Source organism: Hirundo rustica, chromosome 7 (assembly GCF_015227805.2).
Source record: "Hirundo rustica isolate bHirRus1 chromosome 7, bHirRus1.pri.v3, whole genome shotgun sequence".
NCBI lineage: Eukaryota > Metazoa > Chordata > Aves > Passeriformes > Hirundinidae > Hirundo > Hirundo rustica.
In genome coordinates, this window is record NC_053456.1 from 9,134,088 (window position 1) to 9,276,373 (window position 142,286).

At 43.3% G+C, this 142,286-nt stretch overlaps 3 protein-coding genes and 1 long non-coding RNA gene across 10 annotated transcripts; 3 read left to right on the plus strand and 1 right to left on the minus strand.

The window, feature by feature from the left end:
* The first annotated feature begins 3,440 nt into the window (after window positions 1-3,440).
* On the plus strand, window positions 3,441-46,940 carry OSBPL11 (oxysterol binding protein like 11). 6 transcript variants are annotated; one of them, XR_005701687.2, is made up of 14 exons: window positions 8,524-8,663; window positions 22,931-22,999; window positions 24,003-24,178; window positions 24,961-25,040; window positions 25,799-25,981; window positions 29,624-29,825; window positions 33,685-33,830; window positions 35,834-35,974; window positions 37,953-38,448; window positions 39,885-40,071; window positions 42,678-42,860; window positions 43,479-43,632; window positions 44,963-46,135; window positions 46,309-46,940. XR_005701687.2 is itself a non-coding variant. In XM_058421381.1 (13 exons), the coding sequence occupies exons 2-13, from the start codon at window positions 22,938-22,940 to the stop codon at window positions 45,038-45,040; spliced, it is 2,088 nt and encodes a 695-aa protein (XP_058277364.1). In that variant the 5' UTR covers window positions 3,441-3,459; window positions 22,931-22,937; the 3' UTR covers window positions 45,041-46,940. The 6 variants fall into 6 exon arrangements, 4 of the variants coding, with proteins under 4 accessions (XP_058277364.1, XP_039925922.1, XP_039925921.1 ...); XR_005701688.2 differs by having other exon boundaries at window positions 44,963-45,608; window positions 45,990-46,940; XM_058421381.1 differs by lacking the exon at window positions 8,524-8,663 and adding an exon at window positions 3,441-3,459 and having other exon boundaries at window positions 44,963-46,940.
* A 1,685-nt stretch (window positions 46,941-48,625) lies between these two features.
* LOC120755239 (TGF-beta receptor type-2-like) lies at window positions 48,626-80,264 on the minus strand. Its single transcript, XM_058421371.1, has 8 exons — window positions 80,031-80,264; window positions 61,636-61,780; window positions 59,594-59,796; window positions 55,793-56,592; window positions 55,539-55,680; window positions 54,225-54,352; window positions 50,266-50,434; window positions 48,626-50,076 (listed from the first exon to the last, which is right to left on the minus strand). The coding sequence occupies exons 1-8, from the start codon at window positions 80,080-80,082 to the stop codon at window positions 50,018-50,020; spliced, it is 1,698 nt and encodes a 565-aa protein (XP_058277354.1). The 5' UTR covers window positions 80,083-80,264; the 3' UTR covers window positions 48,626-50,017.
* Window positions 67,850-74,322, plus strand: LOC120755240 (uncharacterized). The gene is made up of 4 exons (XR_005701691.1): window positions 67,850-68,134; window positions 68,363-68,410; window positions 69,110-69,273; window positions 71,325-74,322. It is a non-coding gene; the product is annotated as an uncharacterized LOC120755240 (long non-coding RNA).
* Window positions 80,265-88,656: 8,392 nt separating the features above from the next.
* SNX4 (sorting nexin 4) lies at window positions 88,657-121,327 on the plus strand. 2 transcript variants are annotated; one of them, XM_040069896.2, is made up of 14 exons: window positions 88,657-88,815; window positions 89,802-89,917; window positions 98,318-98,456; window positions 98,534-98,683; window positions 99,736-99,783; window positions 103,805-103,860; window positions 108,306-108,378; window positions 109,910-109,971; window positions 111,453-111,518; window positions 115,350-115,439; window positions 116,678-116,777; window positions 117,518-117,663; window positions 118,996-119,110; window positions 119,432-121,327. In XM_040069896.2, the coding sequence occupies exons 1-14, from the start codon at window positions 88,693-88,695 to the stop codon at window positions 119,477-119,479; spliced, it is 1,332 nt and encodes a 443-aa protein (XP_039925830.1). In that variant the 5' UTR covers window positions 88,657-88,692; the 3' UTR covers window positions 119,480-121,327. The 2 variants fall into 2 exon arrangements, with proteins under 2 accessions (XP_039925830.1, XP_039925831.1); XM_040069897.2 differs by having other exon boundaries at window positions 98,555-98,683.
* Window positions 121,328-142,286: the final 20,959 nt, after the last annotated feature.

Sequence of the window (142,286 nt, forward strand, 5' to 3'; positions counted from 1 at the left end):
CAGTCCCATTAGCAGCTTTCATTCCCAGTTCTGTTCCTTCATCATTTTATTCATGTTCATGTTAAACCTCATCTTTGCAAGTTTAACTAATAATTATCTAGGTAATACCAAATCAAATGCTTTACCAAAGTTCAGGTTGATAAGATTTATTATTTTTCCTTTGTTCTAATATGCCATTATCTTATCAAAGAAAGACATTGAGCTAGTCTACACATAATGTGCCTAACCTACACTTTAACCCATTTTCTGCTTCCATTCATGTCTTTTGTTACTCATGGCTGACATTCACTCTAAAAAGCCTGAAGATGTCAATGATGGAGATTATTCAGTATTCAGAAATGAAGGGTAAAGAGCTCTCAAGTTTTCTGGCTGTGTTACACAATAATTTCCATATCTGTGCCCTTTAGCCTCTTAAGTGTGCTGCCTCTGCTCTCTGGGGTTGATTACATTTTTTTCCTTAAGGAGTCTGAAGCAATATCTTCCTTTAGCTTTTAGGTATCTGCCCTGCTACTATTGCGGTCCGTGCTTTCCTTCATTTCCTTTGCAATCATGCAGTAAACTCTTCATGTCCTTGTTTTCCTTCCCTGCGCAGGTCTGGTTTGTTTTGATTTTGAGTCATACCTTTAATTTTGGATGTTTGAATGACAGTTCTCTCTGCATATCCCTCCCTTCTCCTTTTCTTTCACTAGACTTTCTGCATATTCCTGAGATGTCCTGCACTGACTGCAACACAGTTCACATCCTATGCAGGCATCTGGAGCTACTGGTAATATTCAGCCTTATTTTGTCTGATCTCTTTGGAGAGAGGTAAGATTCAAGGACCTCTTCCATCTTGTGACTACTTGAAAGCAAAGCAGATTATGAATTTTGCACTCCCTGGGATGATGATCATATAGCATTGCTCCTTGGCATCTGAAGGTATGCACGTTTTGGAATTTAGGGAAACAGGAGCTGAAAATTGAGCTATGTTTTTGTATTTTTCCAAGCCTTGTGGGCTGGTGTCAGCAAGACTCACACATTCCGTTTTCTCAGCTGTGAATCTATAGGTAAAGTTTGGGGTAGGTCTGGAGTTTATAACAAGGGTTCCCAATGTCAGCCTTGGTATGTGAGAGGAGCCCATCTGTTGTGAGTGTCCAAAGAAACCTTCCCCTGGCTGAGGTCTGCAGACCACGGAAAACCTACCACTTCAGCTCCACCCAAAATGTGCACTGCCTGACCTTCACCTTACACTAGACAGCCAGGTGGGCTGCATCGGCGTCGGAATGACTCGGATATCATGGGCCTCTTCATTTTTCTCTGGAAAATTTTTGCACATAAGCTCCCCTTGGATTACATCCAAAACAGAAGATTTGCATGGTTTTAAATGCATATATAAAGACTAAATTATTATGCTTAATTACTTTTACTTATAGGTACTAAATAATAGCCATTTATACTGAGGTAGCATATAATATCTCAAAAAGACTCTTACAAGATATTAGGTACAAATAAATTCTGTTTGCATCCCTAAAAGCTGACAGCCCAAATTGGTTACAGTTTTACAGGTTCCACACGGACTTCTTGCAGCCTATTTTTACTCACTCATGGGATCTAGAAAACAAATCAACAGCAAAGCTTTGATTCCCCTCATTTCATTTAGTTGAATTTTCTGCAGGTTATGATCAGATTACATAGGAAGAACTCCTTTTCACACTTAAGATAATTCTCCAACAAGGTACTTAGCAGAAAATGAGACTGGATTTTAGCTGTATAGAAATCCACATAATCCCAAGCAATTTAAGGAATTCAAGCAGGACAGACTGAGAGGCCAATTGTAAACCATCTGTACTCTTCGTGGCTTTCTGTAATTGAACAGAGAAAGTTTTCAGGACAAGAAATAGGACTATAGAACTGGAAAATGCATTTGACAAAAGAAAAACAGTATTGGTAACTTGATTTTTGATAAAACAAACTCCAGGCAACAGACAAAAAGACTTTCCAGAATCCAAATATACCCACTTTGTTGGAAGCACAGCCTGCAACAAAAAGGAAGGATATAATTTGGAAATTAAGAAGTAAATCAGAATCAGCTGGAATGTGCAGGTAGGAAATCTGGTGATGAGAACACTTTGGTATCAGTATCCCTCAGAGTTTAAATGGAAATACAGCAGTCAAATTATTGACTATGTAGGTTTGCCCACAAAAATGACCAAGTGCTTTGGCTTGGTTTCCAAACTGAACTTGTTAATGTGATACACTGGTAAATGGCACTTGAGACTGGGATAACAAGCATTTAAACATGATAATGGAGATCTACAGCAGATGGAGAGATACACATGTTGCCATAGAAACCGTGCAGGAAAAGTGTGTAGGAGTAAAGCATGGCACAGGAAAGCATCTGGGAGAAAGGGCTGAAGAGCTGAACTTACTCAGCAGCTCTTAAGGTTAGATGACACATTAATAAAAACACATTTGTTTTTCAGCATATAGAGAATCACAGAGGAAAGGAGTCCTAACAGTGAACTGCAGAAAAACTGAAGGCAGCAGTGCCATGTTGTGACATAGTGCGGGGCAGAAAAAGTCTCTAGAGAAAGGCTGGAGATGGCCGTGAGATGGATAAAAAAGCTGGGGAGCCCTCAACCAGAACCACAGCATGAGCCCCCTGTGCCTGCTGAGCACACCTGGAGCCAGGGGAGTGATAAGGGCATATGCATTCCTTGGACTCCTCTCCCAGCAGCAAATCCATGGAGGGTGACCCAGCCCGGCTCACTCGGAGCCTGCAAACTCTCTGCCCTGCACAGAACCTCTCAGGTGGTCCCACAGTGCTGCAGGGCTGACTCTGTGATGGGCTCAACATGTGGCTACATTTCTTGAAGAAACCAGGCTCTAAACAGACAAATGTGTATTTTTGAATTCCAGAGTTCCCCACACAAAGAGCTTGAATAGGGGACTATCTGGAGGAAACTCCTGCTTTACTCTGTTGGGGTGGGTGATGCAGCAGAAAAGATCTCCTTGAGCTCAGGGAAAGGAGTCACCAGGGGCTGTTGAGGCAAGGCAGAAGGCAAATCCTCCCATGGTGCAGAAGGACCAGACAGAGTTGACAGCGTCCAGCTGCTGCCCTTTGTGCTAGAACAGCCTGCACTCAGCCACAGCAGCCTGTGAGGCAATTCCCGAGCTCTCTTCCTGCTCACAAGTTGGAGAGGAAAGGGCAGGGAGGCATCCCTGTGTGGCTTGAGCAGGCAGAGGGTTGGCACTTGGAAAAGACCCGGGACATATATCCAGCTGTCAGCAACAGCTCCATCACATGGCCAGATTAAAGCCATGCGTGCTGAGAAGTGATTCAAGGGCAGGAAAAGGGATTGAAACATGGGGCTCGTCAGTGGCGTGGCTGTGAAAATGTCTCAAACTCTGCTGTTGCTGAGCTGCATCTCTAGTACAAGTTTTAGTCCATGTGGGCATCTGGAAGTCCTCCAGGACAGTGTAAGTACTTTGAGGGTTCCAGGTGGTGGGGCTGGGTGGTGGTCAGAACCAGCAGCTGTTGGGGTCTAAAAGACAGAAAGTAACGTGAGCATGCTGATTGCATTTTGTCAATGTGGAGCAGGGTGGGGTGGTGTCGGCTTGGCTCTTGAGTGGTGGCTGCAGAGCAGTGTCGCTTCTGACATTTTGAAGCTCCATGGCTGCATGATGAGGATGAGAGCTCCAAGCTGTGGCAGGATGCTCTGCTTACAGAAACATTAAAGAAAAATCACACAGGTGACAACTCCAAAGAAAGAAAGTTCTCCAGTTCCATTCTTCACTGAGTTCTCAGTCTTTCCTTAGAGGGTGTCTCTCAGAGGGGAAGCTACTAGGATTACATTCTCAGCTTCCAGCCAGACTGAGCCTTTGCTGCTGCCCCACTTTCCATTTCCACGTCAGGATTGTGTAGAGCTGAGATAATGCTGGACCCTGGAGCATGACTCAGTGCAAAGTCACACTGTGTGCTGCTCAGAATGGAGCCAAATGTGAGTGTGAAGAACATGAGTGGGTTGTGGACAGGGATGGAAACTTTGTAAGCAATGTAAGCTGCTGTCATTTGTGAGTGTGCTGCTTTCAGCTGGGCCTGAATTACAGCAGGATATGATACATAGGGACTGATAGAGAGGAGCAAGGAAATGAGGGGATGACTGATAGTGATTGAAAAAAGATCTTGACTCCTTAAGACTATAGAAGATCTGATGAATAATTGTTCAAAGCAGGAACCACTACTTCATACATGTTAAATAGCAAAATCAGAGCCCCAGGGACTCAGTCATGCCTCTAAAGCTCCAAAATTAAGACATTCTGTCAAAATATATTCAGTGTGAAGTACACTGGTGGGAGAAACAGTTTGTGTTACATTTACCTGACCTTACCTACAGTCAGGAGAATACAGCCATGTGCTCAGTGTATTGAAGGAGAAAGGCTGTTTATTTTAACCAAATTTCCTTTCTTGTTCTTGTGTCGTGGAATCTACACTTTTAGTAGGTAGTTATCGTTTACACTTAGTAAGAGTGGGAAGAAGACCAGAAACATTGTTTCCCAGGCTTTTAATACAGTATCAGTTGCCGTGAGAAAGAATTTTTCAAGAACAATTGTACGATTAAAAAGTGCAGATATGAAGCTCCATCAGTGACGTTACTTTTCTGTCATTTTCTCATCGCCTGGCAGCTCCCCCATTTCAGCAGTGATTATGAAAAGTTGCACGTCTCGTGCAGTAAAGGCAGGCTGCGCTGCTGGTTTTCCTTTCCCCGGACTGATGCCATTCTCCCGTATGCCTGTAGAGGATGTAGTTCCCTTAGCAGACAGGAGCAGTAATAGTTGCGTCTTCTGTGGCCTAGCTACCAGAGGCAGATCCAGATTTAAGACTGTTAAACCTGGTCTCATCCTAAGATACTAAGCCAGAAAAAAAATCCTGAACTAGACCAACAAGAGAGTGACAAAAAACTTGTATAGTTTTTATATATATATATATATATATATATATATATATATATATATATATATATATATATATATTTGCGCTTCTATTTTAAGCATGCAGGTGATGAAAACTATGCTGAAATTCAGGGCATTTACTCTTTGAACCTTGCTGCTCTGAAGACACAATACTCATCTGAAGAAATGCTAAGCATGTTAAGTGGCTTTAAACTGAAAGAGAATAGGTTTAGATTAGATATTAGAAAGATATTCTTGACTGAGAGAGTAGTGAGGCACTGGCACAGGTTGCCTACAGAAGCTGTGGATGCCCCATCCCTGAAAGTATCCAAGACCAGGCTGGATGGAGCTCTGGGCAGCCTGATCTAATGGAAAGTATCCCTGCCCATGGCAGTGGGTAGGAATAAGATATCTTTAAGGTTGCTCCTAATCCAGGCCATTTTATGATTCTATACACAGCCAGACTATAAACTTTGAAAGACATAAACAAGAGTTGTTTTAGTGTTGATCAGATCCTATGAAGTTTCCTGAAATTAACAGAATGATTGGTTGTGGGAAATTGGCTCAAGCTGTGATAAAATACAACCTGCTTCAGCTAGTAGTCATATCTGGGCCTACAAGGATTCAATTTGACAAATGTCAATAAATATTTGTTATCCAATTCACGTGTTCCTCCTCCAGATCTGCAGCTCTTCCTCATCTCCCCCTTCAGACTCAGGAGTCCCCAGGCAGTGGTGAGGCTCAGGCTGGTTGCAGGCAGGGCACAGCTGTGGAGCCCCAGGACTCACCCTCTGCTGCTCTTCCAAGGGCCAGGGTGGGATCCAGGTCATTTTGAGCCACTAAATTGTAACCAGGGAAGGAGACTGAGAGCAGTGAACTGAGCACAAGTTATAATTGGTAACATCCTAAACTAAAGAGAAAAGGCAGCTTGAACTGTGTAAGCTCTTAGCAAACGTGGTTTAGCCGTCAGCCTTGCTGTGCTGTTGAGCATTTTATCAATGCCATCTTACGAGAGCCTCTGGTACTGCACGTACAGCACCTTTCTTAAAGCATAAAAGCAAGTGCATAGGGGAAGCAAACCTGAGTTTACCATGCTCAGGGACCAAATACTGAGGGGCTTCAGAAATATGCACTAAGGATTGCTGGCCACTCTGGTGCTGGAAATGTTGTGGGTGGAGGAACCTGTGGTGGTTGCAAAGGTCAGGCATGGGTGAAGCTGTGTCTCTGCTGGGACTGGTTGTCCTTGAGCAGGGAGGAAATAAAACACACAAGTGGAACTTTTGCCTGAGTTGCTTTTGCTTCAAAATTTCCAAGGAAAATTTCAGGGTTATTGGCATACATTATGACACCATGCAATTATATATTTTCAATTAAAGTGTCAAGGGATTGGTGGAGCAGAAAGCAATGAGATTGGAGGGCAAGAAGAGTGCAGTTCTGGAAAAAATTTTCTGTGATGGACAGTGCTACTCTGCTGGTCTGCTCATCTGTATATTCCCAGGAAAAAATGCAGGGAAAACATTTTTTTTTTTTTTTTTTTCCCCAGCAAGTGACAAAAATGCTCCTAAAAACATAGAAGTGGTGAATTTTATGTTTCTGCACTGGTAGTATCTCCTGTCCCTCTAAGAGAGATTCTAGGCATAGATGCAACAGGCAGCCCACACTGGTCTGCTGGAGGAGATTGTGTGTGTGCTTGTCACGGAGGGAGGGATATGTGGTAATTTAGAACCAGATTAAAGTTTATAAATATATTTTAAAGACATAATGCTCATAATGTGCCATCATCACTTGCTGGCCAAAGGCAAAGGCATTTTGAATGCCAATGGGAAAGTTAAAACATGCTGGTCGGAGGTAGGAAGGCCATGGGGTAAAAGGCTGCTACCAGAGAGGTGCTGTAAGTAAATAAACTATTTGTCTGAAGTATGTTCTCCTTTAAATTTTTGCTTCTATGTATGATTCTCACATAGGGATTTTTTAGCATCTTTTGCAACATAGTTGTTTACAGTATTTTAAGTGTATAATAAGAGCTGGAGAGTGGAGGAGGGAGTTTGGATGAGATGAGGATTAGCCTCACTAACCACAGTCAAGTCCGGTTCTGCCTTTCTCTTCTTCATGTGCAGATTGATTAAAGTCAGAATGAGGATCCTCTGCCCCTGATTTTAAGAAATAATGCAGCTGTAGACAGTGAAGCTATGGCTGGCCAAAAGCCATGCCTGGCCTGAAAGATTTCCATAACAATCTCTCCCAGTTAGATATGCTGGCATTCCATGAAAGAAAAATGCAGTAATTGGAGGCAGAACAAGAGGACAAAATGTGTTTCCTCTCAAGGCCATGTTGTGGCGTGGCTCAGTGCATGAAGTTATGACTTTGACCCTGCCCTGTGGGTCTCAAGCAAGATCCCAGCTGTCACATCCCTTCTTGTGTATGGCACAGCTTGGATCCCTCACTCCTGTCAGCCCGTTCTTATTTTGCAGGGAGAATTCCTGTAGCTCTTATGCGGGAAGATGACTGGAAATAAGAAGATAACTGTATGGAAATTACAGTGGCAAATATAGTTACTATTCCCTGGATGGAATGTAGTGAGCATCCCCAACCTCCCACACGAAATCTAAGGAGGACTAAACGGAGGATGGAGGGGAGTGGAGACACTGTGGCCAGGCTCTGGCAAAACCTTTGCAAAGGAGGGAACTCGGTGGTACTTTCTAGCTGACATGCCACACAGCAGCTGAAAACCAAGGGAGATAAAGGAAGATATCCCACTGTTGAATCAGCATCCGTGGCAAAATCACCCTTCTTGGACTGAAACGTATCTTCGACCAAAGGTGCTATCGTGACACCCACCCAAAGGTATGAGCGCCCCTCACTGAGATGTATGACTTAAGCCACTTAAGCTCCACCTGGATATGAAGAAATAGTGTAAAAGTACATAAGATAAGAATATGAATGTGGAAGTATGTAAGTTAAGAAATGGAGAGAAGTTAGGGAAGACTGCATTGTAACTTCTGGGATCCGTCGGTGGGTGAATCTGCCTTCTCCCCCTCAGGGACGCCTATGGGGTAAGAACCGTGCTCTGTGAGCGCTGAATGATTATCTCGACCTAACTTCTGTTAGGGATTAGAGCCTGTTAGTATATTGCTTTGAATACGTTTTTGCGGTCAAATACCGTCACCGGCAAACCTCGACCCTTAACCTGCCAGAGTTTTATTGTTATTCCGTAACCTGTTAACGCGAGTCCTCCCAGAGCGCTGACAGCCTAATCAACTATTAACGCTTTGAGGAAAATCTCCCCTTTTTCACGTGACACGCGACTTTCAGGCGAGCCCGAAGCTCTGCCAGCGCTGCCCGCACTAAAGATGGCGGCGGCGCTGACCCGGAAGGGGCGGCGGGGCCGGGCCGGGTGAAAGGAGCGGGAGGGCGGGATCGCCCATCCCGGCGCGGCCGTGCGGGAGCTCGGCCAGCCCAGCGCGGCCAGCCCGGCCCAGCCGAGCGGGACGCGGGGGTGCCGGCGGCCGCCGCCATCGCAGCCCGCATGGGGCGGGCTCGCTCCGCGCGCCGGGGCCGGGGGCGCCGCTGAGGGACGGGAGCCGCGGCGCCATGCAGGGCGCGGACCCGGCGGCGGCCATGAAGGGGCCGGAGGGCGAGGGCAAGACGGAGCCGCTGCCGGCGGCGGCGGGGCAGAGCGGCGGCAGCAGGAGCGGCGGCGGCCGCGGCGCCAACAAGGGCTGGCAGTACAGGTGGGCGTGAGGCGCGGTGAGGGGCGGCGGGCCCGGAGCTGCCCCGGCGCGGGTGGGCGGCGCGGCTGCCCCGGCTGCGGCAGCGCTGGAGCCCCCCGGCACGGCCGCGGTGCGGCACGGGGGACTCGGCTCCCGCTTTCCCTGTGCCCACCATCCCTGTGGTGCCCGCGGGCGGGCGGGCGGTTCCCCTTCTCCATCAGCACGAAGCTGCCGAGGGGACGATGAGCCTTTGCTCCTGCCTTTCAGATCCTCTTTTCCCCTCGCAGTACGTGGAGACCTGTGTAAAGTTGTTACAGGCGCTTCACCGCTTTCCAGCCTTTCCAAAAAAAAAAAAAAAAAAAAAGCCGAACTTTGTGCCGAGTTTTACGTCTTTTTAAAGAACTTAATGGCAGTCATTATTTATTTTTATTGATGCTTTCAGTTAGTTGCCGGTAGCAAAACTGAGTGTGCACGGAGTTTCAGTCTTATCTAACTTGTTTTAAGAACGGCTGTGCTTAGCATAAATCGCGGCGATTGCTCTGGTTCAGCAAGTCAGCAGAAGGGAGCAGAGAAAGCCGGAGGAGCTGAGCACACGGCAGTAGTTTGAATTATTTGCCTGTGTGTTCGGGAGACTTGAGGGTTTCCATAGGCTTTTTTTCTGCCGTGCTTTCTGTTGGAACACATTCCCACTCACACGCCGGTTAGCGGGCTCTACCGCATCGCTTGAGAGATTTCCGAATCCCTGCTCCCGGGTCTCTCCTCCTTGGCTGGAGTTCTGCCATGTTGCTGTTTCCAGTGCTGCTGTTCTGTGAAGTTCGCACACTTCTCCTTCAAATAGAGACTCTCCAGAGCCGTCATCTGCCAGCCCAGATGGACTGGCTGTTCCCTGCGTGTGAGCAGGAGCCTGCTACAGACGGACGGAGGGACAGGGGCTGACCCCGGGACTCGGGCACTCAGACCCGGGATGTGCAGGCACGGAGCGCCCTGGTGCTCTTAATGGGGAGTGAACAGCGCGGTCATCGCTGAGAATCTGGGTCATGGGTGTTTTACTTTTCTGGTGACTAGTGCCGGAAAGAGAAGTGGTGATTGCAGGATGAGTATTTCAGGCTGTTAAGTCAGGAAAGCTAATTGTCAGATGTAGCTATTGGCTGTTTTAACCACTGTGTCCAGTTGCTTTTTGAACTCGGGATTCAAGTAGAACTGAATTTTCTAATGAAAATTGCTATTGTAAGCAAGCACACACTTGCTATCCACGTTTCACTGTGAAACACAGGATTTAGTTAATGCAATTAAAATGGTAATATTTTATATTTTTGTTTGGAATTGGAGGCAGTGGAAGGGATGAGATGCATGGTTTGCCTGGATGTCTTTTTAGCTATACTGTGTTTGTGATAGTAGTCACTCTGCAGTGAAATTCCACTTTTTAAAATTATCCATCCAATTGTTTTTTTTTCTTCTCTCGGTGCTATGGCTTGTATGACAAAAATTGAACTGACCCCGAGTGTTAGCCGTTTTGGTGGCTTGACAGCTCTAGGTGGGATCTGTCTTTCTTTTTCCTTGTAGCTACCACTATCTTGTTTAATTTGCTCTAAAACTTTAATGCTTTTTTATTTTTTTCATTAGTGATCATTTGGAGAAGTTTAGTGTACTAATTCTGTTATTGTGGACACTTGAGATACATCACTGTTAATCTCTGCTCTGTTTGGAATCAATTATTTACACCTACATTTGTTTCTATATCAAATTACCCTCAAAATATCACCTTTCCCTCTGTCTCCCTGGAAAGCCCTGCTGAAGAAGGTGCTGTAGCTTTGTTTTCACTTTGTGACTTACTTCTGTGCTAAAATGTATTTGACAAAAGACAAACTCCCCAATGATAAACCAGTGTCTAACGTGTGTTTTAGAAACAGATTTTCTGGGAACTTTTGCTGAAAATTTGTTCTTTAACTTTAACAGCACAGAGTTTGAGCAGTATGTGGTCTCACAGATTGGCAGGAGGAGGATCCTGAAGTACTTGCTGTCGATCGACCACATCTGATTCAGAATTTTAGCCCTGTTTGGTGAAGCATCTGGTCAAAACAGCTATAGCAGAGTTGTCAGACAGTGGGACAACAGGTGCTTAATAGTAAAATGCTCCAAATAGGGAATTAAGACTATGGATAAAAAATAAACCTCCAAGGCTGCTGGAACCTGAAATGATGAAAACTGAACCTCTCAAAGGAGGTGCAAGGTCACGCAACCTTGGCATAAATTGAGTATCTAGAAAATTTAAAAAAATGAAGCAGAAAGTCTGACTTGATATTTCTGTAGGAGAATAATAGGGAGATTTTTAAATAGCTGTGATAGAGTTAGATCTGATATTTATCATAGTGGAGAAGAGACAGCCAGAGACTGTCAGACACTTCAGATGATGTGGAGATACAGCTGAATCTCCTGTCAAACTTCCTGCTTGTAGCCTGTGAATTGGTGAGTTTAGGCAGCCAGTATAGCAGTGCCTGTTCCGAAGTTTGTAGTAGTTTGAGATCATAGTATTTTCTTTTTTTTCAGCAGTAACCAAGCTGTAAAGTAAGTACAGCCTGACCCACAGAAAGAATTACTGCACTCAGCAATTCGGTGTTACCTTATGACCATCTTCATTTGGTTTTGCCTTGCTCCGGGTTAAATGAAGAAGAGTGCTTTCAAAGCAGTGAGAGAAAGGAGACAGGTTGGGCTGGTACTTCTGTGACATGTGATTTGTAGTCATTCAAATAACGTAAAAACTTTACAACCTGAAAGCAGAATCTCTGTCTATGAGCTGAATGGAGAGCTGATCAGAACATGTGCCAGAGAAGCGGAACAAGTCCTGTCAGCCTGGCTTGAGGGGCTTTCAGAGCAGTGAGTGGCAATCACTGGTTCTTATCTACAAAATTAAATGTTCAAAGCCCTGTGGTTGACTAGAGAAACAAGATAGTCTTTCCCAGTTGGAGACATGCTAATGTGTTGTCCTCTTAGGTTTTTCTTAGTGGTTCTGCTTTCAAATACACAGATCAAGTCTGCTATTAATCGTATTCCCAGCATTTCTTCCCTTGCCATTAGAAATACAGGTGAAATGTTCATGAATTTCCCAAATGATTGCTGATTTTGAAGCTTACAAGTTATATTTCAAAACCTATTTGCTTTTTCACTTCTGCTTGTATTTTTGTGGATAGCTGCCTTTGTTCCTTATTACTCAAATGGTTTTAGCATCTGTTCACTATGGATTTAGCCGTGTATAGTTATAAAATGCTGCAGATTGTGTCTTTTGCTCTTTGTTTAAGGAAGTGAGTTACCTTTTTTAGTTGTTCCTGAGAGTATACCTGAGTGCTGCAGGGTTATTCACAGTTGTCAGTATAGAAAACCATTTTGGTGAAAGTAGCTTCAAGGAGTAAACTTCTTAGACTGATAGTAATTTTTTTTTTTTTTCTTGCTAGGTGTGACAATAGCCAGTAAGAGGGTTCCTCATGCTGGGTGGCTTTTGCTTGTCATTAATTAATTAAGGCAGAGTCTCTTGCAGAATTACTCCTGGTGGCTTTGGGCAGGAGTGGGAGGCTGAGAGGAAGAGCAGAGAGCGTTTTGCCAAAGGGTAACACTTAATGTTTTTTTGGTATTGAATGCAACTGGATAACAATTTTTAAACAAGTGAAATGGTTGCCAGTCTTTTATGGGTTTTAGAGCTTTTTCAGCTGACACTATGCAAGCATCTTCATAAATACTAAAAAAGGGGAGTAAGCAGTTACTGACCTCAATTCAGTTTTCTGTGTTTGAGCAGGCCAGCATGTGACAATGTAGCAGAACTGGTAACTGGAACAAGTGAATATATTTTAATTCTGCATTTTGAGATGATCACGGACAATGTTTCATAAAATCATCCAGTGGGAAATGTGTTTTCAAGTCAACGCTCATTTCTAAATTTGATCCCAGTTGCCATTGAGGATGACTAACAATGCTTTGCACTTCAAACACATAGAAGCAAAGCATGTGAAATGGAGCTAGGCTGTGGAAGCATTTGATTTTCAATCATGCTATCTTGGAAGAATGATCTAATTAGCAGTACTAAAGGGAAGTATCTTGAAACTGATACAATACTGATCCTTCTGTTGGGGGTGTCCCAATGTCAGTCTTAGTTTCAAGATGTACTGAGTGTTCCTAGTTTCTCTGCATTTCTGGTCACATTCCAAGAAGTGATTGATCCTGAGAGGATAAATTTCATCTGTTTGGTTTTTAAACCTGGATCCAGCTTGGTAGAAACAGGTACAGGAGGTGGTGGCAGCTCATGTTCAACATTTGCAATCCTCTCCCTTGGTGGTCCTCTGTTCTTGTCTGGGCATCAAATCCTTGCTTAGGCTGCAGTAGGGTGGTGTGAGCTGAGCTAATCAACTGGCTCCTGAGAGCAGGCTGGAATTTAAGCTACGCTCTCTGTTGCTTGCTAAGTAGAAGAAATGTCCCAAACCTTCATGAAAATGTTAGTGTTATCCTAGGACAGTTCCCTCTAACACTGGTACCCCTAGTGCTTCCTTTTTATTATCCATCTCCTCTGTTCTGGATTCTTTTTTTGCATTGCTTGAAACAAAATTCTTTGCAATTCTAGGTGGAATTTGTGTATATTTGCTGGAATCAATAACTGTAACTCCCTTCTTTGTGGTGCGCAGCTGCAGAGGGAGAGAGAGGCTGTAATTTTGTGGTGTCAGTCCCAGGACAGAGTTCTGGCAGGGCCTGCTCCTGTTTTGATTTTTCCCTGCTCTTTCAGGTCACCTCACTCCTTCAGTATCCCACTGTTGTAAGAACCTGCTGGCACTGTCACAGTGAGGTGCCAGCTCCCAAGGGAGATGATGTACTGACATCTTTTGGGTTGGCTGGTGGCTCTGATGCCAAGCCTCTGTCAAAGTGAGTCCAGACCTTCCTTGCTTCTGTTTCTGGTGATGCGTAGAGATACCCCAGCACTGTAGGGCCTTCTGAAAGCCCATGCTGCTCCCTTTCTGACTTGTTGCTGGTCTTTTGAGGTGTAATTTGGAGTGCTGAAGAGATGATTTTCATAAGTGGTTGCTGTGAAATTCAGAATTTATTTCTGCAATTTTGTGTGTTCCTTTTTATTACTAAAAGTCAGGTTAGGAGCGCTGTCACTTTTGTTTGATATGCTGGAGGGAACTGGCTGAAAAACCTGGTGCCTGAATTTCTTTACCCTCATTTGACTCTTTGCTTAAAGAGTATATCATGCTCTTAACACCGATTTTAGAAATCCTGCACTTCACATCATTTGCTCGTTAGAACAGACAAGAAGCTCATGTTTGAAATGATCAGCCAGTTACATCCATCTCATTCTCACAGATGCGTTCTATGTTATAAAAATATTAAGATCATTTTTTACCAAACTGATTTTACAGTTGTTAAAGCCCCAGGCACTTCTCAAAAGGCAGGTGAGCCCTTCATGCTCACACATGTATTTAAACTTGGGAAATTGGCGTTGGAGCAGGTGTGTCATAAATTAAGAGAAGTAAATCTTGGTGTGAGGGGTATTAAGTGGATATTGCTGGGGAAACGGGTTTGGGTAATTTAAACAGGACCTTCACATTGACTGATGTTCCGGTAGGGAATGTGAGCCCAATTCCTGAGCCAGGTGACAAGGCCTGGGCATCCTTCTCCAGCCCTGTGGCTCCTCAGTGAGTGACTATCGAGAGCACTGTCTGTCTCTTGGTTCTTAGAGCCTCTGTGTTGGACAGACAGGGTGTCACATGTGGAATTGGTTCTGGCATCCAGTGTACTTATGTTCGTAGTGGGATGTTCACTTAGAGTTCAAATTAAGAGGAATGAAGAAGCACCAATTTTTGAGTAGTGTCTAAAAATCAAATGATTCGTGCTGTTCATAGAATAGATTTCTGCAGGAGTTAATGGCTGTAACAAATGCGTATCCTTCACTAAGTGCAATGAGTATTTTTCGACTTCACCTTTTCTAATGTAATTATGTAGCAGAGAGTTAATTAAGTGGAGTACAACATTAACATCCTGCAGTGCCGCACACATTCTCTCCCCAGAGAGAAGATGAAAAACAAACTGCATGTGCCTGACCTAATCACATTGCTTAATGCAGAAGCAGAAAGCGCCAGCTGCTGCTGTTATGTTATCCTGGGAAGGTTCCTGTGCTGTACTCATCGTACTGTGAAAATGAAGGCACAAGTGCAGTGACCCCTGGTTACTTCCAGACCTTGCCTTGACGTGCCCTCTGATCACCTGCCAGTGTTGATGAATCTTGCAGGGGATCGCTGCCTGCTGGCAATGCTGCTGGACAGCTTTCTTCTTAGGGTGCTTCCAAAGCTTGTTCCTTTTCAGATTTTCTCTTCTGTGTGTTTAATGCTGAAATGGGAGGGGAGGGCAGGCTGAAGTTGGGTAGGAGAAATGCTGTTCCTTCATGTGTGTTAAGCTGCCAGTCTTGTATTTGACAACCTGCTTTGGAGCTTTCTGCTGTGGATAAGCATTTTTTTCTTTTTTGCTTTCAGTTGTGAATTCCAAAGTTTTCAAGGAGGCTGGAAATCGTCAAAATCTTGGTTAATGTTTAGATATTGTCAAATTAGTTTCCCAAAGAGCCTGTTGAAAGTTGCACTGAGAAAGTTGTTTACTTTCATTGCATGGAGATGTATCAGAAAGCAAGGGATCTACTGGGCAGAACTGCAGGGTGCTGCATAAAGCAGCTGTTTTCTGATCCTGGCTCTGACTTCCTTTGTGGTAATAGTCACATATTATTCAAACTAGTTTTCCCTGGTGATCACTATGTTCCTCTTTTTCACGGAGGACTCTTTTTGGAGCAGTTGGCTGTGATTTTGCAAAACTTGTAGGGTCACGGTTTCAGCTGAAATAAGCAGAAGCCATCATTTGAATATATGAATAAAATAAAAATTGGACTGCATCTGTCTCAAAATTAAAGAGGCAGAAAATTAATCGTGCCTCAGTTCCCTGTGTGCAAATGGAATGATAATGTTTTTGTCCTCTTACTGTTCAGTACACAGCTCCTTCATAAATGTCCATAGCAAGCACAAGAAAGCCACGAGGGAGCTCATTATTAGAGTATGAGTGCCATATGAATAATACCTCATACTCATTGCACGATGAAAAGGAGCACTTTTGAATAATCCTTATCTGGGAATCGCTGTTCCCTTAAAGCACCAAACAAGAAAGTAGCCCTGCTCTCTTTATATATGGTCATAGTCATAGGTTAATGTATGTGTTTTCTTATTTAGAGTTTAAATCTTCCTGGTGTCTTACACCTCCATTTTAATGTAAGGGTGTCTTTGCTTAGTTTCTCTGTGTTCAAGATTTATAGAAGAATTTGGGTTGGGAAATCTCTAATCCTCCTGTTCAACCTCCTGCTCAAAGCTTCAGAGTCAAAGATGTCATTCAGGGCTGCCAAATTGCACCGCTTTTAATTGTTTGCTAGCTAGGCTTTAAACTACTGGCCATTGCTTCTTGAGTCTGGTGGTCCACACAGGCTTTTGCTTGTATTTATGATTATTTAGATAACATCTGTTGACAATAGCCTATATAAGTGTGTTCTTAGTAACTTGAGTGGTGATAATAATTATGATCCTCAGAATTTAACCTGAAATGTTGCAAATAATATTTCAAAAATAATTACAAAGCAAGAGGCTCATCTGAGGTAGCTGATCAGTGTATTTCCATTCCAGTGTTTTATTGCTGCAAAGTCCAGAATGGTAATGTGTAATTCTTAATATTTTAAAAATTCATAATCACAAATATAAAAATCTCAAAACTGCTGGGGGATATCTGCATATTTCTGGTAGGATAAGAGCTACTAGACTAGGAGAGTAGAATGCCTTGGGATGGACTGTGTAGTAAGCTGAACCATGCTGGACTGTGCCAAAGAATGGCTCTGAACAATACAGAGATTTGCTCCACCAGTCTCTGTGGGTAGTACTTATCAGGATCCACTGCTTTCCCAGGTATCATAGGCAGCAGGTCGTCCAAAATTGCAAAGATGCTCATCCATCTGTGTTTGCCTTGGATATGTTACATCAGTACTGTTCATTGGGCAGAGCAGCTTTGATTTAACTGCTTGAGCTTTCTGAAACTAGATTTTGAGAGAGTTTTGGGTTTTGTTAACAGTAATGTGTGAAACTGTGCATTATGGCGTGCTGATGTAAACTAGTAACATAAATGGGTAGCACAGCTGCAGGCAACCTCTCCTGCATTAAGGGGAGAGTTCAGACCTTTTGGGGTGCTTGCTTTTTGTATACTCCAGCTCTAAAATGATGTTGGCTAAATCTACAGTTTGTTTTCCACTGATATCATTGCAGCAAAATCTGCTGGGTTGGCTACTGACTCTTGGATGTAGCTTCAGTTCTGTTCTGCTGACGCAAATCCACAAATAAATTGTCCGTGAGTGGAGTTCTTGCTGACTTGAGGTGTTTACCTGTGTGTGAGACAGATTGCTGAGCTGAATGTCACTGCAATTTTTTCAAGGCAGATGTATTGTGAAAGCTAGAGAGGTCTGTAAATTATAAAGTAGTTAAATAATCAGCTTTATAGTCGTTATGTGAGAAAAGTGTTTTGTTACTCATTAATAAAATATTGTCTCTTTTCTTCTACTTGCTACACTACAAAAGTGCTGCAGTAGTTTCATCTGTATGTAATTGACCAGTGCCATTAATGGTCTAAAGAGGAGAATGGAATACAAATTTAGTCAAGATGGTTTTTAAAAAAAACCCTGTTAGCTTATTCCCTTTGAGAACTAGTATTGACAGAATTTGAGGTGCCAACACAACTGTTGTATTGAGAGCAGCAGTTGGGGAGGGTGGGCTGTGGGAGAGCCCCTCACCCCAGGGGTACGGAGGCTGGGCTGCATTATGCTGGAGTCATGGATAGCTGATGGCTCACTTTGACTCTGTCACACCTTTTCTTTGTGGCAATCATGTGCTGCTCTTCCAATGCTTGTCTGCACTCCCAAGGATTTACAGGAGCTCATGTGAAGAGAAGTTTTTGTATCTAATGAGGGGGTGTGTGTAGCTGGTATACTTGGAGCCAAGTGGTGTTCTGAAGTATCTTCAGGATCTACTGTTGATGTTCTTGTCATGGTGTTGGACTTCTTTTCTTGCACTTGTCTTTGGTTTCTAATTTTATAATTGAGTAGTCAAAACACATGAGCAGAAGAGCAGGAGCTTTGCTGCCACTTCACAGTGTAGAGCCCTGCTGGTGAGTTGCACAGCAAGGAGAGTTTTTTTCCTTTCTTCCAAAAGCTGTTTGGTAAAGCAGAGGTAATAATTGGTTAATGCTTCTGCCTTACCTTGTTGGGTTTACTGCGGAACCTGCACCACAGAGCTGTGGAATTGCAGTGTGCTTAACTTGGCGGTGATTTCTGGCAATTGCTAAAGATATGCCCAAAGTGTTCAATGCTGATGTAGCTGTCTGGATTTATTTTCCCCTTTCTCTTCTCCACTGCCTACCCCTCCCTGTAAGGGAAAGGGGGATCAGTGCACTGTAGGTAAACACTTTGCAGTGCTCAGTGAGGAAAAAGCAAGCCACTGCCAGCAGTGAACCCATGGACAAATAGACATGAACAAGTTCAGTGGATATGGTCACTGCTTTTTCCAAACTGTATAGTTGAAATCAGTCATTGATTTGCGCTGTTACAATCCTCATTTCTTTATTTCCTTTTTTTTTTTTAATGCTTTGGTAGCTTTTAATATGAAGACAGTCTCTTTCACCAAGGGTTTACATCTTGCTATGAGTTCAGTAGGAAGGAGCATCTTCTCTTGTCCAGGATCCAAAGGCGCTGTCATAACAGTGGTCGTGGCAGCTCTGGAGGCTGGATTCACCTTCAGGAGCCTTCCCTGACACCTTCACAGGCTCCAGACTCCTGGCCATCCTTCCTGCTGGCAGCAAATCCACACATACTCAGCTGCCGCTCGAAGTCAGGCCTTACGCAAGTCAGTGGGGAAGCCTTTGGCCGCTGCGTTTGCTCTTCAGACAGCTGTTGGGTCTTGAGAGACTTGGCTGCTCAGAGCATCCCACGTGATGCTGTCTGGGTCCCAGCAAAATTAAAATCATTTGAAGGGCAGTCTTGGAACTGTTCTGTAACTGCTTTCCCGATGGGTGTAATTTTTATGCCGCTGCTAGGTTTTTTTTTCTGTGGGGCTTTCACAGAAACAGACACGTGATGGGTATGAAAAAAGGTTGGTGAAGCCTTTTGCATTGCTGCTGCTTCTCAGAGAAAATGTTGGCCCAGCAGTTGTCAGGTGTGAGCCTGGGTGTCTTGGCAGAGGCTCCTGAAAGACGTCATTATGGGACTACTGTTCCTCAGTATCTGAGTCCAAAGCTCGGGTGCTGCACGTAAACAGGATACAGGGGATTTTGGCCTGATTGTCACTGTCTTCTTTCTTTCCCAGACAGGAGACCACCCTGCAAGGCACTGACAGCTGCTGCAACTTAGGAAAGGACAAGTGGAACTAGAGAAGGATAAATAGGCTAACAGTGATCCTTTGTGAATCTTTTATTCCTTTTTTTTTTTTTTTTTTCTTTAGTAGTACATAGATATGTAGAAATCTGGCTTGTGGTAAACATTGTTGATGTAAGGGAGGGATAATTTTGTGGGAAGAATATGAACTGATGTGTAGTTGTTCACAGACATCTGTCATTTGCTTACATGGACAGTTCCAGTCTATGTCAGTATTTATAAATTAAAACATTGTGATAAATGGACAGTCAAGTTCGATGGTGTTCAGCCTTTGGGAAAAAAACCACAGGTTTTGGGAGGTGGTAGATGTTGCTGGGCTAGAGTTCAGATGTTGTATCATGTCTTCTGTGTATTTTTTTTTCTAGATTGTGATTTGTATAATACCCTCACTTAAAGAGTCCAGCTGAAGTTAAAATCAATTTTTTTCATGTCCTTAAGACTGTGATCTATCTGTTGCAACATTTCCTTTCTTTGACAGGACATGTGAATTTCGACAGAAATAGGGCCTTTAGGGATTGTTGACTCATTGTTGCTGAGCTGTTGCTATTCCTCTGACAATGTGAGACGGTGGTGAGCATTTTAAATAGCAACAACAGCATCTTGGCTATGGAAAGGCACACGTACCCATAGGTACGTGTATGTACATGTAGGCAGCAGTGTGAATGCAAAGGGATTCTGAAAATCAGGAAAGATCCCTAGGCAGCCAGCCTTCACTGTCAGTGTTAAGTTGCTCAGTGTTTTGTGTCAAGTTCGCTTTTGAAATGTTTTCTAAAAGTCAGAAGCCCCTATGTCAGAAATTTTGGAGGCTTTTGAAGTACACTGGTGACTTTGAGACAGGTTTTGCCAGCACTCTTTCCAATGAAACAACAGTAAGGGCTTACTCATATTTTGTGAACTGTGGTTATCTGTGAGCAGAGCCAGTGCTTGAACCTCAACCTCTTATTCTCAAAGTCTACCATTTTACAAGCTTTCTGTAGTGCTCTGTAGAGCTTGGCTGTCAGTTCCAGACTAGTGAAATGTTACTGGGTTTTCTTCAGGTTGGGTGTGTTATTGCTTTTTTTTTTTCTTGTTAACTGCCTTACATCACTGCTTTAGCAACAACAAATATCTTGGTTTAACTCTTGCTGTGGAGGCACTAATTTTAAAATATTTTGAGAAATGCTTTAGTTACAATCCCTGGCCTTGTTCATAAATAATACTGAGAATAATTTTCTATATTCATATATGCAGAAGAAGATTAGGAGGTTAACTGTAGTTCTCTCATGGGTTTATGTACAGTTATAGAATTTACTTTTTTTGTGAATTGCAATTTGCAGAGTGGGTTTAGATTTCTTTAGTGTATATAATTTTTACTTATTTAAAAATAAGCCTTAGTTCAAATGTTGAAATATTAGTCTCAGTCACTTTCTCAGACTTCCATGGGGCACTGTTTTCAAAGCCTTTCAGCTGAACCCTCTGGGACTGATGAGGTTAGAGAGATGAATTATTGAAGAGGAGGCATTTGGAGACGTTTTGGTCTAGACAAAGTGAAAATCCAAGTGGGAAGGAACATGCAGATGATGGTAAAATGTGATGGTCATTGAATGTGGCACTACATCACCAGAAGAGCTGCTCTCCCTTTTACAGTGCCTTTTGCTGCATGACAAAACCAGCTATTTAACCTGTCACACCCAAAAAAACCCCAGAGGTCAAATGATTTTAAGCGGATCATTAAATTTACGCTTGTCAGGTGAATGGACTTCCATAGGTCATACACATAATCCTGCTGCATTCACTGCAGTCTGAACTTAACCTTTCTGATTTTTCTTGGGTTCTGTTAAAGGTACCTGTGATTTTGGCACATTAGTTAATGGGGGTGCAGTGGCCATAGCCCGAATGTGCAGGGCTTTGTACAGTGTCTCATTGAAAAGCAAGGGTGTAGCTTGCATTCACTAGAGCTGAAAAACAATTAGCTGTGACTCGGGACAATTTTCAGATGATTAAAACCCAAGCTCATGCATTTTTATGACTGTGCAATCTCATAATTTTCAGCTAAATTAAGACAGTGAGCAAGTCTAACCTGTACTTCCCTTGTATGCCAATAATAACAAATGAGAGGCGTCTGCAGTGGATGAGTTTGATTATGTCTCCTTTAGCTTCCCTGTGCATTTAAAATATATGACACCCTCTGCTCTCCTTGGTTTTATTTTTATCTGTAGTACCACTTAATGAGCTATTAGAAATTAAATTCCTAGACAGTCCTGCTGGCTGGTCTCCATTGCAGGATATTACTGCAATACTGATTGCTGCTGTAGTAGTTATGACAGATATTTTTGCTTTTAAAAGTAACATTAAAAATCAGCAGCTTGGGTTTTTTCTTCAAAAAATGTACATTCTTGGATCTCTTGGCTTGTGTTGTATCACTGAATGGCAGTGATATACTCAGTGGCTGTTTTCCTTAGTGTCACCCTAAATGGCTTCCTTTAAGATGAAACAGCGTAACATGTTGTATTTATCAAACTGTCAGATTTCTAATTAATATGCTGATACTGTCTGTAAATGAGGTGTAGACAGCAGCTTCAGCTGTTATTTAGAATTTGCCCCAATACTTAGCACAATTATGTTTGCAACCAAAACCAACTAATGGAGATGATCCCTTGGCTCTCATAGTCCTATTTTCCCAGCCTTCCCCCCCTTTGCTGACATGGGGCTACTTCATCCATTTAACAACCAAGACAGGTTGCTGCTGCTCCAATGGACTCTGAATAATTTCATTTAGTCTTCAACGTACTACAACCTACAGAAATTTTAATTTAAAATTTAAATAAGATTAGAGACAAATTTATTTTGAAGACACAAATAGTGTCTGATACTTGGGTCATTGTTTCAATTATTTTTTGTAATATTGGGAACATTTTTCTCAGGCTGGACCTGGATTGTCTATCAAGAGTGTGTTCTTCAGTGTGGGATTATGTCCTACTGTGAGATGAGGGCATTGAGGTGGCATTTCTAGATTTATGGGAACATACAGCATAAAGTGGGCCTTTAAACTGATCTTAAAGGGAGTAATTTGTAGCCTTGGTACTTGTAAGCCTTATTTGGGGCAATTGATTTTCAGAAATGGTAATGTATTTTGCCTATAGTGATATTAAGTCTCCATGCCAAGTGCCTTTGATGGATTCTCATTTTTGGTGGACGTTTCAAGTCGAATCTTTGAAGGAGAAACTTGAATTTTCCTGTGAGGCCAGAGGAGGAGGTGTTTTGGCTTCTGGTTTAGGTTTCAGAAGATGTTGATGTGACCTGCACTTGGATGTGTTCTGTAGAACATCTGTTCAGGAACATGACCGTGTAGGGGAAAGGGTGCTGGACACAAGGGATTAATGACATTACACTGATGTAGGAATAGCTACAGACTGCTTAGATTGATGCCTACAATCCAGGGATCTGTTATTAAGCTAGAGAAAGTTAATTTTGTTCAGGACTCCAAAAGTGCAAGATTTGTTTTGAAGATCGAGCAGGAACCAGAAGCATCATGGATAAAAAGATTTTAATTACCTGAAACTTGTAAAAATATGTCTAGAAGTGCCTGTTGAATTGGTGCAGCTAATTATGGTTTGAAATTATTTGGAAGTCGATAAGTCTGGTTAAATTGTGATAAGAAACTATTTTAGGAAAAAGGCTGGAAAATCTTTAAAGTGTAGCTTTGTTAAATTGATAGTGCCATTCTAAAAATGAACATAAAATTCATCTCCTGAGAATAAAGATGGTCAGAAGCTGGGAGGATTTAAAATGTGTTTGGTTTTTTCTGATTGCCTTTTTTCTCTTTTGATAGTGATCACATGGAAAATATTTGTGGCTACTTAATGAAATACACCAATCTTGTCACTGGTTGGCAATATCGGTAAGTCTTTTATGGTGCTTTTTAGTAATGTTGGTCTCTGCAGCATCCAAATGAACATCTTTCAGAATTTTTAAACAGTACTTAGATTTCCCTTTTTCTGGTGGGCAAACTTTATGCAAGAATCTAATGCTTTTCTCAATATAGATTAAGCTATTAATGTGTAGATGGATAATATTTGTATTAAGGCATGGATATAAAACAGGCACAAGCAATATAAAGCAGTTAACTCATTTAGTGGCTTAAAACGATGTTCATATGTGTAAAAGCCATTAGGTTTTTTCTCCTTTTCCACTAAAAAAAATTGTCTTTGTGTTTTCTGCTGTCTTCACCTTTGTGCCAAATAATGCTATTGCTGAAAAAAATTAGAACTTCATTATTGTAAATTCAAACTCAAGCAGGCTTTTCCCTTTCCTCAGGATGTTGTCTCCCCTGGAATAACTTGATTTTCTGTGTCAGGTGAAATTCTTTGGTCAGGTTTCTTGTTTAATGCTGTTCCTAGAGCATCACAGTGCAACCAAATTAATGTTGGAGAGACAAGTCCTTAGTGTACCGCACTGTGCCACCTGTGCTGCCTCTGGCATGGAGTGGCTCATGCCAGTATACTCAACGTTAAACTCGAATGAAAGCTGAAGCATCATGTCCAGTTCCATTTTTTAAAAAACAATCTGGAATTGCTTCAGTTTCGTGGTTTTGCATCTCAACACCTTTGTATTTGGGGCTGTTTAATGTATGTAGTTTGAGAATATATTAAGCCTTAACGATTCAGGATATAATTTTTGATTCCCCAGATCTTGTGATAGTTGTTACTTGGGCATGTTGTTCTGTTGTGCAATCCCTGAGCACTGAGGAAAAAAAAGTCTCAGTCCCAGTCCCATCTGTGCAAACTTGTAATGAGAGTATTGACTTCTCCCAGTACCACCACTTGCACTAAAAAAAAAAAAAAAAAAAAAAAAGGAAAAGGAGCTGGTTTTTATTTCATGCATTTACTTTGTTATCCTCGCAGGTATTTTGTGTTGAACAATGATGCTGGCCTGCTGGAGTACTTTGTGAATGAGCAGTCTAGACATCTGAAGCCCAGAGGTACCCTGCAGCTGGCTGGAGCTGTCATTTCACCCAGTGATGAAGACTCTCACACCTTCACAGTCAATGCTGCCAGCGGGGAGCAGTATAAACTAAGAGGTAGGACCTGGATTCTTGGGCAGGGGATTCTTCCACTAGAGGACAGTCCTGGCTCTCACCTGGGGCTGCTTGGCTGCAGAGCCAAAGCCGGAGAACCTGGTTGGCAAAGCGCTGCCAGGAAAATTCTGTGCGAAACTTGCATCCCGCTGTTCAGCTAGAAATGGTCTGTGTTTATGGGTAGTTCCATAATGTTTGGGTTGGATGACCTTCAGAAGATTTCATATGTGTAGAATGGGGTTTAATCTTCGTGTATGGCGTCCTTAAATTGTACTGACTCAAAGTTTTCTAAATCATGGTAGGTAGCAGTACTGTGGCGGTGCTCACAGAGAATTTAATTATTCCTAACATGAGGTTTGTTAACCACCTTATGGTGGTTATAAAATCCCATTCTCAGATTTTGTGGGTTGCAGAAATCTAGGCTAATAACTTTGAATATTTCTTCCCTTGAAGACTTGCTGTAATTTTCAAATTTGGAGTACCTTACTCTTATTCCAGTAATGTGTTTCATGTTGTTGGATTACAATATTTGTGAGGGCAGTTATGGCTTGTTGATGTTTTAAAATTAATTTTGTAACACTAAAAACATAAAGTAAGAAGAAAGTATATACTATTTATGTTGAACTTGACTTAACATTATAGTTATTACAGGCAAATGAGTTCTAGATTAAAAATGAATTAGTTATCACTGTTAGTTTTGTGATTTTTAAGGATTAAGCAGTTGTTTTTGCCCATACTTTGAAATGTCTTCATTTAACAGAATCCTTTTGGTTTGCTTTTATTAGCTACTGATGCTAAAGAGCGGCAGCACTGGGTTAGCAGGCTACAGATATGCACACAGCATCACACGGAAGCTATTGGAAAGGTATGACTGATGCTCTCATGGGCAAAAATCAGGCTGGTGGTAGAAGTAGTTGCAAATACAGTGTTATTGAAGCCCTTCCATTTTGGGAATGTTATTTTCTTTTTTCTTTCTTTTTTTCTTTTTTTTCCTTTTTTTAACCCCCCCTTTTTTTTTTTTTTTTTCTAAAAACCACTCAGCAGCCCACAGATAAATTTAGGATTAATTCCATGTTTGAGAAAAAAGTCCTCAACACTGTATCTGAATACTGTTGTTTCCATCTGGTAACCACATGGTGGGTATGCATATTTCACAGAACCTCCTGATTGCCATAACACCTGTTCTGATACCTGAATAAAATCATGTTTTTAAGTCACAAGCAGCATCTTGTAGCTGGTTTTGTTGTAAGAGGTAAGTTGAATTAATAGCTCTAAATGAAATTCCATTTTTTTAAATGTCAGCTCTATCCCTGCAGGATCTGTTAGGAGTCAATTTCTGGTCCTGTTGCAGATCAAGGACTGATCTTCAAATCAGAGAAGTGATACTTACTGATCAATATCATTTCACAGATTGTTGTTAATTAGACTATGAAAGAGGGCAGCTAGAAGCAGACAGTGGAAAATATTTAGCAGTTGCTACTAAAGCATTATTATGGCTTTGCCATCTTTCCTTGCTCTATAAAAAATTAAACTGTTCTGCTGTATCTTTCACATTAGAGCATTTGCTGGTTATTAGGATTAATTGTAAATGTTTCTCAATATGCTTATTTATTTATTCACTAGAACAACCCTCCTCTGAAATCTCGCAGCTTCTCCCTTGCATCCCAAGGAAGCGCCAACTCTCCTGGTGTGCAGAGAAGACCCAGTCAAAATGCAGTTTCCTTCTTCAGTGTGGGACATCACAGATTGCCAACGGGAAAAAGAGTTCCCATTATGCAGCCAGATCACCTTGTAGATGTTAGAGAGGTTTGTATGCTTTAAATTCTTTTACAGTTTTTTGAGAGAGCTGTGGTGTTATTTGTAAGGTTGTGGAGAAACCTGCTGTTCTTAGTTGGATATATTGTCAGTAGCATGTCCTAAACTATTCCTGCACAGCTGTGTGAGGATAAGTAACGCCTGGATAACTGTAGAAGTACATAGTGTATATTTTGTGATTTTGTTTTTTTTACTCTGCAGCAGTATCCTGATGCTGAAGATAAAACGTGTTCTCATCCTTGCAAGTTGTAGCGCTATGGGTGACAAGGGAATATCCTTAAGGGATATCACAGCACATACTATGATCCTATTGTACGCTTTTCTTCCCATGTCAGGCTATAGAAGAATTGACTAAGCTGTGCTTGTATCTCTTGTGACTAATGAGGAGTTGGTCATGATTGTATTTCAGAATGCTAATACCATTTTCTGGTATGCTGATTCTTTTAGACAAACTGTCTAGGGATGGATGTGACTGAATAGAGAGCAATTCAGACACCTGCTTTTTTCACTGTATGTTCAGGTGTGGTGTATTTTGGGAGAAAAATCCAGAAATAATTACCTTTCCATCTTGACTGACAGAACAGACTGATTACTGGTTGATTTTAACTTGTGAATATTTCCAGGGTGGATCTTGCCTCTCTAAAGATAATACATTGCAAACCTGTGTTACTTAGTGGTAGTATTGATGTTAATAATGTTAATTGTAATTAGTGTGGTGTGATACGTTTCTTGGCAAAATAAGTTTCTAATGGAGGGCTTTTTAACTGAGCAAATAAAGATACAGTAAGTATGAATAGCTAGAAATTGAACTTAGACAAACTGGTATAGAAGAGTGCTGTGTATTGTTAGCCTCATTAACCTTAAAACATGTGGCTGAGCACTGTGGTAAGTTCTCCAGTAAATGGGTGTTGCAGATACTTTCACTGGTATGGCATGCTGTCATTGTGCCCTGATTTATATCAGGTACTAAGGTGTAATTATTCACTAGTTTACACAAGGTGACTGCCTCTGTAAACCTTAGAGTCTGTGAATCTCTCTCCACAGCAGAGTGTTCTTGCAGATGCCTTGCAAAAGGGTAATTGCTGCCATCCTGTTTTTATCCTCTTAGAGCAGTAAAGTCTCCTATAGTGCTAATGCATGTGAAGTGCTGCCAGGTACTCGGGGAAATAAAAATGTTTCAGAAATGGCTTTTTCACTTTTTGAGTTTTCAAGTAGTACTATGGCATTCAAAATTTCAGGGAGGAAAGAGGAGTGAGCTGGAGCACTGAAGCAGTGGCTTGCATTCTGTAATTGGGATAAAGTGGAATGACTTCCTGGCATTGCAAAGAGCACAGGAAGCTCTTCATGCTCTTTTGATTACTGCTGAGTTTGGTGGCACAGCATGATTATTTATCAACTTAAAAACTTCTGACCTGTACAGAGGAAGAATCTTCCGTAGTTCTGGCTCTTCTGAATGTTAGTTTGCTTGTCTTTTTAAAGCTAAAATGCTTCTTAGATACAATACCTAGGTTTGTTTTTTTTTTTAATATAATTAAAATACTGAAGGGCAGGTAGTTGCCTGTTACCCCTGAGCATGGTACAACTTGAACACTTAGAAATTAATTTTAAAAAGCTGTGGAAAGAGCAGCTTCTTTCAAATAATCTGCTACATCATGACCTTCTTTGACTTTCCCATGCACTGCACTGTACCTGTGTCTCCTTGTCAGTCCCTTTAACTGCCCCCTGTTCTTGGCTGAATATGTGTCATGATGCTGACGTGGTTCCTGTGCAAAGCAGGAGGTTTAAGATATTTTTGCTAACTTGCACCAAGTGCAGGTGTCTGTGTGTTTGCAAAGTAAGAACAATGGCCTGTGTATTTTTCCAACATTTTTGATTTTTAGTTATTGTGCTTATCTTCTGGCACTATTTTTTTTTTCCCCAAGGCTGGATGTATAATTAGAAAAACCTTAGGGCTGTTCGAAGTGTGTTCTTTGAAAGGGAAGGTGTGCCTATTTGAACTTCATAGCTAAGCATAGCATGGCTTGTCCTATTGTCTGGCCTGATTCTGGAATGAATTCACATGGTGAATTACTAACAATAAAGGTCACCAGAAGGATTGTGGTGATTTGTCAGCTAATTATCTGTGGGGCTTTTTGGGGGGCTTCTTTTTAAGCCAACACACTTTTTCAGAGTTGGAGAAAAACTGCGCAAAAGGCTTTTATCATGTTAGTGACTGGAGAAAAGTGAGACACATGTTATGATAGCAGCTGGTGTGTTTGCATAGGCAAGGCTATCTATAACTAAATGTTTGAGTAGCTTTCTGCCCTCTTGGTATATGCTAACGCTGGCTCTGCACAGTTAACACCACTTATAAATAGCCAATGCTCTGTAAATTCACACCTTCACATGCTACAGAGCCAAGCCCTTAAAAGTTCCAAAGATCACATACTATGAACTTGGATAAATACATGTTCTTTAAGTATTGCATAGAAGCAGTTCCTGGAAGGGATTGCAGATAGTAGTACTGAAAAAAAAAAAAAAAAATCAGTCAGATACTGCTAGGATTAGGATTTAAATAATTGGAGTGAAAAAGCTACCTAGTGCCATAGCAGTTAAATGCATGTTTCTTTAAAGGTTTTTTAAAGAAATTCTGCTGCTGCTGTGCTAAATCGATGTGTCCTTACATTTACCTTCACTACCAGAACACAAAATGATTGCAGAGTAGTGCTGTCCAGTTACATGGATGCTGTTTGTTGTTCCTCCCCACAAAGGGGACTAGCATGTGTAGGAGTTTGCTTTCATCTCTGTGACTGTATTTTGTTTTTGTGAGTATCAAGAGGAAAGTGCTGCTTGATGGCTGAGGGCTTCTGTACCTCATGTGGGCAGATGTGCTGTTGCAGATTCTGTGATTTAGGGGTGTGGAGCTATGTGTGAAGGAGGAAAGGAGCTTGGGGGAGAGCAAGTGGAACAAGGACAGCAAGACAGGACAGCTGCAATTTGAACACAGAATTAAGGTGAAAATCCTGCTGGCTTTTCTTCCCTCCCTGCAAAGTAAATGCTGAGATAGTGATAATCAGCGTGGTGTCAGAGCAGACAATAGATGAAGATCCTTTATGGTTTGAGCCAAAATGAGGAGTACAGCTTCTCTGTTAAAGTACTGCACCTCTGATTGTAGGGAGTGAAAAAGTCCTGATATCCACAGACAGTAGCAGAGCACAGAGGTAAATTACTTCTCACACAGAGTGCGTGTGGGTGATGCCTTAGAATTTTAGCTTTTATATTTTTCATGACTTGTAATCATGCAGTTCCTGCCTCATCCCTATCCCTATCAACTAGGCATGAAAGTGTTTGATATTTACTGCAACAAGTGTCTTGTTCAAATTCCTCTTTGCCTTTTTTTTAAAGCCACTTCGATATTCTTTTGCTAGTTGATAAAGTGCCATGTAATTTCGTGAGTAGATTCATCATGCATTTAATGACTCTATAGTAGTAGTTCTCATAGTCAAGGAAAAAAGTACAGTTAAATTTTTCATATATCTGTTACCTTGTAGGTTTATTATTGTTCTGAAACCATTTGGGATCGTCTGTGTACACAGCTGAGCAGGTGTCACCCAACACTTCTACCACCTGATAAGTGACTGTTTTGTTTGACAGATGATGTCTCAGGCTGAGGGCCAGCAGAGAGACTTGATCAGGAGCATAGAATGCCTTCCTGCCTCGGGTCACCTTACATCCTTGGATCAAGACCTATTGATGCTCAAAGCAACTTCCATGGCAACCATGAACTGCTTAAATGACTGTTTCCATATTCTCCAGTTACAGCATGCTTCTCAGCAGAAGGGATCCTTACCAGCAGGTGGGTATAGGTGCTCACAGAGAGCAGAACTCTGTGACAAATACAAATCCCTCCTTTCTTGCAAAAATGTTTGTTCCACTAGCACGTGGGCAAAAGAAACTGCTGACTGTCTGGTTTCTCATGAATTTTTCCAGACCCCAACTTGTGTTGGGTGGAACTCTGTGTATGTGGAATATATATATATTTTAATCATTAATTCTATCAAGGAGCCTGTGGCAGCAGCTGCATAAATGGTAACATCTAATTGTACAGCATCTCACAACAGACTGAACTATGTAAGGCACCCCAACACGAAGGCTGCCTTTGGGATGTAACTGTAGTAGTGGAGGGAATTTTATGGGATTGCAAGTTCTAGGACATGTAGTGTCCACAACAACTTTGTCAAATGTCATGCTCTTTTAATTGTTTTTTTGCACACTGAATACCTGTTATAAGTATTTATGTGTGTGTAACTTCCATTTCCAATTAAGCGTTAAAATACGAAACTCTTAAGTTTGCACTGGTTGTTACTAATTCTGTTTAATATCAGTATTCTTGTTTTGAGTTACTGCCTTAGTCTCAACCATAGTCTAGAGACAAGTGTTGTGTTCTATTCTGAGGCCAGAATGGACTTGTAAGTCAATAAAAATTGCTTAAAGGTTGAGGAGAATAGAAAATCTCTTTCAATAAACAACAGACCACCCCAACAAACAGACAAACCCCCCCAAACCCTGCTGCTCATGAGTGTGGAATATGTGCATTCACAGGCAGCAGACAAATACGCTGCCACGTCTGCACAATTGATCGCTTCTATGCAAGTAAGAGCTTAGTGGAATTGTTCTGCCTGATTCTTGTGCAGTGTGTGGAACTGAATGTGGTCGTGGTTGTTTGTAAATTCTTCTGCATCTTATTGTGCCTTTTTTTCATGTGTTTACTCTGTGGCTTTTTGTGAGGTTTATAGGATTTTCAAATGCTTCTTTTGCACAACAGATCAGTAGATATAGTAACTATGTAACAAAGCACACACATACGTTGTCTCTCCCCTTATTTGTCCCGTATTCTTCTCATATTTGTGGAGCCTGCTTTTGCCAGGGCTGTTATTTCAGGGCTGTAATTAATTTAGCTTCCAGGATGAAAAAATATTATATAAAAGTATTAAAACTATATAAAAAATGTTTGTGATTCTGAAATCACCAGAGGCATTCAAAGAGAATAGGTGAAGAGATTGAATTAAATTTTCTGCTGTATTTCAGTTCAAATTTTCATTTTAAACAAAAAAAAAAGCTGGATGGCAACTCTTGAGATATTTGTCTGAACACTGAGGTTATGCTGAAAGAACTCTTCCTGTTCTCTGTGAGTTTTTTGATTGTTGATGCAAAGCTGTGGGAGATGCACATCAGAAGTATTTTTGCTTTGGCATTTTCACATATGCGCTACTAAGATGATTTTTTGACTTTTATCTGGGGACATAAGTAGGGTCCAATGAGCACCACTGTAATAACTTAAGAAGATAGTTTTGATTTGGGTTTTTTTTTGACAAGTGACGTGGGTTTTTAATTTTTAAACCATTCAGGGAAAAGCTTAATTCACTGATTGCTGTTGAGTCAGTATCTGCCTGTTATGGCCAAATCTAAAAATACTGCTTGAACATTTCCAAATTGTAAAGATTTCCAGTGACATCCTGGGAGAGGGATGGAGAAGAGAGGATCAACAGATTGGATGATGCATTACTGGGGCCAGAGTTAAAAAGAGACCATTAAAAGAATGAGTGTGTCTTTCTGCAGCCTTCCATCTCCCCCCTGCTGTGGCCTTTCTGGAGACACTGTAATAGATTTGCTCCTTTCAAGGATTGCCAAGAACTTTTTACTTTTTTTTTTTTAAATCCATCTAGCTGAGATTTCTCCTCTTGATTAAGGAGGGATACTTCTGGTTCAACTAATGGAGCCAGACTTAAAAATCAAGGGTTAGAAATAATGTAAGAGTGCCAGTTTGCTATAGATGGTTCGATGACAAAAAAAACCCCAATGAAGAAAAAAAAAAAAACCAAACAATGAGAAGACTGAAAATATTGAGCCAACACATCAAAGTGTATTCTGAATCAAACTTAAAGGTGACCAAGAAAGTTTCACCTATTAACTTTTCCTAATTCCAGTCTCAAGTGGTGTGCAACAACAATTTGCAACACTTGAAGAAAAATGTAGGAAGTGAAAACTCAAGAGGTCTGCACTGTGCCAGAGAGGAAGTGCTGACAACTGTTTAAAAAGAAATTGGTGAAGACTCTAGGGGAGGAGGATGTCACAAGTAAGAGAATGGCTTATGCCTATGCAAAATAGCTGAGAGCAGATTTGTATATGCTTTTCCAGTGGAAGAGAAGTCTTAAGGTGGTATCTTATCCATTCACAAAGATTAAAACACAGCTGGTAGCTCAAATCTTTCAAGAATACCATCTTAACAGCAAAAATTAAACAGAGAATGTAATAAATAAGGTTATTTTAGGTGTAGCTGATAGAAAATATTGAAGGGAGTTGGGTAAATTCAAGCTCATACAGAGGCAGTGAGTGTGGATTAAATGCAGCCTAGAATATGCAGTTAGGGATTAGTGTACTGAAAGTTACAGATTAGTAAGCAGATGTCATGGAGAGGTTTTTAATACAAGTAAAACCTTTTCAAAAAGGTGTGACAAAGCAACATTCTGAGCATCTTAATTTTTTACTTCTTTGAAGCTTCTGTTCAAGTAGTTCTAATTTAGTGTGGTCAGGAATTCTTGTTTCTTATGATGTAGTGGATTAATGAGTAATGGATGATGGAAATACGCTACCTGGCTGTGGAAAAGCTTTCTTGTCTCAATAGCAAAGCTGGATTTTTTTCCTGCCCCAGCATTTTCCTGGTGGAAATGTTGCTGTTTATCTGAGTTAAGCTTACTCTGCCTGTTTGGGTTGAGGACATGACCTAGTTGCAGGTAGCAGGGGGCTGGAGATAAAGGATTGTGTATCATATGGGAAGAGACAACAGACACTGTAGAAGAGGTGTCTTAGTATAGCACAGGGAGTTTCTGTCTGGAGGTAGAAATTTAGGTTTCCTAATAATTTCTGTGTTTGCAACCCAGCCAAGATGTTTTGTCAGTTTGTGTGTTCTTCAGTAAAAACTGATTGGAATCACCTGTACATTTATTACCCTTTGAAAAAGAATGGAACATTTGTATTATTAATGAGGAACCTGACCCATTCTGATAAATTAACTGGGAGTAACTAGAGATGCTGGAATCATCAGGTGGGTAATAGCTTTCCAAACCCTGCAGGGTTTTTTTTTTCTTTCTTTCTTTTTTTTTTTTCTTTTTTTCCTTTTTTTTTCTTTTTTTCTTTTTGAGAGCTATTTATTCAACAGTGTGTGCCTGCCTTCTCTGCAGCTGAGAAAAGGCAAGCACGCACTCCAGAGGAAAAAATGGCAACAAAACTTCTGCTTTTGGTCTTTTTAGTCTAGAACAGAGCTGGATTTTAGAAGCTGATATGTGGAAAGCTGGTTTGTTTTTTGTTTTAATTTTAGTACCAGTTAAAGAAAAGTGTAAGGGCTGCTTGACATTCCCATGATACTGGGCTCCTCCTGTAGTGTCTGATTACACCTTTCATGACACCAACTAGTTGCTCCAGTCCAAGTTGCATGTATTACAGCTTGCCAATCCCAGTGTTTGTGCTAATGATCACTGAAGGTGGTGTCTCATTGCACCACCTTTGTTTAGCGGCTGCTGGAGGCATTGGCTGCAGGAGGAATTGGCTGCTCTCAGCTTATTCCATAAAAGAAAATAGTTCTTTTGTTGGGAGCTGCTCTTTCCTGACCTCGCAGAGGATGAGCAAGCTTCAGCGCAAACTTTCCTTTGCTTCAGGAACGACAATCAGTTGGTTGGAACCGAAGATCTCCCTGGCAAACCACTTCAAAAATGGAGCGGCTCAGAATTTCCCAGCAGAGATAAACAAGCCAGCATCTGTCAGAGAAGAGCAGTCCATTGCAGAGCCCTGCCAGCTAACAAGGGTAAGGTAATGTGACATCCCATTTCTGTGGGGAATTATTTGGAGGAATACCTGTAAATGTTTCAATCATGTTGTGTGAAAATGGTTTAATGACAGTTATTCTCATACTTTTGGTTAGCTGTGTAGGAGGAGGAGTGAGGACAGTTGCAGTAAATGAAGCTCTCTACCTTGTTTATTCAACAAATTTTTGCTGCTTTATGTAACTTGCTGTCAAGTGGAGGGAGCCAATTGGGGTGGTAGTGAAAGGCATTGAAATAGGTTTTTTGGACTTCATTATTTTCTTGGTTTAGATAAAATGCTGCCTAACTGAAATTCATGACACTCTCAAAACAGGCCCAAGAAGAACTACCTAAGCAGACAAAAGACAAAATTGCTGGTCTTCAGCTATGCTATTACATTTCCCTTTCTTTTCTAGGTCTTGTTGCATATGCTTTTCTTAATCTGAGCAACTCTCATCATTTGACTACACGGTGGCTTAATGCATCTGAAATACAGTTACAGTCTGTATCATTTTCAGCTACAGTCTGTATCATTATAACTGACAAAATGGATTTGAATTGCAAAACACTGAAGTAAAAAAGCAGCAGGGATTATGATGAAGAACGTGTTTTCCTAACTAAGCTAGAAAATCATAATTACATCCTCTTTATGCTAGTTGGTTTCACACAGTTGTTTGCCTGAGACTGTGTAACTGTGAAAAGATAGTGGTGCTGTTTTATGTCTCTGCAGTAGCACTGGTCTGTCTTAGAGCAAAATGGAAAGGATTTTTTTCAATTGCTATAGTTTAGAGATTTTTAAGTGGGTCAGAGTAGTTACTATTCAGTTAAAAAAAAAAAACAACAACACAAAAAAGATGAAACAAAACTGGGAGCTTTCAACTAAATCACTTAATTCCTTCCTTTCAGTAATTAGGCTAGTCACAATTTCAGTACTTAATGTATTTGAGGTATGACTGGTGTTATCACTCCCCATAGTTATTTTTAACTCCCTTATTTCTGAGAGCAGAACAGCCTAGCATCCTTGGAAAGGAGTCACGTCTGTGATACTGCCCTTGTCATCAGGATTTGAGCTCTGTGTGAGGGCTTGGTCCCCTGTTTTTGGTGGCTGAATGTTCATAGAAGATGTTCATAAATCTGCCTTGAGCCAGGGCAGCTGCTCCAGGACAAAGGGCTTTGCTTTGGCAGAGGCATATTGCTGCCTTCCAGTGGCATTCAGTGCCTCTCCTCTCTGCATCTGCCTCCCTCCAGCTGTTTGCCCCAGGAGGATGCAGCTCAGAGCCCTGGGAATGCCACCATCCCTCCTGCCTGAAGCGTTTGACTTTCTGCTTGCGCTGTGGTGGTTGTTAAAACGGTGCAGATATAATTTCCAATCTACTTTAGCTACACAGACACAGGCACCTGCAGTTTTGTATGCCTGGGCTTTTGTTATTGTTTCATTGAAACTACTCCAAGTTACTATTTTTCTTTCACTGTTGCATATTTGCACTCACAGCAACATGATAATGCTTGTGAAGAGCAGTTTGTAGATAACAGGCATGATGGTTGTCATGGAACTGGGAACTGCAGTCTGATACAGCCTTTGGAGTAGTGCAGCAATGCTGGGAAGGCTAAAGTATTGTGGAGGGGGTTATTGAGGTGGTTGGAATCACTGGTAGCTTTGGCTTTGCTGTTTCTGTGGATGTGTTACATGCTTGACATTCTGTGAATGTGCAAAACTTACAGGAATTTCTTTTAAGCTTTTTTTCTTTTTTTTCCATGACCCATGTGAGAGAGGGTGAGAAATCTGAGCCTGAATCCTCCAGATGGAATCTGCACTGAGTTATCTTCATATCCATTCAAATTCTTCAGCTGTTGTTTATCTTGGGAGTAAATTCCATTGTGTAGCTCTCTGCAGGAGTTTATTTAGGTTTTTTCATGCATGGGCAGTTAAATGCAATATGAAGTCCTTTTTGAATACTGTCTGGCCAGTTACATCTTCGAGCTAAGTTTATGGCTCTTATTCCAGGAACCTGAAGAAATAAATCCAGATGAGGAGCTGGAGGATATCTGTGATGATAAAGAAGATGATCTAGGAGCGGTGGAAGAACAGCGCAGTGTTATCTTGCATCTTTTGTCTCAGCTGAAACTTGGCATGGACTTAACAAGAGTAAGTAACTGAAGTGTGAAGACTGGCTGCAGTAAAAGTGAAGTATCATTTAAAACTCAACTCCTGCACTGGACAGTATTGAGTTTAGTATGAAAGTGGCCAGGAGCAACTTCAGGTCCCAAGATTTGATGTCCCAGATTGAGAGAGGTTTAGGTGAAATGTGCCGACTCCATCTTTTCTATTAACTTCTTCTTGTGTTTTCTGCTGTTTTTGTTGCTTTCCTGTAATGGCCTGTTTTCTTTCCAGTGTTTAAACCTTTGTCTTTCCATGCTGTTTTCTACAGCCTTCTCATATTTTTCTTTCTGCTTTCCTTCCATGATCTCTTTTCTATCTTCATAATGCTCTTTCACACAACTTGTATAACCCTACAGCTGTGTCCATGATGCTTCTGAAAAGACGTTTTCTTTTGGTTATCTATCTTTATATGTCTGTTTAAGCCTCTTTCCTATTCTCATTTCTATGTTTGCTCACAAGCAGACAAGAACAAAGTTAACACTGGAGAGAATTGGATTTAACACTTGAGGCAGATCTCAAAAGCAAGCAGCTTGGAAAAATTAGCACTCAGGTGCTATTAGACAACTTGGGCAGCAAATCTGGGAAAATCAGGCTGCTACCAGCTTATGTTCAATTAATTCCTTTAAAAACTTCTTGCCATAAGCACTAGGAACTTTGAAATCAAAAAATAGATTTTACAGTAGCATAGAATGAGGAAAACACTCTCTTGAAATTACGGATTATTTTTTTTAAAGCTATGTTTTTTGAGCACTAGCTACATAGCCCCTAGAAACACTTGAATTGTGCAGCTTATATTTTACAATTTGAGAGGGAAGATGAAAAGATGGTGTGAACAGGCCCTGTTTGTGGGTCAGACTTAAACTCCTGCTTCCTAACAAGGAACTGAATAAGTCAGTCTTTCACTTATATTGAAGATTGGATTTAGGATATCTTTTTCTCTTAGTTGGAACAAATTGTCGAGCCTGTCTCCCAGTTGTGATTTTGGCTGTGGTATGAGGAGAATTGTGTTTATTTCAGAGGAGGCAAAGCACTGAAGTGGACAAACCTGACTTCAAAGCAGGTAATAAAGTTGTTAGATTTGTACTCAATATCAGGGTACTGAAGTGAAAAGCCACTTAATACTCAAGGTTGGTGTTGCAACAACATGGCAACTGTATTCAGTTTATCTTCAATGCCTATTAAGTCTGGTGTCTGTGCTTTTTCTCTTTGAATGCAGCTGATTTAAATGGGTTGTCTTGATCCCATGGTTGAGATACTCTGTGTTGCTGTTTATAACAGTTAGGTCAGTTACATGAGTTTAGCTGTGTGAGACTTGTTCCCGCTTCAGAGAAGGAAAACACTGATGATATCCACAGCCTTTCATTTTAGGGGATTGCCCTTGGCTCAGGAAGACCAGGATTGCTGGTTTTTAGAGTGTTGAATGTAATTGTGAAAGTATAAGGTACCTCTGCTCAGGGGCACGGAGTCAACCCATCCTATGCTGCTTTTCACGGATGCTTGTCCTTGTTGCTGTGTGGAGAGAGATTCTGCAAGCTCTCCAGAGCTGACATAGCTTCCCAGCTTTCCTCTACATAAGGCCATACCTTTCCTAACTCCTGCTCTGAACCTTCTTTGCTGTAGTTCCAGTCCCCTCATGCTTGTTTTCTCTTTCACAGGTATATGGGACACATTATCTCTTCGCAGTTTTTTCATGATTTTGGGGTTTTTTTACCTGATGCTCAGTCCCTTTCAATCTCTTTAGTCCTACTAGTACTCACTGGGCTTTTTTCTCATTGTAAATTGTTTTCCTGGTTCTGCCAATCACTGTATTTTGCTCGCATCTTACAAGAGGAACAAAAAAAGCGCACTCTGGAAGTGTGGTGTCCCAAACAGGACAGAATCCTCCTCCCAAGGGCTTCTCATATAAAAAATGCCTGGCTCTGTTTTCCTTCCTGGAGCCTAACGGCTTTTCTTTTACGTTCAGGTGGTTCTTCCCACTTTCATTCTGGAGAAGCGGTCGTTGCTGGAGATGTACGCGGACTTCATGTCGCACCCCGATCTCTTCATCGCCATCGCCAACGGCGGCGGCCCCGAGGAGAGGATGATCCGCTTCGTGGAGTATTACCTCACCTCCTTCCACGAGGGCCGCAAGGGAGCCATTGCCAAGAAACCCTACAACCCCATCATCGGGGAGACCTTCCACTGCTCCTGGAGGATGCCCAAGAGCAGCGTGGCCACCGGTGCTGGCACCAGCTCCTCTGCTCACTCCCCCTCGGAGCAAGAGCTGCCTAAAGATCCGGATGGCCAAGCAGAGCCGGACTATTACACGGTGAAATTCGTGGCTGAGCAAGTGTCCCACCATCCTCCTGTCTCAGGGTTTTATGCTGAGTGTGTCGAGAGGAACATGTGTGTCAATGCCCACGTCTGGACGAAAAGTAAATTCCTAGGAATGTCCATAGGAGTGACAATGGTTGGCGAGGGTAAGCGTAAATTCTGTCCTTTGTTCGTTTTAGAAGTTTGTTAAAGTACTATTCATTTGATAGCAAATTTGATGTTATAGTCAAAAGATACAAGTTGTCGTCGTAAACAGCAAATTTTCATGTGGGAGGAAAAAATAGAAAGGTTTATGCTTTGCCAGAAGTCAGGATTTGGAAATAAATATTGGATATTTAAATAAATAAATTTCCAAAAATTTGGAAATAAAATATTGACTTTTAAGCCAAAGGTCAGTTACTGTGATGTAAACGGATAGTTATTAACCAATTTGCATTTATTTATTTATTTATTTGCACTTCTAATAGAAGTGTTGTCGCATTTCTCTGTACCGTGCTTAATCTTCCTATGCACATTTTGATTTTAACTAGAAAAATCGCTTCCTTTAAGGACAGAGAAGGGTAACTGCCCTCAAATTGTAATTTTTCTTTTGTTATTAGTATTTACGGCACAAGATGAGGCAGCTTCTCCCACTCTGTGTCCCTTGTGTATTTTGTCCAGTACCTGGGGATTCCAGGTACTTGCATATAAACTGTACTCTGGATGAGGGAATGCCAGGGTATGTGAAAGGCACATCTTTGGCTGTACAGGTAATTTCTGAAGTTGTCTCTAGTAGTGCCTTTCTCAAATCATAACTTTTTTCCAGAATTTCCCATGTTGTTTGTGCTGATGTCACACACCCAGGGGTACTGTGCTCCAGAGGTGTGGGCTGGGGCAGGTAGCAGTTAGATGTTGTGCTGTGCTCTTGTAAGGGCAAGAGGGAGAGCTTGTGCTTTTGGTGTCTTTATAGGAATCAAACCTACTGATCTTAAAACCCAAAGAAAAATTCTAGTATTTAATGAGATTCTTGACATTTATTGCCAAAGCTGCTGTTAGGAAGGAGTTGGGTTCATCTTAGTAGAGGCGTACAGTAAGGAGAATTGTCTCTGCTACCTGCCTTCAGCTTGGGTAAGGTGTATTATAGAAAAGGAAAGCAGATGTATTAGTCTTCCTCAAGATCTGCAGTTCAGGGAATTGATTTGTTATTTCCTTTTGGCAGCATTAGTCTTGCCGTGCTGATCTGTGCCTCTTGCTGTGCTCCAGAGCCATCAGTAAGAGAGTGACCAGCCCTTATATGCATTACTGAAAAGTATGTGCATAGTATGGTATTGTACTTTATGGAACAGTATTATTGAGTTAAATGTCTTTTCCCAGAATAGACTTACATGCACATTACTCAAATTAGTACTTCCAGGAAAATATTTGTATCTAGAATCTAATAAATGTCACTTTTGTAACAGTTTTTTAATTTTCTTTTTTTGTGTGTGTGTGAGGGGCTATGAGGAAAAGTAGCCAGATGTAGTATTGGCTATTGCTTTCAACAACTTGTTTGACCTTTTTAGAAATGGTACTGGTTTACTGATTCTTGTATTTCTTCACACAGGTGTTTTACATCTCTTGGAACATGGGGAAGAATACACCTTCTCTCTGCCCTGCGCATACGCCCGCTCAATTTTAACTGTTCCTTGGGTAGAGCTGGGAGGAAAAGTCAACATTAACTGTGCAAAAACTGGGTATTCTGCAAGTATTAACTTTCACACCAAGCCCTTCTACGGTGGCAAATTGCATCGGTGAGAACATTTTGTTTGTTTGAAATGAGATTGACCTCACTTCTGGAGAACTGAAGCTTACGTGTCGTTCTGTTTCCCTTGGTGCAATTTGAAAGTGACACATCATTTGGGTTTTTTTCCATGGCTCTTCCACTTTGCAGTAGCTACTCTTGTGTTGTAAGAGATAACTTAGAGGATGTAGTTTTTACTTCAGTGATTTAATTTGGAAACGGTTTTGTTATTTGTCTCTCTGAAGTTAGTCACAGATGTAGAGAGATCTGTTCTGTTTTTAAAGAGAGATCTGTTCAAGCTACCATATCTATTGAAAATTTGACATGGTGATGATTGGACATTGCTAAAAGAATCTTTTGATGGGAAGCAGCAGTGTTGTCATGGTTACAAAGAATGCACAGGAGTTGCTATGGCAATGGTATGGATTTTTTTGTAGAGTGACCTGTGTTGTTAGACATCAGCTGGATGATGGCTCCTTGGTCCTGTACCTCTTCAGCTGGATGAAATAGAGGATGATGATGATAACAGACAGCTAGACATGTATCAGTCAGGCCAAGACTTCAAATAATTGCCAGCAGTTTTTTATCACTAATGCAGGCTCAGGCAGATGCTATGGTCTGCAGTGCTGGCAGTGGTTGTGTGTCAGAGCAATGCAACCTGGAGAAATACAGGTAATGAGAATTTCATGGAGCAGTTCAACACTGCACCTCCGTAGTGAGCGATGTAACTTTGTTCACTTTCAGCTGAAAGTGGCAGTGGTTTTGAGATTTATATTAAAATACTGGATGTCAGTATTGTCTTGTTACCACGCAACACTTGGAAAAAATCAAGCTGTTAAAGTTGTGAAGAAGTGACTGCAGAGTCTGACCTGGCTGATCTCTGGCATCCTGTGGCTTCAGGCTTTTCGGAGATCTCCTGGAAGGAGGACAGGGACTCCACCATGACTAATAGCTTTGATGAGGTGTGGAAGTCACAGGAGAAACAGCACAAACTTAAGGTTGCTTGCTTGTCAGCTGCTCTGTTGCTGTTTTCAGCAATTGTTAGTGCATCTTAACTCCCACAAAAAAAAAAAAATTGTAAATGTGCTTTTATTGCTCATGTTTTTTTCAACAAATCTTAAATTTTTGTAATGGAAAACGGTGTGAAAAACATATACCTATCAGTCTGGGTTTTTTTAAGATATTTCTCATGAGGTTAATTTAGGTTTGAGCTGCTGGACGATGATATAACAGAAGTCCTGGCAGCTGCCTCCTGCTGTAAGCTGGCTATGAGCTTTCCCTCCTAGCCCTGGAGATTCCCTGTATGTCTGTTTCAGCTGGCATCCGCTATCTCTGTGCTGGAAGATCTGACCTGTGATACTCAATTCATTGCTTGAGGGATCAATTTCTCTATTTTGATGCTAGGACTGGGGAGGATGGGTAGGTGCAGGCACAGTGGGAGGTGACCAGTGTGTGTGGAAGAAGGGAAGTGGCACTTGTGTCCTGTGTTCCCTTTTCCTCTGAGTGTGGCACCACGCAAGGTGGGAGCATAGAAGTGCTGCTTTCTGCTCTCCTGGATGTAGTTATTCAGAGGACATCAGAGAAGGCTGGTGGTGTGCAAGTTAGCTGTTCTCAGCTGCACACAATGGAAGTGTGGAAGGAGATGTAGCCTATGCTTTGTGTGAGCACTGATGAAATGCAGGAGGGCTGGAAGGTGTTGAGTTTTAGGGTGATTATGTACAGGTAGCTGCAGTTTAATTGGAGCTAGAGATAGTATCCTTTGTGAATCCTGCAGCACCTTACAAGTGAGAATGTCTCAAGTCTGGTTTGCACAGTGCGCAGATCCTTTTATTTCTGTTTCTAGGAGAAAAGTTCTGTTTGAGACTGGCAATTTGCTTGCCAAGCAATGCTCAAAAACTGGGTCAGGATGAAGTGGGTGTCAGGAGGCCTTTGTACAGGTCTCAAAGTTGAGAAGAAAAATACGCATCAGTGTGTGTAATTATGGTGATACTTGAGCATTATGCAGCACTTTGAATGAAATACTGCATGTTAGAAAGACATTTTCCTTATCTTGTTATTGGCAAAGTTTTCTGTGAAAGAGATAGGGAACAAAAGCAGTTCTCCTGATTCCCAGTTTCCTACCTTGCTTTCTGCCTTTGTGTGTCTGCTGCTTATGGGAGCAACGTGAAAATAGACCACCTACATAAGAAGTTTGAAATGTAAAGATGCCAGATGAAGTGCCAGCAGGTAGCGAGATGTATTCTTGCTAGAAAGTTTAGTTTTTATTTTTAAGTCTGAACTATGTATATGATGTCATACCTCAAGTGGAAATGATCAACTGCTTGTTCTATCTGAATCAGCCTGTGTTAGTTTCTTTTTCATTTTTAATTTCCTTAAGAGGCTTGAAACAAGCTGAAGCCAAAAATGCAGTTTCCTGGGTAACCTGAAGAGAACTAGACCAGTGAGCGAAAGTCGCTTTGCTCTTTGAGCTTCTCCACACAAATGCAATTCAAATAAGTAACATTTTTCAAGGCAGTGCGACAAGTTTGCAAACTCATTCAGGATTGAGTGATTATGCAAGGAATAGTCCTCAGGTTTGTTCAGCCATGGCTTTTTAAAAATAAATTTCTTTCCTAGAGTCACAGGTGAAGTGAAGCAGAACATGACGAACACGGTGGTGTGCAGAGTGCAGGGGGAGTGGAACAGTGTGCTTGAGTTCACCTACAGCAACGGGGAGACCAAATACGTGGACTTGACAAAGCTCTCTGTGACAAGGAAACGAGTCCGGCCCCTGGAGAAGCAGGGCCCCTTTGAGTCTAGGTAGAGTATGTGTTTGCTCTTGTCTGACCCTTTTTGTCCTAAGGAGTATGGTGAGTGCCTTAGGAAAACCTGCAAATGTAGATAGTATTTGTGGATAGTGCTTAGCAGCAGCAATCCTGATTATTTTTTATGTTTTCTAAAAATAAAAATCTAGAGGAAAAAAAAAGTGCAAAACCCTAGTGCAGGCTCATGGTTGTTTATTTTGCCTCCTATTTATGAACAGAGGGGGTTTTATGAGTATGAGTTCACAAAGTGCTTTCTAGAGAACAGAATCTCCCTGTTAGTTTTGTTTTTACCCATCATCTACACAGCAGGGCAGCTCCTGACATCCTCACAAGAAGCTGCTTGTTGAGTAACACTTCCAATAGCAGCTTTAAAGGGTTTGCAAACAGATATTAGATTAGCACTGCCAAAACCTCAGAGCCCTTCCTACCTGCTCCCAGTTGCTGGTGTAGCTCTAAGGCTTGGCCCTGAGCCCTCACCTGCACTGCAATGCTCTGACCTGGCTGGTTTGTCTTGTGTAAGTGGAGAGAGTGCTCCTGTTCCACGTGATCCTGCAGTTTGAGGTGCCTGGCTGGGAAGCCTTTGGGACAGAAAAGTTACCAGCTTATTTTGTAGGAGGCTGTGGCAGCATGTGACAGAGTCTCTGCGGGATGGAGACATCGATAAGGCTACAGAGCACAAGAGAGCCCTGGAAGAACGGCAGAGGAATGAAGAGAGACTTCGTGCTGAAACAGAAACACCTTGGTGTACTAAATACTTCCTTAAAGACGTAAGTTTCCAAGCAATCTGCTACTGATGAAGGTAGAAGCAGAGCTGTTATGCAAGCAGGGGCACATATGGGTCTGTGTCCTTTCAGAATAGAGTATTTGGCCTTAGATCTTATAGTTTAGCTTTGTGGGATCTGTAGGAGTAAGGTGACATAAGAATTCCTAAGCATGTAAAGGTGTGACTTCATTCTCCACTTTGTAAATACTTGGATTTTGCATCAAAATGTTTTCCAGTTTTCTGGTCCCGTTTCTGTTAACAAGCACTTCCTCAATGGCATATGGAAAAATACCCAAAGAAAATAATCAGTAGTACTAATTTTACTGAGGTTGTGTGTTTATGTACCCAAGGTATTATTGTTAGCCAGAAGGAATTGAGCTCATTCTCAACTTACCACTTTTTTTGTTCTTCTACATTGCATTTTGGATCAAGCTTATTTGTTTAGTGTCTTAACCTGTACTTCAGTAATAATAGTAGTAGTAATAATATAGTAAGAGTTTTAACAAGGGGAAGTGCTGCCAGCCCAGGAGGATTGGGGGATGCTGGTATGATAACTTTGGAATAGGGGGGTTTTTTGTGATCCATGTGGTGAGTCCTTGCTTGTGTGGAAACCTTTGCTGAGCCCTATGCAACAGGAGGCAGTCTTGAGTAATATTAATGCTGTAGTAGTTTAGATTCTCCTTACAGTGAAAGCTTTATCTGTTACACTGCAGTAATGTAATTCCCCCTCTTCTTCTCATAATTGTGATCTAGTAAGAGTTTAGAACATAGGCTAAAAGATCTTTCTCTTGGACATATTCCAGGTTTGTTTTGTCTAGTTCAGGACTAGCTCCCATGAAGGTTTTTGTTCTCTAAAGCTGTGTTACTATGATTAGCTCGAAGTTAGATAGTTGTATTGTTAGATTTGCAAAAGATGAAATTCTGTTGCTAGTCCAGGATGCAGATGTACACAGAAAACATTTAAATGTGATCCTGAGCACTGCATTTCTGGGTGAGCAGTGGGCCAAAGGTAGAGCTGATAATCCTGGGTAGCTGCCTTTCTGCTGGCTGCTTATCTGGCTTCTGAAGGTAATTTGGATCACACAGTTGAGAAGGGTGGCTTTTTGACTGGGTTAATTACCAGTGCAGTCCCCTCCCAGAGAGCGCGGTGGATCGGCAGGAGCCTGCACGTGTCCTGAAAGCAGTGTCAGCAGCCTGCGGTGCTGATCTCTGTGAAGCTAAAGATACCAGCTCTGTCCCTCTGCTGTTCACAACCATCAGTCTAATAGTTGTGTGAAGGCAGTTCTCCCAAGGCAGTGTCTTTGTGATAACCATACTTTCTCTTTAAATTGCAGGGAGATGGCTGGGTTTACCATAAACCCCTCTGGAAAACGGTCTCTGCCGCACAAACTCAGCAAACGGACAGTAACTAGAGAAAAGCTGCTTTAAGATGAGTTTTCTGATTTTCCTCTCCTTTTCCTCTGTCTCTCAGAACACAGTAATCACACTGAGTGTCCCCTTTTTATGTAATTGTGCAAGTTTAATGAGCGTAAAGAAGTAACTATACTAGGGCACTTTAAAGCTATTTAAAAAAGAAAAAAAGGTAAAAATCCAAGTTGTAGAGACAAACCTGCCAGGTACACTCAACCAACTTGTTTTTTTTGTATGATCCAAGAGATTTTATCTGCATTGTGTAAGATTCTTCTAAGTAGATCTGATTGCAAAAGCTGCCTGAGAGAAGAAGGAACCTGTTGGATTTTAGAGTGACATAGGAACTCTTTCGGAATCTGTGTCAAGCTCTTTAATCACTGAAACCTCCTCGGTACACGTGTAGACAGCAGCAGCAGAAAATTGCTGCTTTTATGCCTGATAATTAACCTTCTTGGCAAAAACTGGAAGGGTGTTTGGAAGATGTGCCTGAAATCAGTATTAAGAAACAACTGGATCATGACGACCTTTTCTTCGGAGAGAACGCCTGCATGCATTGGAGGAATATGGGATGTACGTAGAGACTACTTTTCTTTTTTATGGTTTTATAAAAGCAATTAGAAGTGTAACCATGGAGAAATTTTTCCTCTGAAATGTTTTAATATACTTGAAATAATTGACTTGAATTGGAAAAGTAATTTGAACACTTTTCAGCTCTAATTTTATTAAATCTCTTTGAGTGACTGTTTTTTCTCAAGTTATAATATAATGAGATCTGGCCTGTTTTTTCTCCTCCAACTTCTCTTCCTGAGGACTAAGGCTTTCAAAATGAGCAGAAAACGTACAGTTTTGTATTTAAATTTCTCTGCCCATCTGATCGTTTCAGAGATGAAGTATCAGTGTTACGAACTGTCCTTTGGGTTGTTTTGTTTTTTCTCCTGTGGCATTGTTCAGAACAAAGGAGTGAAACGTGACCTTGAATACATGGACTGTAGGTCCTGGTTTTTCATCTTACCATAAAAAAAACCCCGAACATCTGATTATGCTGAGGACTGGGTATTGATTTGAAACACAATCAGATATCAGGAAACTGTATTCAGGTACAAACATCCTTTTTTTTTTTTTCCCTCCTTTTTATAACTATTTTATTGAAGTCTAAGAATTGCTGGCAATTAAGAATAGTACTTACTATGGCTTTCGTTATTGTTGTAACTACAAGCTACCTTAATTTTTCCAACAGTGGTGCCTTAATCTGTTTTTTCTTCTGATGTAGTCTTCCAATCAGTGTATATAACATTATCTGCCACTTCCCAGCCATGGCAATGGCTGCACCTGATTCAGCATCATGAGAACTCACAACTGTGTGGTCTGGTACGATGTTTTCCGTAGCGAAGATGCAGGTGTAAGAATGCATCAGAAGGTTTAAATAACCACATTAACTTTCAACACAAACTGTAAATCATGCAAAAAAAAAAAAAAAAAAAAAAAAGAGTTGGGTTTATGCACAACTGTTCTGATCCTCTTGTACCTTTTTTTTTTTTTTTTCCTGTGAAATGCACTGAGATCTCAATGCAAGTCATAGTCTGTTTGTGAGAAGTGGGGGGGGATAATAAAGCTACAAAATGATTCATTTGTTCTGTCTGCTTTCCTAGAGATCAGGTGACCAGGAAAGAGTAGGTGGTTGTTTTCTTTCATGCTGGAGATCTGTCTGGGCTGTCCTTGGTCCCCAAAGTGGGATATTTTGGCAGTACATGCTTGAGTGGTAACTATTCTCCAGCAGAAAAATGTTTTAGGCCCTGCTTGTCTTGTTTGTGATATTCTATACAACCATCCTGTTGTGATAGTTTTGGATATCCATTGGGCATTTTCATGTTTAACCCGGAATAAAAATAAAAATTAAAATAGTGGGATTAGTTCCTCCTTGTTTCTGGGTCTGCGGCACATTTGGCTCCTTGGCCAGTTCCAGGATTTGGGGTAGGAACTGTGGTGGCAACGTGTGAAATTCTTCCCTGGTTCATCAGTACCTGTACCTAAATGGGGCTGGTAGAGAAACAGATTACCACTGTATACATTTCATAGTTGTTTTATCCGTGTCACATGGCACATTTGCTTTAAACAAACAGCAAGGGCTGTGGTGCAAGGCCCAGCTTTTAATATTGCAGTGTTCAGAGCAAAAGCAAACCTTTTTCAGCTGAGCACACTCCAGGGTTCAAACTTAAGCTAACTAAAATACAGACTTACAACTCTGTCACTAAACTGAGCTTAAAATTTTGATTTGGGATTTGTCAGGGTGATGGCTGTAAATGAGACTGAAAAGCTCCCATGTTGACCATAAACCCATTTGTGTTCCTTATATAATACTATTAGTCAAGTTATTTCTCTTCCTACCTCATCTGGTATGCTTGTGGTTTCACTCTAAGAAAGCTATTACTAATTTTGTTGTGTAAAAATAGACCTAATGCTGAAGAAATACTTTGCTACAATACATGAAGTAATTTCTTTTAACATGGGGATGTTTCTGGGAAAAAAAGAAAGTAAAGCCTTCCTTCGCTCAAGTGATCACCAGGACTGGAATAGTTCCTGATATGGATTTAGTTATGATGCAAATTTCTTCTGCTTCTAGAAACAAAGGAAATAGTTGAAAACCATTTAAAAAGAAAAAAATCTAGCCACTGAATATCCAGCTTAAATTGTAATTGTGATTCTTCTGAGAGTGGCAAACACCCTGTGGAGTAATGGATGTATTTTTAACTCAGACCAGATTTGATTCTCTTGCATAACTGATGTTGTTTCCATCCTGTACCTTCTGGAGCAAAGGGAAGGGCTCAGTGCTGCTTCCTGTGTGGATACTTGCTAGAACCACAGTGTGTTCCAACAGGGGACATGGCAAAATAGGACATTGGCTTATGTTACCGTCTGTCTTCTTGGCTTGGTTGGGCCTCACTGAAGTTAAGAGCAGAATTTTCATTGATCTCAATGGTTTTAGCCTCCCTGAATTATAAATAGATCTTGGATCTTAAAGAAGTGTCTTTAGAGGTGCTGTGCAGCCTGCTGCTGCTCACAGAAAATGGAGTGTGACAACTCAGCCCTGTTTAGCACAGGCATTCAGGTGTGTGATCCTGATGGATTTGTGTTCTGTGGAAAAACGCACTATGCAAATTGATTTGTTCAAGATTTTAGGCATGGGTAGGGGAAAAGATAATGTTTTTCAGCTTATTTATAGTATGAATTGTCAAGCCTAGGATGAAGTCTGTCTCCCCAGGAGGATTTGGATTTCAGCCATCAGAATCAGAGGTGCAGCCTTCAATGTCTAGTTTGCACAGTCTGATCCCCCTCTGTCCCTGTCACTTGTGGGAAGAACAAGTCAGAGTGTCTTTTAAATCATTTTGAGCTTGGAAGAACAAGTGAACACATTCATCAGTGTGTCCAAACAACATGGTATGGAAATTCTGCACAAAATACTATGGGGAAGAAAAGATTGGACAGCCTGGAGGGGAGTTTGGTGTGCTCCTGTATTTTTTTATCTCCATGACACAAAAGCTGCCCTATGCTCTGTTTCTCTTGTGCTAGGAGCAGTGGTTATAATAAATTAAAGAAATGAGGCTGAAGTCAGGTGGGTTGGAAAAGGTGTATTTGTGGGGAACTGGGGAGGGTGTGCTTCAAGAGAAAAGGATTAACTTGAAAAATTATGAGGTGTCAGGAGGTAGCAGCCAGGTGAAGATTAGTGAGAATGACAGGTGTGGTCACAGTTGCAGATGGTATAAGTGGTAGCTAAGCAAATTTTTTGTTATTTAGATTTGGTGAAACCTAATTTATTCCACTTCTGTCCCTCTTTGAAGTGTTTAGAGACAATAGGCTTTTAATTTAGCAGCTGTAAAAACAGTTCAGGGAGGTGGAAACAATAGCTAGAGAAGAAAAGTGGTTTTTTAATATGGGTTAATGCTGTCATAGCTGAGCACTTAAGAGAACCAAACCAACCCTGCAGATCTGCTTCCCTGCTCCACACTGAGCAGCCTGAGCTGTAGAAAACCTGTGGCTGTTGCATGGTTTGCTCCCTTCCCCTCTTCCTGGGCTGATCCATGCAGCTGTGTGATGGCAAGAAATGTCTTCCTCTCGGATGCTATCCCAAAAAATACACCTCTGTGTAGGTCAGGTCACCTCTGTGTGTCAGGTATGGGCTTGCAGGGCTTAGGAGCACCAGAGCTCTTTGCTCCCAGGGGTGAAGGGATTTGCACAGTACCAGGGTTCAGAGTGAGGCGTGACTTACCTTTCCTTCATTGGTTTCCAGAACAGAGGCAGCCTGGGTTGATCTGGTGACGGTGGGAATAAAGGTCTCAGTTGGGTCTGATCGTGTTTCCCCAGGTGGGGTCGCCCAGCAGGGACGTGTGAGAGTTTCCAGAAGAACTGGCCAACATCATGTGTTGACACAGTTCCTGTGGCACAGATCTGGCTAGAGGTGGCTGGAAACTGGTCTGATGGGGGAAAGGATTGTCTAGATATCCTGCATGGAGAGTTTTTAGGGTGAAGCAGCCATGTCTACACTGGTGACTTCTTTTTTCTCTCTCAAAGAAGCTTCCCTGAGATGCACCCACCTGAACTCTCAATTAACCCAGTGAAGAAAGGTATGTTGGAGTTGCATCGTATCAGGCTTTTACAAACTGGATCATTGTGGATCTTTGCACGGTGTTGCATGAGTGATTTTCTTGGATGTCAGCATTTCTTCCATACAGGGTGCAGTACACCTCACGATGTCTTTTTTTCCTGCTACAACAGATTTTGTGTGTGTGTAGGCCGTTAAAAAGAGGGAAATCGTTTTAATCACTGCAGAATAAGTTAGAAAAGAAACTCATGATGACAGTATGGAAGGACTTAAAAAAGACAGACTTGGAATTCGGGTGCATATTAATAAAAGATTAAACATTATTTTAAAAAATAATAAAAGGAATGCCTTGCATCATTATACATTTTAAGTAAGTACAAAGTCAGCTCATGTAATAATGTTTCATTTTAACCAAAATATTGATTCCACAGTTCGCTGTATCTGTGGGAGGAAACAGATCTTATAAATAATTTATGTACTAGATCTTAGTTCCATTTTGAAAAACAGTGAGGTTCTTTTCCCCCATGAGCTAAATGCTTCCCCCATATCCTCTTGTTCCTCGTGATGAGGACTTTTGCCTGCTGCGTCACTGAATGTTTCTGCTCCCGTCACTGTCCTGGTGCTCCTCACCTGGAGAAGCTGTTTTGCTGGCCTCGTTGTCCGTGTTGTTGTTGAGGATGTCATCACAATCCATCTGTGCCATCAGGTTGAAGCGCTCAGCCACACAGTGGGCCGTGAGCCGAGCCTCGGGGTCGTGGTCCCAGCACTCCGTGATGGTGTCGCACAGGAAGCGCATTCCCTGCAGTCAGAAGGGCTGAAATTAGGATCAGAGGGCAGGAAGAAGAGGATCTAACACTGTCTCCGTAGTTTACCACACTTCTGACAGCCTCCTTCATAAAGGCTGGTTTTGGCCAAGCTTGAGCACAAGAGGAATCAGCCTCGGTAAGTTGTGGAGGTTCTGCTGCTTCCACTGGCACTGCTTGTGTTACAGCAGCAGCCTCAGCTCCCACAGCATCTGCTCCAAAACATTCCCCATGTTCCCTGGAAACTGGCTTGTGTTGGCTGAGAGACTTGAAGCCTGTTTCCTTTCAGCACCTATTTATTTCCTGTCTCAGCCTTGCCCGTTTGGATCAGAGCATCCTAAAATCAGGAGGGACAGGAGAGGTGTGGATAGTGATCTGTAGGCTGCTGGGTTTGAGCGGTGCCCTGCCTGTTACACCTGGAGGGAGGGGATGGCAGAGGGAGGTGGTTTTCAAAGGTAGGTTTGGAAATAATTTCCTAAGTCTGACTTCTTGTTTTAGTGGCATTCTGAAAGGGTGTGCCATGTCAAACACTCATTGCAGTGTGCAGCTGAACCTTGTTCTCTTCTCACAAAACAGTGTTTTGGTTGAGATGGCCTGAGGTGCTTCCCAGAGCACCGGGAGTTCCTTTCAGGTGCAATGCTTACATCTCCCAGAAAGCTAATTTCTTTTTTTGCCCAGTTGTGTAGGGCTCTGAAAAGAGTCAATATTTTGGCCCTAGGAACAAATAAATGGTAGTATTCAGCTGGTGCTTTTCCCACTCTTGAGCTAGAAACAACGAGCAGCAGATGCTCTGTTGAACCTTCCCTTGCCCATGTAATTCCATCATGTGCTATTGCTCTTGGCATCATTGTCAACTAAAGTTAGAACACAGTGGAAAAATCATTATTCTAAATAAAGCTTCATTGTTTTCAGTGGGTTTTATGTATTTCTTAATTTGCATCTAAGAGAACTCTAAAGTTTCATATTGACCCACACAGGAGGAAAATCCAGGTCCTACAGAGGTACAGGGTCAGTTCCATCTGCCCTTCTGCACCTTACTCAGAACTCACTGCTAAGGTTCACTGTGCTAAATCTTCCATAATAGACACAGACTGGAGAGAGCAGGATTGTACAGCAAAACTGACAGATGGTATGTTTCAGCACCCCTGACGTCACTCATTTATTAGCTTAGTTGAAAGGATTTGAGGGTAATTAATTACATGCAAAAGTGAGTTTGCTTAGGTGAAGCTTTTAAAGTCATCCTGTTCTCAAACAGGACATCCAAGGTTTTCTGTACTTATTTTTCCCTGAAATCGTAACATTTATTTACAGTTTGCCTTGTGGTGATGATGCTCTTTTGAATGGTGTAACTGAAACATCTTGTTTGGCTTAGAAAATGAACTTAGTTTGGCTTTTATATTTGATATCTGTTTTTCTAAGATTGCAAAGAGTGCTGAGTTGCACAAGTGTATTTTTAGTGGCAATAATTGACTTAAGCTTCCACTGCTCCTTCCTGTCCTGCACCAGCCTCTGGTTGTGCCAGTACATCACTCTGTTCAGCTGTTTTGTGAACCAGATTCAGGAATTTACCTGGCCTAAAAAAACCTTTTTTTTTTTTTTTTTTTTTTCTTTTTTAATAAGCTGGGGTGTGAAACAAGGTAGAAGCATGGACCTAAGGGGTCTGTAAGTTATTTGGGAAAGTGGGGATGAATTTCTTCATCTGACTTTGTTGTGGGCCCTTGCAAGCAGTTTCCCTGAAGCTGCTATTGGGTGAGTCAGCCCTGTCAGTGAAATTAGTGCTGACACTTGCTGAAAATCAAACCATGGTCTTCACTTGACTGAGAGCAGTCCTGACGGTTTAAACGTGGAAGTAGCATTTGGAGCTCTGCAGCAAACTTATTTTCACTAGTGGGAACATCTGTGGGTGCCTCCCATTCAGGTGAATGACGTGTCACCCTTTGGTGTCACCCAGCACTTCCTCCCACGAGAAGCCAGCCCGGAGTGGCACAAGCTGGTGGCTTTCTGCTGCTTCCCAGCAGATGGTGCTGCCCAATTCCTCATCCTAGGGAGAATGGTTGCAAAATGCCCAGAAAATGCTGTAAAGCCAGGTTTGTAAGATGTTTATTAGAGTGGCAGAGATTAGTCAGAGAAAAACTGTCAGCAACGGGATGTGGCTTTTCTGTTCCTCTTTCCCAGTCATGGTCCATCACTGGTCCAAGTAAAAGTTCCCACCTTATAAGCCTTGCTCTGCCTGCTACCCCAGCATTATTTCTGGGAGGTGACTGCAGTCAGCCTCCCTTCAGCCCTGGGAGCAGCACAGTTAAGCTCACTCTATCAAAGTGTGATTTTTGACTGTGCATGCCTCTGTGTATTTTTTCTGTGGTTTCAAAGTTTATCAGAGACCCTGGGAGGTGAATGTCTGAGATGAATACTCAAAGGCTTCAAATATGTGGCACTGTTGATTAAAGTTCCTGTATTTGCCTTTGTCAATGAAAAAGGCTGGGTGAGCTCCAGGAATGGACTCTGAAACTGAATCAGAAAGTGACTGATAAACTCCCCAGGGGTGGTCCTGCAGAAGGAATGGATTCATTTGATGCTGTTTGCAGTTTTGGGCAGTCAGGTCAGCTGTGAGTCTTTGGACAAGCATGGTTTTGAGAGGAGACGTTGTAGGGAACATGTGGCCTCCTAAGGTTAAGAAATTCTTTCTTTTTGCAAAGCCTACCTCTGTGTGCCAGCAGGGCAGAGTGGGAGCAGAGGTGGTGTGTTTTATGGGTGAATACTGCAAAGTGATGCACTGAGCACTGCAAGGCTCTGAAAGCCAGCAAGCTCAATGTTCCAGCTTGATTTTCAGGTGAATGGGAGTGTTGATCAGCAGATGGTGTTTTTCCACAAGACATGTGAAATTCAAGAAGTACCAAAGTCAGGTAAGATATGGCAGTCAGGATCAGCATGCCTGTTGCCCCTCGTGTCCGTAGTGTGTGGCAGAAAGCACTGGCCTGGGGCAGAGGACTCTGTCAGGGCCAGGAGGGAGCTCTGTTTCTGTAGCTGGTTGCTCTGGGTGTGCTTGTGGGTGGTTTTAACAGAGCACATTATTTCACTGCTGAAATGTTCCTGTTCTAGAACACTGGGTTATGCCCCCTGTGCTGACTCTGTGCTTTGCTTTCAGACCCTCTGAAGGCTGGTGAAAGACTTCCCTTGACAAGCCCTGAGTCTTGCTTGAGTCCCTGCTCTCAGCTTCACTCACTCTTCTTGAGTGTTTCCCATGAAGGAGATGCTTTCTGGTTTGCTCTTCCTTGTAGTAATGGAAATTTCTCTCATGTTGAAGGTAATTTTGAGCTTGAAACCTCCACAGCCAAGTAGGCAGAAAGCTGGATGTGCCCCTCCGTCTCTGCTGTGGATACCTGTGTGTGAGGGATCTCATGTTTCCTAAACCTTCCAGACAAGGTGCTTAGGGGAGAAGTGGGGTGAACTCCAGTGATTTACTGTTTCATGAGAAGAGCTGCACTGAAAGCTCCATTTTGCTGTTATCCTCAGGGTATCTGAAACCCATCACCTGCCATGCACAGTTTCCTGATCATGGCTATTGATGGACACATTCTGCTGTGCCCATGGGCTGGTGGCTTTTGTGCAACAAGGAAATGAGTCCAGTGTGACTTGTTTGTGCCCAGCCATTAACAGTAGAGATAAAAGGAGATCCCAGGAGTTCTGCCTGCTTTTTCTTTAACTATAAAATTATTTTTTCAGGCTGGTTTAGTGAGGAAGGACAAGGTGTGTTGCTCTTTTCTGAACCAGTTGCTCCCAGCTTACCTGGTGCACCAGCCAGCTGCTTGGGATCTCGGGCCGGCCTCTGCCATGCAGCACGATGTCCCTCATGGTGTCCACGCAAGGCTGCTCCTGGACTTTTGACCCAAAAGGCAGCTCATAATTCTTTACCTCTGCAAGGAAGCAACAGCAGCATTACGGGATGTTTCCAATGCATTCCCTGCTTTGTTTTGGTATGGCCCACTGGATGAGAATGGTTTTGTTTTTTAATAGTCTGCAAAAAAAAAAATATAGGCAGATCTGGAAACAATTGAGAATTTGAACACAGAAATGTCGTGCTGAGTTTTCACATAGAGGTTCTTTTCAGAGACAGCACCGAGGAACCATCTGACCTCCTCCCCAAACCCAAAAGATGCAGTGCAAAGGACCTGGTGTGTCTTTGGGTGAGGCAGTTTGAGCAGGCAGAAAGTACTGTGCTGGTGAAGGATAGGAGGGTGACTGTGACATGAGAATTTCCAGATCTCTGCTACAGGCAGGGAATGGGTTAGAGGAGAAATGGCCTTTCCCGAAGAGCCAACCCCATGCTGTGGAAGACCAAGGAGAAAGTGGCTGTTGGCAGAGGTGAGAGGCCACCCTGGTTTCTGCCAGCTGCTGCCTGGATGTGAATGCAGGTGAGATATGAGTGGGGAGAGATAGCCTGGGAATGCTGGCTTGGGAACAAAGGATGCCTGGGGCATCCAAGTCAGCAGGGGCCTCCCATGGGGCTTGCAGGGCAGTTGGAGCAGCTTTCTGGCCAAGGATTGAGGGTTCCTGGAGTTCAATGGGCTTGTATTGTGAGTAGGTGGGGTAGGGAAGGAAGGTAAATGGGAGCAGGCAGGGGCTAACTCCAGGGCACTTAATGAAATATTTTGCTACATGCAATTGCAGATGCCAGGATGTGGCTCTGGGAAGTGACAGGGTAAATCATGCTGTCAGGCTGGGGTTTGTGAGTTCTCACTGCAACATAAGCTCTCTGGTATTGTCTGAAGGAAAAAATGGTTGATGAGGGGGAGGTGCCTTTGGCTCTTCCTGCTTGGTCTGCTTTGCATCACCAGCAAAGGCTCCATGGGACTTGGCAGCTCATCAGCTTTGAGCAGGGGCTGGACCAGATGTCCCCATGGGGGTCCTGTCCTGCTCCTTGACCACTGAGCCACCCCCCTTAAGCCATGGCACGCAGAGCTCTGGGGAATCTGTCACCAGCTCTTGGCAGCCTTGCAGAGACCTGGGCCACCCCAAGTCACGTCTTGTGCCATCAGTTGGGATGTGTGAGCAAGGGAGCTAAAAAGGCACACAGCAACCCGGCTGCGATGATGCTCCTACCTCCTACCACTTCACATCTGGAGGCCATTTCCCACAGAACAAGGGCCATGGAGTAGACATCCATCTGCTTGAAAGACTCCAGGTCTTCCAGGTTCACTCTGGACTCCAGGACCTCTGGGGCCATGTACCTGGCGGTGCCCACCTGGCCACAGAGAGGAGAGAGGCATTAGCAGGGGTGGGTGAGGAGTTCAGCCACGGGACGTGGGGGTGGCTGCGAAAGGCTCCTCCAGGGAGGGTTGGCAGCTCATACTTGCCTGCCCGCTGTTGGCAAAGTCATCCACCGTCAGGGAGGGGTCGAGGCGAATGGCGATGCCGAAGTCGCAGAGCACGCACTCCTGCTCGTTCTTCACCAGGACGTTTGTGCTCTTGATGTCGCGGTGGGCGATGGGGATTTTCGGGCGGCCGCAGGCGGTGTAGTCGCTGTGAAGGTGGGCCACCCCGCTCACCAGGGACCCGGCCATCTTCTGCAGGTCCATCCAGCTCAGCACGTGGCGGGAGAGGTAGTCCTTGAGGTTGCCGCGGCTGTGGTAGGCCGTGATGAGCCAGTACTCCCGGCGGGGCCCCGCGCCCCGGTCCTCGGCGGTGAGGAACTGCAGGACGCTGTCGTGCCTGAGGCTGCTGTCGGTGAAGATCTGGCTCTCGTTCTTCCAGGAGGAGTATTCCTCGCAGGGGAAGATCTTCACGGCCACGGTCTCGTACTGCCCCGAGTGGCTGCGGCTCAGCTTGGCCCTCCACACCTCGGCGAACTGCCCTTTGCCCACCATCTCGTCCAGCTCGATGGGCAGCAGCTCAGCGGGGCGGCGGCCGGCGCTGGTGCCGGCCGGGCTCTCGTCCATCAGCACCGACAGCTTCTCCTCCCGCTCCGTTGCCTTCCCCTGCTCCAGCAGCGCCGGCGGCTGTCCCTGTTTCCCAGCCCAGGCCTTGGCTCTCTTGCGTCGCTTCTGCGTGCGGCAGAGGTAAAATATCACCGTGATCATCACCGCCACCAGCAGCGGGGGCAGGAGGCTGATGGCAGCCACTGGGATCACCTCTTTGCTCTGCAGCATGGAGTAGCCTGAGGGGAGGAAAGCAAAGAGAGGTGCTGCCGCTGCTGCGGGTCTGCCGCAGCTCGTTTTCATCACGCGGAGGAGGAAAGCACGCAAAGCTGTTAATGGAGCGCAGCCCTTTGCGGGGCCGCGCAAGGGCTCATCCCCACACAGAACCCAGATGTAGGCACTTAGCAAGGGGGCTGATCGGTTTTGGTCTCAAATTTAGCTCCATTTATCAACAAGACACAGGCCAGAATCGCTTGGATGGGTCAGTGTGGCACAAGAGACTGCAAAGGACCTTTTGGGGGTCACAAGCTCCACTTACGCACGTGGCAAGGGGAGCTTGGCTGGAAATAACAATGATAAATCTGAGGCAAGGCTCGAGCACAGCAAATCTCTGAGGAGGCTTGGGGTTGAAGCTTTGCTGGACCCCTGTGGTACACAGAGAGCCAGAAGGGATGCTGGGGGTGGGCAGTGTGCAGGACCCAGCCCAGGGGAGTGCCGAGATGCTTTGCAGGATAATTAGCACACAGGAGCATCATTTCAGCACTTGTCTGCCGGTGCTGGCATCTCCTTCCTCAGCCCATTACAAGAGCAACCCCAACAATCACCAGGGCATGGCTGCATTTGTTTTATTTCTTTTAAACCCCCTGTTGGCCTTCAGATTGTCAGGGGGAGGACACCCACACAAAGCCATAACCCTCACACAACATATAATTGTCTGATCCTTTGATGTTCATGATTCCTGGAATAAACATGCTGACTTCAGTAGAGATATTCAAGTAAAATCTTACTCAGAGGTTTTTCTGCCAAGTATAATAACCCAGGGGAAGAGGGATAAGAATCATTCCATAAGCAAAACTCTCGCTGCTTGACCTCAGTGTGTGCAGATCATAATTCAGGTTCTGGAAAAACAAAGCATTTAGCTATTTTCCTTGGCAAATTTCAAAAAAATGTGCTGCAGCTAATTTCTGCAAGGCTGTGAAAGCGTTTCTAAAATAGGCATCAGGTTTAAACCACAAGATCAACCTAAACTGATATAAATCAATAACTAACTCAGGAATATGTTTATTTTGGAAGGTATCAGGCTTGGATATCACCTACTGCTTTAATGGATTTACCCGATGCTTTATATCCCATCTTTGAAACTCTGAAGAAAGAGAAGATATTTTTAAGGGAGTTGTGTGCACAAGTCCCAAAAAGGGGAAGTTAACACAGCTTCAGGAAATTCCTTTGTGAGGATGCCCCTTCCTGATGGAAGTTTTTTGATACACAGGGGCTGCAGCAGGTCTTAGACCCCTTCTGTGGAGAGCAAATGTAGTTGCTCTGGCAATAACCACAGATCTGCAAACCCGTGCCTTGTTGAGCATTGCTGCATGGCTCTATCCATCCCTGCTGAGGGGATATGGACCTCCAGGGCCTGGCTCAGCAGGAGCACAGGTGGAAAGGACTTGCCACGCCACCACCCTTCTCACCATCTTCCCAAGGTCCCACCTGGGCTTCTGTGTGCACAGCTCTAGGAAATGATGGCTCTGTGTGTTCATTAGCGTGGCCACTGAGTTCTGATGGAGTCCCCTGCACCCCTACTGCGAGGGCAATACCACCCAGCAGCCCAGACCTGAAAACAGAGCTTAAGGAATCAAGAAACAGAAGAAAATCTGCCTGCTTCAGCTGCCAGAGAAGTGCTTGTCTTGCTAGGTATTTCTCTGCTGAGGAATTGTCTATACCATTGAATATGACCATGAGTTAATATTTAGAATGGAAATGATCCCTTAAAGCAGAAGAAAAGGATGTAAAGAATGGGGTCTGTAAGCCTGGGGTTTGCCTAAGCTGGCCCCTGTCCCATATCTAAGAGGAGAGAGCTGTTAAAGACCTGCACTTGTTTTGCTGTGACTCCCAGCGCTTTCCACACTGGCTGACAGGAGGAGGCTGCTTATGGAGCCTTTGCTGGGGGTGGCATTTCCAATGAGCCAGTTGTCATTTTTGTGTGAAATTACATATCCCAGCACTGGCTTTGGGATCTATCTCTCCCTAGAAGTGTGTAGCTGTTATGTTTGGCTGGGGAAGCAGCAAAGAACAGCCAAATTTAGCATTATTTGCCTCTGTTGAAGTGGCTTGTTTGTTCAGAGAATTTGCATTTCATATGATGTTTTTCTTTTTTTCCTTATGTTGCAGGAGAAGCTATGCCACTGGCTTGCAAGTTCTGCTTAGGCTCATTTTCAGCATCTCCTTATTGTGTGTTTATGGAAAATTGGAGGCGTTTCATTTTGCTGTTGTTACAGGTTGGATTCTTGATGGACACTTGGATAAACCTGGTCCACTTGGAGCTGGGGAGGTTTAGACAAGCCCCCAAAGGCTCTGGTTGGAAATATTTCCGAAGTATACAACCCTCCTGAGGTACAGAAATGAGCTGCCTCTACGTTTTCCCTCCTGTGGATATACAGCTCCCGTTGGATCTCCAGCCATGGGCAGCAGAGTGCCAAGTCACGCTCACGTGTGTGCTGGGCACTCGGGTGGCTCCGGCTGTCCCTTCCCGGGAGAAGCACTGCTGCAGGAATTCCCAGGAGAGCAGCAGGGGAGGCATTCCTGTGTGCCCAGCATCTCCACCTCCTCGGGTTCCAGCCCTGGGGGATGCCAGCAGTTCTTGTGGGTGTGTTCAGGGGCAGGATTTGCTCTGATGCGATTTATTTAAAGCTTTCAGGGCTTTTGACTCACACTAGGTTACACCAGCTTCCCAGCTGATTCAAACTGTGCTGAGGGCACCGAGAGGTATGGTGGATTTTCCATCGCCTGATGTTTCCAGACAAAGGCTGGAGGTGCTGCTGCGAGGAATGCTTTGGTCAGAGACAAAATGCTGGGCTCAGTAATGGGGTGGAGATTTTAACTGGCTTTTATATAGAAAGGTCAAAGAAATGGCAAAAGAGCCTCTTCTGCCGTTGCCTCTCCTACTCTGCAGGAAACACCAGGGATTTGTCATTGGTGCCGGGTGCTGCTCCCCCCATAAATAACATTGCCAGAAGCACTCACCATTGGTGTGGTTCTCAAAGATGAGTTTGTCGTTGCACTCCTGCTCGTCCACGCAGCCGCAGATGTAGATGATCCCGTCCTCGCTGGGCTGGTGGCTCATGACGCAGCGCGAGGTGTTGTAGTTGGGCACCATGAGGTTCTCGATGGGGCGCTGGGGGTTGTGGCACAGCGTGCTGATCCTGATGCTCTCGTTGTCCTGTCTCCTGCACGTGACAAATGGACAGGGATGGCATTAGCCTGGCAGCTTGGCCCTTGTGCCACCTCTGTGTCACCCTAAACCCTAAACGGTTCTAAGACCATTCCTTTCAATCTGTGTAAGGCATGACTTGTTTGCAGGGCTCTGGTATAATTCTATCTACAGGTACTTATAGGACCAGTGATGGGGATGACTGGCCCTGCACAGGGCTACAGCATTGCAGCTACTCCTGGGTGCATCCAAAGGAATGACAACCATTCCTGATTTGTCCAAGAACTGCCTCTGCCTCCTGACCTGGTGGTGCAAAGCGGAGGGGATGAGGGTATGGAGAGATTTCACAATGTCGTTGGGATCAGCTGGTAAGTCAGACATAAAAGCCAAGGAAAGATCCTAAATTCATCACCCTCTCCCTGATGAAGTCCCCCAGTTTGAGCACTCTCCACGTTTTTTGGGAGCTACCATGTAATTTGACAGAGGAGCTCTCAGATGAAGAGTCCTAGGAGGGTGAGATCCCTTCTGCCAAGGCTGGGCCCGTGGAGGACATGAGCATGAGGCCAAAGCTGCTGCTGTGACTGAGATTCCTACTCAGGACAAGCTTGGATGATCCACATATGCCTCTGCAAGTGAGCAGCAGGCAGCAAGGCTGGCCTGGAGGTGAGCCCTGCCTGCAGGGACCCTATTCTCTGAATGAATCTTAGAATGGAATGGGAGATGCTGGGAAGGCTTGGCAGGTTATTTCTGACTGCGTAGCTGTCTCACCCCGTCTGATACACAATGAAGGGTGCAGCTCCATCCTGTGCAGTGGGATTGCTTTCCTGGCACGGGGATTCCTGCTGCAGGAGCCTTGCTTTTTCCTGTACATGTAAGCTGTAAATGGGAAAAACCCAGCAACACACTGGATTGCCTACCCAGGATTTAAGGTGGCTTCTCCATGTGTGCATAGGGGAATTTGGGGCAGGGGGTGGATTTTGTTGTTTGTTTGTTTGGGTTTCTTGTTGTGTTTTGCTTTTTAAAAGTCCATAATGCAACAATTAGGTTGAGGCAAACTCCTACTGAAAGCTGGCACGCAGCATTCACACTAATTAGCAGGTTGAGATAAAGCCTAGCGATAAGTGCTTGGCTGGCTTTCACTTTGGCAGCCAAATTAAAAGGGAAAGTGGAGGAAAATCACTCTGGGCAGACCCAAAATGGATGCTTTTTTAGTTTTGCTCACAGGGACTAAAAAGCTGGGGGAGGCACTCTTCCGGGCCAAACCATGCAGCCTGTGCTTGGCCTGAAATGCAAGATTGTGTTTCCTGTCCAGGCACCTCTCGAAGGAGCAGAGGAGGACTTTTTCCAGGGGATGGGAAAGAGGTGGGTTAAACACAGTGGGTTAACCCCAGTGTGGTGCCAGCTCAGATGTCCATGTGCTGGATGGGGACTGACCCTGGCTGCACCCCTGCACATGAACAGAGGTTTCACCCACCTGGTGCAAGAGCACATCATAGGTTTGGAGGTCAGCGTTGCTGGTTTGCCCATGGGTTCAGCTTGTAAATCTAAATTCAGAGGTTTATGGGAGTTTATAGGCAGCAAACTTGCCAGGCTTTGTGTCAGGCACTCAAAAGCTTAATTTATTTAGAAAATAAACTGGTACTAATTACAGGGCAGACTAATTGATATATATATAGATATATAGATATATATATAATTTTTTTTTTTTTAACTGTGCATTGTAATTTTAATTATAATGGAGTCACAAAAAGAGGAAGTCCTGGATTACTGCAATAGACAATAACACAAGCACACGGGTACACACTGAACCCCTCCCTTCTCCCAGTCTCCCCTCGGGATGGGAATTTCCTCTTACCATATTGCCACGCAGATCTCGTAGGGGTCCTCGCAGTAGGAGTTGAGGTTGCAGTTGCTGTAGCACACCTTCTCCTCGCAGGCTGGGGCCGTGGAGTCGCACCACTTGCACAGGTTGGTCTTGAGGCTGCGGCGGGCGCTGCAGGCTGCGGAGCACAGGGGGCTGCAGGTGAGCGGGGAAGGACCACCGCCATCCCCGGGGATTCACAGCCAGAACCACCGCCGTCCCCGGGGATTCACAGCCAGAACCACCGCCATCCCCGGGGATTCACAGCCAGGGGGGAAGGAGCCCCAGCCGACGGCATTTCTCCGTGCTTTTTGTTTTAAAGCTTTTGTTTTGCTCTCCATCGCCCAGTCAATCGTGCTTTGTGTTATCCCAAAGCCTCGAGGAGATGGGAGAACGCTGCCCGCTGCACTAAAGCCTGGGAGACTGCAGAGAATCACGTTTTCCCTCTGCTTTTCCCCTACCATTTATCATCAAGAGGAAATTTACTTCTTCCTCTACAACCCAGGCTCAAATTAACATTTCCCCTCATCCCGAGTACATTCGGTGTTGGAAAAGGGACGTCTCCGGGTCTCTGTATGCCTGAAGACTTCGTTTATTCCCCTCTCAGCAGGAAGAGAGGTGCTGGGGAGGGATGTATGGCCAGGCTGGGACAGCTCCCTCCTCTTCTGCTGTCTCCTCGTCCTCCCCCTTCCCATTCAATGCTGCCAAGTGTTTGCTGCCCACTCCCCAAGGATCTGTGGCTGAGATTTCCCAAGCTCTAGGGCAAGAGGAGCTGCTCCCTCCAGGGCTCCATTGCCCACTGTGCCCCATCCCAGCAGGAGATGCTCTCCCACCCCTGGAGCCTCAGATCTGCCACAGCAGCAGGAATAACTGCTGCTTGTGGGGAGCTGCCCTGCCTGTATCTCACAGGCATAACATTATCTCTATTTTTATAGAAAGGGTGCACGAACCATGCTTGGTTAAGGGATAAATCCTAGCTAAATTTAAACTTCCTGTCTTAAGGCTGCTAAATGTCTTGAAAAAGAAAAAAAAAAAAAAAGCCACAGAGTGGCTTATGTAGAAATAGATATTTATACTTTTAAAAACTGGAATATATGCACTCTAAAGTGTTCAGCAGCTAATTTTTTTAGGTTTGGGCCATCCATGATTCTCTGGCTGTTGTGACCCTGACCCAGCAGTGCTGGGTGCTCCCAGCCCCTATGGAAAGGACAGTCACCGCTCGCTGTGCTGCCACAGCCCTCACAGAGTTTTCCATCACCAGCTGTAAGTCTGCAGAAAAAAAAATTGCAAAATCCCTGCCTCTGGCTTGGGGAGCCTCAGCCCCTGCAAGCAGAGCCCTGCTGATCCAGCACAGCCATGGGCACCCCCAGGACTGGCAGCAGCATGCAGGAACTCCTGCGTTCTTGGTGGTCACATCTGTGACCTGCCTGTGCTCCACCGCTGAGCCCAGGGACCCTCTGCAATACATATTCTGTCCCAACAGCAAAAAGGGGTTTTGAACTTCTCTGCTCCCAAATCCAGGGCACGCAGCCTGCTCTGACAGCATCCCACGTGCCTGCTCTGCTTCCCTCACCAGCCCAGACCCCCCTCCCTGCGACAGTCGTAAAGAACTGCTGGAAGGCTCCCACACAGAAATAAACCATTTACAAGCTCCCATGGCCTCGTATGTAGGGCCAAGGTTAATGGTGGGGGGAAAACCTGGGTGTAGAGGAAAATCCTGTTGCATCTGAAGGCTGGAAGGAGGAAATTTTGGTTTAAATGACCTGTGCCAGGCTTAAAATGCAGCTCAGCGGGGATTGTGTTGTGCCAGGTTTTGGGGGAGCAGGGTAGGTGAAGATGTTGCCCACAACCTCTTGCTCAGCACGCCCCCCATCCATGAGGCTGCTCTGGCCCTGCTGGGGCACCCTGGGATTTTGTGGGTGACTTCAAGAGACCCAGTTACCCACATCCATTCCAGGGTTAGCTACTGAAACCGTGGCTGTGTGGGATTTGAAACACCTGCAGCCAGCATGGGCTACCCTCACCTCCCTGCCTTGCTCTGCCACAGCAGGGCTTGCAGAATCTGAGGCAAAACTGCACTGGAGGATGAGAGTTTTGGGTGTGGGACAGAAACCAAGCCCAGCATTTGTGTGCAGCCTTCAACCTACAGCGACGGCCATCGCACCCTACAAACTCCATTTGCATCATTTCATGGGAGCAGAGAATTGAAGGTAAACTGGTTCCACACCCCAAACCCAAGCCCTACCACACCCAGGCCTGTGCTCTGCTGGTGTCACTGCCATAGTTCCTCTTTCGCCCCTTCAGCTCAACCCATCCACGGCTCGTGCTGTGCTCGCAGCAGGCTGGTGTGGGATTGGCTCAGCACCATCACCCCAGGGGTACCTGGAGGCTCTGCAGAGGAGTAACAAAAGGATAAATCCAGGCTCTGGATGTCGCTGGTGCAGGTTGAGGTTGGTTACTTATAAATTTGTACCCACCAGGTATGTTATTTACTTATTTATATCTAGGGTTTGCTTGAGATCTCAGGGCAGAACGTCAGATTTGCCAGCAATGCACTGCTGTGTGCGGTGGGGATCTTGGCTCGGCTGTGCTGTGCAGAGGGGAAGCCAGGACAGCTGAAAGAGTTAAAAATGGAAACAAGATCCAGAAATACAGCAGTAACCGGACAAAATTCTTTGGAGACAAATTGTTCTAAACTAACGCAGGCTGTGATTCTGTTATCTGCTCTGCAAGAAAGGTCAGAGCAGGAATATCTCTTTTTTCTCCCCCCCACCTCCTTCTTGTCCTAGGAAGCTAAAAAGAAGAGCACAAAGCCCACTGCAAGGTTCTTCAGGACTGTGTGTCCTTGAACCATTAGCTTGTAGGTACAATTTGACTGCCACATCACTCATCTTGGCCATGATTAGACCCAGATGAACACTTTCAATATTAATAGTTGGATGATTTAATAAAGCTGCACAAGCAGTAAAAGTAACAATACACTTCCATAAACGGGTTCCAGATGTTGCCAAGGCAAATGCTAAACATCAAAATACAAACTTCAGAAAAAAAAAAAAAAAAAAGTTAGGGGAAAAAAAAAAAAAGCTGGATAAGCAAAACTTGGAACAAACTATGAACTAATTAAATGTGGGTTGAGTTTTCCAAAAATAAATTGAAGCCATAAGGATGTGATGTGAGCCAATAAATAGTACAGTTAGTCAAAGTTATTGTGGAACGACAGTTGGAAAGATGGTTTGAAGTCACCGATAGGTGGGCTCACAGCGAGCTTGGCTTCCCATCAATAGGAAGACTTGTTCTCCTGGGCAGGAGAGCAGGATCAAATCTTCTGGTATCTGTAACTGGGACCCCAGAGAGGTTACTGAGAGAATATGAGATGATTTTCAAGTCAGGGAATTAAGGAAAAATGATGCCAGAAGTGCCTGTGCCTCTCCTGCAATAGCAGCAGGGGTGATACCACCACCCAAGGACACCGGGATATTTTTTCCTGTGTGTCAGGGCAGCCCTCCAGCCTCTCATTGCTCACAGGCCATCCACAACCTCTGCTCAGCCACCTGCAAAGCCCATGGAAGCACCACTGCTGTAGTCAATAACCCACCCTCTTCCCCATACAAGAGTCATTGAAAACAGCTCTCCGAGGGAATTTCACCCCAGTCCCATCGCTGCGGTCGCAGAAGCAGCCACCCACAGCCGATGAGCTTTCTGCCAGCAGGGACTGCACCTGGAAGAACTTGAAGGGGGCTTTTGTGAGCCCCTCTCTACCACTGCAGCACCAGAGTGCAGGTGGGTCATCCAGCACCAAACCTTGGCTCCAGTTCTTCTCACACTGTGGTCCCCAAGGAGCAGAAGCCACTAAGGAGCAGGCTGGAGGTTGTAAATGCTCTAGAGTGAGGCCCATCCCCTCTTTTCCACGTATCTCCAAGCACCCCAGGATGTGGCTGACACTATTTCAGGGCTGCCCAGCTTGCTGTTACTGTAGTGGCTCTGGGAGCTCCCTGCATCATCTTTTCCATGCAGGTCAGTCCACCTGTAATCCCCAGGCTTTGCACTGGGAGACACTAAAGCCAGGGAGATTAGTTAAGTTACCCTTTGTTTTCTCTAATCAGCAGTACACTTAAACACGGGACTGGGGAGCAGCTCTAACTCAGCCCTGCAGCCCTGTTATTCCTGGAAACCCCCAGATAGGTGCCCTGATGGAAACACAACCTGCACTGGGACCTGCTCTCCCACCTGGGTGAGCCTTGGCTCTGCGGTGAGTCCTGCGTCTGCCGCCAAGTTTAGGATTTGCTTTGGGCTTTCATCCACGGTTAATGACACAAGAACGCAATAACAGAGCCTCTCATAAAATTATTATGAGAACAAACAAATTCCTTCTCTTTTATGTGCAGTACGTTGTTTTTAAGATTAATCCAGCAGCAGAGCTGATGGGCTCCGCTCTCTCGCTGTCCCACGTGAGAGCACCAGGTGCTCCCCATCACCAGGTTACTCCTGAGCCGCCTCCTCCATGATGCAACAAGCAGTGCCACAGATGGGCATCAGGGGAATTCCTGTGCCCTGATTTCCAGGAGGTTCTGTGCAGGGTCAGAAGTTCCCATGGAAGTTGTTCAGCATGGCCTGTGTAACAGATTTCCTGCGGACAGCTTGAGCTAGATCTGACCTGTCAAAAAGCACCAGATCTTGTTGCAGCGCCCTGCTGTGCTGCAGAATCTCCCCAGAACCCAGACCTCAAAGTGTTGTACTTATTTTAGATGCAGCTCAGTTTCCTCCAGCAGAGTCCTGTTCTCCAGTGGTGGGGTCTGGTGCTGCTTTCAGCTGCTGAACCATAGGAGAGGTGGAGCAGACCAAACGGAGCTGAAAAAAAACTTAATATCCCAGCTTTTACCTCAGCAAGGCACAAGCCACTGGCTCTCCCGGGAAATCCATCAGCTCTACATTCGGAGCAGGGACCAACCCAGGCTCCACCCCCAGGGATGTGGTCCCACATCGTCCTGCATAGTAAATGCTGCATTTGGCAGAGTACGGTATGGAGCAAGGAATGAGCCAGAAATCTTTCCTGCTGCATAAAAAAGGACTGATTTTGATTGTGTTAGACACCAGTTCTCCCAGTGCCAGGAAGACATGCAGTATACATTTCTGGTTTGCTTGGACCGTCTTCAAACAGGCTGGTAACTGACTTATTCTGCCACTTGTTTTTCCTTTGTGAAAATATCCCTTTAAATTCAGTGTTTAGCAAATACTGCTTAGTCCCATTACAAAGTAAATTGGGTATGGATCATACCAGCAGGCTTCTCCAGTCTCTTTCAGCTGCTTAAATTACATCACGATCTAGCTTCACCCAGGGGAGGGCCAAGCTCTGCAGCTCGCCGTCCTTCCTTTGGCTTTGGTAATCTCCGGTATTTCTCGGGTGCCTTTCACAAGTTTTCTGCGTATCAGCGCAATGACTCTGCTTTTGGGGCGTGGGGATGTTTCGTACCGAGGTACCCCAGGGCTGTGCCCCACAGAGCCAGCAGCATCCAGGCAAGCTGGAATGCCGGGGGACAGTGAGGAGACGCTGGGAGAATTTGGCCAGAGCACTTTCTCTTTGATTTTGGTCGCTCGATGTGCGGGTGAAGACAGGGGAGCGCTCCAGGGCCTGCGCTCCTCCATCTGCGCCCGGAGCCGCCGGTCTCCTCCATCCCCTCAGAGCGGATGTCGAGTTTCTCTCGCAGGTTTCACTTTCTGACCCCAAAGCTGCTCCTGCTGGGACAAGCCCGGCTCCAGCCCGGTGTCCCGGGGTGGGGATGCCGGGTCCGCTGGGTGTCCGGCGCTGGGGGCAGGCAGGGGCCGGCGGGGGGCTGCAGGGGCAATTGTTTGCCATATTGTGCTCTCGCTTGTGTTTAAAAACAACAACAGCTCAAGTGACTCATAGGTCCTACGGCCTCTGAGTCATTTTTTATTTCTGGATTTCACTGCTCTGCCCTTCGCAATGAAGGGAGTTGCATGCTCACACACACACACACACACACATCAAGTTCACATTTGTTTTTCCCCTATAAAAACAAAACGACTTCCATACCATTAATGAAACAGAAATGATTCGACTTCACGTTCCCTGGCTTTTATTTTCCATTGTATAAACTCTGCAGATGAAATAATGATGGTTGTAAAGTAAACCTCTCTTTTTCTTTTTTTTTTTTTTTTTTTCCTTTCCAGGCAGCCTCTTTTTGAAACAGCAATAGGGAGTCACTCACAGGCTTGGCTTGTGCTGCGCCTGTAGTAATTAACCCCTTCATCCCTAGCTTTTCCTCCGCTGGAAGTTAGCCACGGCGTGGGCGGAGGCATCAGCAGGTCTCTCTGGGACTCGAAGCAAAGCGGGGGAGCAGAGCAGGCAGGGAAATAAGGGAAAAGAGGCCAAGAGCTGCTCCAGGCAGAGCAGCGCTGTGTGCCTGGAGCAGTCCACTCGTGGGCTGGACAGCTTTCCTGGGAGAGACAGAGTGCTGGCACTGCAGGGCCTGAGGTACCTTCAGTCTTCCTACATCCCCCCATTTTATTTTATTATTATTTTTTTTAATTTAAATCAGCCCACAGTCTCGTGTTTAGCCTGGCAGCCCCGTCCTGGGTCACCCCCCTTCCCTCCCACTCCCCGGGGAGCACCAGTGCAAACGTTCTCTCTCCTCCACGTGCCGCTGCAGAAATAATCTGTGGTGAATAATTAATCACCTAATCTCGCTCGTTTTGTTTACAGGGCCGTTACGATTTTACGGAGCACTCGGAGGAACATTACTGGGGTGAGGTAATACTCGCACAGCGGCAGATCCAGCTGGAGCTGGGCGTGCAAACGCGAGCCCCCCTTGCCCCGCAGGACGGGGTGAGCCGCCCTCCCTGCGAGGCTGTGAGCTCTGCTTCTCGATAGACCCTCACCATCACACACAATCTCCTTGTCTTCGGGGACTCCACACGTGCCACATGCGTTTTTCCTAATCACATTTATCACGCAACAGCCCAGCACTGCATCCCCCCAGCACTGGATCAGATGCTTCAGTGATGCCCAGCCCGGGAGGGTTGGTGACACTGACTGAGACACTGTTCCTCTTCCCAGACTGGCTGATGTGTTTTATATTATTTCTCTTGGATTTATTAAGCATTATGTAACCGGCTAACCGATCCCGCATGCGATGCAATCGTGGCTGATTTCATGTCAGTGGAAAGTAAACAAAAAAATTGCTCTGAAGTGGCTAAACTGAGATTCATTTCCACATGCAGAGCAATTCCTGGAGGATCTTTCCCATCTCCTCGCGGTTAATTTGCATCCAAGCTCTCATGCAACCCATTAGAAAAGAGTTACGGAAAAATTGCGCATAGAACGTGACAGGGTGTTAGGAGGAAAAATCAGTAAGATGAAGTTTATTTTACTTAAATATTTTTAAACAAGTTTGTTGATTTCTGCTGTGCCCTGAAATGCGTAACACTTGCTTATTTTTTGGTCTTTCAGCTGGGGAACTCAAAATGTGAAAATTACTCTCCAAAGAAAGTTTGGCATTAAAGTTTGAGAAACCAGGCAAGTCAACCCTGCAGTCCTGAAGGCCTGAAGCCCAGCAGGACCCAGCCCAACATGACAAGGAAGATGTTCTGCCCTTGCTGAGCTTTGGAAGGACTGTAAATATCAGATAAGGCAAAAACTATACCCCCAGTAGACTCTGAACTCAAGCTCTGTCAGGGGCACTTGCTTTCTGGTGTCATGGACATCTTTCCCATTAACACCAGTTTGCATTCAGAGACGTTGAGCTGAGGATGGGGGAATGTGGAATGGATAAAACAGTAGTGGCTTTGCACTATTTAATTTGTTTTTTCTCAGTGTCTTTGAACCTTTCAGCAATGTCTGGAAATGATGTATGTATTTTCAGATCCACTTCACTGAAATATCAGTAAAGTTGGCGGCTGTGGGTTACCTGGTTGCACGTTATTTGCATTATTTTTCAGTAAATCCCTGCTATTTGCATTTATTTTCAGTAAATGAGTCAGCCAAGCACCTGCTTCACCTGGGCAAGAAGCTAAGCCCAATCAAGCTGAAATGCTGTATTAGATCTGGCTGAGCTCATGGACCATGTAACATCATTTGCCAATTACTGGGCTGGAACTTGGACATAAAGGTGACACCAAGCTGTGAGCCAGGGACAGATGAGGGTGGTGAAGGGGCAGGATGGGACAGCCCTGAGGCCAATGCTGGTGGGCAAGCTCACAGCTCCACGTGGGTGTCACCACAGCACCTATGTGAGATGAGCAGGGATGCTCTGCATCCTTCCTTGAAAAGACGGCTTGAAGGAGGGTTGAGGATTAGAACAGAAGGCTGGCACAGGAATCCCTCACTTGGCTCAGGACAGCAGGATAAGAGTGGACTTTTTTACTCCCTGCCTATGTAATTCTGGCCAGTATCTCCAGAACCATGAGCAGGCCGGGCAAAAATTCCCTGGCATACAAAAGCAGGTGTAAGTTTTACCTGGTAAGTACCTGTACTTCTCCCTTTAGGCATTTGTCAGCCACTGGGCTATGAATGTCAGATGAGGGGAGCTACCACACTAACCAAGTTTTGCAGGCATTCTGGGTCTGAAGGTGCAACCTTGTTTGGCAACAAGTCCCTCTCATTGCACCTATGTCCCCATTTCTTTCCTGTTCCTATATTCTGCTGTCCTTTCCACCTTGTGTTGTGTTGGAAAAGCCTACAGAAAGCAAGCCAAGCCAGCAGCACAGCCTGAGGTGCCTGGGAAGGGAAAAAAACCCCACAGCCAGGGGTCAGCCCAAGAGAAAACCATGGATACAGTGTGGTGACCTTCACCAGCATCACAGCACAGCCCCAGCAGCCCAGACAGCATGCGAGGGGAACGTGCCATTCTCCTTTGTCAGATGGAAAGCAAAGTAACATATTCAGGGTCTGAGGAGGTGGGGAAATGCCGAGTTTCAGCAGCTCATAAGTAATTTTAGCAGCTCTGCCAGCACCTCAGCTTATCTGGGGCCTTGCAGGGTGAGGCAATGCGTTATCAGCACACGGGGTGCGTGGGCTGCCAGTGGGGTTTGCAGAGGGCTGAGCTGGCACATCCCCAGGGGAAGTTGCCTTCGAATGATTGGGGGTTTATTTGGATGCCGTGTTTTCAGAGGGCTCCGAGATTTCAGCCCTTTGAAGAGCACTTTGCCGTGATCCGGTTTTGACTGAATTCTTGAATTAAGAATAAGTCCATTCTCCCACCTCCCACACTGCCTGGGAGCAGGAGCCCCTGCCTGGCCGCGCACTCACGGGCGGTTTGAGCTCATCTTGTTGCGAGCTGCTGCAGAAATTGCTGAGGATTTCAGAGCACTTTTAGGACTGAGAGCTGAATGGCACAATACAGCAGTCAACCAAACCCGCTCTGCTGTTGCCATCACTTTTTGTTGCTCTTGTTTCTGCGGAGGCATCAACAGTCTATCCCATATCCCAATTAACTGCAGCTTCTGCAGCTCATTCTCAGATGCAGCAGTCACGAGTGCTCGCTTTTACACAGAAAAAGCAGCAGCAATGAACCGAGTAGCAAAAACACGTGAGCTCCCAGTCGGTAGCAGACTTTGCTCTGCCTAAACTACTGCCATTCAAGTAAAACTACTGTGCAGCAGTCAAGGGTTTTTTACTATTATTATCATATTATGCTCTGAATTTCAATTTTCGGTATATTTTTCAGGCTCTGCATGAATCCTGGATGTCCGTGAATAGATGAAATTGAAATTGAAGGATACCTTCCAAACTGGTAAACACATCAGAAACACTATCTGGGTCACATTTGGGCAACAGGGTTCGCTCTGTTTTAAGTGCAAATGTGTTACTGACAATTTAGATGAACTTCCTGAGGAGTGTTTGAAATTCCTGGCACATATTTGGTTTCCCATCTGCTAGAAGGTCTTTGATGAGCCCACAAAGAGACACTGGACTGGAGCTGCTACTCTTCATCTCTGGTTGGACTTCCTATGACTGACCAATTTGTATTTTTTTTGCATTTCTATTACTTTGATTCCCAAGGAGAAAAAGGGCTTACAAAGGACTGTGTGACAAGCTGTTGGGGCAGAGATTTCTGTGAACTCTCCATCCATGTGCTGTCATCAACTTGTTCCAACACTGCCAGTTCTTTATGTCTGCTAAAATTGTTATGCAGAGTTGAATTTTGCCCTTGTTCAGGGCAGATCTAACAGTAATTAATTTGCTCTGTCAGAGGGAACTTGAGGCTAAACTGGGTTAAAGATCCTAAAAACTTTCTGCCTTCTCCTGAAGTGTCCCATGTTTAATGTGTAAATAGATGATGTGTTCTTTTCTTTCATGCCCTTCTTCACCTGTTAAAAAATATCTTATAAGGAGCTTGTGTTGTAACATACCAAACATACCAAAACACAATATCCAGTTGAATTCAAATTCAATATTTTCTATTTTTTAGAGCAGAAGAGAGCCATGGCAGGAGGGCAGGGGCACCAGAGTTTTGGAAAGGAATTTTTTTCAGGAATGGAAGCAAGAGTCCTGTTGACAGAGCTTGAAGTACTTCTTCTTCACACATAGAAAAATCAGGAGCTTGTGTCTTTGCAATGCTTCTCAAGAGATCCCCCTTGCAGGAGAAAGGTTCCCACAAGTGCCATCCCCTGGGCAGAGCTGCAGCACAGCTCCGGAGAGACTCAGCAGCTGGGAGAGATGAGGTTCAGGGGACCAAGCTGCTCTTCCAGCATGGAAGAAATGACAAAGTGGGGTATGTTCTCTATTGACCATCTCCTGCTCCATGGTATCATAATTTTGCAGTAGTGCCTTGTCTTTTCAACTCAATATCCTGCCTCTGGACACCTCCTGAGACGTGTCACGACCTGAACTTGCTGAGCAGTGCTTCTGCCTGAGAGCTGCCTCCCAAGCCACAGCAGAGCTGGTAGCCCTGGCAAGGGTGAAAGGAGGGCTCAGACATGATGATGCTGTTCTACACACAGGTGAGCATAGGGCATGTATATAAAACCACAGTAAATGTTTGCTGAGACCTCACCCCCAAGTTAATAGCTTCTGCCTCTGGTGGGAATTTCTGCATTTTCTTCTGCTGAGTGCCTTTTGACATATTAAAGGCATGGCAAGGACTGGGATCCCAAGGGATCCATTGGTCTTATTTCTGTGGATGCTTGTACCCTGGGTCTATTTGAAGAAGGATGATTCATTCAACTGCTTGGGCTTATGGGTCTGTGTGTCACTTCCCATTGTAAGAAGGGTCTTGTTGGCTATCATGGACTGGTTGGGGCTAATTTTGGGATAGATCTAGCACGGAAAAAATGCTTTACGCAGCAAGACAACAGCTGATTCAGTTTCTTCTGTGTTGGATGCCGGTGTTTAGAGTCTCCAAGGCAGGAACTTTTATCAAGCAACATCAAACAGATGTTCCTCATCGTGTTCCAGCTGCATTGACTGGCAACCTGCTCAGTCAAACACTGGAGGGGGACACAGGCATTCATTCTGCATGGACAGCAGTTTATTAAACAATCCACCTGGAAACAGCAAAGGATCTTTTAAAAGAAGTATCTGTACCAGTGTTCATTGTAAATGCACCAGAAGCACTTGTAGTCATGGCACTCACAAGAGCCATTTCCAGGAAGGGGCCTGAGTTACTGATTTTGCAGGAAAAGTGAAGAAAGTTTTCTCTGGATTTTCACACCTGCTGGTCATGGTATGAATCCACACTGGCAACATCTTTCTGATGGGGTGCGTGGTGAACTATGGCACTGCAGGATACTGCTAAGCATTGTGGTTTGGGATGGCCGAAGGGGGAGTGATCAGCATCAAAATCCCAGGGTTTTCCATTGTTGATCTAAAGAAAAGGCCCCTCTTAGTGGCCATGAACTTCAGCAGATGTTTCTGGGCCATCCAGATGCAAAGATGTAAGTGTGTTGTTCCCAGAGGTAACACCTTCACAGGGATGTTGCAGGAACTGAAGAGGTTAGGAGAGATTTGGAGAGTGGGGCAATATCAGACATCAGTGAGTGTCAGCTCAGGTGATTGTTTCAGGGTTCTGCCCTGTCTGGACCCCAAAGCAGGGCACTAAACCAGCCCTGTTTGCTGGCTGCCATGGCTGTGCTGGTTCCCATTGCTGGCACAAGCACATCTGTGCTGCTTTGTGTGCAGGGCATGCATTAGGGGGTGGCCCTGGACATCTGGACTCTCCAGCTCCAAGGCATGGCCAGAGGATTTGCCATCGTGTGCTGCACAGGCAGGACAAGAGCTCTTCGCAGGCTGAGTGAAGGCAGCCTGGAATTTCCTTCAGAAACCTTCATGCCTCACCAGCACTGCCTGGGGTTGTGCTGGAAACTGCTGGTGACAGCTTTCTTTGGACATCTGCTTATCCAGAAAGACCGGAGTTTTGGGTCCAGCGGAGAGTAACTGACGTGGAGCCAAAGGGAACATCTCCATCCACAGTGTGGGAAGGTGAGAGGTCTTCCTGCAGGTAGAATGTGTCCAATATGATGCTGCTTCAACTGCTTTGAGAGTTGTGGGCTACTTTGAGAGAGGCACAGGTGGAACTAGAGCACAGGACCCTGCAAAGTGACTCTCTGCAGCTGCCACTGCTGGAACCACACCTCAGCCCCCACTACAGCTGGAACTGCACATCAGCCCCCAAAGTACAGCATGCTCTAAGGGTGTAGTTGATCTAAGGCTGATTGCTCCAAATCACTCAGCTCAAATAGTGATAAGGTCCTTAAAAAAATATATATATAATCTCGAATTCAAATAACCCTGGGCAGTCCAGGATATATTTGGGGTTAGGCGTGTCCTAGAGCTGCTAGAGCCCACACAGGCCATAGCCCTCTGTCCAGCACAGCCTGGACACATTAATGACCACATGCCACAAGGCATTTGCTGTAGTATAAATCAGCTGTCGTTTGTTCCTGGCTTATCAGTGGGAAGGAAAACACTGCGGTGCAACAGCTCCCTGAAGGGTTAAGTTTTGGAGCCACATAATTGGTAGGAACATGGGCTGCAGAGGGGATTGCACGATAAGCAGGCTCTCCCACTTCTCCTAAAATTTTGACAGTTACTAGAAGCTGGCAGAAGAGTTTCAGCCCTATATGGGATGTAACAAAGAGATGAACCAACTGAAGAAGAAGAAATATGACTCTGATGGACACTACAGATCATTTCCAGAGGCAGGATCACAAGAATTGACTCCGACTTCAGGGATCTGCATGCAAGCAGGGCCAAGACAGCTTTCAGCCACTCATTCACTTCCCCCTTGAAGATCCCTAAGGAAATGCTATCCCACAGTTGGGGTCCAGCACGGACATAATGTAGGTTTGCTAGGGCAGGCAGCCATCAGTGGCGTTATCTTCCTTTTGCATGGAGGCCCCTTCCAGCACGAGGCTTTCACTTGGCACACTGCGCTGAACTCGGGATGTGAAAAGAGCAGAGTGTGTGGGAGCTGCTGATTTTGTCTCCTTGGTGGGACTGTTTTTTTTAATAAAAGGATCAGATGTTGCCCTTCCTTGAAAACACGACAGTCTATGGGAGAGTTCATTAGTTTATGGCAAGTTGCAACACTGTGGAGCCTGGCTGAAAGCAAATGTTGCAGTTATCACTAAGGGGAGAGGAAAGCAATGTCCTGAGGAAATAAACTCAGCAGAGCAAATCGTGGAGCAATATAAAGCTGTGGAGTACAGGCAGTAGAGCGGAATTCTTTCTCAGAATAAAAGCCCCCAGTCACCTGTTTTTAATGCCAATGTTTGCTTTCTGCGTGTTCAGTGAATACAGAGGATACATCTATCCAGAACTCTCTCTCTAATGGGAGTAACAAGTATGATTGCAGCTGGCTGAACGTATTTACTACTAGTACACAAGAATCTCTTTGTGGCCATCATTAAATAGTGATAACACCAGTAAACATTAGTTTTGTGTTGGTTGTTTGGGTTTTTTTTTGTTAGAAAATTACATGTTTTAATTTCAATTTGTACAGAATATTTCAAAAAGTACTTCTTTCCACAAAGCCCCCTATTAAAATACAGATTGAAGCTTTACTGACAGTCTGCTTTACTGATGACTAGCCTGTCTCAAGTCTGATAAAAGCTGGAGGTGCAAGGGGAGAGGAAATACCGGTTTTCATTCATCTCACATAGCTGTACACTGCCACCCTTCTTAACCTTCTGTTAATCTAATTCACACCAAGGACTGAAACCGTAGCATCAGATTTGGAGACATGGAAATGTGAATTGAAAATAAGCCATTGCTTTCCTTGTTGAGTCTCATGGCACTTGCAACATTGCAGAGCACTCCAGTTCTGCATTGTCAGGGCTTTTCTTTTATTATCCATTTTTATTTGCTAACTAAAGAATTTGCTGCAGTTTTACTCTTATTTAGCCTCATGGTAGGATGCATAAGTTTCTCCTTCAGGCAGTGGGATCCTGTGCTTGCTCCCGACCCAGCTACCTACACCGAGCCAGTGTGGGGCTCTGGCAGCCCCTCCGAGATTTTTGAGGGTGGTAATTTCTTCCTTGGTGTTTTGGCTGTCTTAAATCAATATGAGAGCAAAACATGGTGCATCTTGACGTGGATTGCCATAACCAGCCCTGCAGCCCTGTGTCCTGGGCTGGGCAGTGCTCACCTCCACATGCTGCTTAGCCTGGGAGGAGAGGATGTGAGCCCTGCTGCTCTGGCTTGTCCTTGGACCCACAAAGCTCCTTTCTGCAAATGCCTGTGAAATGGAGGGTGATTCTTCCTTTGTCTTTTTCCTTCCCTCGTCCTCTTACCAGCTCAGGTTTGACCTGGTGTTCCTAAATTTTGCATGCCTTGGTGTTGGGGTGCAATCCCGATAGATTCCCTGCCTGAGGAGGGGGCTGGCATTTTGGTGGCACTACAACCTCTGGTTTTAGCTCTGGTGACCTCAGAAATAAGAGGCTGACTTCTTGAACAAGCTGCCTGCGGAGCCTGGGATAGGTCAGAGATTTCTTGAGCAGATCAAAAGCCAGAGATGCTTTTCTGACAGCCCTGGCGCTCCCTGTCCTGATTTATGAATTCTATACGCTCTATATATTTAGCTGAAGAGGCTCACTGGGGGAACAGTTTGTGCAAGCAGGAGAGAGAATGTGACTTCAGAAAGCCACCATCTCTCAGGACACAACCCCTCAAAAGCACTCTCTGTAGAGTCATCAGCCATGGCAAAGGGAGCCCAGGAGACTTGGCAAAAAAGTCAGGATTTTAGCGGATTATCAGGAGACCGAGTTGTGGAGAAGCAGACTCAAACCCCAGGAACTGAGAGCTCTGGACTCAGAGTAGCAGACCTGCCACCTCACCTCATTTCAAAAGTCTTCTTTTTCCTTCTTTGGAACATCACCAGAGCCCAAGGGGTATAGCTTGCTCTCCCTCGGTAAGTGCTACGTGCCTTGGCAGATTTGGAGTTCCATATCCTCTTTTGGAGGCTGGATGCACAAAGATTCTGCCAGCTCCTGGGGATGTTCACAGCCCTGAGAGCTGTTGTCACGCCAGTGACACTTAGCTCATGTTCTTGAGGCTGTCTCCACAGGTTAGAGGGTTGTGGTGTTTTGCTGTCCCCTCTGTGAGATGAGACTGAGCTCAGCACCATGCCTGTTTGTCTGGATGTCAGCCCTGCTCCTGATGGATGGAGCACGAGGGATAATTTCCCCATGTTAATAGAAAACAGGGCAGGAAAACTCCTAATTCCTACTTGTAAGGCCAGAGTGTTTCCATGTGCACAACACAGTAATCCTGATATCAAGTCTGTAGTTTCTGTCTAGGTTACAGAGTTCTAAGCAGGTAGTCTTGCAGTCTTGAAGGCTTTGAGCAACAAATATCCACCACATCACAAGCCTGAGTAATTACCTGCTGGAACAACTTTACTGTACTGTGCTCTAACACAAAAGTGCCCCATTTTAACTTCCAGTGTGTACATCTTGTTTTATCTCTGTTCCATAGAAGAGGAAGCCCTCTGCCAGATAATATTTTCCCAGGACCTGGCTGTAGATGGCCAGCTCACCTCCCAGCTCTCTCCTGGCCAGCCTAAATACACTGAAATCCTCCAGCTCCAACCCCATATGACACTTTTACAATTATGAATGATCCTCATATTTATTTGTCCAGGTAAGTCCAGGACTGCACCAGCTCTCTGTCCTGGAAGGATTCTCTGCTCACCTGTGTGAGAGTTTGTGTTAGCAGTGGTGGAATTACAGCTCCTGTCTTTACCTTCTGCTGAGAAAGCCATGTAAAAATGCTGCCCTCCAGCAGGCACTGCCACCAAGGAAAAGTTTAGGAGTGGATATTTTGAAGCCTTGGTAGGGCTGGCCATGGAGGATTAGGGAAATCCAGTAGCTGAATTTCAGTGTTCTGTCAGACTGGAGCCCTTTTTTCCACTGCATATGAGCTGAAATGGTCAGATGTGCTGTGTGGTGGCCATTGAGTCATGTTGGGGATTAAAGGCATAGACAGCATGGAGCACAGGCTGGGGTCTCTGCTGCCCTGGGGTAAAGTCTTAGGGACAGCGGCAAGATCCCTACAAACCCTCAGCTGGAGTCACTCTGGGATAACACATGGTTCTCTATGGCAAGTCCTAAATCTCTGTGCTAAGAGCAGACTTTGCTGCTGCCACCAAGCCAGCACTGTCACTCTTTAAAGAGAGGCTGGATGAGTGATGTGATTTGTTGCTTGAAGAAGTGAAGAAGAGCTGAATGTGCATATTCTATCAATTAGGGGAATTCGGGGAACTAGCTCTTCCCTTCTCTTTTAATGTCAATGCAAAGTGGGCTCCTTGGGTATTTTTACTTTCTCAGAATGACTGTAGGGTCAATCTTAACACTAAATGCAAAGGAAGTAGATGTAGTCCCAGAAAACATTTATCACTGGTGAGCTGAATCACAGAGAGCAAGCCCTGGCTTATTTTTCTTACCCTGTGCAGAGGCAAATTTTGTCATCATATCACTCACATAACCTTTCAGATGAACTTAGTAATTGTGATATGTTTTGGTTTGGCTTCTTTCAGATTAAAACCTTGCCTTTCAGAAAAAGGAAACCATAAGTTAAATAACTCCAAAATTAGGTATTTCTGAAGGATAATTAGTGGTCTTCTTTCTTACCAAAAACAACCCAAGACTGTGCTTTAAATAATAACTTGTAGTAATTCCTGCTCCAAATGAGATTAAGTTAGCAGGATGTTATCAGTGTAGCATCCTACATTTCAAACCACACTTTAGGGTATTATCTACAAAAATGAATACTATAGATCTCTATAATTTTTTTAAAAGTCAACCAAATTCTGTGTCCCAAATCTCCCCATCTGGTTCTCTCTGCTTCAGCAGTTGCAACCATGATTTTGTTTGCCTTCACACAAATTACTGAGCAATCGTTCTTTTATTCCCTGGTCTTGTAGATAGGGGGACCCATTTAAAGTGAATGCAGATACAGATCCCTGCCCCCAGTGACTTCATTTGGATGCAAAAATACTGGAGTTATATTCCTCCTCCTTCATCACTTTGAACAAAACGTGATTTTAGCTGCATTGAAATTTCTATAGAAAGGGCAACAGGTCTGTGTTAAGAGTTCACTTTAAAAAGTAGTGCCCATGCAAATATATAAATATATGCTTTGTAGGGATATGTGCCTGTATACACATACATAGGGTCTGTATATACAGAAAGACACACACACATACTTAGGAGATGTGTATATAACACTCACTTATACACAAATCCATTCCCTGTTATGAAACAATCATCAAGATATAAACAAGAAAAAGTTAAACCACGGATGGGCACATTTTCAAGTGCTGCTGGAGGGTTTTATCTACAGTATTGAAGAAGTGCTATCAAAACTGAAACAGGACACTTATTACAAAGAAATCTTTACGTAAGTGCTGGAAAGGTTTGCCGAATAACCAGATGTTGTTGGAAAGACGCTTCTCCTCCCCCTCTCCCCACTTCTTTCCCTCTTTAATAGTTCGATTAATTCTGCACATAAACCAGGGCTGATAAAAGTTCTAAGCTGCAAACTTCACCACATCTGGACACTGTCGAAGCCAGATCGTTCGGCGGTGCACTTCAGTTGCTTTTAATCTCCCTCAATAAAATAAGAACTTCCAACAAGTAACGCTGACCTATATATATTTTTGCACCGTAAACACTGACATCTGCGAGCTGCTCCAAGCGAGCACACTGCACTTTCCACCAAGCAATCTCTTGCCCCTCGCCATGAGAGAAATACGCAGCTCATGCAGTCGTAGCAGAGTATTCCACTAAACTCCCTGCTATTTCCAATCCTCCGGCTAATAGCTGTCAGGGGAGAAATCAAACATATTAGCTGTTTTGCTGGAAGAAGGAAAAATAAACAACCTCTCTGAGTACGCTGCTTAACGTTGCCTGACCAGGAACATTTTTCTACTCACACAAGGAGAGCAGCAGTAAGGAAAGCAGAGCCGGTGTCCTCCAGTACCCCATTTCTGGATCCCGCTGGCAACCAGAAGCCCAGCTTCACGGTGTCGACCGGCTCATCGTGCCTCGGTGGAGCCAGTGGCCCGCGTTGCCGCTGTCAAGCCCGGAGCCCCTCTTTGCGGGGCTCCCGGCTCCGGCTCGCCGGGAAGGCGGATCCAGCCGCTACAGCCAGCTGTGCGTGGGGTCCGCCCAGGAACTGCGGCTCCTGAAAAAACTGAGCCTGGCTCTCCTCTCGGAATATATACAAATATGAGAGGGGGGAGCTGGGGGAAGAAGCCAGGCTCTGAGAAAAAGAGTTTGGGGTAGTTTTTTCCCGATGTCAATGCGGAGCTGCTCCTGGCTCCGTACGGCCCAAGGATCTAATGAAAAAGGCATGGGCGCTCCTGCGTGAGCCTTTCATCTGAATAAAGCACGAAAGGTAACGCCTCGATAGGCTGAGCTGCCATTAATTCACTAGTTTCCCCCTCTATTTTAGAAATTATCTTTTAAATGAGCTTCAACTGGCTATGTTTTTAATAGGCGTAATTAAAAGTTTAAGGGCAGCTTTTTCAGAAAGACCACATCAGTGTGAGCTTAGCCTAAAATAGGTGCTTGCAACCCATTAAAGCAGCAGGATTTAAACATATACTTATATGTTTTCCTGAATCAGGGCCTAAAATAATAACATAGAGCATTTAAATATCTGCTTTCTCCCCAAGATTTTGAACTGTTCTGCAAAAACTTGTAAGAAATATTATCCCACTTACAAATGGGAAACTGTGAAATGTAGCAGAATTCTGACTTGCCTTGGTCGTTAACACAATCAATCAGTGGCAAAAGGAGGAGTAAACCCTCAAACTCTTGCCCTGTGATCTACTCCAGTCCATCAAACCAATGTATTTCAGTGTGGCAGAGAAAGAGGTGTTGTTATTAAGGCTTTTTGTGGCCAAAAAAATAATATTTTATAGTTACAGAAAATACATTGACTAATTTTCATGCATACACTGTATGTATTAAATTTCACAATCTAATTTAAAAAATCACAATTCAATGAATATTTACCCGATTTACAATTCAGTTTTTGGTTCATTAATCAGTTTGAGATGGATATGTGGTTTACCTATATATGCTTGTGTGTGTATTCATTATGCTTGAATGTTTTCCTCCATTGCACTTGAAGGACCTTTCTTTGTACCCATCTTGCTGATAATCTGCATCAGCTTGTTTTGTAAGCTATTTATATCAATTATTCTGTTAGGGTGCTGTATCTCTTTTCCCTTCTTCTGTGTTTAAAAAGGAAAAAGAGGGGATGTTAGATGTGGTACAGGCACAGCTGATAAAGTGTGTCTCCTGTGCCATGGTGACACACACGTGCCTCTGCAGAGGGTTGCTTGTTCTGCTCTGACTTGCTTCAAGGTGCCCAGACACAAGTCAGCTCAGCCTGAGCTCCGTGGGGAAATGCCTGCACGACCCTGGCCCAAATTCCCACAGATCAAATATGGCCTCTGAGGACTAAGAATGAGCAAATGCTCAGCAAACGTTCAGAGAGATGTTATTTTCCAGCAAACGTACTGGAACTGCCCGTATCAGAACGGCTTTGTGCGCTGTGGTTTCTTGGGGTGACCTGCCAACTCTCCTCTCTCGCATTCAGAGCACTTCGAAATGCCCATGGATTTCTCAGCCTGCAGTTGAATTTTCTTATGTGAACTCTCGTGTGTGTTACACGACAACTGGATAAAGCTTTGTGTTAGCAACGTCCCAGGTTATTCATGATCCATGGGAGCCCTCTTTACAACCAGGAAGAAACCCCTGCTGCCTATGAAACTTGGAGAGAAATAATGTCCCCAGCAGGAGCCCAGAGGGGCTTGAAACAATGGTGGACATTGACAAAATATGCTGTGTGATTTGGAAGTGCAAGAGAAGCATGGGGTATTATTTTTTTTAGCAGCAGAACCTGGGAAGGCAGCAGGACGCCTGCACAATATCACTGCAGCCAGGGACCCTGAGCTACAGGATCTGCGTTTTCCAAAATTCCAGGCAATCCCAAACAACTTCTGAGCCAAAATGAACCCTATAAAATGCTTTGTCCTGTCTGCAGAATAATCTTATGGAAAGGTTTGGGGCCAGATCTCACTGGAAGGAGAGCAAAGGCAGTAGCTGTCCCATGCAGTGGCATCTTTACAAGCCAGTTGGATATCTCCAGGAAACTCTGCAAGAGGAAACTTTTGGGAAGCAATGCATGTCCTGCTCTTCCTAAACAGTTATAATACATATTTTTAGATGGTGTTAGACCTTCTGCTTGGCAAAACAAGCTGCCATGATGGTATGTCAACTGGGTTGCCCCTCAGCACGTGCCCCACTGACCTGACTACCAGCTCTTTTCTGGAGAACCTGGTTATTTCTTAGACCTTATCCAAGGGAAAAATTGCAACTAAAAATCCACCAAAGTTACTTGGGGAAAAGTGAGTACTCTGAGATTTAGCCTCAGTGCCTAAGCTCACATTATAGAGCTTTGCTTCCATGAAAGAACGCAGTGACCTTTTGAGTAAGACATTGGGGAGGAAGAAGAGATAAATGGTTATTTTTATTGTTGGCTTGTTTATTCCTTTTGGTGTAAATTCCCCTGCTCCTCTATTAGTGTTCTGGACAGCCTCATAACTCAAGACACATTGAAGGCTGGATTTAAGCTGAGGAACGTAAGGTCTCTGCAGGGTGATTTTTAAGATGCATTGTGGGAGCATTTTTCCCAAAGTTCTCATTTAGGAGCTGGAAGATATTTACTAGAGAAGTAAAATAAAACTTTGGACACCTGAAACAATATAGCGTAAGTTTAAAGGCGTGTTTCAAACAGCCTGGGTTTCCAGTGTGGGGGGCAAGGCTCAGCAATCAAGCAATAGATTTGAAGCTCCCAACACAGGCACTAAATACCTCATGGTGGACATGTGCCAGGCCCAGGCGAGTCAAACCCGTTATTATCCCCAGGGGTGGAGATCACCTTAATGTGACAGGGAATGTGAGGGGAGAGAGAGAAGAAAACCATGTAGCCATGCCCCAGACAGGGCTAATGTAAGGGCCAATGCTCCTGAGCTTCTCTGGACCTCCTCCATGCTTTCTAGACCCCAGAGAGGTGAGCATCTGAGCATCCTAGCAGTGGGCTGGATTTAAAAGGGCTGACTACTGCAAAAGGTGTCAGGTTTACTTGTGCAATCAGGATATATCCTTCTGTGCCCTCTTGATTGCCTGCACATTACACTGGACTAATATCTGTTGTATCTGCATCGCTCTTTTTATTTCTGTTTATATCAATAGTGATGTCGGGCTTCAGATGAGGTCCATGAGTGTCTTTGCTCTTAAGAGAATTTGTTTTATACCTTGAAGTATTAAAAGACAGGTCTAAGCAAAACATCTAGCTGATAGGATCAGGATTTTGCTTCTACTAATGAGCACAAATCCATGACTATGGGTTTGTTTTTATGTTGTGTGCTCACATTGTACTACCCCCAAGTGTCCTGGTAGTTAATTAAACCCCAGAAATGTCATCACTTCTGCATTTTTTAAGCACAACCTTGATTTCACTGTGCCATCAGCAACAGTTGCCTGAGAAAGATGTGCACCCTGCAGTGTGGATCCAATCCAGCTGCAGTCTCCATCCTGCATTCACAAGGACACTGGCACCAGTCCCGGGAGTGTCGACTGAATTCAAATATCATTGCTTGGTGGCACTAAGGGTGCCCATCACTCTCTGGGAAAAGTTCTCATCACCTTGCACTGCCTCCATTTCACAGGGTTTCGATGTTTGAGATCTTGGACGTGGTGCTATGACTTGTGGTTCCTGCTACCACCCAAGGAAAAAGACCACAATGACCTTTGGCATTTTCCATTCTCTTGCTACATCTTGTCCCAGCAGTGCTGTGGTGACCTTTGATGATCTGATGGCATGAGCCATCAAAACCAGCATCCTGAGGGACACAGCCATACCTCCTCTGGGCACAGGTGGCCTTCTCTGCTTTGCCACAACCCCTTCTCTTTAGCCCTGCCAACTTCCCTGTGCTCCAACCTCTCAGCTAATGTTCATTTTGGTGGCCACACAGGATAACTGCATTTTCTCATGCCTGACTGATGCCTGATGATGACTTTTCTGATGCCTGACTTTTGCTGGAATCTTTGTATAGTCCAAAAACACTAGCCTAAGTTCTAACTTCTCACAGACTGCGTGTAACAGGTTCCTTGACCAAAGCTGCACCAAGATTTAATAAAGGTCTATCCATCTCTACCATTTACAGTGTTATTGAGTTGGCTTGGTTTGTTTTTTTTTCTCTTCAATTCTGTCATAAATCATCTGGTTTTCTTCCTTTGAAGTTTTCTCATGGCTTACTTTGAGCTTTTGAAACCACTTCGAGTACATTTTCATTCATGCTGTTGATGTGTACATATAGATGCTTTCAAAAATGAGGATTAGTTTTGGTCTCCTTGTTTTTATTTGTGGACTGAGACATGCTGTTGCAGAAAGGGATGGAAACCACTGCTACTAATTTCAGATCGAGTGAAATGGAATGATTTTCCCCACCCCAAAAGTCACCTATATCTCTTTTCTAGTCTTTCTCTGGAAAATTAACAAAATGCTGATTTTCCTACACCTTAGTGCTCATTTCACTCAGATAATTAGATGATAGAAATATGTCTGTGAGGAGCCTGAACTCATCTACTTTTCCAGCTGCAGTCTGCCATGCTGAAGCAGATACCCATGCATTTTACTGACAATTCCTCGATATTAATTCCTCTTCTGTATTTTCTTAGGGATCCTAAGCAAGCACTGTTTTCTGCTGCATCCATCACACACCAAGGACACACGCAGACAGATGCCAGGGTCTTCAGCGAGGATCAGCCTTTGAAGACCAACAGCATAACCTGGCATCACTTCAGCTGCTGGATGCCTCTGGAGAGCAGATACCTTCAGTTCTGGAGGAATCAGTCTGTGGAGGGAAATAGGAGCAGTTTGACAGCCTGACTCATGATCTTTGTATTATTATTACTGGTAGTGAAACTATGATAGGATCCAGGAGCCTGAACCATGGATGAGGAAAGTGCTTTTGAAGAGAAACTCCTGGCCTTCCTGCTTTGGCTTGTATTACAAGGCAGTCCTAAGGCAGGCACACATGGGGTTTTTTTTCAATAGCAGCTAAACTGGAAGTTGTGAAGGGTTGCCAGTCCCTGGGAGGGTGCTAGAGGCACCCTAAAAATTATCAGCTAAAATATGTGTGGTGTGGATGGTGGGTTCTCAGCTCCAGGGTGTTGCTCCATGAATCTACTCTGTCCTGAACTTCCCTGCTTTTGAGCAGGAGCACAGCCAGATCCTGCACAGGATACGCAGTCAGCAGGAATATTGGCTGGTTTACTCTCTCTTCCTGATGTTACTGAAAGGCTGTGGGTGTTGCAGGATAGATGCAAAGCAGAGCCACTGCTTTAGGTGTTTCCATTCTGGTTCTCAGTAGCGTGATGGCTGTTGGTGGTGGTTTTATCATCTTTTAAATCTAATGACTTCTAAAAAGCTGAGGGATGAGGAACTCAAAATGAAGATACTGATAAATAATATGACAAAGGGAGAAATATCTGAAATATTTCCCATTAATGTGGCTTTTTTTTTATTTATTTTTTTTTAAGGTGTGTTAATTGCTAGAGCAACACAGGCTGCAGAAAGGTCCAATAAGAACACATAACATTACAAAAAACACCAGGAAGCCAGTTTATAACGTGATATACCTTGCTTAGCTTTCTTCCATCAAAAAGCAGTTTGTCCAGTGTAACAGTAGGATTAAAACAAAGAGATTTACAGAATAGAAAAGACGGAGTTTCCTGTTTTCCAGGGACTGTAATGGGAATCAGCACAGCTTCAGAGACTGAAGGGACTTGTAGGTAAGAAGTTGAGTAGAGGTTGCCTTCTTAATGTTGAAGAACAAGGGACATGCTGCCCAGTGAAGATGCTGAAGAGCAAGAGTGTCCTGGTCAGATTAACCTTCAGGAGACTGGACTCACATCCTGATAAGATTGGACTCATATCCTGACAAGAGGGGGTCCAGGGAGACCCTGGGTGCACGAGTGATTGTGCCTAGTTAGGGGAGAAGCACCACAGATTATTTTGGCCAAAGTAGCACAAGTCCTGGTAGTTCTGAGAGCAGCATTGTGCTGTGAGAAAATAGAGTTATCCCACTTTGCAGGCCGAGGTGGGGGAATGTGGCTCAGGATGAGGGCTTTGGTGGAGACTTTGGTACTTGTGGAAGATCTCTCCATTGCACACAGGTTTTTTCAAGACATCTCACTCTCCTCTGAACTCTCCAGGCTGTAATGTACATGAGGGCTCCCCAGGCTCCCAATCATCTTGATTTAGGCACTTCTATCACTACCCTCATCCTATACATGTAATGTTTAACTCTTCTCCACATCTTTTAGTAGTATGAAGAAAATTCAAAGGTGGAAATAGTTTTTGAAATCATAGAATATTAGACCTATGATATATTACTGTACTTTATTGATAATGTTGTTTCCATAATAAAAATATTTAGTACTAAGTACGACATCCTGCATGAGTTTCACATAAATATTTCCATTATATAACTGATAGGGATCAGAAAAATTTCAGTATGCACATGCTGCAAATGCAAGTGTAATTGATACAAGGTATGTATCTTGGTGTACATCTTGAGTAAACATAAGAAAACCATAGCTTAATGAAAAACAGACTGTGTCTTACAACGTGCAATCGTGCTTTTACATCTAAACTGGACCTTGGGTTTAGAAAACAAATCTTAAATCAGTCCTACTCAGAGGACAGATCACAGTTCACATACTTGCAAAAAACTTTTGTTTTAGGAAAGCCTTTTGTGGAAAAGCTTGGGAAACTCCATACAGCTACAGTGGTGGAGGGGTGGGAAAGAATAGATTGAGGTATCAGTTCAAACAATCTGAGGAAAAAGTTGAATAAACATTGAAGACAACAGAATAGAAACCAGACGCCAAATATTAATTCATGGGGTCTTCAAAGGGGATTTTGAGATTTATTTTAATTGTTGTTGAAAGAAAAATAATAATTTTTGGATGAAAAATGTATGCAAATTCATCTCTGGTCAACACTAAAAAACCCCCCATTTCCTACACAAAGCAGAAAAAAGCAAAGCAAAGAAACCCATAATATCAACTCTGTAATCCCTCAAAGTGGCCTTTAACCTGGATTTGAAAAGAGTAGGAAAAGAAAAAAAAGCTACATAAGAATAATAAAGAATGTAGTGCCTGAATTAAAGGGCATGAACCTGGTGTAAGAATGGGAAATCTCAAGGGTTGATGTGATACGTAAAACATGGAACGATGGCATTGAGTGTCCAAAATGGTATTTGGAGAACGAGGAATAAATAGGAACAACATCTTGAATCAGTTTGCCAGCCTCACAGGGACACCATGGGATCATGAGGGAATAAACCCAATAGTGAAGATGTGTGTGTATATATATATATATATATATATATATATATAAAAAAAAATCTACAGTGTGTGATGTTCTGTGGGGGCTGAAGGCTGGAATTCCTGAATGTCTCTCCAAAAAGACAGACAGGGAATGACAGAAATGCACAGGGAAGTTTGCTCCTATTCAATGAGAAGAGATGGGACGGCTGGGGCTTGCATTAAATAATGTCAGAGGCTTCCCCAGGGCTGAATTTGGCAGATTTTACCTGCTCCGATCCCTCCTGAGGAAGCGTGGCAGGATGAGACATCCTTGTGTGTTGCCCAGCAGAGATGGTGGGCAGGAGAACGCACCTCTGGATGTCCACACTGTTGGGAGAGAGCCGGTGGAAAAGGCTGGCAGCCAGGAGGGTGATGCAAAAGGAACACGGCGCCACCGAGTCCTTCACTACTACTAAAAGAGTGAGTGGGGGAAATAACACACTGGTGGGCTTTAAAAAAAATAACCCGAGCTGCCTAAGGCTAGCAAACATCCTTCGGGAAAGTTAATGTCTGCTGAAAGAGACTCAATAAAGTGGCAAATCTTGCTATGGACTAAAGATGAAAAAGCATCTGAAATATTTCCCATTAATACGGAATTTATTTTCTGCTTAAGATGTGTTATTTGCTATAACAACGCAGGGTGTCAAAAAAAGCCGACCAACCAACCAAAAAACAAGCAGGAAAGGCGTGCGAAGCACGGCACGAGAAACTCTTCGGTGACCTGAGAGCTAAGAGGGGAACAGCGACACAAACACATTTCAGAAATAAACATTTACGGCCGTAAGAGTGCGGGTGAGAGGTCGGGGGAAGCTTTTTGTCCCAGACAGGGACAGGAGGCTCAAGGCTGCCCGTGGGCGAGCGGAGCACAGTCACAGAGAGGGGTGTCCGGGCACGGGGGCACGAACGAGCCCCCTTCGGGCACCAGGGTGGGCAGGACGCCCTCAGCACCCCCGATCGAGCCTCTCCACGGGCACGGGCGGCGGCGGAGGGCGGCGGGGGCCGGGGCCGGCCCGCCTGGCCCCCGCCCGCACCCCGGCCCCGCGGACACACCCCGGCCCGGCCCGGCTCTGGGACCGGCCGTGGGTTTGCCCGGAGCCCGGCGCGGCGCCTGCGCGGAGCGCCGCGGCCGAGCCCCCGAGCCCCATGGAGAGCACCGAGCCCGAGCCGAGCGACAGCCGCCCGCAGGAGGAGGAGGAAGAGGAGGAGGAAGAAGAAGAGGAAGAAGACGACGGCGCCGTCCTGCCCCCGGAGCAGCCTTTGGCCGCGGTGAGGGTGCGGAGGGCGGTGGCGGAGGGACGGCGTCCCCCCTCCCCGGGCCCACGGCCTGCTCCGCCGGGCGAGCACCGGGCTTTCCTGAGCGCGCTGCCCGCGCCGGGCGGGGAGGGCGGCGGGGCTCGGGGGGGACCGGGGCCGGGCGCTCGCCCAGCGCTGCCCGCCGCGGCGGGAAGGGGCTACAGGTGGGACGAGCCCTTCCTCTCCTGCCTGGGGCCGAGCCCTGCTCGGTGGAGCACGGGGCAGAGCTGTGCAGCGTGACCCTCTGAGATGCGGGGTTCTCTTTGCAGCCCCGTCCTGGCCGCTGTCAGAGAGCTCTGTGCACCCGCTATCCTCGTCTTTAAAGCAGATTATTGTTTATCATTATTAATTATGTTTTTGTTTCCCCCTCCCCCTTTAATTTCACCAGTGACTCCCCCTCCCTGCTCAGTGCAGCTCTTCCATTCTGTGGTGGGCGTGTGGTCCTTACTGGTTTCTGGTGGCCAGTGTGTAAAAGATAACGATCCTCGTCTGAGAGATTAAAAGGAAAGCATCTTGGTCTGGATATATTCTGTTTCCTGTGAAAGGGGAGAGGTGGCTACATGTGTCGCGGGTGTCCTGAGGAGGAATTCGCTGGTAGCTGGGAAGTGTTTGGATAGAGAGTACTGGAGTTAGCTGCTTGCTTTAAAAAAAAAGGTTACTTTGTTACCTGTAAAGAAAAATATTTCTCTTTCTGTATCCTCCTGACTCGGGGTGGTTTTTGGTACCTGAAGTTATCAGTTTGTTGACTTTCCTGTTTTCCCCCTAAAGTGGGTTTCCAGTTGTCACTTGCAAATGTGATACAGAACACAGGTATAAAGCAAAGCCCCGTCAGAGCCTTTAACCCACAGAGACCTGTCTTATTTGAACAAATGTGGTGTGGGAGAGGGGGAGGCAAGGTTAGTAGCCTTTGCCTTGTGTGGTTAATGTTACATGAATCTTTATTTTTCTCTTCTAAAAAGATGGAAAACTGTTTGGCAAAGAAAATGGAAATCACGGTTTCAGAAGCTGAAAAACGGACTGGGAGGAATGCCATGAACATACAAGAAACATACACCGCTTACCTCATTGAGACTAGGTGGGTGATGAGGGCTCAATCTCAAGAGTACATGGATGTGCCATTCTAAACAGATTTTCCCTTCTTCCACCCCTAAAAGTAATCAGGTACAGTTGATGAGAGGATTTAGCTGTTATGTGGTTAACAACCCACTCTGGAGGAAATTTTCGTGTGAAAATTTGGCAGCTGATCTCCAGTTCAGTACTAGTGCAGTTACACAGTTTTGTGTAACTGTGACCTGTACCTCTTCATTTGGAGCTAGGTGGAAAAATGTGTGTTTGAAAGTTGTTGCATTAAAATGGTGTCAGCAATTGCTTGGTTATTTCTTGAACATAAGTTGGACAAATTTATAAATGTATTTGTGAGATTGTATGTGAGACAGGTCCAAAGTAACAGTTAGGCTTGCTTGAGATGACAAGAAAGAGAAGATAAATTAAGACCACACATGTCATGTGGTCAAAATTTATTGCTCAGCTTATATTTGAAGTGTTTTGCTTGATCTGATTACCACATACTCCTTGTAGATGGTTTAAGGGTCAGAATTAGTTAACTATTTCCTTTCTTCATAGTAGCTTGAACTTTCACTGGGGAATTTATTGCTCTCGATCTTCTTGTGTTAACAAGATTAATACTACTGGTACGATAAACATTCTCAGTACCACAAACACAAAATGTCAAGTATTGAGTAGTGAGCAAAACTTTAAAATCCCTTCTACCTTATCCTTACTTCCCAAACAGTAACAGATGACTCCTATTATGTGAGATCATGTTACTTAGCTGAAGCAAGAATTTCAAAATTAGACTTTGTTATGAGTTTTGTTTAGCTTTTCTTTATATTGCTAGTTTTAACCTTTGGGCCTTGCCTTTGGAATTATCTGCTGTACAAAGAAGCCCTTCTGAAACAAAGCAGTTGCATTTTGCAAAGGCACTGAAGAGTTCAAACTGTAATACTGTCATGTAAGGCTTCTGTCTGCTAGTTAAAAGGCTCCTTAGCCTGTTTAGCTGCTGGACACACCAGTCACACTGACTGCAGGCCTACTGGGATAAGTTTACTGTATTTTTGCTAAACTTAAAGAACAAAATCCAAAATAGATATTTTTTTCAAATATTGTAGCTCTTTGACAGTTGCTCAGATGCTTAAAAATACTTCTATAGTGTATTGATATTAAAGATCACGCCTTCTCATGTAAATAGTGTTATTTTTATTGTAATGATATTTCTGAAGGAAAAGAAAAGAGAATTGGAATCACTGGGGCCTAACTGTGATATGAAGTGTACTCTGGGGGCAGATTTATGCAGCCCCAGAACATGCTGACTGCATCTCCTTTTCCAGTCATCCTTGCATTACTTTAGAGTTGCTCCCACTGGTCTTTCCCAGTTGTTCTTTTGTACTGGCAAGACTGTGCTTTGCTGGCCAGATTGTGTTCTTTCATTAAGATTTATTTTACTCTGTGGTCAGCAAATACCAAGACCAATCACATGTTTGTCACAGAGCAATTGAAAATGTGGGCTTGTCACATCTCTAATAAAATAGGTTCTCTATTCCTTTCGCTGAGAAGGCAAAATTTCTTGCAAAAATATCATTGGTGGCTATTAAATGTGCTTCCTGCTGAGCCTGTAGCTGTAGGTGGGCTTCACAGTAATTTGTCTGTGGGTAATAAGATATTTTGTAGCTGAAGAATAAAACTGTTTATAGTAATATAAAGAGAAGACCACTTAATAATAGTTGCATTATGTTTATGTGAACTGCGGTTCTGCAGTTACTGCTATCTAGGATTTAATTTCAGTTTGAATTGAGGAATTCTATCCGGGTGAATAAGAGACATGAGATGGATACAATTATGACCATGGTATATTTGTTATAGAACAGGAAGTGAGTGTTTAAACCTTTAACACGTAAGTTTCACTTCTGCTGGTGAAAATGTTTTCAAAATGCAAGTGATGGTTTTACTTACTTTTTAAATGAAAAGATGTATTACTAGGCTCACATTTTTGTGTGACTTTTGTTGATTTTTTTATTAATGTGATATTCTACTTTGATGTAGATATATTTCTTTGAGAGTCTCCATTGCTGTAGACTGCAGGGTGTCAGCAAATTGCAAGGGTTGTGCTTCCTGAAAGCATCTTCTTGCTTTAGACCTTTTTGCATTAGCTAATTCAATTTTTTTTTTATGATGAGCTATTTCCATTCAATTAGTCATGATGTCAGTTCGTTTCACAGCTTCTGTTAAACTATACAGTTATTTAAAAATAAATAAATTTTTATATTCTCCCCATGAGAACAGAGGTAATTTCTAGCTATTTGTGGGAAATGGCATTAAGGTAAGTACAAATTCTTAAGATGTGTAGCTAAATATTCCTTCTTGAGATGTGCTCAGCTTATCACTTGCTTTCTATAAGGGAAGCAGCAAATATCCAGGATCTTACTTAAATCCAGACTTGCTTGTTAGAATTTTAGGTACCTGTGTCTTATTTCAGAGTCTGCATGAAACTACAAGACCTCAGGTAGAATAAACCCCTGAGTCTGATTCCTGGCTTTGTACTTGTTATTTTTCATGACAGAGCTGAAAGGTAATCAGAATGCAGAGCACCTCTAAAATGCTATGTGGTACTTTTAATTATAGGACATACAGGGAATGCCTTTTTTTTCCTGGTCTCCTTTCAAGTAAACAATTTCTTCTGTAGTAGAAGGGCACTTCCATTTAGTTCACTCTCCTTTCATCCCTGCTATTAGATTTCTGTGCTGGCCTTTCTGATCAAACAATATCATGACTAGCATGTTTTTTGGGTTTTTTTTTTTTTGTTCTCTTTTAAATGTGCCTTTAGGAAAAAGTAGCACAAGTTTGTGCAGCCTGGTATCCGACCACTTAATATCAGGATCCCTGGTTTCCAGCCCTGCTAATCTTCACTTCCTCTTGCAGTAACTTGACAAGGAGGCTCATTTTATTTCCTTTTTGCTCCTGCGGTATGGCTGGGAAGTTACTAGTCTTATTTCTGTTTTCAGTATTTGGAAAATTTTCCACTAGTTGTGATAAGAGTGTTACCCTTCTTCTCTGATAAGACCTTGGATTGCCTGTCAAAGTGTGAGAACTTCTAAAGAAAGTTTCTGTGAGAGAAGTGAACTTGGAAATCAGTAGCTGGCCAGGCCACAGTTCAGTGATAGCAGTGCTGCATTGTGGGATTTCAGGAGTTTTTCCTTTGTTACATTTTGTTTAGTACCATTCTCAAAGTTTCTTCTTTCACACTGGGCTAGGTGAAAAGCCCAGGCATGGGTTTCCTGAGAAGAGGCACAGCATGAATGTGGATGAACAGTGGGATGTTGTCTCCTGATAGAGCAGTAAGGGGCAGATTTTGGCCAGTGGGGGTCAGGAAGACTTGTCCAAAGTACTCCAAAGGAGGTATGAGGGAAAAAATTCAGCATGAGCTTTAAATAGGGGAGAGTTGGAAGGTGAAAGAAGACAGAGAATTTGAGAACTTAGTTTTCTGTTGGTTTTTACTTGATTGATACTATGAATCATTCATCTTCCTGACAAATGTATGTTTTAGTTAAATACAATAAACTGGGTGACAGTATTAAAAAAACAAAGAATCACCTGGCTGTGAAAAATCTTCTGGCAAGACAAATGCCTCCTTGTCATACAGCTTGCCAGGCAGAAGAGCAGTTATTAGACATCAGCTGTCTGAGAGGCCTGAACACAGAGACTATTTCTAAACAGCTGTTGGAAAAAGTTGCCCATCCCTCTAAACTGGTGTTCCTCTGCACAGGGAGTGAACCTTGCCCACTGCAGGGGGTGGAAATGTCACTTCTCATACACTGGAAGGTCAAAGGTTGAAAGCAAAGACTGCTTCTGCCGTTGAAGAGGTGATTGCTTTTACAAGGAAATAAACCCGTGTATTTCCTTCTTGTCTGATTTAGTACTTCACAGCCATTTGTCTTTTTATTGGATTCAGAATTATTTAATGGCTCATTTAAGATAATTAGTTTTAAATGGGAAGTGAGAAGAGGTTAATTAGATGGACTAAAGTTTTCACACTGACACTTTGAATTAAGGCAAATAAATGAGACATGGAGTAATGTAATCTTTGAATTGGTTATGATAACATCAGTTATAAATGTAAAAGCTGAAGGTTTCAATTTTGTCTTTTTAATTTTTTCAGGCAGGTTGGTTCGTTCGATGAATAACTTGCATTGTTAAAAGTATACTTAAAGGGGAAACATATGGTTTTTCTGCCTGAAGAGTGTACAAGTATTATACTGTGTTTTTAGAACCAAAGCAAATTGGGAAGTTTGTCTGAATGTCAACAAGTGATTATAATCTTAATTGAAACTGGTCTGAAATACTTGCATTTAGTGGAGGAGTTCATAACGTGGTTTAAAAAATTAGATGGTAGTGAAGGTATTAAGTGTAATAAGTACCTTTGTGGATTTCTACTTCCTTTCTGAAATGGTGTTCCTGGGGAGGAAATGCTCTTGTAATTGGTGATATTTTATGACCTCATATGTAACCAGGTGGAGACATTTTTGGTGTGATTAAAAAAAAAAATCTCTCATCTTGCTTGCCTGTCCTAAATCCATCCATGTAGTTTCAAGCTCTTATTACCTCATTTAAAAGGTCGTGGTGCTGACACAGGTTCATAACTCAGGGCTGTGCAGTGCTTTCCCACCACAGCTTTGCAAAGAACTTTGCTGCTCCCCTCCTTTACCCAACTCTGCAGCACTGTGTGCTCTAGAGGGCACAGCCTGGGGGTTTACTGTAAGCCTGGGTGTAAGGGGGAATCTGCAGCTGATACTAATAATTTCAAAATGTCTTAAATGTATTCAAATCAATTAATTAAAGAAGTATGGCTTCTTTGTTAGGTGCTACGTAGGTGCCCTCCTGATGAAGATAAAAGCAGCTGTAAAAGGCAGTGTTTGCACTTCTGAGACACTGAGGATAAATGCATGTTGGAAAAAAGGGAACATCTCTGAGATGAGAATAATGTCAGGCTGCTTAACACACACGACTGTCAGGTGGTTGTATCAGATGCTGTCTAGTTAAGAAAGAATAAACTACACAGGCAGGTTTGACCTTCAAGATTCTCTGGTAGTAATTTAATCTTTTTCTTCAGGGTATAGTGTGAGGTTTTTGTGTCCCTCACAAGGGTTGTAAAGCTTGATTAACTGAGATGAGGGAAGCCCTAGCTGTTATCTGAATTGTCAGAATAAATTGAAGGTAGGCTTTAGATGTAGTAAACTTCCTTAGTGTCTTCAGTGTGGGCAGGGTAGATGCAGTGGGTGGTGTGAACTGGTCTGGCAGTCTGCTTCCTTCCTCCTGGAGTTCTTGAGGCCCTGTGTGGGCATAAAACTTCAAGTAACAAGGTGGTGGTTTGTGCTGATGTGGGACTAGGCTTCTCTATAAAGCTGTGGTCCTTTCCTGCTGCAGTGTTATGCTCCAAAATGACCTTTTAAATTTTTTGATTAATATTTAGTTTTCTGCTTAATGTCTGTGGACTGAGATGTTACTACTATGTTTTTTTTAAATAACTGATGGGTTCTTATTAGTTGTAGCGAATACAAAGCTGATAAACGGGCAAGTTCAGAAAGGGGTTTTATTATTTATTTTTTCCCACAGTTAAGGCTCAGCATGGCCTTTGCTGCTCCTACTTTCTAATTATTCTGCAAACCAATTATGGAGCATTATAAGCATGATTTAGAATGGACCATTCTCCTGTCAGAAGGCTGGCACAGCAGCATTTGTATCTTCAGCCAGATACGTCCTCCTGGGATGTGGCTGGGTTCTCAGGGCAGTCCTGACCGGTGTTTTTCTTGTCTCCCTATTTATGTTTGCTTGTGCAGCCTGTTCTCAGGCAGGGTCCCCATAATACTATCATGCATTGATGGTAGCAGCCTTTCTTAAGGGTTGACAATAACCCATGTGGAAGTCTTGAATCCCATGGTGTAAGTCAGTGCAGCTGGTTCGTAGGCTGCTGCAGCTGAAGATAAAAAGGATCTGTAATTCTGAAGTACTTTTATGTGACTATCTTGAATGGCCAGGTTGTTTACCAAACCCTGCTGAGAGTTTCTCCTCTAGGAATGTAATGTTTGTGCCTTCAGCTTTCGACTAAACAATTAATCTTTTGAGGCATAGTAGCTCAGTTCCTTGTCTACTCAAATTTACCTCTTACTCATCAATAGTCAATCACTAGATAGCTGCTTCGAGCTGAAGTGTTCTTGTGATGTTTAAATGGTGCAGCAGTTAGTGTGGGGAGGAATGCTGCACAGCCTGTCAGTCCAGGCTAGGCTGAGCTTACCCTCTTCAGAACTCAGTATTTGCAGGTGCAGCTTCATTGAATTAAAATAGTCTAATAGGGAAGAATTCTGTGGGATGCTGGCAGTGTGAATAGTTGTCAGCAGTGTGCTCACCTTTTTCTCTTCAGTCACTCTCAAATAGTTTGGATCTGCAGCAGTTTGTGTTGTATGCTATGAATTTATCCTTTTTTCTTATTAGTGAAGTCTCTTTTTCCCTACAAATTCAGTCACCTGGAATAAATGTCCTTTCCCCAAGGCATAGGTAGGTACATAAAAATTGTTCCACCTTACTAAATTAAAAGAGTGTCTTTTGCATTCTTCTGTATGACATTATTCGCCTTAAGATGTAACTAAACCACCTTAGGATGTAACTAAACCAAAGTATATAGCAAGGTTGTTCCTCTCTAGTGAGAGTTCACAAATAGAGACACCTTATATATTGTTTAAATGTATCAAATAGTTTGGACTGCTTTGGACTGGGATTGTTTGTTTTTCAGTTAATTCATTAGAAATCTGACCTTGTAGGTTAAGAATAGCTTAAAAAATTACCAATAATTTGTGTGCCACTTAGATGTTCTAAAACTTCAGAAAGTTCTTATGAATTCAAGAACTGTAAAGCCTGACTTTTCCTGGAAAAAATAATATAACACTCTCTTCTACTAAGTACCATATGAGTAAGTACTTGTGGTTCATAATTTATTGTTCCCAGTTCTGAATTCTCCAGCACTAGAAGGATGTGGACTTAGAGAAGCAAGTCCAGTGAAGGGCTGTGAGGATGATGATGGGCTTGGATTGTCTGACTTGCAGGGAGAGGCTGAGAGATGGGATTGTTCAGCCTGTGCAAGAAACAGCTGATTTTAGCACGTGTGGATCAGTACCTGGTGGGGAGGTAAAGAAGATGGAGTCAGACTCCTGTGATGCCGAGAGAGGGCAAGAGGCAGTGCCCACAAATTCAAACTTGGGAAATTCCATGTAAAAATAAGAAAACCTCTTTATAGTGAGGTTTGTCAAACATGAATGAGTTGCTCAGTGTGGTGGAGATGGAGGTCTCAGTCCTTGGAGATACTCAAAACCCCTGTGGACGCTTTGAGCAAAGGAGTTGGATCACAGACATGCAGACGTCCCTTCCAAACTCAACAGTCAATACTGTTCCATGTAGGTTTATGCCAGTGTTTTGTGTGCTAATTAGTCACTTAAATGAAGAATAAAGTAGATACACAAATCACTGGTTTCTGTTAAGTGTCTTGTGTGAATTCTCTCTCTGTTTATTCTGGCATATGCTAACTGTTGAAAGTGTTACTACCCAATGCTTATTTTGTGATATTGCAAAGTATTTCTGTTGCTTTGAATGTCTTGTATGAAAAATAATTTTCTCATCAGGTTTTTGTATTACTTTCCAATCCTACAATATTCAATGATTTCTCCTTTTACAGTAGGATAAAATCCTTCATTACCTAGTTAGGTCATGTTGGGTTTGAGCCTTCAACGGATTTTTCAGGCACATCAATTTTGTACCTGCTTGCTCTAGCTAGTTTGTTACATTTTTAGTCCTTAAATATAAAAATGTGTCACTTTGAACAAAAAAACCCAAGAAAATTGGAAGTACTTGGAAATTTGCTCTTTTTCTAAAAATATCCTTAAAAATATCTTAATATTTTTAAAGTTGTATCTGTAACTGTATCAACTGTTGTATGCAAGACAATTTTGATCCTCTGATGTGAAGACCTTCCCACTGAATAGTGAATTTCTTCCTACAATATTCTGTATCCTTCAGGTACTCATGAAATTTTGCTGACTTTGAATCTTACGCTGTTCCAAGAGAAATAGGGCTATTTCTGTAATGGTGTGGACATATGTCTCTTTACTTGATTGTGACCTACCTGTTTGTTTTTGATGTGTAAATGTATTGACTTTTCCTGTGTTCCTAGCAAATTTGAGTGCCATCAGGCAGAAATTATAAATATTTTTAAATTAGTATATAGACATGAAATTAATTAAGGTTGCTTTAGGTTATGGGCAAGTCATGCAGTAATCACTAATATTCTTGGGGCCTTTGGTCTAATTGCACTGATGGTTTTTGAAGGGGTAGATGATAGCTCACTAATGTTCAGATTTGCTGCTGTATCTTTCAGAGCTGTTGAGTCCCAGAGTGAAGGACAGTGTGCCCCAGTGGAGTCCCTGTGGCGACGTTACAGTGAATTTGAGTTGTTGAGGAATTACTTGTCAGTTACCTACCCACATATTGTTGTTCCACCTTTGCCAGAAAAAAGGGTAAGGAAACTGGAACTGTGGCTTGCTTTGTTTTGTATGTTTTTTAATTTACTGTTGACACTCTTCTGTTTGACTAGGCTGACTTTGTTTGGCATAAGCTATCAGCAGATAATATGGATCCAGATTTTGTGGAAAGAAGAAGAATTGGTCTGGAAAACTTCTTGTTGCGTGTGGCTTCACATCCTGTTCTTTGCCAAGACAAAATCTTTTATGCATTTTTAATGCAGGTATAGTAAAATTATTTCTGAATCATATTTAGTGATTATTTAATTAAGATAATATCCTTTTTATCTTTTCTATTTGACCCATAACTTGTTCTGTGTCAGGAGGAAAGATAGACAATGTGAATAAGCTTGAGGTAGAAAAGGCTTTTCTAGCCAAAAGCTTCTTGAGAGCAGCCTGCAGTTGTACAGTTGCCCTTCTAATCTACCTTATTACTTTTTTCCAGTCGAGTTGTAAGGCTTCTAAGAGAGAATTTCCACTTCTTTGGAACAGCCTGTTGGGAATGCCTGTTGGTTGGGAGCTGTTCCTTAGGCCTAAAGCTGAACTAGTTACCATGCTATACTGCTGACTGCAGGGATAGCAGTGGCTTCCAATTTGCTCTTTGGATGTCCATGGTTTCTTTAGCATTGTGGTTTGGATCATGATCCATTCATGTGTCGTGGTCCAAAACAGCTACAATACATTGTCACAAAAGTTGTGGTCCAGTTGTCAGCTTAAGCATTGCATTCTGCAGCTTTCAACTTCAGCAGATGTTGGATAGTTCTTTTTTTCTGTGCTTTGATGAGAGATTCCCAAATACTGGACTGAGCAGCTATGTTTGCTATGGTACAGTATGTGGATGGACTGATGTATGGGAGCCAAAAACAGTGGAAGACTGGCCAGTATATCTGAGCCAGGTGATGGCATGTGCACTGCAAACTCTTGTGACCTGTATGCTCTCTGCCTTGAGCTACAAAGGTCCTTGGAGATGCTGGTAATCTCAGAGGCAAAATATGTTAACTATTTTTCTTTAGACAAAGCAGTGTGGCTCCCGCTCCCAGCTGATAGATTGAGGCAATTGAGAAGAGAAGAGGGTTTTTGGGGGGAAATTAGTATGTAAGCACAACATAATGATTGATTATGCTTAACCCAGATTCTTGAAAAGACATGGGGAGGGTAACAGGCAGAAGCCAGGCATACTGGAGAAGCTCCTTTGCTATAGGCTCTCACAGGGACTTACAAAAGCTGAAGCATTCTTAAATCCCTCTAACTGAACATTCTGCTCCTGTATTTTTAGGAAGGTGGATGGAAAGAGATGGTGAATGAGACTGGATTTCAGTTGAAGGTAATTACTGTAATTGTTTGTCTCATGATTGCTGTGACACAGACATATTGCAGCAAACATGTTTTAGGCTATTTATGAAAGGATGTTTGCTGTAAGAATGAGTTAAAGGCATTGCTTTTTATGAATACTTGTTATTACAAAAATAGTGATGTTCTTGGCATGTGATAGGTAGGATTGCAGTTAAGTTCTCTAGCGGGCTTATTACGTACCCATGTAATTCTGCTGGTAATGTAGAAGTATGATCCTTATAAGCTTTAAAAGTAATGAACTTGAGGCCACAGCAGTGGGGTTTTTGTGTTTTCTGTTTAGTTTAGCATTTTTAAAGGTGGGTATCAGCTTTAGTCTGTTTAGAGGTGCAAGGTTTCAAAGAAAGGTGAGCAAAGACGTCTGAATTGTAGGACTTCTTTGTAAGGAGCAGTTGGTGAAAGGGACTAAGACAGATGGATTTGGTGCCCCTTAACTGTTTAACAGAATGTGTCCTGAAGTAATACTATCCTCATTGACATCAGCAAGTTCATGGCTGGGTGAACTGGTGGAAGACTTGCAGGAATAAATGATCTGAGGTCATGTGTCTGTACAGGTCAAGAATCTGAGAAGCTGATAGATTGCTAGGCTGTGTCTGGAAGAATTACTGTATGGGGACAAATACTGAGCTTTTTGTTTCATTGTAATGTGATCTGCTCTCATGAAATCACAACTGAAAACTAGGTGGATTATGAAGATTTATTCTAAATAGTGAGAGCTAAAGAAAATCCCTGGTGCTCTTGTCCTCAATGTCCAAGGGGCTTTGATACTGACACTTACTGTTGATAACTTAAGTTGACAATAATTCTCTTCCATCACAGTTGGGTTTGCATGCTGCTAGTATTCATAATGCAAACAGTGTAAAGCTCTGAAGCTGCATACACTCAGAGGAGTCAGAAAGTTTGAACTGGCAGGATGTGTTCAGGAGAGCACACAGTGGTGTATTTATGGAAGAAAACTCGTAGCAGAATGCTGAGAATATTCTCCTCCCTGAAACCACATTGTAGATTAAATGAGAGATGAACAAGTCTTGTTTTCCCTCTAGATTTGATTGTGTATGTTTTCCCTTTTACAGTTCCAGTTTCCTTAGGAAAAAAAAAAAAAAACTTTTCAAAAGCCTGGTAAAAAGAATCTTCCCTTTATTCCACATCTGAAGTATAAACTCTCAATATTTAGCACTACAGTGGAAGTAAAACCTCTATTCAGTGCATGTTTTAGACTGGAATTAGACCATTTGTTTATGTTTCTGCTGCCTATGCTGCATTTAAGCAGGATGTGTTTTTTGTCTGAGAGGGTTTGAACTCTCTAACTAAACTTTAAATTAGGTATTAATGCAGTGTAGCATGCTATAGCTGAATGTTTATGTTGGAGACTTTGTTTATTCTGCCAGCTGTATCATTAAATCATGTCTTTCCTCCCTCCCAACCCCAGCACTTAATTTTTAAGGGATTTTTAATTTAAGGGATTTGTCACTTGGGATTTTAACCCTTCCTGTAGGAAGGAGAAAATTCCCATCTCTCTTTAGTTTACATAAATGATTATAAGATCATAGTGGGCATTAACTCTCTGAAAACTCCTCATCTGTACCTCATTTGATGGGTGATTCATCTCTAAAATGCTTGTGCATGTTACTCCTAAATCAATTCTAAGACTGGACAGATGTTTCTCTAGAAGCCCAGCTCTGATGTAAATGCTCAAAAGTGGTGTGTAAGAGTTACTGTGCTGCAACTGGCAAAAAGGAAATATCCCCACTGAGATGGCTGGGCATTGTCAGGGTTGTATTGGCTGCCTGACAGTGCTTGTATGAACCTACTGAACTCTTCCTTCAGAGCATTCTGTGTGCCTGTGACAAAAAGACAAAAACCTGCCCTGTAACTGTAGGGTAGGAAGTTGTCCTTTCCAAGTGTAAAGCTGTTGGATGTGCCTGCTGCCCCAGCAGATGCAAATGGCTTTGGTGCCTGCTGTTTCAACATAAATACAGGGTTTTGGGAAATAGCTGCTCAGAGGGAAGGACTCTGATAACATCAGTGTATCTAGGTGATGTTTGTACTGTGAGAGGATGTGTGAGGAGCACCTGCAGGTGTGTGTGAACAACCCAAAATGTAACTGGCTTGTGTATTGATTTGTTGAGGTTTGGCAGTGGAGATCCAGGACTGTACATACAAGCTTCATAAGTGCTCTGAATGAGCATAAAGGCTGGGACTTGGAGCTCCTGCAGTGTTTTGTGAGCTTCATGCTATCTGGGACATGCTTCCCCATGCTGCCTTGTCTTTCACTTGCAAGACGTTCTTAGAGAAGTGTCACACACAGTGGTGACAATAAACCTGCCTTCTCCTGATGTCAGTCAGTCTTAGTCTGGAGGATTTTGTTCCCTTACCTTTTGGTTTGTGGACTATACTTTGTTTTGTTGGTTTGGTCTTTGGAAGAACAGCTGAAGTTAACGTGACTCTACCACCAGTCCACCACTAAACCATGCCCCTGAGTGCCACATCAACATGTCTTTAAACATATCGAGGAATGGTGACTCCATCACTGCTGTGGGCAGCCCTTTTGGTAAAGAAATTTTCCCTAGCCTTCAATCCAAACTTCCCCTGAAGCAACTTGAGGCTGGTTCCTCTTATTCTACTGCTTGTTATGTGGGAGAAGAGACCAACCTCCACCTCACTACAACCTCCTTTCAAGTAATTGTGGAGGGCAATAAGGTTTCCCCCGAGCCTCCTTTTCTCTAGGCTATGGATGGAGCATCTTCTGCTCAGCCCAAATGTAGTAGGAGGTGAAACAGTCTCAGACTGTGCCTGTCTTATCTCTAGAGGCTATTGCAAGGCCCCTAAAGGACAGACTGTTCTTGTTTTGGGAAGACACTGTATTCCCTTCACTGACAAATTCAAAATAGCTCTTCAAGCTCTGAGTTTTCTGTAACAGGGCACAAAATATTCTTTTGTCATATACCAGCACTAACAAGTACTGCTGTAGTAACTGTATCTGCTTGCGGCTGTGGCCCAGCCTGTTGGCTGAAGGAGTACACTATAGGAAATCCATACACCTTGCAAGGTGTGCTGGTTTATTTTTCCTTTTACTGAAGAGAAGGATGTTTTGATCAAAAGGAAACTCCAGCCATTTACCCACAATTGGTGTTTTTCTTTGGTATAGATAAGCCCTGAGTGAGCTGTGTGTAAAATGTGTTGTAGGAATGAGGAGTTGTAGTGATGTGGACCTCGTGGATGAGGCTGGGATCTCTCATCTGTGTTGGTATCTTATTAGGAGTAAATACTCATTGCACAGTTTAATAATCTGGAAAAAAACCCTCCATCTCCTTCGAAATGTTCAATACTACTGTTGCAGTAATGGGTAAACCAACATCTCAAAAACTAAAGCAGTCAATTACCTTTTTAATTAGGTAGTGAATTTTATTCTGTAGAGGTTTATATATGCTCTACTATAGAGAAGAACATTGCATTAAAAAGGGCTCTATTCTGATATACAAATTACATATTTTCTGTAAAGCAAGTCATAAAAAGTAAGAGAACAACATATATAAGATTTTGATTTCACTGGGGAACTGTTCCTAGTAATAAAGAGCATATAGAGGTCACTCTACCACTGGTTTTATTTGGTTTGAGAAATATAAAATAGCTTGTCCATATGGTCTTAAGTTACCTAATTGCTTCATCTAAAAAGAATGTGGGGTTGTGTATCTTAACTCCATCATTTGTGCAGCATTTCAAGAAGGGACTATTTTTGTGGGACTTGGATTATACCAACTTTATTTTAGTGGTTACTGTTTACATCATATTCACAAAATGAGCGCAGATTTTTACTTTTTAATAAAAATATCTGACATTCAGGGCAGCTGGTGTCAACTTGTTCAATGTTTGAAGATTTAAATATGCCATGAAGGCAGGACGTTTTTTCTAATGGTGCTGCCAGAAGGCTGAGATTTTTTTGTCACTGAAATTAATTGCATTAAATTAACAAAGCTTTTTTTCCCCTTTTTCAGGCAGATTCCAGATTAAAAGCTCTTAATGCAACATTCAGAGTGAAAAACCCAGACAAGTAAGATTCCACATCCTTCTTCCCTCCCTTTCCCTTTTTCAGTTACAACTATAACTTCAGGTGACAGAATATTCTATCTCTTTAGTATAAATTCAGAATAGAAAAATTATCGTTCTGCACTTCAAATCTTAACAGAAGCTCAGTAAAGAGGTAGTGTGAAAAGATTTATCAAAATCCTGCCTCCAGAAGCAGGAAGCATTCAAAAAAATTCCATCACTTTATGTAAAACAAGTATTTCATTTTAGCTAGACTAAAACGAAGGGACAAAAAAACCCCCAAAACCAGACTCTGAAAAAGAACCTCTTAATATTTGTTTTCAAGAAATCTTTCCAAGTATGAACAGAATACATATTGATAGTAGGTCTTTCCAAAAGTCTGCTAGTGTACAGCTCTGGATGCACACACCCTAGTGTTGCAGTTCATAGTTCTCTCCGAGCTGCCAATTTTCACAGATGCTTTTAGAAGTCCAGAGGTCAGTTCAGCTCTGTTGCAGTTCACAGAGCTCTGGGGCAGGCACTAGAGCAATCTGCTGGATGGAAAAACTGCTCGGAATTGTCAGTGTGTATAGTGAGAGGTCCATCACTCCCTTGGTGACGTGATGGTAAAATGGGAGTTTACTCCTGCAGTAGTTTAGAAGCATCAGTGTGCAGCGATGGGGCCGAGAGATGTTGCTGTTTGCCATCCCCAGGCCATGGAGACCTGTGCAAGGTCTGGGTGCACTCGCTGTCCAGCAGTGGCACCAGGAGATGCTCCTTGGGGAGAGCCCCTGTGCCTGACTGCTTTCTGTTGTCTTTTCCATAGAATCTGTGGGTATTGTGTTAAGGATGCTAGAGGGTACATACCTTTCTGAACCTCTTCGTAGACTTAACCTGTGAATTGGTCCAGTTTCTCCTTTTTTATCGTGCTTGTTTGTAGGGCCTTCTGTGGCAGCCAGGGAGCTTTTAGCCAGGGTTTAATATAAAGGATAACATTAATGAATGAGATTGGAAGACAGCAATTCTCTGTATCTGCAGGTGAAAATGGTCCCTTGTTTGAATGCTTCATCCTCAGTCATCTTCCTCTGTGGCCAGTAGGAGTTATCTTTTCCTGCTCTCACAGCAGTAAACTGCCAGATGTCTGACTGTAGGCACAGGTGGGCAAGACTGTTTAAGGAACTTCCTTGTTATCTTTTGAGGTAACCATGTTTCAGAAAGCACAGCTGTTGTGAGAAGTAGCTTGTTAAAAAGCAGGAAAAGGGTTAATACAAGGAAAACATGAGGAAAGGGATTGTAACGAAAGCAGTCCTTGAGTGTGTGTGCCTTGGTAGAGCCTTCACAGCACTTGAGAGATGGCACATGTTTTCTGTTGTATTCTGCCAGCTACCTAACTTCCAAATTGCACTTGGGGATACAAATTGTTTAATAAATAACTGATGAGCAGAAGTTGTTTGTTTGCCTTTTGCTGTAGCATGTGTGGCTCTAACAGGAGGCACAGTGCTTTGCCCAGCACACTTGTGCTTGAGCTGCCTGGAATGTGATGCCTGGCCCCTCTGCTTTACCTTTGGTGCTTTTGTGTGGCTGGCTGGTGAAGTGGTTCTGCAAGCTCACCTTGCTGAAACAAAAGGTGTGACTGCTGTGTGGAGTGTAGGCTTTCAGGCTCCTGGGTCAGGAGAGGTTCAGGTGAGGAATAGCTGCAGCTCCCAGTCGGGATTGCCATGGAGCTGCACCCGTCAGCTTGGCAACACGAGGAGTTTCGTGCAGCTGAAACAAGGCTGCTCTTTGAGGTCAAATGTAGACTGGAAATGAAACCTTCTCCTGTGGGAAGCAATTTATAGTTTCAATGGTGGAATTAAATGGTGATAAAAGTACGGTATTCTGGTACTCAGAGGTAAATTTGTATCGACTGCAGACCTCTCTGATTTGGCCTCGTGGCACTCATCCTTTCTGGGCTTTAATTAAAATCGTAGCTTTTGGGTTTTGGTGCAAGATTTCTTTAGAAAATAGTAAAGCCTTTCCTAAGGCAGGGCTTTTTTTTTTTTTTCTTTTTTTTTTTTTTTAAGTGAACAGTTCTGTTCCTGCAGTATCTCTTCACAAACCAGGAAAATGGCACTGCCTGCCCTGACACAGGGAGGATTACTGCTGACTAAAATGCACTAAGTAAATAACTTAGACTGATATACTGTCTACTGTCAAGGAAATTTTTTTCTTGGCCAGGATCATAAAAGATATTTTTGAGAGACCTGCTGGTGTTCTACAGCAATATAACACAATCAGTTCTTCATTTGTGTCTCAAGTTCTATTTAATAGCTCAGTTAAGTATCTAGACTGTTGCTAATGCTGCAGAACCAGTAAAACCAAGTGAAAAGTGCTAGTTAAAAAAGCCTCAGTTACTGAGTGCCAGAACTATGTCTTGTTTCACACTTCTGCTGTTAGGATACACTGGAAAGTAAACATCCCTTTGTGTGCCTCACTGAACTCTGTTTGGAAATCACTTTATAATTATGTAACTTTTTTTAAATGAGCAATGAGTAGGACTTAAGCAAATACTTGAGAAATAAACTTCTGATCTGCAACACCACCAGTCTCTTAAAAACAGTTTTTCCTGAAAATTATATTTGTAAAATTTTCAAACTTCATAGAAGACTGGGGAAAAAAATAGCAGCACTTTGGTTTATACTTCTATGAAATGAAATAGAAGATAGCTTGATTCTGAAGTAGTGATTTTTAATTTTTTTTCTTTTTTTAATTGAGGAAGAATTGGTCTGAAAGAAGATGTATTGCTGCTGGAGGCCAGGGTACTGAAAGTCCTTCTAGGTTCCTGACTCTTGCCTTCAGGGAGTACAGCATTCCTAAAAGATTTCTTGTGGCAAAACAGGATAAATAAAACTTTTCATTACAAATTTCTGGAGTGGAAAAGGGAGTCTTCCTGAGCTGCAGGCATGCTTTTTAATCTTTTGTTTTTAGTTCAATTATTTCAAATATCTTCACTGTACGTGTCTGCAGCTGTCTGACATGCAGCCCTGGTGCATATTTTATAAAGTGTAAACTGAAAAGATTGCTCTCTAAATCCCACTGTGCAGATCAGTGACTACATTTCTTTTTCCCCACACAGTTTCTCTGCTAACTTTTAAATCTTTTTATGTACTTTAACCCTGTGTGTGTCATAATACTATAAAAAATGCTTCTTGGAAATCAAAAATATTAGAAGTCATAATAAAGCTTTTACTTCCTGAATGTAAGGATGGGAATATTTTAGGGGAAGACTTCCTGGCAGGGGAGGAAGAAGCCTTAAATGAAAAACCCTGGAATTTCATACTTGGTCACCCAAAACAAGTGACCCAACTCATTTCAGTAAGACCTCTTGGGTACAAGCTATTCTGAAACACAAAGCCTGACTGTGTGCCTGTGGTGGGAGGAGGGATGAAGTTTTTTTATTCTTCAACATCAACCTGGAACATTAATTTCATTCTCCTGTTCCTGAATTCTAGTTGCATTCTTCCATGCTTATTTGCAGATTGTTTAGTAATTTAGGTAAAGTTTCTGGCTTCCCATCTGGATGAAATAAATACATTCTTGTGTACCAAAGTAGGTCATGAGCTAGACTTGTGTGTAGTAGAGAGGGTTTATGTGTACACAAGAAGCTGTTGCTGTGGTTTAATTGGTTACCTGTCACTAGCAAAGCTGTGGCAAATGATTCACCTTCATTATTAGCAAGACCTAAAGGTATCAGCTTAAATTCCTTCTGAAGTAATGGTTTGGCTGATAAAATGCCTCTTCTCCAGGAGTGACAAGCCAGCAGTGTGCACATGTCACTTGCAACGGCTTCCCTGTCTGGTACCTTGTTGAGATATAGCGATTTGATGGCCTTCAGCCATACATGGCTCCTGTGCAGGTACCAATCTCAACAGGATTTCATGTTACAGTCACTGTATGGATTTGCCCTGGGGAAAATGTAATTGTTAACGCTTCCTTGAACCCCTGGAAAGCTGTGCCCAAAACTGGATAGAGGCAACTTGAAAGTAAAATATCTTTTTCAGGTCAGACATGTAAGCATGTTTTTATTGAGAAATGTGCATCGCTAGATTTGGCTTTGTATTTGTTAGAAGCTATCCTATTCACTAACCCTTGCTTCTATAAATCCCATTAAAAAACCCTAACAACAAAACAGCAATGTAATAACTTCAGCTAACTGCTCTTATTTCATAAAATTTTATCTCTTAATTCGATCTGAGCCTTCAACATTTGCATTTAAAAAAAAAAAACCAGCAGTCATGCAAGTGTTGGGTTGTTTGTTCACTTTAGGGAAATTAAACTCAGCAGTCACTTCTTTAGGAGTCTTCAGCTAATTCCACTCCAGCAGAATCCAGGCTCCATCTTGCTGGCCGCAGGGTTGTGGCTCTGTTGTGCATGCTGTGAAAGCTTGCTTTCATGATGGCTGATGATGTACTATCTGTTTCCTGCTCCCAGGAGATTCACCGAGCTAAAACACTACAGCGATGAACTGCAGTCTGTCATCTCACACCTTCTGCGAGTCAGAGCTGTAAGTATTTCCCATGTGTGTCGTGACAAATAGGATGATTTATTTATGAGGCAGTATTTCTCATTTAGTCAAGAGGAGTGGTATATGTGTTGTAGAATAAGGGCAGCTTTGCCTGAGGGAGTCTGTCTCCGGAGTGTGCAGCAGGAGACAGCAAGAGGTGAGGGCACTGACTTTGTATGGATTTGGGAGGGGAAGGAGTTCCAGATAGGATGGTTGGGTTTGACAGTGCATGTTCCTAATCTGCCCTGTCCTGTGATGGTCACGTATCGCAGGGAGGTGTTATAAAGAGGATCGAGGCCTCTGCTTCTCTCTACTCAGCAGACGAGTTGGATGTTGGATGTTTGGTTTGGGAAGGGCCTCAAAACACAGTTTTCTGGTCAGACATATAATACATTGTTTTCCTGACCTTGTAGTATGAATCCTTTATGCTTTCCAGTATGTGCTGGATTTTTTTGGCTCGTTCATTGATCTGCAATGAATAATGGTCTTTCTAATGATGACAGCAATTATGTAATGCATTAAGATACTCTGTGGGTTGAGAGTGGAAGGTTGTTATTTTTTTAAAGGCACAAAAAGGAAATAGGAAATTACAGTTCCAATAATGACAGCATGATACTTCTTTTCAGTATGTTCAACAGGGATTTAATTTTCAATGGACCTGTGTGGCGGAGAGCACAGTAATGGATTGCTCTGCTAAACTCAGGTTCTTGAGAGAATTAATCACACTCAGGAGTAGTGTTCTACAGACAGTCCTGTTTTCTCAGGGTTGTGTGTGTGAGATCTGTTGGGCAATTTGTTTATGTTTCCTTTTTACTACTGCTTTGACAGACATAATAATAAATATGGTAGCTCTTGCAGAACTTCACTCTCATTCATTGGAATATCACGATTCCAAGGGCATTATCTGGATTACAACTCACACTTCAGAGTGTACACGTGTCTTTTCTGAGGTTTTGCCAGCATTGTAGTGCTGGCTGCAGCAGGTACTGGCACTGCAAACAGCTGAAATGACCTCTAGCTCAAGCAATGAGTTCTGCAATGGATAGCTCATTTCCTTTCCCTCAGTTCACTCAGCTGGATGGAAAAATCAAGTCACTTGTTAGAATTTTACTGAAGGTTTCCCTGCAGTATTGATGTCAAGATGGACTTCTGACTTGCTGTCTATAAATTAAATAAACAAGTGTGTGCATAAATTTGGCAGTGTTCGGATAAAGAATGCCCTATATTTGGTTATCAAAAACTGAATGGAATTTATTGTGGTCTCCACAGTCATATCCTATCAATGAGCACTTCCAAAGATAGGTTTGAAATGCTACTTTTCAACATAGGTTTGATTGTGACTTCACTCTTCCAGGACTTAATGTTGTTGATATTTTTTTTTTCTTTCAGTAGTGGCTTATGTTAGATTTAGGCCTAATCTTGTTTACCTGTGTAAGAACATTAGGACTTTAGCTTGGAGTATGTATGTGGGTTTTCACAAAGCAATTGCACTTAATGTTGATGACCAAAACCTGTCTCTAAAATGTTTTAGAGGGTAGCAGACCGGCTTTATGGTGTCTATAAAGTCCATGGCAACTATGGAAGAGTATTCAGGTAAGAGTTCATCCAGTTTTTAAATACATACATAGTTATGGGAAGAGAGAAGGGAATTTCTTGATTGTGTTGTTATGCTTTTGAAAAGTATATCTGAAACATTTCATTGTCTAGAAAAACTCTGTATTGCAGTGCTAATGAGATTTCTGTGCTGCAGGCAGAGATCTCCAGATCTGCTGAGCTTAGTCTCTGGTGGAAGACTACAGCTTTTTGTTTTGTGTACCAGACCTTTGGGCCTTCTGCTGCTGTGTTGGCGTTTTGTTTCTTCAGAAAGTAACTCACTGGTCTTTATGCAGTTGTCTCTGAAAAAGCTTCCAGGTTCTTTTAATGGATAAAAATCAACAATTATACATATCCAATTTTAGTAGCTTTTAGAAGTGAATTTGCCAATCTTTTTTTTTGATTTATATGAGGGAATTGCATGCTCAAGTTTTCCATCTCACTGGAGAATTCAAGAATCTAAACTTCTGGTTAAGGGAAACCTCCTGCTTCTACACACTGTGCAAGTGCTAAATTTAATTCTCTGGGTTAATGGATTGCAGATGTCTTTCTCATTGGGGGTTTAAAATGAAATTAGGTGTAGTTCTGTAATAACCGAAAGACAAACAAATATCAACATCAGCAGAGTGGAATGTTTATGAAAAAGTGAAGGACAGAATAGATGCATTGCACATAAATTACACGAAACATAAGGAGAACCTCTTTTTTCCTTGTAAAAAGAGTTGTGGGTGTAATTCTTGTAACTAAGAACTCTTATAAGGTTTCTCAAAGCTGAGAACGCAATTAAAATGGCACTGTACATACCGGGATGTCCAGAACAAGTCTCTTGCTATCTTTTTTGTAGCTGTTTCTTTCTTTATCTAAATAATATCTCTAATGTAAATAGATAGTTGAGACAATTCCAAGTTGGAATTTTTCTTTATGGATAGAGTTAAACGGGTGTCTGCTATGAAAAGATAAAGCTGCATACATCAAATCATTTCAGGAAAAGTAAAATGCTTACAAAAGTCAAATCCCACCCTTTGGTTTTTGGAATGAGGGGTTTCTATGTTCTATCCTGTAACTCTGGGAAACTCTAGTATATTGTTGGTGAGCCCAAAATGTATTTCGGAAAGTTCACCATTGTCGTTGGCCCTTGTCCCATTTATATTAAGTGTTTAGTGGTTTGGTTTTGTTTGTTTGATTTTGTTTTAAATTGAGTTTCTGCTGTTTAAACAGGGTTATGCTCAAAACCCATCCCAAACTAACTGTATTTGTGATGATGAGTTTAGGGACAATTGTTTTACAGAGTGTCATAGATGGCCTTGTCACATTGTCAGTGCTGTTCCTTAAAGAAAAAAAAAAACAACAAAACAGTTTGACCAAGTCTGAGGCAATTTCCATTCAGGTGTCACCTGGAAAGAAACTATATACAGGATGCAGCTTATTAACTTCCCTTACCCTTCATGTGTGATGTTGTTTCTCGTTTGTTTTTCCTACAGTGAGTGGAGTGCAATAGAGAAGGAGATGGGGGATGGGTTGCAGAGTGCTGGCCACCACATGGATGTGTAAGTACTGACTGAATATCTGATAGTTTGATGTAAGCCAGATGTGGAACTCTCCCCCTTTCCTCTCTTTTCCCTCAATCTCAAAGTACACACGAGTATCAAGAAAGTTGGGGGTGCGTTGTTTTTAGGTATACAGTGTTTCTGTGCCTTGGATGCAGGCACAGTTTTAGCATCCATGTACTGTATTAAGTAGCTCAAAAAGGCTCAGGAGAACCAGAGGGGTTTCTTTTTTTATTATTATTTTGAAATTGTAGAAGTGTTTGGAATCCTTCCAGTTTTTCTTTTAAGCTACTATGCCAGAAACTGGTGGAATATGACTTTAATGTACTACAGACCTGATGAGATCCATTTGGTTTTGATAGCAGCATTTTGTACCATGCAGTAGATGGTACACGGATTTGGACTTAATTACAGGGAGTTAAGAAATTTAATTAATCGCCACCAAAAATCCAGTGGAACCTTGAAACAAACACTGACTGGATATAATAAAGTAAAGAATCCTCTCTTTTTGCATCTTTAGAGTAATTTGGCAGAGTATGTGAAGCACAGCCTTCAAAATAAGAGTCTAGCACTTGGGAGTGCTCACAGGAGTGGTATTCTAAGCTCGTGGCTTCTGCTTTTCAGATAGTCACATACAGCATTTCTTAACACTCTGATTCTTATTCTGTAATCCCACACAACAGGTAAGTAACAACCCCAGCAAGAGATGGGAAGTGTTTGACACTTCGTGCAATATTTTTACTGATAAAGTGTAATTTCTGTGGAAATAAAGTTCTCAGATTTAGTTTATTGGGCGGATTTGCACATGTACTACTGCCTGATTGTTACTGTCAAGTTAACAGGATGATTGTTACTGGTCTTGCCAAGTTGAAGGGTTGGAAGAGCCATGCCCTCAGCTTCTTTAGAATAATTCTGATTTTATCAAATCTTTAAGAATTTGACCCCTTATGATTAATTTATTCACAGTTCTGTGTTTTGTCTAATGGGGTGGTTTCCATACAAAAAAAGCTGTAATATTTTCAAGGCAGAGGGCTCTGGTGAGACTAAAGCTATGGAGAATGCATTCTGCTTTCAGAAGAAAAACTGTTGAAGTAGAGGTGGAATACTATGTTAAGCACCTACTGCAGTAGGCAGGAATTGAAGAGATTGTGAAAACTTGGTGTGATATAGTGGAGTTAAGGAATCACTTGTAACTTTTCAGTGGTTCAGATACACCACACCAAAATATCAAACACCTGGAAATGCATAACCAATTAAAAGAAGCTTGTCTCACTTCTCAGTCAGGAGAGTGAAACCCTCTCGTAATATTAAATATTTGTGTCTGTAACACAGGGCTAAAGATCCAGATCAATGGCAGTGGGTAACTGCTATTCTGGGTAATTTTACTCACTGCATGAAGTCTGAGGTATCTTTCACTGTCATCTCCTCTGCTCTGGCACTCTTGTACAACAGTAATCCCTTAGTGATGACCATCAAGCAAGAAGCAGCAGTTGTGAGGTTCAGGACCTCGTTCAGTGACCTGTGTGGTTTCCTAGCAGTGAAGTTCATATCTGTGGACTCTTTAAAGTGTAACTTACCAGTTCAGTTACCATTCCCATAACATCAGGCAGGAATTTATTGAAACGAAAAGCTACTTCTAGAAGGTTGCCTAATATAGATGTTAAACTTCAAAACTCATTTAATTATTCTCTATCTACCCCATATGCTGTAGTCTTTACTAGAGGTTTATTTAAGCTTTTGAGTTGTTATTGGTTAGTATGATCTATAACTGCTAAAGGTTTGGAGAAGACACCCCAAAGCTTCTCTGGATGTGTGCTTCATTACAAGATGAGGCTTGCTGAAGTGATAGAGTACACTGAGAAAGTCGGGGTAAATGGCTACAACTAGCATTTAAAAGATGAAAGAAAAAAATACCAGACCTTTGACTTCTGTCCTTTATTCCATCAGTGAGTGACCCTTTATCTCTGTATCAACTAGACTGTCATTATATATTGAACCAGTCTAAACTAAAACAAGGGTTTAATTGACAGCTTACACAGAGTGATACCATTTCAGGTTCCTTTAGAACTTACTGTAGTGTTTCTCCTTAACATTTTCCCTAGTTTGCCTAAGTTTAGGCAGTCAGAAATGTAGCTTATCTCATTGCATTTTTTCTCCCCAGATCAAGCTCATTATAAAAACCTGTCTAGGTAAGGTAGGATTTTGTTTGGTGAGATTTTTTGGTTTGTTTTTGAGGCTCTTTTCTGAGAGTGGATCTGCCACAGATGAGCTCTAGCACTGCTCTAAACTTAGATCTTGCTTGAAAATGAAATGTGGTCCATCTGCTGCCCTGAGAAATCTAACCACTAGACTAAAATTATTGCATTGCAGAACTTAAAATAGGGTAAGCCATTTATGACCCGTGTGGCTGTGGGATTTTTTCAGAACCAAGTGTATTTTTCAACAAAGACTTATTCCTTACTTTGATTCATAATATGACTTCTCGTTTTCCCTGTTCTTTAATCCCTTCTAATTAAACTGGTCTGCTGTTGCTGACCACTTCATATGTTATATTTATTCATCACCAAGAGCCTTGGTAGAGCTTTTCCTGGATGTGCCATGTCTTTGATTTCACAGAGCATCAAAACAACTCATCATACTTGCAAACTTCCCAAATTCATATTACCAGTTCCCTTTCAGCTTGTGACTCTGCCACTTCTTCCACAGAGCCAATTACTGGAGAGGCATAGGGAGAAAAGGAAAAATGCAAAGATTTTGCAAAATCTTGAAAGCCAGGAGGTGCTATAATTAGCATTTGGGTCACGCTGTGCTGGTTGCTAGAGAAGAATGGACATATGCTCACTTCAGAGAGCCTGCAGATGTGTGAGAGATTGCCACATAGCTGAGAATCCAGACTGAGTTAGCAGAATAGATGAAGGTATTTGTGTGGGATCTCATTCATCCCGGTTATCTCCAGTGGCACATGCCCCGAGGCTAAAGAGGAATCTGATTTCTGTGGCTGTGCCAAGTGAGATGTGCAGTTACCTCTTAGCTGTAGGCCTGTCCCTGCAAATCTATCCAAGACAGTCACCTTGGTCAGCAAGAACACACTAAATACTGTCAAATAAGCAGTATCAACTAGAAAAATAAAATGCTTTTTGCCATTTGTAGGAGACGTCAACCTAAATAACAAAACTCGTACTGAATGCAAAAGCTGCAGATTTGGTCCAAGCCCTTGTACTTCAGGTTTCTTCCTAAAAGTAGGGTTAAACTTCCTGTTGCTGTGAGTTAATATAATCTGACTTACACAGTAGACAAAGCTGTAGAGTTTGAAGGAGCTCAAGGGACTTAATGTGGTGTTCAGGGCACTCCTGTGAATTATCTTGTACTCAGGCTGGATAACAAGCCATGAAATCAGCCTCTGCTTTTCAGAAGGTGTGATCTTCACAGTTCTGGCCCTTACTGCTTTAAGCCTTGAAGGATTTCTTTTGTGCTGTACCTTTTTTTTTTTTTTTTTGGTCCTGGTGCAGCCTATTGACTGTCCACTGAAGAAAGAAATAAATAGGGTTTTTTTCCTGTAAGAAAAGCTGTCTCATCTTCAGCAGGAGACTTACGATAGGTTTTGTGCTTGTCAAAAGATTCATTGTAGTAACAACCAGAGAAGCGGGCCCACGGGAATGTTGACATTAGCTGACTCAGAGTTTAATTAAAAACAAAGAAAAACCCTTTTTTGGAAGGGTTCTTTGCTGCTTGTCGCAGGTGTTCTCCTGGTGTTCTCCCTTGTTTGTGGATGTGTATCCTTGAAGGTCAAATTAATCAGCTTTATATTTAACTGTGGCTGTTTTTCACTAGATATGCAGCTTCCATTGATGACATACTGGAAGAAGAGGAGCACTATGCAGATCAGCTGAAGGAATATCTCTTCTATGCAGAAGCACTGCGGTATGTACAGAACTCTAGAGCTCAAAAGGAAGCTGTAGTCCTTTTCTCTAATGTGATGTTGATGTTTAATTTAGTCTGGTATCCTCTCGTGTTCTCTTAGAAGGGGAAATTCCAGTGTTGTGGAGACTCCCTGTTCTTATTTCTTATTCTGCTTACTTGTACTTGATTGCCATGTGAGTGGCAATACAAATTAGAACTGACCTGATAAGTAGTGAAAAGACAGAAATGTTAAAATCTGTATACTATGGAAGAAAATGCTGTTTATTCCTCTGGTTCCACTGTTTCCTTGGCTTTTTGGTGTAATAGTGCCCCAATATGCTGAAAACTCCAGCTTACAAATGAGATAGGCCCAAACAGAGCTGTTACAGCCATTATAAATTCCAGGAACTTTCAAAGTGCTCAGTATCACTTTCATCTGCTGCACAGTGTTGTGCATTTAAATAGCAACTTCTTGTTTTGTTTTACATTATTCTTCGTCAAACAGTCACCCCTAACAAGCGTGGACACAAAAGCAAGTGGCTTTATGTTGCAAGGCTGTGCCTAAAGCTATTTTGCTTTGCAAGGGTTGGCTCTGAAGCTCCTGGAGAGGTGCAGCAGAGAATTGGGTTGGTGACTGCGAGGGCTGCTGTGTGGGAACATGGAGCACTGGTAGCCTCTCCTGGGAGGCGAATGTGCATCCGGCTGTGGAGTACGGATGTAGCATCATCAGCCCACACAGGCCTGGGAGTTACTGCAGGTGGTCAGAGGAAACTCCTCTTTTCCAGATGAAAGGCACTGTATGAGTCTAGTTTCTTGTTTCATTGTTTAAGAAAGAAAATGTGATGAATTTTATGATTGATTGATAGATTGGTGCTGTGACAGGTACCATCTCCAGGTATCTTTTGTTAAAGCTGTGATATTTCTGTAACGTATTTTGAATTAAACTGCTTTACAGTGATGTCCTTAAGGAGGTGGCAGGGCTTGTATTGCTGAGTGTATCTTGGAATGAGTCTAAAGGGAGAAGCAGAATGCTGTTGTACTAAGAACTTTATTTATATTTTGCTCCGAGCTTGCTTAACTACGGCATTTGCAGAGTTATGCAGTCTGTGATAGGGCTGTTGAATTTAGGCTAGATGAATAATTAGAGGTGTTTCCTGTCAAAAACAAACAAAACATGATGCTATTTGTAAAGCGTAAATGGAGGGAAACGTAGCAAAACAGAGTATTTCGTGACAGACCCTTCATTACTTACTTTCCAGGGCAGTTTGCAGGAAGCATGAACTAATGCAATATGATTTGGAAATGGCTGCACAGGACTTAACATCTAAGAAACAGCAGTGTGAGGAGCTGGCAATGGGAGTGAGTCTTTTTCCACTTTCTTCTCCAAGATGCCTCTTTCTGAATTTATTTTTTACTTGAGCCAAGTTACTTAAAATGATATTTAAATGGCACCAGCATGCTGGCTGCTGCTTTTGAGAAGTGGTATCATATGAGCTAGAGACATGTGAGGTTTAAAGGAACTTGGTTCTTGGTGATATAAGCTGTTTGTGCCAAACTTCTTTTATTGAATACAGAGCAAGTAAAGGGTTGCAGTAAATATGACTGTAGCAGAATAACACATTATCTGTAGACGACTCTATCCTAAAGATGAAAATGTTGGGAATTCTGGAAGACTTCCTTTGCCTTTTGAACAGTGGGTGTTACTGATACATTGTGTCAGTCCATTTTATATGGGAGATAATATTACCTAAAATATTATCTGAAAATGGTAACTGACAGTTTTAGAATTTTTTAATGTTGCTCTTGGATCTATTGATGTTCTTTATGGAATGCCTTTATGGCTTTTGTTTCTCCTAATTTCTTTCCTACATCATTAGGAAGGCTGCTCTGAAAGTTCCCCCTTGTCAGCCTTAAAACATCAAATTGCTTCCTCCCCACTTGGCTTAGTCTGACTCACCAGAGCTACTTATCAATTAATGAAATTAAAATTAAAGCAAAAAATCGTCCAAATAGTAAGCACAAATGCCAATAAAAGTCACCTGATGTCCTGTGGCTGTGCTCAGGGCGTGCCAAACCTAGAGTATCCTTATTTTTTGTAGACTGTGAGAACCTTCTCCCTGAAGGGGATGACCAGCAAGCTCTTTGGGCAAGAAACCCCTGAGCAGAGGGAAGCCAAGATCAAGGTTCTAGAAGAGCAGATACAGGAAGGAGAAGAGCAACTGAAGTCTAAAAATCTGGAGGGCAGGTAAATGGACTTGGCTGTTTCAAAGAAAACACAGGGCTTGTCTTAGCAAAGTCCTTGACTGGATGCTCTTGAAGGTGTTTGCATTTTATAAGTGTTTTTAATATATTCTTGGTGTTTATGAGCTGTCTATAAAAGCTCCTGTCAGCTGCAAGTTGTGAAATAAAGTGCAGTACATGCAGTTAGCTTCTGGTCTGAGTGTATGGCTTATGTAAAACCTGATGACTTTCCCAGTTACTGAGCCCACTCTAATGGCTAACTTGCATGCTTTTATGTTCCACTAGTAATATATTTAGCAGGTGGGCTTGGAGGTCTGCAGCTGAATAGGCTGAGACTCAAAGGCTGATTTGCTTCAAATACAGTATTTACTTTGGTTTATGTGTAAGGGTGCTGAGCCCATATCCTGCAACTTCTCATATGGGGGACACCTTACTCCTGTTTGAAAGAGATTAGAAGGTCTGGGGAGTTGTGTGTGGGTAACTGCCTCTTGGTGCTCTAATGACATTTTCTTCAGGTGTGCAAAAATGAAAAATAGGAGCTAATATTCTTAAAGCAATGGGATTTTGTCAAAGCATGTCTGTCGTATAACACAAGGGGTAAACGTGCTATCTCCTGGTATGTTAGCATTAGAGCTGGAAAGATAAGACTAGTTCATGAATAGTTCAAAACAACAAGGCGCTCAGTAAATGCAATAGCTTAATAATTTTGGCAGATGTATTGGGGATGTGCTTTTGTAGCTCTGGAAGCAATTTTCGAGTGAATGGTAGTCCAGCGCAAATGAAAGTATAAATTACAGATACATGCCTCCATCTTAGTTAAAGAGACCTGACGACACATCACCAAACCAACAAAATTAATTTTTGAAGTGAATTGTCCAAATTAAATTTGCATTGTAAATGTTTATTGTACTTGACTGTCTCACATCCTGACAAACAAGCAAGTTTTCACACCGAAGAGATGAAAATTCTCACTTGACAATTGAAAAAGAAACATGCAGTGTTGTGTGCTGAATATTGGCATAAAAATAATTAGTTACCCCAACAGAATCTGAAGGAAAAAAGTATGTTCTGACTTAGGCAGTGATGCTTCCTGGGGAAAAAAACCCAAACCAAACAAACATCCTAATGTTTGTGAAACTCTAGGTTAAAAACCTTAAAAAGAAGGTGGAGAATTAGGTAGTGGTGCCAGTTGTAAAATGAGGACACTGAGGGATGCGTAATATTTGCAGGACTTAATTTACTTACTGAAAGACGGAGCACTCTGTCGTACACAGCTTCTCTGCTGAGTGGAACATGTAAACCACTTACTAACAGAAATCATTGCTTCAAATTTCAGAGATTTTGTGAAAAGTGCCTGGGCTGACATTGAACGGTTCAAAGAGCAGAAGAATCACGATTTGAAGGAGGCACTTATAAGCTATGCTGTTATGCAGATTAGCATGTGCAAAAAGGTAGGTGTGGCTTGGGAAAGGCTGGCCCAGTGTGTTTGTCCTGTCAGCAGCGGGGCAGGTGCACGGCAGTCACAGAAGGCTGGAAGTCACCACCATAAAACCTCCAATGTACTCCATCCTACTTGAACTCAGGGACATGTTAATGTTGAGATAGATATAGATGTACCTGTAGATGTCCAGTTTCAATGTGGTCTCTGCTGCCTTCTGTGAAATTCAATGGGACTTCTTTGTGGAGTCTTCTGTTGAAGAAAGTTATGGATTAGGTGTGCAAATAGAGTGTATTCCCACCTATTGATTTTTTTTTCACTATTCTTTTAAAAGGGAATTCAAGTTTGGACAAATGCAAAGGAATGCTTCAGCAAGATGTGACTGTCTGGAAATGAATTCCTCCTCCAAGTGTCAGAGAATGGAAGCACAGTGTATAACATCAATGTTATATTGCTACATGACTTACATACAAATCATGAAATAAATGTAATTGTTAATAAAGGATGAAAAGGACACGTTGTTAAATGTTTAGCCCTGACTGCCACTTCTGTGGCATGTTTTATATGTGATAGCAAATAATGCAGGGGTAAGAGTTACTGAAAACTACAGCTGTGTATTGGGACAAAGGTATTGGGAAAGTTATCCCAGAAAGTATGAACTAAACTGTTCAGAGACTTGTGAAACACCATGCTCTGTAACGTGTAGATCACTTCCAGATGCCCTTCCTTCCAACCCTTGCTGTTTAGAATTTTTAATGCTCAAGGGTGCTTTGGTTTTATAATGGGGCACACAGTTGTGTTCTCGAGGTCTACACCATAAGAGGACAAAAAAGGAAATACTGTAATGCCTAGAGTTCATATTTAAATGCCTTTGCATGTCCATAGAGAAATATGTTTTTCCAGAGTTCAGGTTAAGCAGTCTCAAACTCCTGAGATGTTTGAAACTCTCTACAGTAGAGGTGTTGTACAGTGGTTTGATAACAATATTCTGCCATTTACTGATTCCCACTTCAGTTTTGATATGGGCACTGATTTCTTATTAAACTTCTTCCTGCAAGTAAAGGAGACTGGTGATCCAGATGAGCAGAAAAACCAAAGTCAAAGCTGGTAAGAGGCAGATGCAACTTCTCTTTGGTTGTTTAGGACCTGTTTACACTTGCTGTGAATCTGGCCTATGGCACCTTGTAACTGAAGTGGTTTGGTTCTTAAATAGTTCTTAATGAAGGTGCTGAAATTATAAACCTGGTGCAGCTTCTGTCATACTTCAGAGCAGTGATGTGCAGAACCCACCTGAACCAAGGTGTCTGTTTGGCCCTTGTAATGATGTTTCAGTGTGTGTGAGTGTGTGTGTACGTGTGGGTGTATATACACACCTGTATAACATGATTTGAAGTTACAGGATTTGCATTAAATGTTTCCAATTATGAAAATCCCTTACCGCTGTCTAATAGTGGGCTTTTTCTACATCCTTACTGAAAGTTCCTGAAGTCTTGTGGATTTTGTCAGACTTGATTTCTAGTCCTGAAGGAAGCTTTGTAATAATCTGTTGAAAAGTGTATTTAATTATTTTGGATTATAACGCTATTAAGATTTTTTCTTTTTCTAAGAGATACTCCAGAAGGTCCTTAAATGTTCTTTTGATAAAACTATCTAAATGTGTTTACTGGTATGTCCCATGTTACTTTTGTCCCTTCAATCTTTTCTTTTCTATAAAATGTTGTAAAGAATGCATAGGTCTGGTGCACACTACAGCTTAAAACTCTGAAGTAAAGTGCTGGTACTCTGATAACCTGTGTTGGCTTTTTCAAAGCATATGACAGTGACATGCCTGGCTGAGAGATGATGTTGGGCACAAAGAGGTCTCTTCCTTTGATATCTACAAGGAGAAACATTGTTCCATCCAGAGGTTGCAGTATCCAGTTCTGATACAGGCTGAAGGACTCTCACATTCCAAATCAAGAAGTTGCACACTTGATGTATTCAGTAAACCTTCTAAAAGAGTGGTGCCTTAATACAATACCATGAGGCGCTCAGAGTAGGTATTTTTTCATGCACTTTGATTTTTGGTAGATCTTTCTGGTGCCTCTTTCCACATGTCACTTGCTGTACAGCTCATTAAATGTATTAGTATGCCTTTTTTTTCCTTGCTAGTTGTACTAAAATTTAAGAAAGGAACAAAAGAGTTCTTGTAAGTTTTGTGCCAAATAAGAGAAATAAAATTGCTCTTTGATATTTTTGTTATGTTGGGTTTTTTTTGTTGTTGTTGTAAAGCTCTGTCTTTCCGATTCTGAGAACTGCTGTATGATTTCTTGAAAGTGGTTCTTGTCTATCCTAGCTCTCAAGTGGCCTCCAAATTTCGATTTAAAATTTGGTGAATTGTGCACAACTTCTCCTTTAGGGAGGAACATAGTGCTGAGGCCAAAATTTGATGCTTGCTACAAGTCAGCTGTCTGAATTTCGTGTGTGTCTCCATCTAGTTGAGAGAAGAAGATGCTTTTGAAAACATTTTGCATTATTTGACAGAAATTATGTGAAAGGCAAATTAAGGGTAATTTGCAATAACTTTGTTTCTTTTATTTCTGTCTTTCCAGGAAAGTGTTGCATGTGGTCTATGTAGTTGGGGATCATAGCAAACGGTGAAGGTTTCTCCTCCTCTTCTAGCTTTTCAGCTTTTTAAGGTGAAGCCAGCCAGTTAATGTCTGTTTCTATGTGGGTAACTGAACCCATGTGACAGATGTACACTTGCAAAGTGTGCATTTTTCCAGTTACAGTATGGATTTAACTCCTGTAACTCATTCCACTTTTCCAGCTATCCAGTCAACATCAAAAATTGGTGCCTTGAGAATTATAGCAGGTAGGAAGAACATTTTAACTTAATCTCAACAAAATGCTTGTATGTGAAAATGTTTACCTGCCTGGATCATCTGATCTGCTGATCCTGTTGCTTCTGTCCCAGAAAGCTTTCCTGGGTGGATTATCACTGCTTGTGCTCTCTCTGACCTTCCCCATTACTAGCAGGACCTTGTCTTGTCAGTGCATTTTAGTTGCTACTCTTGTCTGTTCCTGAAATGTAGCGGGGGTGACGGAACCAGCTGCAATGGAAAGACAGAGTTTTGTGAACTCTTTTTTTAATGTATTATTTCAGTTTCTGGCACATCAGCGCAAGCAGTGTTAACCTGGCAGCTGTGTGCAGGGACTACCTTGGCAGGCACAGAGCAAATCTTGGAGCTTGAGCTGCACTGAGTTTGCCTTGTGCAGGTGAGCCTGAGGAAAATGTTGGCTGTGGCCAAACACACAGCAGGGCCAGCAGAGCTAGGCTGCGGTCCCAGAGCACTGCAGCTCAGGATATCTTCCTGTATCACTCTCCCTACCACTGAAATTCCTTTGTTCATCTTGGTTCAAGAACTGAGAAACACTTTCTAATGTTGCCTAAAGGATTACACAGAAGGAAGTTGTCTTAATTCCCTGTGCTTGTCACACAATGGCAGGGCGGGGCTCTAATCCACGTTTCCTTGTGCCTCCTGTTCTGTCCATTCTTGGTGCCTCTGTCTTGTGTTTGCCTGCAGAGCTCTCTGAGGGGAGGCACAACGTGTAATGAAAATCCCCACACAGGGCTGCTCTAGACATCGTGCAAAGAGAGGAAGCAAGTGGAATGGGAGCTGGGAATCTCGGAGCACAGGCCTTGGTGTGAAATGCAAGTACGGTGTACTCGGATGTCACCAGTGAAAGCAGTCGCTTTTGTACACAGTCACGTTGCTGCTGCCTTGAGTCCCTGGCTGCCCCTGCCTGGCAGGCTCCCACCTGCTTCCCCAGCTGAGCTGTGTTTCCTAGGACAGGGACATCTCCCTGAGGATGTCACTCGATCTGAGAGACTCTTGGCAGTGCAGGACAGAGCGCTGTGAGCTGCTTCCCTCTATGGGCGGCCCCTGGGGCAGGCAGGATGCTCACTGCAGCTGTGAGCAGAGGTGTCTCTCGAGAGAGACAGAGGCTTGGTTGTCCCCTCAGCTGAAACTGGGGAGTCACCTGTGCCCCCTCCACAACAGCACTGCCATGGGTAAGTACCATGGGAAGTCTGGAGAGCCTCAAGTTCATGCTTAAGCAAAGGATTGTGACTCTCTGGCTGCTGTGTTCTGCTGCTTCCTGGTGATATAGTGTTACCAAAAGGGTTTTGTGATTCTGACTTTCTGAAGGGTCAAATGCAGAGGAGAAACTTTTTTGGGGTGCTTGTTTGGGGTTTTGTTTGTTTGTTTTGCTGGCTGCCTTTTGGTGGCTTTTGAACAGCTTTACCTAGACTGGCCTTCCTAACGCTGTATTTTCTTCAACAAGAATATTTTGCTCTGACAGGTTGTAGAGTAGAACAAATATAAAACATGAATCAAAGACGAATTGGGAAGGATTTGGGGTTGTTTTGGAGGAAAACAATTTCAGATAATGGAAGTACAGAGTATTTGGAGGTAAGGAGAGATGGTGCCATGCCCGGACAGGTAAGGATGAGGTAAAGCTGCACATGAGGGCAGACGAGTTTTGGGGAGTGAAGAGGTAAGGAGATGAGGCAGGGAAGAAGGACAGCAGAGATGGGATGGGTGGTGGAACTGGAGAGGAGAACAGATGGAAAGCTTCTCTACCCGCAAGGCTGGGCTGTGCAGGAAAAGGGAAAAGCAGTTCCATGTGGAATGCTTGTTTTGGAGAAGACGAGAAAGCGAGGAAGATGAGAGCAGGAGGAAAGGAGGCTTCAAGAGCTGCCGAAGACAGCTCTGTAATACTAATGGTAGCATAATGATGATCTCTGACTGAAACTTGTGGTGATGACTGTGGCCTTGAAGCTGAATTCAACACTGATAATGATGTGACATAGCTCAGAAGGAGACATTTAACTTTGTCTAATGTTTTGTATCTATATTTAATATGTTAGTTTTCACCTTTCTGAATAAATAAAACAGGAGCAGAAGCTTCAGTCTTCAAAAACCAGCATAAACTTTGTGGTCACTCCAATCCTATAAACACCAGCACCAATCAGCCATGGAATCTGGGAGCCTGCTGTCTGATGCAGCTCTAAAAGAGGCTGTCCCAACAAGTCAGGGACTGCAATTAATAAATGACTTCTTCATCGGTAGCAAGCATGTTCTGTTATCTGTAGATATCTGTGGCATGTGATAGCACCAATTATATTCTCTTCAGAAAGCAGCTCTAAGTGACCGCAGAAGATCAAGAGTGGCGTTGTGGCGAGGCTCCCCGGGATGCAAAGGTGGGAAATGATGCAGTCAGAGGGAAAAGCCAACCCCGACCGCCCTCTGGTGGGTCTCCAGCAGGAGCTCGCAGGGCCGGGATCTGGGATCCTGCCGCGGGAGGGAGGTCAAGGCCACCTCCCCTCCTGCCCTGCAGAGCTACGAGAGCAATGCGACAGCCATGGTGTAACTGAAGCCTAAATACAAAGGGATGAGCAATCTGGAGCAGTTTTCCATGCAGGTTTTAGTGCTGAGTTTGTGTCCTGCTGGAGGTTGCTGTTAATAATACAGTGTATTACGCTGTGATTTGCAGCTTGGGCGCCTTTTGCGCTGCACAAACACTGCCGTGAGTTGGACTCAGAGGTTTCTGAGCTAGCAGTATTTTTATTTATTTATTCATGTTAAATAACTGCTTGGATGTGGTGCCAGCTGCATGGTCAGAAGGAATGATCTGTGGCCACTTGTACAAGCTGCAGTCCTGTGTAGGAGATGGCAGAGTCACCCTGCCCCAGTGCTGCTTTGAATGAGGTTTTTCTGCAGTGTGTGCTCTCTGGTGACAGAGAGGCCAAGTCTCATGATGGTTGCTCCTGGGACCAAAAGGATAGACTTTATTTGCAGTCTCCTTTGTTTTGATTAGATTCTAAGCACAGTACTGGTGGCTTCTGCCTGCTTACCTCTGATGGCCCCACAGATACTGGGAAGAGCTGTGGGCTCCTTGTGCTGCAGCAAGTTCCCTCCTAGACCACATGACAGAGCTGTACATCCCCTCATCTGCCATTTTCCAGCCTGGACCGGGTGTTGCAATGGTCACAGCACCATTCCCATTCCTGTGTGACATTCCCTGTATTCTGCCACGGACTGTGTTAGCCGCCACGGTTATCCTGCTGATTCTAAGCTATCTGCTGCTCCTGCTGTTGTTCAGAGTGGCTCTTCCCCCAGCCTGACCACACTGCGCTGTCTGGAGCTGTGCAGGGCCTGCCACTGACCTGCTCCTTGCTCCCATCAGGTGATTCATCACTGCTTCCCAGCAGCACAGCCTCCTCTTCTTCCAGCGGCTCCCTAATCCTTTCCACCTCCATCTCACCCGTGGTCTCAGTAATGCTCTTACTGCTCAGGCTGTCAGTAAAGACTCTGATCAGCACAGAGCTAACGGGAGAACTCAGCAGGACCCTGCTTTCCTGAAGAGTTCCCACTTCCAGTTGCACCCTGAAGGCTTTGACCAGATTTTAGTTTATTTTAAGGAACGCTAGGCTGGCTCTCTGATTCAGAGCAGGACTGGCCCAACCGGAGTGAGGAGAGCTGCGATGTGGTGGATTGCTGCATTAATACTATTGCTCCATCAAGGAAACTGTGATCTCTTAAAATGAGAATTAATTTGACAGGATTTGTTTTTCATGAACGTGTTGATAGGCATTAATCTCTTTTAGCTCTGCATCAACTATTCTTTTCCCAGGGATTAGTTTCAGACTGACAGGACTATAGTAAATCAGTCTCTGTAGTTATATACTTTTATAAACAGACAAAATATCAGCCTTCTTTTAGATTTGTGGAATATCTCCTGAAATCCAAGAACTGTTGAAAATCAACATCCATGGTTCAGAGATCTCTTACGTTGAGACTTCTATAAGCTTGAGAAAAAGCTAAATGGATCTGCAGATATAGGCATTAATTTAAGCATGTCTGGTGCTGCACCCTGGGTGTGTCTGGGGAGAAAATATCCCCTTGTGATGGAGCTAAGGCACAGCTATGGTTGATGAGGAGCATGCACAGACCACGATTTGATTTTAGCATCCTCCTAAATGAAGTGAAAAGCATATTGTTGTGTAGTTTAAGACATTATTACATTATAGCTCAATGCTGTTGCTGAAGTTTGACTCTGACGTCTCAGATTGAAAGTGAGGAATTAACCTTTGAACCACATAAAGTGACAGGAATATTCACAGATGGAGCAGACTCATTTGTGAACTAGGAGTAGCCAAACTATTAGAGGAGATCAGGATTCCTTTCAAAATCTGAAATCATCCTCAGTGTTAAATCTTCCCAAAGTACCTCTTGCTTCCTTATAGATAATTGATCTTTCCTAACCTCTAATTTCTCTTTATGGTTGGCTTTAACATTCCTCCCCTCTACCTAATACTTTACCTGGTTATATTTGTCCTGTAAGCCTGGACAGGGATTTGAACATGTGTTGCCTTTTTCAATTTCAGGGCACTTACTTAAAATATCCAGAAATAATTGCTGGTGTTCATTCACTTTGTGTTCAAACTCCTTCTCCCTGCTGATGTAGTTACTGCTATTTTTAGCTTTAAAATGCTAAATAGATAGTGCTTAGCTGGGCTTTTTCTGTTTCCTACCAACAAATATAATGATTTCGATTACAAGGCAATTTAGTGTTTGCTGGGTTTCATGTTACTTTTCAATTTGAAAACATTTCCTTTTTCTGTCTCGTGTCGACATCCACTGTGGAGCTTCCTGGGCTGGAGTTAAATGAAGGTGATGATGACAAGTAAAATAAAGTGAGGTTTGCCAGTGAATGTGTGAGCGGCAGGACAGATGCCTCCATGCTGGTCCTTGGCAGATGGTCCTGGGGAATTATTGACTCGATCCAGGTAATGTTTCTTCTTTTCCCCCTGTGTCCAGTTACTGGAGCAAGATGGCTTTGGCACTGTGGTACTGAAGATCCCCAGCAAACAGCCAGGGATTGGAGAGCTGGGTCTAACGGAGATGCTCCTGGAGGGTCACAGGGCAGCAGGTTCCTGGTTTGGGGGTGCTGACAGGATTTGTCTGGTTTCAGGGGAGCAGAGGGTGGTGAGCAGCTGTAGGACCCCACCTTTGGGAGCTAATAACCTCGGTGTTGCAACATCCCTCTTTGAGTAGGCAGATAAGGATGTAAAGAGGAAATTAGCTGTTAATAGGAGCAGGGTTGCAGATAAGCAGGGGGAAGAAACCAGAGCTCTGAAAGCTGGTGGTTTGGGTAAGGTTGAGTTTGGCAAACACACTCTCAGCTGGTGGAAGAGTTTATAAGTTTGGCCTCCAGGACTGACTTTCACATGAATCTGCCACGGTCAGCAGCTTTTACCATCTGAGGAACAACATGTGGGATGCAAGAGCTCTGGTCTTGAGCAATAGAGCTGAGACTTGGTGCCTCAGGTTAGAGTGGCCTGTGTGGGGTGAGGTGGCAGTTTTTGGTGTCCTGGGCAGACTGAGCTGCCTGAGCAGGTAAACAGGGTTGTGGGTTCAAAAGTGGTTCCTGACATCTTTTGCCAGAGGGTGAAGTTTTCCTCTCGTGTCACCTACCTTTCCATTAGTGTTGATGCTTTGGCATGTGAGTCTTTTCACCAGGCATTGGTAAGACCCTCGTGTTAAGTTTGTGCCTGCAAATGTGTCCTAACTCTTGATTTTATGTCTTACCCACTCTGTGGCATTGTGCAGGCAGCTGGTCTATTTCCTTTGTTGCTTTTGTTCTGAACACTCCAGCTCCACAACTGTTCCCCTTCAGCCTCCCTTCATGCTGGCTGGAGCTCTTCAAACTTGTTTAGTCTGCCTGAGCCTGATGCTCAGAAAATTGGGGTGGTTTCTGCTGTGGCCATCCACAGTACAGGGCCTTCCCACTGGAAGAAGGTGCCACAAAACCTTTATCTCTCCCTTAAAATGCAATTGCACCCATGAGCTCTTTCTGTTCTTGCTATCCATTGGTTAAGGATGGAAAGAGTCTCAGTAACTGTTGCTGAGATATCTGCTTCTTTATGTTGTGCAGAGTCCTCTGTGCCCACCAACACTCCCAGCCTCCTAGGATGTACATTGGCAGGGAAGGCACTGTTTCTTTACAGGTGGCTCCACAATTAGCTGACCCTGGAAATATAAACTAAATTACATTCTATGTATTGGCTCTAGAGAGGCAGGAGGTGTGTCCCTTGAAGGATGTTCTTCTCTTATCCAGAAATTTGTGGGTTTTCTTGCAGTGACTGAAGAGCTCTCAGGCAGCATGGATTGCCTTTCAGACTGGGTTGAGCACCCACCATCAGTGATGCTTCTCATCTCACCGTTTGTATTCCTGCCCTTTCTTCTTCTGTCTCCAGCCAACAGTGCTTTGTCCTTTTGTCTCTAAAAATTGCAGATACTCTTGCTTAGCTTTGATATGAACCATGTCCCCAGCAGTGACTTTTCCTTTTTTCCCCATCTTCCTTACAGAGCGAGCGGCAAGTCCTCGTTGGCTGTCTTGTCCAGGAATCCTTCAACAGCTGCATCAATGCTTGTCTTCCGAAGCACTGATCTTCTTGTAGCAGGGTGACCAGCATTCCCTCGGCAGGAGCCTCTCCTGCTGCAGGACATCGGTGTGGAACACAGCAGCAGGCAAGAGGGGCACTTCCCCCACTGGAATACCCTTTTCATGTCTCATAGCTGTCCCTGGACAGGGACATTTCTGGATCCAATGAATGGAAAAGCAAACTGTTGTGTGGCTGCATGGGAACTCTAAACCCAGTTATTAGAAAATAAAGCACAAACCGTGAAACAGCCTCCTCTTGCAGACTGATTGTGCTGTGTTGTAGTCCCTTGGGTCAACACACACCCGAGATGTTCCTTCACCTCCTCGCAAGTGCTTGTGAGGCTGATATTTGGAAGGACGAGCTGCTCTGCTGAGTGTAGGAGTTCAGTCTGACTTGCATGTCCCAGAAGACAGGATCTGGAGTAATTTCGGTGTAGCATCCCTGGGTGCTGGGTGTGAGAGAGAGTCGGTCACATCCCCAGGTAAGTGTTTCATGCAGGTTAAAAGAATTGGTTCCTTGGAGAACCCTCTCTGTCTGCCTTGCCTGCACAGGGAGTTGCAGAGAGATAATTAGATTTCAGATGTAGTCTACCCTAAATAAGGAACAGAAGCGGCAGTGGATTTCTGTGGGTTTGCTTTTTGATTTGGCCTCTTTTTGTTGGTAAAAATTAGAAAGTGGGAATTTTACAGAGCCTTCTTGGATTTGGTCCAAAAACGCTAGATTTGCTGTTCTCTAGGAAAAGGAACTTCTGTCTGATACATGTTGGTTTTTCTCTCTGCTTGGAAAAAGAAATTAAAAAAAAATAGTTTGCGGGTCAGTGTCCCTCCGGCACCTGGGTTTATCCGCTTGGAGCGCAGGACGTTAATCCCAGAGGAGCCAGGTGCTGGCTGGAGATCTGGGTGTTGTTTGCTTCTGGGGATGGCTGTGGGCTGGCAGAGAGGAGTCAGCTGGTGCTATCTGTGCTCCCTGCGCGCAGAGCCGCCTCTAATCTGCAGACGAATGTGTTTCGACAGGAAAAATAAATCCTGCCCGTACCTGCGCTCGCTTGCTCCTGCCGGAGCCGAGTCGCGGCTCCGGCTCGCAGGCTCCGGGCCCCGGCAGCGCCCAGCAGCGTCAGTGCCGGGCTCGGAGGCTCTTGTGCAAGCCCCGTGCAGCCGGGGGGGTCGGTGTGAAGGCTCGGGCCGGCAGCTCCGGCCCGTGCTCGGTTTTGCAATGCCATCTCCGCTCTCCGGCCTTCATGGAGCCCTGCTACCCGCGGCCGCCCCGCGGTTGGTTTGTTGTTTGTTCGTTTGCCTCCTGCGTGTTTGCGAGCGCATTTGTGAGTTCCGCCAAAACTCGGCATTTTGGCACAAATGCTCGTTGACGTCAGGGTCGGGCCGGGGGAGCCCCGGCACAGCTTCGGGACCGCGCAAGGCGAAGCCACGCTGTGCCGCGCTCTGCCGAGGGCCTTGCGATCCAGCGGAGAGCCCCAAACCCAGAACGGACAGAGCCAGAAAAAGAGAGGCAGTGAAGGCGTGCTCTTCACAAGCGGGGAGATGGTTTTTGTGTCTCTGCTTCTTCGGCTTTCCTACCCAGCCTTCGGCTTTTCTTTGTAAATCAGGCCACTTGTCATGAATTTTGGGAATGGAAAGAAATCTGGAAGCCCCAGGCCCCTGAGGGGCAGTCCGTGTTACGGGATAAGAGCTCGCAAGTGACAGCTGGTGCGCTGCACTCGGCGTGCTGGGGGACGCAGGGCAGGAGAAGCCACTTCTGCTATTTGCCAGCACTCTCAGGCAAGAAATACTTGCTAGACAGACTGGTTTCTGACATAAATGTAAAACAACAGCAGAAAAGAAACCCAAAAGAGCCACCTAAAACCTAACAAAAGCCACTTGCTGTCGGTCTTGTCTTGCAAGTTGATACATTGTCTTCACTGTAATGATGAAAACAAAATCCTTCAGCTCAAGTTTTTTCCTACTGGACAGTGTCTGTGACAGAAACTATTTCCATTTCTGGACCTGGAAAGTTAAAGTTAGAGAAATAACTTCTTTGCTTATGGCTTACCTGTCAGAGAAGGGGCAGATCTTGGCCTTCATGCAGCCACCCCCATCCAGACTTCCTCAATGTTTGCAGCAGACTGATCTGAGGGGTTTTTATCATACATAGCTCCAGATACAAAGCTTTGTTCTAGCTCCTCTGAGACTCTTTTTGGATTTCCCATTTGGCTGGGCACCATCTCTGACAGGATCTTCAGGAGCAGAGCCTGGACTTGTAGCTCCTGTTTAGAAAAAAAAAAAAAAAAAAAAAAAAACCAAACAAAACACCCCAGGGCAGAGTGTGCAGTCAAGGTGCCCTGCTGTCCTGCAGCCTCTTCTGTGCTGACTTTCTCCAGCTGAGTGGGAGATACTTCCTCCTTTCCTCTTCATGTGTAACCTCAGCTACTGTCAAGCCCTCATTTTCTTTGGTTAGGGGTTGTTTGGTTTTTTTTTTTCCCCTCCTTATTTGATAATTTACATCCTTTTTCCTTGTGACATGGTCTTTCCCTCATCCTTAGTATCTCTGTCTTTTCTCAGAGCAGTTGAAGGAGTCAAGCTGTGGGTGAGTCTGTGCCATCCTGGCCATGGCACTGGTGGTTTGGACACAGCCATAAATCCTGAGACTTGGAAGGAGCTCATCTACTGACAGCAACACACCCGTGGGTCTGCTTGATGCAAATGATTTGTGATGTATCACTGGGCTGGGCTGCCAAGATGTGGGTTAGGGGCAGATGAACTGGAAATCGCTGCAGAGAGACCAGGACACTGTAGTTAGCCACCCCCATCCTCTGCTTTCATTGTCTACAGCACAAAGCAGGAAAAGAAGAGAGGTGGATTCAGCTGCCAGCAATTCACACTATGAAGGGCTGGTAGGGCTGTGGCAAAGGCTGTGCCTAGTTCCTGGGGGTTTCTGTGCTCAGGGGTCAGGCAGATAGGCACAAGTGGTGCCAGAGGTGGCTGTGCTGCCCCTGGAGCTGCACATTCCCAGGGCTGTCCCTCCTCTGCTCATCCCCTGGATGGGACACTGGCAGTTTCTGCCCTCTTTCTGTCATCTCTGAGTAATTTATGGCCAAAGGTTGGTGCCAATATGAGATTCACTGAGACTTGCTGGCATCCTTAAGCACTGTTTTTAGAGGGGCTCAGACTTGTGTTCCTCTGCGCTGCGAACAAAATTGGCTTTTGCTAAGTTTCCAAGAAGGGTCCTTTACCACAGGGGCAGCTGCTCCTTGGCTACCTTTCCATGGAGAATGGAACATTCCTCCAGCTGGGGAGGTGCAGACCTCCTTGTTCTTGCAGAAGTTATAGGAGGGGGAAGGGAAATGGAGAGACAAACCACCTGGTGCCGTGGCCACCATGGCCTGTCCACTTTAGGAAATAAACCAAAGGCAAGTTCCCTCTGTGTACCATGGTCCCCTAAACTTGCATTTCATCCCAGTTTAGTGCCTGCTGATGTGAATTTGGAGGGACAAACCTGTTGTGGGATACTAATTCAGGCTGTGCAATGAAGCATGTGATTAGCTGGCAATTAATGAGATGGCAGATAAGGGTCTTTTGGGCTGAGATCACCCATATTTTGCTCTGTGTGTGGATTGCTCTGCTCTGTCAGTGCCCTGTTGCAGATGGCAGCTACTCACAACCTCTTCCTCCCAGGGCTCTCCAGCAGCAATTCCCAGGGTAAGCGTGTGACTGACTGGAAAATGCGCCAGCTGCCATGGGAGCCTCCTTTCCTGTGAGTGTGGAACCCACAGCCCTGCAGGCTTCTCCTTCCCTCACCTAGCCACAGCTCTCCTGCTGTTTGCTGTGGCTCTCTGAGTCCACTGGAGAGCAGGGGCTGTCACCATCCTGGCGAGGAGAATGTTGTGCCTGACTGGGGCTCCAGCACAGCTCCTTGATGGCACTGGACACCTCCAAAGAGGCACTTGTTAGCTGGTGACCATTTTGTTTTCCCTTGGTTCCTCTGCTTTTCTTACTGTCTCCTTCCTCACAAAATTCCGTGTACTTTGCTCCTCCAGGCATCAGCTCTAGACTGCTTCACGCTCGCTGTCAGCAATCCTTTATTTTACACCACAAAGCTGCAGGGGTGGCCCCATGTCTCCAGTGCCTCGTTTGCTGTATCCTTGCTATTAGTATTCTTTGGTAATTGCAAAGCCAGGGAGTCTTGGAAGGGGTCTAGAATAAAACCCAGTGACAGGTTAGCTTGCTTAGCGGTGTGGCAGCAGGCAGTATCTTGTCCCACCTTTTCCAGCTTGAAAAAGGTTCCAGGGGGAAAAAAAGCTGGGCTACTGGTAGCTTTTGGTGGGCTGTCATGTGCTTTGAAAAGTCCCTGTGGGAGGAAGAAGTTTAACGAGTGAATTAAGGGCTTTAAGGTGTTGGGAGGGAGGCTGAGGATGGGCAGGACCATCTGCACCAGGGAGTGCCCATCTGCAGAGAGGCTGCAGGGAAGGGATGCATTGCAGGGGACCAGTTCCCATCTGGTGGGAATGGTGGTGAGCTGGGGGTGGGGGGATGCATGGCAGGACCTGGACACGTCCAGCAGTGCACAGGGGGTGACAGCTGCTGTGGTGTTTAGAAGCCAGCTCAGGGGTACTGCTCCTCAAACAGGGCTTGTGAGCACATTCCAAGGCCTGGCTGCTGAGCCAGCTCTGGGATCAAATGGGTCATCTTGTCTAGTTCAAGCATTTTGTGAACAATTAGACTGCAATTTGTGTCAGTGTGACTGCTCTGACAATGTGATGACAATCACAGGAAGTGCAATGTTTGATGACCAGCATCTCATCTAGAGGGCTATTGAGATTTCTTTTTTGCCCTCTGATGCAAATTTCTTTAAATTTAAGATCTATTGAAGGGAGAAGAGAACAGTTCATCTTAGATGCATCACAAAATCTTGATAAATCCTTCAGGTATAGTCGTCTGTGTTGCTGGTGGTTTGCCACTGCAGACTTCAGGTCTGAAAAAGCTTCCACCGTGCAAGAAAGATTTTTTGTTTTTTTTTTCCTGGACACTGAATTCATGACCCTTACTAGAAACTATGCAAACACACAGGGACAGCCTGACCGTGCAAGGTAGTGCTTTTACCAGCAGCTGCAGGTCGGGGTCAGGCAGATCACAGGGAAGGATCACAGCAGCTCCCTGCTCTCCCTCTCTCCTCCCCACATTCCCGAGCTGCGGTGATTTAAGGTTAACATTCCTTCATTGGTTTGCAGCTATAAAAAATAGACATCTTACAGAGAACGGTGAGATGATGTGCAAATTCAGCAATGAGAGACAGAGAATGTTAAATTCCTGTTGGTGGCTGTGTCTTCACATATTTTAACAGACTTGAGGACGGATAGATGTCTTGTTCTTTTGATGTGTCCAGCACAAGCAGGTCTCCAGTTCCAGCAGGACCTCTTGGGTAGTACCAATTAGTTAGGAATGATTTGAAGTATTAAAAAATTTCACAGGTTAACACTATTAACAATCTCCAACAATAAACATCATCTGTGGGTTTTTGCCCTGTGTTTTAGAGGGCTCTGTACCCTGAGCTGCTACTTTGCAGGAATTTTGATCTGATTTAACTGTGAGCAGCTGGTCTTTGTCATTGGCTTCAGGATACTGCTCCTGCAAGGACAACTGAAATTTTTGTACCTTTGCCTTTTTCTATTTTAGCTTCAAAGGACATGCCCCCATATTATTATGAAAATCATCTTTCTCTAGACTAAAGTTTGAAGCTGCAATATTAACCATTTTGTATGCCTATGATCAGAGTTTCTGTGGTGAAGACACAGCTACATCCCCTTTCTGTTCTAACCCAGCCTGTTTTCTATTTTTGCATGTGATATTTTGATGCTGCCTCACCTTATGCTAAACCCCAGTCTTCTGCTTATTTTCTTTATTTGTGATCCAGTTAGCTTTTGTATTACCAACATAATTTACTTCAATAACACATTCTATGGTATTTTGAACTTGCTTTGTGGTTTTTTTTCACTCTCTCCACTCGCTCTAACAAATTATTTTATTTGTCTATTTTGGCACGACATAAAGCCTGGTTTTCTTTCTTTTTACGGACACAGATTTACTGATTTCTACATGAAAATTTCACCAGCATTAAGACTACTTGTTAGTATGCACAGCTACAGCAGAGGATGTTTTATTTTTTGACAGCTCCAGCTTGGTTAACATCTCTGTAAACTGTGGAAAGAGAGCTGCCATTTTAGTACATAAGTGGGCTGTACTACAGACACATTTCCGAAGCAGGAACCAATCCGCAAAATATTGCCAATTTTCATGCAATTAGAAATGAGATTGACTATCATATCTTTAATTAAATATGTTAAATGAGTTGATCAAAAAATGGCCAAGCTGATGAAATGAAAGTATCCTTGATCTACATCTAAATATACATTTTTCAAAGGAAGATGTAGCCTTTTATCATGCCTTCATATTCCAATAGCTGGCATTGATTTCAGCCTGTCAGCTGGGATCTACTCGTGTTGATAAGGAGTCTTTGATAATATAATGTTTCTTTTTTTTTTCCCAGTAAAGCTATTTTTCCCCCAGAGGTATAAGGATTTGGGGTGACCTTGTTGGGTTTGCCCTTTTGTATTCAATGAGTTAGTCAGAATCTCCTTCTCCTGCTTATTTATCTAGTTTTGTGATTTTCATGGTTATCAGCTAGATATTTTATCAGGGTCTGTTTCCTCCGTGCCTCTAGCTTCTGAAAATTGAGATTTAACTTTGTCTGGCAGTTAGGACATACTGCAGAACCACTGGCAGCTCTGCAAACCTTGTCAGCTCACCAGAGGGGCTGTGGGGAAGGGAAGTTGCCTCTTTCTTGAGACAATGCTTTGACCCAGAAGAATATCCAGCGCAATCAAATGAATATCAAGTGCAGACCTTGCAATCCACTATCACCATCTGTCCTCTCCAGTTATGTGCTTTCATCCACCATCAGCTCTCAGCCCACCTGCCCTGCGAAGCACGGATGGGACATTTTCTTCCACCTTTTACTGCACCTCCTCTCAGACCAGCCAAGGCACTCTCCTTAAACCCAGGTACCAGTTTTTCTTCATCTGCTTGTCTGGCTTGGTGTGCATACATCCACACAGCAAACAAGAGCAGTTTACTTCACAAAGAAATATGGTTTTACTTACTACAAGCCATTTTAAACCATTTATTTGACTTTTAAATTATCCTCAGCACTGAACTCCCATCTGCTTTGCAGATGGAAAGCAGCTCTTACCAAACAGCCTTTGTTGTCTGGGATATCCTCAGCCCACACTCAAAGCATTCTGACGTTCTTCTGACCACTTTCATTTTACATTGTCCCCAAGGCTTAGCCAAGCTCCCTGGATTTCCCAAGCAGGTGGTAATTGCTATTCTGGAGCTTTCTGAGCTGGCGTTACATGGACCAACCTCCTGACCGACCTCAGGCTCTCCAAATCTGCCCAGGCACGAAGTGTGGGAGTGTGCCCTGCTTCTGCAGGGTCTCACTGTCAGGATACAATTATTCCTCACCAAAACCTTCTATAGGATTATGTCAGTGTGAAGAGGGTTTCACAAATGCCATGCCATTTGTGATATTCTAGGAGACCAGGAGAGAGACGGTGCTTTTCCATCAAGCTTGTTGGAAGCCGTGTACTGTTTGAAAACTGCATCAGTGCTGTTAGCTGAAGATAGGTTGGTGTTGCTCCATCATCAGCTCTAATGTTAAAAAACAACAGCTGCCACTCCTGAGGTGGCCAATGGAGAGGCCATATCATGTGCAGCATCCCTTCCTTATCAAAGTGGACCCACGGGGAGAAGCTGAGGAGGGACCTCTCCCCTTGTGTAAAACAGTGTGAGGTATCATCATTACAAAGGTCACGTTTTTCTTAATGCTTATGTACAGTACCACATAGCTTCACAGAAATTGGTCTCTTGATGTTTGCTTTGTGTTTTAAACAAATTTCTGGCAACATTTCTGGCATGTCTCTGGGATTTCTGATGTCTCTGTGTGTCTTTAAATGGATCCCCTCCAAGTTTATTTCTTCATAGGTTAATGAAATTTAATGGTTGGAGCTATTCAGTAATAACTAGGTTTGTTAAGTTAACTTTGGGTAAGACAGCACTGAAGACCTTTGCCCTTCTGTTTTTAGGTAGTCAGTGCTGTCATGGGGATTGGAGGTCCCTTGCCACTGTTTGCTCATTATTGGATAAACCAGACACACAGAGGCACCTCCTTCATACACACCCTGAGTTCTCTTAAGATGACAGCAAGGCTGTGACTTTACAAAGTCTGTTCAAGTTACTGCTTTGGAGCAAAGCAGTGTTTTTGGCTCAGAACATGTGATATATCTAACCTAGAGAGTGCTTGAACAGATTTTTTTGTCTGTTCTTTCAGTGATGAGCAGGCATGGCCAGCCAGCCCCAGATAAACAGCATCCTCTTGGAAACAAGCAGTCCCATTTATTTATTTATTTATTTATTTATTTATTTATTTATTTATTTATTTATTTATTTATTTATTTATTTATGACCCCTTTGCTATTTTTAAAAAGAGCAATATCTGAAAGGTCAGATTTTTGTCTGCTTTTGTCCATTTCATGACCATTCTGAGATGGGGTGTGATACAACCACAGGGTATGGTGCAAAGGGCTGATGTCAAGCAAGAGGAAACAGACTTCTTTATAGCCTTGCAGTGCCTCAGGTACCCATCCTGGCAAGATATTTTCTTTCAGAATCCTTTTGGGTTTAGCACCAATGCTTTGGATATGCCACAGCAGAGAAATTCCCCATTTTAATCTGTTGTAGTCTTTCCTTGTTGATTTTTTTTTTTTTAAATATATATATATATACACACACCAGACATTACTTCATGTACATTTATTCTGTCTCCCTTGCTTTTCTCTGAAGATAATAATCCAAATCTTTTAAATCTTTTGTGAATTGCCACACCCTTGATCCTGCTTGTTGCTTTTTGAATCCTCTCAAGTTCCCAGTCTCTGAGATGGCTGGAGATGGCTGGACCACAGCAGTCTGCTTCAAGTTGTACCACAGATCTGTGTCAAGATATTGTATCTTTTTTTGTTCTTCAGCCTATTTTATCTGTTTGCTTACTTTATCTGCACACAAAAACCAAATCTGGGTGGCACCTGGTGGCAAAGGCTGTGATCTAGGTTACTTCTTAAAGCATGCACGGTATACTTGTGCAAACTTCTCCTAAAGACCTCTATGGACTCCAGAGCCCCATAGGCCATTTCAGTGGTTTGTGACCTTTGCTATTAGAAAAACAGAAAAATACCTAACCCAAAGGTAAAAATTTATGTCTGCTCCCATATGCCATGGAAAACAGTTTTCTCCACATGTCTGTGTGATGTCTTCTTACATGTTTGAAGACACTCATCATGTTTCTCCTTTAGCATTCCCCTTGGGAACATGTGCCTTTTGGGTCAGGTTTTCTAGACCTCTTGGCATTCCTATTATTGACCTTTCCTGGGCCATATCTTTCCTGCCCAGCTGAACTCTCAGCTGCCCTGTGCAGACTGAATGGAAGTGATTCCCTTGTGTCCTACAAGGATTAAGCCAGGTCACACCTAACAGCATGATGTGCACATCAGCTGATGTCCAGCTTGTGAACAACTGCACTGCCCTACTAAACCACCCTCTGTAATATTGTTGTCCTGTAGCACAGGCATAGATTCAGGTCTTTTCTCCATCCTTACTGAGCTGTCTTCTTCTCCATCCTCATGCAGAGGAATCTGGACCTGGATGGTCTCCTGCTTGGTGCAATTTGAAAATTCACCTGACCTCATCCTCCTGTTGAACAGTCTGGTACAAGTCCTAATCAGCTTCATTCAATGCATCCTTGTGTTTTGAAAGAAAAATCAGTCATCACTACATTCAAGTAGCATTTAATTTGCTTGCTTTGGCCTTATGACAGATTTCATCCCGTCCACGTCCCATTCTATGAGAAAGGCCCATGAAAAAATAACTTATCAGCAACTTTACCTTCTTGTCTTTCCCTGCCAAGGCCCCCCTTCTTTAGCTGTACCTTGGCCATTTGTCATTTGTAATGGATCTTAGCAGTTTGCCTTTCCTTCTAAATTCAGAACTTCATGCAGATACAATGAACTTTGTTGGCCGTTGTGTTGTCCATTCATCTGGTATTTTTGGAGGCCTCTGAGGTTTCACTCAGTTCCCATTGGGGTCTGATTAACTTAATAAATTTATGGCAGCCCAGTCAGTTCAACATCTGATAGTCATGAATAGGCTCTATGTAATTTGGAGAATGGTTAATAGCCTGTCTTGTTCTAATATTTCCTTATTCTGATGCAATTTTTGAATACAGTACCAGAGGAAAGCACTAATGGGAGGGCAGCACTATGATTTTTATTATGTTTTTACACAAACCCCAAAACCCTTCCTTTTTTTTCCTGTGTTGACCAATTAGCTTACGGAGTTCCAATTCCAGCCTTTTAGAATCTCTCCCTGATCTTCAAGGTCCATTTGTGCTCTTCTCATTCCCCCTTCCTTCACTGCCAACTGAAATTAGAGATTTTACTGGCTTTCACAGATTCAGATTTCTGTACTCTCTTGGCATGTCCATATATTGTTTGTTGGCTCAGACAATATATGGAAACATCCCATTTGGCATAGTGGCTTGATCTTTGTAACCCTGGGATGTACAACCTCTTGGGCTTAAATATATATGGGCTTAAATATATAGAATATATATATAGAATATATATACAGTGGTTTGGGTAGGAAGGGACCTTAAAGGTCATCCTGCCCATATATATATATGTGTGTGTGTGTGTGTGTGTGTGTATGTATATATATATATATAAATATATATGTATATAAAAGCTTAAATATATGTTTTTGTGTTTGAACTTTTGGTTGGTAAGTATCAATCTCCCGTCCTTACCACTGCATCAGAGCCTGGTATTCTACCTGCTTTGCACATCTTGTGTCTTCCTTTTAATCAGGTCAATGTTAGACTTGTAAAGAGGTGTGAATCTGAATTTAAAATGCTGTACTTGGCTTGCATAAACTCTCAGCACATGCAAAGTGTAGCAGCCTACAACACAATAATGTAAACCAAGAGCATTGGCACAAAGTAGGTACAAAGTAGCTGACTACTCATCCCTGAGTAACCTTCCACCCTGGACAAGCCTTTAGCTAATGGTTCAGCTAATGCTATCTTTCAAATTAGATCCACTATAATATTTCAAATTAAAGAACTCAGCTGCAGTGGGACAGACGCATGGGAAAGATTAAGATGAATTAAGTAAAGGTGTGACATTAAATTGCAACAGTTAAAGCCCACTAAATCCCTGTGTGGATGTTCTCTCTTTTACAGATAAAATATCCCTCACTTCCTTTACATTTATTTCTGAAAAGCTTAATCCTAAAGTGCTCACACTGGGGTTTAAGGCCCTCTTGCTTTCCTATCTGCAGTTAATTCAACTTAAATGTCTTAGGTAGGCTGCCAATCTAAGTTAATAGTAGATGGCTTTCTGCTCTACTTATAGCTTGTGTTTTAAGGCAGAGAAATGGGTTCTTTAAGTTCTGTCTCGTGTCATTTGACAATTTGTGTTAGGCAGGTGCTACATTATCATCATTTTTGTTGCTTTTTCTGTCTATTAGACATCTCAGCATGGGACATTAAACATCCTCTCTTCTTTTAATCTAGAGATTTATAATGCTAATTTTACAAGAATGCCACGTGGGACCAAGCCAGAGGTATTACATGTCTCATGTCTACACAAACCCACCCTGAGTGCCTTTCTACCTTTCTTTTTTCAGACAGGTATATTTCTCATCATTTTTTTTCTTTTTTCTTTTTTTTTTTTCCCCTTGGGATTTTTGTGCTGTCTTCATCTCAAGTTTTAAAGCACTTCAGGTTGTTGTATTATTGTAAAATAATGAGTCAGGAATGTTTGTGGCATTAGAAACTAATCTGATATGAAGAATTCTTCAGGGCTCAGGTGGAACTGGAACAGTGCTCTCCTGGTAACTGTTTTGGGAACAGAAAAGATTCTGGGAATAAGGAAAAGAGCTGGGTGGAGCTTGCATGCACCCTCTAACCAGTAGTGACTGTAATCAATTATTTTTGTTTAGAAACATCAGATGCCCAGGTGTTTTGAGCCATCGCACGCCACCACATTTCTGTGCATTAGTAATGTCAGGACGAGCACACTGTGCCACTCTATAGCATTGGCATTGATTCCTGATCTGCCAGCAATATAGGGCAAGGCAGAATATTGAGTCAGGCTTACGTGGGATCATGAATTGAAAGCTTGCTATAAAAAACATTAAATAATTAAAACACAAATTCCACCAGGGATGCTGAAAATGAAGAGGAGCAATTTACAGACAATGTGAGTGGATGCTCAGACAATGGACTCATTATACTTCTGCATTGAATATGTGTGCTGGCTAAAGCCCTGGTGAAATACTCCAATTGAAAAAATGGATGGAAGGTGATTTTCTAGCTTTCAGTCCCAACTGTTCCCTTATTGAATCCACTGCTGAAATGCCAGGCATTCACCAAGGCAGTTCTAAAGCACCATGTACTCTATCACTGGCACATACTGGCTACCAACCAGTGACCTTTGTGCACAAGGAAGGAGGGGAGGAGAGGAGGGAAACTGAAGAAGAATGATGGGAGTGGGATGTGGAGAGCACACCTGTAATCTCTAAAAGTCAAGTTACTCTCATCTTGCACCACAGTTATTAGCTTCAACTGTTTGATGATTCCACAAATACAGAAAAGGTGGGTTTAGCATTGCTTTGGAAGATGAATTGTGTATTTCTATGCCCTAACAACTCATGCTTTCTCTTGGATTTACCTTGGATTTGAACTTTGTTTGCAATTACCTTATTTTGATAACATAAACGTTTTTCAAGCAGTGCTCTCTGTATGTAAACTACCGACATGAACTCTACACTGATCATCTCCAGTCTGTTTTTTTCCAGACTTAGCATCATTATAAAATACTCAGTAAAAATATTGATTGCTGAAGTGCAGGTCATTTTTCACATTTCCTTTGCCCTGATCCTGTTACCACAAACAGACATAAATAGTTCAACAGATTTTTTTTTTTTTTTCCCTCAAAAGAAGCCAACCATTTGTGTTGGAAGGAATGAGACTGTTGACTCCTAGTTCTGACATCTGCAGGGAGAAGGGGAGAATATGGGCAGGCTGCATCTTTTTTTACAGGACAAAGGACAGAGAAGCAGCAGGGAACTTCAGCCTGGACAGAGTCAGTAGGACAGGTCACATCACTGGACTCTGCACATCACTCCACAGGCACAGAAAAAAGGTGATGTGGATGGGTGAAAAGAAGCTGCACTTGATGTTTGTTGATTTACCTGTCTGTAGTCTAAATTACTGAGCTGTAGGCCCACCCTAACAGTATTTTCAAACAAACAGAAACAGTTTTTGAAATCTGGAAGAGGAATTTTTAAAGAGTTAAAAGGATAAAGCAAGACCTGGAGAACAGAGTTAAAAATCTTGATACACAGTCCTTAAACCTGAGAGCTAAAATGAATAATTAGAAGCTCAGGCTTGATGAGTGCAGACAAATATGAAGGCATAAATTTGAGAGCTAGGCTATGAGCTAGGCTATATCTTAAAAGCCTACATAACTGCCGGACTTCTGTCTCAGATTCCCAGACTGGATCTTTCCAGGTCAACAGCTGCTTCAGTAGAAGTT

Coding starts and splice junctions, on each gene's coding strand:
- SNX4 (XM_040069896.2), top strand. CDS start 88,693: ATGGAGAGCACCGAGCCCGAGCCGAGCGACAGCCGCCCGCAGGAGGAG. Junction 88,816..89,801: donor CGGAGCAGCCTTTGGCCGCG/GTGAGGGTGCGG, acceptor TCTTCTAAAAAG/ATGGAAAACTGTTTGGCAAA. Junction 108,379..109,909: donor ACCTTCTGCGAGTCAGAGCT/GTAAGTATTTCC, acceptor AAAATGTTTTAG/AGGGTAGCAGACCGGCTTTA.
- LOC120755239 (XM_058421371.1), bottom strand. CDS start 80,082: ATGGGGTACTGGAGGACACCGGCTCTGCTTTCCTTACTGCTGCTCTCC. Junction 61,781..80,030: donor CTTACTGCTGCTCTCCTTGT/GTGAGTAGAAAA, acceptor TGTGCTCCGCAG/CCTGCAGCGCCCGCCGCAGC. Junction 56,593..59,593: donor CTTTGAGAACCACACCAATG/GTGAGTGCTTCT, acceptor TCCTCCCCTCAG/GCTACTCCATGCTGCAGAGC.
- OSBPL11 (XM_040069987.2), top strand. CDS start 8,524: ATGCAGGGCGCGGACCCGGCGGCGGCCATGAAGGGGCCGGAGGGCGAG. Junction 23,000..24,002: donor GTCACTGGTTGGCAATATCG/GTAAGTCTTTTA, acceptor TTATCCTCGCAG/GTATTTTGTGTTGAACAATG. Junction 43,633..44,962: donor CTAAATACTTCCTTAAAGAC/GTAAGTTTCCAA, acceptor TTTAAATTGCAG/GGAGATGGCTGGGTTTACCA.